At 50.5% G+C, this 112,878-nt stretch overlaps 2 protein-coding genes and 1 pseudogene across 7 annotated transcripts; all 3 read right to left on the bottom strand.

Moving 5' to 3' along the window:
• Positions 1-23,600: 23,600 nt before the first annotated feature.
• Tom1 (target of myb1 membrane trafficking protein) lies at positions 23,601-54,979 on the bottom strand. 3 transcript variants are annotated; one of them, XM_046429516.2, is made up of 15 exons: positions 54,823-54,979; positions 42,977-43,061; positions 40,488-40,566; positions 39,508-39,657; positions 39,073-39,207; positions 38,818-38,964; positions 36,780-36,896; positions 34,349-34,482; positions 32,949-32,982; positions 32,559-32,652; positions 31,410-31,530; positions 27,601-27,676; positions 25,635-25,694; positions 24,452-24,491; positions 23,601-24,377 (listed from the first exon to the last, which is right to left on the bottom strand). In XM_046429516.2, exons 1-15 carry the CDS (start codon positions 54,872-54,874, stop codon positions 24,226-24,228), a joined length of 1,476 nt encoding a protein of 491 aa, XP_046285472.1. In that variant the 5' UTR covers positions 54,875-54,979; the 3' UTR covers positions 23,601-24,225. The 3 variants fall into 3 exon arrangements, with proteins under 3 accessions (XP_046285472.1, XP_046285473.1, XP_046285474.1); XM_046429517.2 differs by lacking the exon at positions 38,818-38,964; XM_046429518.2 differs by lacking the exons at positions 23,601-24,377; positions 24,452-24,491; positions 25,635-25,694; positions 27,601-27,676; positions 31,410-31,530 and adding an exon at positions 31,646-32,450.
• Positions 54,980-58,119: 3,140 nt separating this feature from the next.
• Hmgxb4 (HMG-box containing 4) lies at positions 58,120-90,576 on the bottom strand. Of its 4 annotated transcripts, none has more exons than XM_046429520.2 (11): positions 90,468-90,576; positions 85,958-86,056; positions 85,185-85,333; positions 84,876-84,954; positions 83,143-84,101; positions 68,968-69,049; positions 67,964-68,028; positions 66,673-66,778; positions 65,866-66,035; positions 60,739-60,861; positions 58,120-60,270 (listed from the first exon to the last, which is right to left on the bottom strand). In XM_046429520.2, the coding sequence occupies exons 2-11, from the start codon at positions 85,986-85,988 to the stop codon at positions 60,226-60,228; spliced, it is 1,809 nt and encodes a 602-aa protein (XP_046285476.1). In that variant the 5' UTR covers positions 85,989-86,056; positions 90,468-90,576; the 3' UTR covers positions 58,120-60,225. The 4 variants fall into 4 exon arrangements, with proteins under 4 accessions (XP_046285476.1, XP_058430132.1, XP_058430133.1 ...); XM_058574149.1 differs by having other exon boundaries at positions 68,968-69,040; XM_058574150.1 differs by lacking the exon at positions 85,958-86,056 and adding an exon at positions 84,656-84,770 and having other exon boundaries at positions 90,468-90,549.
• Positions 90,577-92,332: 1,756 nt separating this feature from the next.
• LOC124083018 (zinc finger BED domain-containing protein 4-like) lies at positions 92,333-94,577 on the bottom strand (annotated as a pseudogene).
• Positions 94,578-112,878: the final 18,301 nt, after the last annotated feature.

Raw genomic sequence — 112,878 nt, 5'->3', positions numbered from 1 at the left:
GACCACGTGGAATGTCGCCTTTGAATCTGGCTTTAATAGCCCCCTGTTCCTACTGATGGGCAGAATCACAGCCTCTGGGACAGGAGTCCCCTGTAGCAGAGCAATATACCTTTTTCTTTTTCTCAAAACCTCTATATTGGATTGGCATCAGGGACAAGGACCAAGCTTTCCATAACAAGACGGCAAATAAATGGCTGTAACATTGCTGGGCTGTCAGGAAGGACCATCCCAAGCTACAGTTACCCACTGTGACCCAGCCAGGCTCTATGGAATGCTTCCCGCTACAGAACCCAGACACGCACCCCCACGTCTAATCCTGAGAGCAGCCACACCCCAGATATGTGCAATCACCGTTTCATCTCTTTTTGTCCATGTAAGCTCCATGGCACAGACAGGTTAATAATGTTCCTATGTCACACAGCCAGGGGTGGCAGAGCTAGGATTCTAGCAGTTAGAAGCCAGACTGTACCCTCCTGTCCCAGAGTCCAGACCCTCTCACAGAGGGTCCAGGATTTAGGCGGAAGAGGGAAGAGGTTTGAAAGCTGGCCACTTGCAGGTCCAGGCCTGTCAACTCAGGGACCCCAGAAGGTCAAGTTCATCTTATTAAGTACCTGGGGAGCAGGGGCCTCGTGCAGGAAGGCCACAGGCTGTGCCCTCATTTGGGGATGGAGTCTTCAGTGACCCAGGGTGCCTGGCTCCTGGCCCCACCTTATTCCCTGGGAGCCCCCAGACTTTGCTAGAACAGAGACCTCACAGAGAATGTTGGGGCTGAGGCGGCCCAGGGCAGTGCTGGCGCAGGCCTATGTCATAGTTCTGAGCTCCTGAACCTTGCCCAGCGCTGACTCAGCTTCCTGACTTCCCCTTCCCTTTCCTCGGGCAACCCCATGAACCAAGTGCCCTTCTTCCAGCAGCTGGAGGCCAACAAGACCCCCGGAGACGCCCACATCCCCAGGACCTGCAAATAGGTTGTCTATGTGACAAAGGACTTTGAGGATGGGGTTAAGTCAAGGATCTTGAGATGGGAGATTATCCTGGACTGTCCTCCTGGGCCTGATGTCACAAGAACGAGTCTAGATGGCTCCAGAGGCAGGAGGTGATTCGACAAAGGAGGCAGAGGGACACTAAGAGATTGGAGGTGCTGGGCACCCAGCTCTGCGGACCAGATGGAGGCTGGGGCTTCTGAAAGGTGCTCCCGGCCAGGGGGTACATTCTTCCCTGGAGCTCCAGCAGGGGCCCAGCCCTGCCCCACCACCGGAGGACTTTTGACCTCAAGCATCCCAGACAATAGGTCTGTGCTGTTTTGAGCTACAACCCTGTGACGTGACAGACCCCACTCCACACCTGCCTTGCCAAAACCAGGGCAGATGCTCAGCTTCGGGAAGTTGGGAAAGCATGGGTAGAGGCCCTGGGGGCCCCGGGGCCCTCCTGCACCCCCATATGTCTCCTAGCATGAGGTCTGTTGTTCCCACACTGGAGCTTTGCCGTTAGGAAACCCGCAGCCTCCTCTCAGCCCTCTCTTGTCATAGTCTTCTGTGGCCAAAGACCACAGAGCCCACGTGTGCTTAGGATCCTAATGGAGGAAATCTGGGAAATGACCCAGGGATGGGCAGGGTACCCAAGAGGGCTGCATGTGTGCAGAAATTGGAAAGACTTCGCATTTGAGGGCTGCCCTCAGCCAGGCACTCCCCGAAGCACGTCTCCGTGGATCCTTCTGTAACAGTGTCCACTCTGTGCTTTGAGTACAGCCCTTGCTGCTCGGTCACTATGACTTATTTTTAAAATGGACATGTTGGGCTGGGGATACAGCTCAATTGGTAGAGGGCTTGCCTCGCAAGCATAAGGCCCCGGGTTCAATCCCCAGCACCCCCCCCCACACACACACACACACAAAAAGGAAATGTCTCTTTCCCTTCCTCTCTCCCTGCTCCTCCCTAATCTCTCCCCTCCCTAATCTCAGGGGAAACTGGGTCACCTTTCTTCCCCATTTTAGGCAGATTGATCTGTGCTTGAGCTCACACCCAAAGAAGTAATGCAGACTTTGTAAATGGGACCAGAAGATCTCAGAAATGACTATCTCCCATGTTAACAAGTGAATGACAACTTCTACCGAGAACACGTGGAATGTCACCTTTGAGTCTCTCTTTAAAAGTCCCCTGTTCCTACTGATGGGCAGAATCACAGCCTCTGGGACAGGAGTCCCCCGTGCTTCTCCTTTGCTAGCAAAGCCATAAAACTTGTTTTTCTTTTTTCTCAAAACTATGTCCTGGTTATTGGATTGGCACCGGGGACAAGGACCAAGCTTTCCGTAGCAGTGTGTGTGTGTGTGTGTGTGTGTGTGTGTGAGCACTGGAGATGTAACCCGGCCCCCCCCCCTGCAGGTACAGCAATGCTCTACCACTGAGCTGCACGCCCAGCCCCTCATCTCATCCTTACCAGCCCCAGGGGATGGGTTATCCATGGTGGAAAGCAGCCCAAGCCTGGTACCTGGAGCCTGTGTCTGTGTGGCACATATTCATACCCATCTTACAGAATTTCAGAAGAACGGGAACCATGGAAGAGACCAGAGGAGTCAAGGAGGACTCCAACATTTTTGCCCCAAGCAACTGGGAAGAGGGAGTTCCAGGTTACTGCCATCAGACGCGCTGGGAAGCCTAGTAGTGCCCCCACCTCGGCTTGGAGAGACGTGCGGCCCGGCTGTGCAGACGGGTGCAGATCCAGAGATAAACAAGAGTTTTCTGCTCTCTTCTGGAAGTTTCGCTTCCTCGTGCTGACAGCTAAGGTTGCCCTTTCACCAACCCCCGGAGAGAGAGGCCGGAAAGCAGCCGTGACTCAGCAAAATCTGCCTCCCTTTGTCCCCGTCCCCCTCCCAACCGTGACACAGCAGAATCGCAGCTGCCGGCTCCGCGGAAACCTCGACTCAGCACCGCGCGGCGCCGCCAGGAAACAAGCGGTTTGGGCTGCAGGGAGGGCGGGCGCAGCTCCCGGAAAACAGAGACGTGGCGCAGCTGCGGCCGGGACGTGGCGGGGGACCCGGGAGCGGCCCTTCCCCCCAGCTAGGTGACCATAAGGAGAATGGGACCCTTGCCTGGAGAGTCTCTCAATCTCTTCTTTTTTTTTTTTTTTTTGTACCAGGGTTTAAACCCCAGGGTGCTTAACCACTGAGCCACCTCCCCAGCCCTGTTTTGTTTTGTTAAATGATTGTTTAGTTGTTGATAGACGTTATTTATTTATTTATAAGTGGGGCTGAGAATCGAACTCGGTGCCTCACACATGCCAGGCAAGTGCGGCTACCGACGAGCCAGAACCCCAGCCCCGCCCCAGTCCTCTTTGCGTTTGATTTTGAGACAGGGTCTCGCTAAGTAGCTGAGGCTGGCTTTGGACTCAGGATCCTCCTACCTCAGCCTCCCTGGGATTACAGGCATGGACCACCACGCCAGCTATATTGCCCGGTAGTCTCAAGCAGGGGACCTCACAGAGGGTGTCCTGACCCATGCAGATCCCCGCCAGTCAGGGACCCCAGTGATGGTCTGCAGCCTAAAGGGAAGGAGAGGTAGCGCAGCCAGGCAGACACAGACACGCCTAAATCCTAGAGAAAATGCCCCTGGACTGAAGGGCAAGGCACACTCCTGATGGCAAGAGACCCAACCCCAGGCAGATAATGCGCTAGCCACACACATAATGGACAAGAGATTCCTAGTAAAAGAGCCCCCCAAAACAGTGTGACAAGAGAGGGCCACAGTTAGCTGGCACCTGGCACAGGGCCCCTCCTGGCAGAGTTGGGGGGAAGAGCAGAAGGGGGCATCTCTGGCAGGATACCTTTCCACTCCTCCTTCTCCCTTTGACTCCTCCTGCCCCCTGGGTTTGCAGATAAGGCGCCAGGTCACTAGGCCACTCCTCTAGTCAACATTCTCCATAGTTCCCCACCACCCCAAGAGGCAGAGCAGGCTCTTTATCCTGGTCCACCCAGCCCACTGGCTCAGAGGAAGGCCTACTAGCCTCTGGGCCTGTGATCGGGTGGAGGAAGCCTGCTCTTGCTTCTTTACCAAGCTGCTTATCTTTCAAGACGCTGCTCAGAAACAGATCCAAGACATAAAAGAGTTAACTTTATACTATATACAAGATCAACCATAGGAGAGAACCTTAATGACCTTAAGTTTGGCAAAGATTTCTCTATACACACACACAGACCCAGAAACACACAAGCTGAGCATCAAGGTATATGCCTTTAATCCCAGCTCCTCAGGAGGCTGAGGAATGAGGATGGCAAGTTCGAGGCCAGACTCAGCAATTTATTTTTTTATTTTTTGTGGCGCTAGGGATTGAACCCAGGGCCTTGTGCATACGAGGCAAGCACTCTGCCAACTGAGCTATATCCCCAGCCCTAGCCTCAGCAATTTAACCAGACCTTGTCTCAAAATTACAAAAAATTTTAAAAGGACTACCAATGTAGCTCAGTGGTAGAGAAGCCCTGGGTTCAGTCTCCAATACCACAAAAATGAAAGGAAAAAATAAACAGGTTTTATAAAATTAAACTCTTTTACTCTAGGAATCATCCTCTGACAAAAAAATAAGAAGAAAACCAGAAGCTAGAAGAAAATATTTGTAAAACATTGTCAACAAAGGACTCGTATCTAGAAGAGATTAAAATTCATACAATTCAATGTAAGACAAATAAGACAATTATCAAATGGGTAAAAAGTTTGAATGGAAAATTCACCAAGGAAGATACATGAGTGGTGACATTGCACAGGTTATTAAGGAAGTAGATTAAAACCACAATGGCTAGAAGTAAAAAGATGTGCTAGTCCCATTATTACTGAGGCTGTAGGCGATCAGGACAGGACACCCCCAAGATATGCCTCATTGACATAAGGAGTGTTTCGGCTGAGGATCCCTGGGAAACAGACTCCCAGGAGAGCTCTGTGCAATGCACCCCCAACCCTGCCAGAAACAGATCCAAGACATAAAAGAAAAAGTTAACTTTATACTATATACAGGATCAACCATGGGAGAGAACCTTAGTGACCTAAAATAGCAGTCCTCGAACCCAGAGAAAGCACCCAAAGGAATCTACCCAGGAAAACTGCTAAGCTAAACCTTACCTTCCTTAGTTCCCCCATATATTTTTTTTCCATCAATTCTCCTCTTTCTTGAGATGCTCCCCAAGTCCAAATCTAACCACTCCTTGAGTTACTCACCCGAGTTTCTCCCAGGTGTATGCAGGCGGTCTGTGTTCATCACGATTATTATCCTGTTCACCTGTCATCTGTCAATTTAATTTCCAGGCCCCCAGCCAGAGAACTAGGCCGGTACAGGGAAAAGGTCCCTAGAGTACAGTCAGTGTGTAAAACAGTTTGGCAATCTCTTGTTCTTTTTTTTTTTTCTTTTGGAAAAAGTACTTGGGTTTGGACACAGGGTGCTCTACCCCTGAGCTATACCTCCAGCTCTTTTTATTTTTTGAGATATGCTGTAGGCCCAGCAAGGTGGTCCACACCAGTCATCCCAGCTGTTTGGGAAGCGGAGGCAGGAGGATCTCAGTGCCCAGGCTGGCTTTAAACATGCAATTCTCCTGCCTCTGCCTCCTGAGTTGCTGGTATTATAGCCTGTGCCAAGGGCTTGGCTGGCAATTTCTTGAAAGGTTAATCATTCACCTCCCATCCAATCAGGGTTTCTATTCCTAGGCACTGATCTGTGAGAAATGAAAGTGTAGTCCACACAAAGACTTGTTCAGGAATGGTCACCACAGCCATATTTTTGGTGTAAATATATTATGGATATTCAGGAATAAGGTCATTATAATTCAAGGTCATGAGAAAACATTTGGGAGTGATGAGTATGTATGAATGACTCTCAAAATGATTACACTGCATAAGACAAAAGGGTGTTATGACATTATTTCATTTATAAAATATTGCATATAACCTGTATACAGGATTATATAGAATTCTAGAAAATGTAAGATAAGCCAGTCAGATCAGTGGTAATCTGTAGAGGGCAGGGATTGCCAAGATCATGAGAAAATTTTGGGGAGTGATGAATAAGTTTATGATCTCTTTTGTTTTCTTTTCTTTTTTTTTTTTTTTGATACCAGGGATTGGGCCCAGGGGGCCTTAACCACTGAGCCACATCCCCAGCCCATTTTTTTAATATAATTTATTTTCATACAGAGTCTCACTAAGTTGTTTAGGGCCTTGCTAAGTTGTTGAGGCTGACTTTGATCCTCCTGCCTCAGCCTCCCGAGCTGCTGAGATTACAGTCATATGCCACTGCTCCCAGCAAGTTCATGATGATGTGAGGCTTGCTGATTATGTAGTATGTCAAAACTGATCACAATGTGTACTTTATTTATTTTTTAAATAAATTTTTTAAACCTTTATTTTATTTATTGATTTTTATGTGGTGCTGAGGATCGAACCCAGGGCCTCACACATGCTAGGCGAGTGCTCTACCGCTGAGCCACAACCCCAGCCCCCCCACAATGTGTACTTTAAATATGCACAGTTGATCGTATGTTATTTTTATCTTCCACGAAGCTGCAAAACAGGCTTGGCCCAGGCTTTCCTGCAGTTCTTCTGTTCACCTTCCACACAGCCACCTGTGCCCCAAGCTGCCCCCACCCATTCCTAAATTTGAACTCCGGGAAGGCAGGGAGGACCATGGTGGATCCATTCCTTGGTCCAGAGCTGGCACCAGGCAGACATTCACTACATATCTGATGGATGAAGCTGGGCAAGCAGGGTTAACCTCCCTGCCTAAGGCCAGACTGCTCACCTGGTATTCAAGGTCAATCTCAAGCACACTCATGTTCATGACCAGCCCCTGGGCCTGGGCATCAGGGGTGCAGAAAGAGAATGCCTTTTCCAAAGACTGTCCAACCTCTATCACACAGACTCGGGGCCTGAGATCTACAGCCAGACCAGGCAGTGGCCGGCCAGTCTGGAAAGTGCAGGCCCTCAGGACGCTTTTGCCAGCATGCAGGCTGACTATAGCTCTAAGACTGGTTTCCATCCGATGGCAGGACTCCTCTTCTAGATTGGGTACTGCAATGAACTCCAAGCAAAGGATTGCAGGCAAATCCGGGATCATGACTTATCGGCTGTGGGTACTTGAACCCCCTAAGCTTCTATTTCCTCATTTGACAAAATGAGGATCAAAGACAGCATAGGCTAAAGGGGATGTGGTGGGATTAAATCAGTTTAACATGTGTAAGAAGCTTAGAAATGGGCCTGGCACAGAGGAAGTACACAGGAGGCTGAGCTGTTATGTTTGGTCACAGAGACAGCCAGTTCCCCTTTCATGATTCAGCTAGAACCTTTTTTCCTAACTAAAAATTTTTGGAGGACTCTGCACTAATGGGGGTGAAGGGGCATTAACATCTGACAAATGTTATTCTCTATCACTAATTTTGTTTTTGTTATTGTTGCAATACTAGGGGATTGCTGAGAGCCATAGCCGAGTTGGAATGAGGCATGGCATTTTTTCCAGAAGGGAGTGGTTGAGAGGTGACACCAGCAAGCCATTGAGATGATGATGGTTATGTTAAACTGTGTATTCAATTGTATGTTAGACCCCTGCTGTCCGCCTCAGGGGCCAGCTACTTTGGAGTTCTCCTGGGGATTCCTGGGAAGTTCAAGTTGGTTGTGGAAGTGCTGGAGGAGGGATTTCCGGTTGGTGTGTGGTGTCCCGGGAGAAGGCCGTGTACGTGGCGTTTGTGGGAGTTCAGAAATAAAGTTTGTTCCTGCTTGAGTGGCTCCTGATTTGTGCCCAGCCAGACTGCGGCAGGGGATTGAGCCTTAGTGGAGCTCTACCACTGAGCTACATCCTCAGTCCTTTTTATTTTTTATTTGAGGCAGGGTCTTGCTAAATTGCCCAGGCTGGCCTGGAACTTGTGATCCTCCTGCTTAGCTTCCCAAATTATTGGGATTACAAGCAGGCACCACTACCCCAATGGGTCTCCTGCTTAGGAAGAAAACCTGAAGTGGGAGTACCTTCTGGCACCAGATTTTTTAAAATGCCTTTATTCCCAAATAGTCCTTATGCCCAAGTGGCATATTCCAAACTTCTTAAATATAAAGTCTATACTGTGTAAAAATGCCACTAATTAACACCTTTTGTAGCCGGTTCTCAGCTCAGGGCCCAACACAGGACTCTGCATGTCAGGTAGTTGCCCAGCCTCTGTGATCTTGAGGCCTTTGTTTCATGACCTTTATGTTTTACAAATACACAGGCCAGTTTCATTTATGTATGTATGTATGTACTGGAGGATTGAACTCAGGGGCACTCGACCACTGACTGAGTCACGTCCCCAGCCCTATTTTGTATTTTATTTAGAAACAGGGTCACACTGCTTAGTGCCTCGTCTTTGCTGAGGCTGATTTTGAACTCAGGATCCTTCTGCCTCAGCCTCCCGAGCCTCTGGGATTAAAGGCCGGCTTTTTGCAGATGCCTCTGGGTCTGAGCAGCTCCCCACCTTTAAGTGGGTTTGCGACGCCCCCACCGGCGCCCGGATTTGAAGTGTGCAGCGCCGGCACAGCGCCTGGGAGACGGCTGAGTTCTCCAGGGCTGCGCGGGGCAGGGCGCGGGGCTGAGCTGCTCTGCGGGCTCTGGGCTGGGAGGACGCGCCGGCCCGCAGATCCCGATCCGCGCGACACCTCCCCAGGTGGCGGGATTTCGCCTCAAGGGATTAGACTTTGAGCAGCAGGAACCGTGACTCAGCGAAAAACGACCTCGGGACCGTGACTCAGCAGAAAGCCGCCTGCGGACGTGACTCATGGGAGGAGCAGCGCCGCTTGCCAAGGATTACTCAGCCCGGCCGCCGGGGCGCGCGGCAGCGAGCAGCGAGACTCCGCCCCCCACCCGGGCCCCGCCCTCCGTCCTCCACCCCGGCTCCGCCCTCCATCCCAGCCCCGGGCTCCGCCTTCCAACCCGGCTCCGCCCTCCATCCCAGCCCCGGGCTCCGCCCTCCAACCCGGCTCCGCCTTCCCTCCACCCGGAGCTCTGGCGGCGCGTGGCAGGTAGAGGCTGGCTGGGCTGCAGAGCACCGTGGATGTCACCTGGCACCTTAACAAAGGGCCGCAACCAAGTCGCCCATCGCCGCGACTGTGCTGTGAATCGGACCGTCGCCTCCAGCTCAGTTCAGCACACCTGGATGTCCCTCTGGTGCATCAGTGTCCCCACCATAAACTGAGCAATAAGGACGATTTCCCGTCCACTTACCCTTCCACGGGTCCATCCATTATCCTGACTCTTAAATAAAATTGAGAAAATAATACTTAAAAAAAAAATCCGGGAGGGGACTATGTCTGTAGGTCAGTGGCAGAGCTCTTATCTCGTTTGTGTGAGGCACTGAGTTCCATCCTTTCCACCGCATTAAAATAAATAACAAAATAAAGACAGGCTGTCCATCTGCAAGTACAAAAATAAAAATGAAAAAAATTTGGTGTGTGGGGGGGTACCCGGGATTGAACCCAGGGGCGCTTAACCACTGAGCCACATCCTCAGCCCTTTTTTGTATTTTATTTAGAGACAGGGTTTGCTTAGTTGCTTAGGGACTCACTGAATTGCTGAGGCTGGCTTTGGACTTGAAATCCACATGCCACTCAATCTCAGCCATTGAGATTACAGGTGAGCACCACTGTGCCTGGCCCCTAGGTCTTTATATTTTTTTATTTTGAGACAGGATTTTGCTCAGTGGCTGAGTGTAGCCTCAAAATTAGAATCCACCTGCCGGAACCTCCTGAGTTACTGGGATTACAGGTATGTGCCACCACCACAGCCAATTTTAGAGTGTTTCTTAGAATTAGAAACTTTAACCATCTTTTTCTATGGAGATTATATATCATTACAATTGCAATGTGTATTTTGTATACTTTTTTCTTTTGCTTCGCTTGAGTGTTTTCCCAAATTATTAAAAGCTCCTTGTAGATATCATTTCAAAAATGTTGTACAGAAAACCATTGAGTGAACATACTCATTCATTCAAGGGGTAGTATCCTGGGGGCTGGAAGTGTGGCTGGGGCTTCCCTGTAAACCCAGGGACTCTGGAGACTGAGGCTGGAGGATCACAAGTTCAAAGCCAGCCTCTGCAATTCAGCAAGACTCTGTCTCAAAAAATAAAAAGGGCTGTGGGTGTAGCGCAGTGCTCTGTGCTCTAGTGTTCCTGGGTTTAATCCCCAGTACTGCAAAAAAAAAAAAAAAAAATCCTGGGTGGGGGGATGTTATTGTCCTGAGTGCCTGCCTCTCCTGTTAAACCTTCCAATTGTTTTTCCCCCTGCTCAGCTGAGAGCCAGGACAGGATGGGGCGTGAGCAGGGGAGACAGCAAGAAATGGACAAGGAGGGGGCCAAGGCCCTGCCCAGGCCTGCGAACTCTGGACTGCACACGTGAGTGGCCCCTGGGCTGCCTGGCTGGCCCTCTCCCCGCCAGCCTCTGGTCTGTGCAGAAAAGAGCAACTGGATTTGGCTGAGAAAGGCCTCTCTGCCCCTGTGGAGTTGCAGGTGCACAGCCTTAGTGTCCCAGGCAGAATCTGTCCCTGAAGTTCACGTGTGGAATCCCTGACCGCTCACACTTCAGACTGTGTGGAGACTGTATTGAGGCCCTTATGGAGGAAGAGAAACCAGGCCTTCAGCATGACCCCCCAGTGCAACCTGGCTGGTACCCTGATGGGAGGAGAGGAGGACAGACAGGCGCAGAGGGTGGCCGTGAGAAGATGGCCATGTGCAAGCCAGGAGAACGGCTTGGAGGGAACCAGCCCTGCTGCCTCCTGGGCCTCTGGCTTCCAGCCTCAGCACCATGAGGAGAGGTGCTGTCCAAGCCGCCTGGTGTGACGGCTTTGTCACAGAGCCCTGGCCAGCTCCTCCAGTGTCCTAGACTCCATGGCTGGAGAGCTGAGCCTGAGACACCGGCTCACCCAGACTCCTCTCTACTAGCTCTTTCTCCCTTTTTAATGTGATGATTTTCAGATGACCAAAAATCCAGGAAGAACATCACCATTCACCCACCATGCTCACAGCGTGATGGCCTTCCGCTCTTATTTACTTTTTCCCCTGGAACCATTTGGGGACATATTGTAGACATCAGGACTCTTCCCCACTAAGGCAAGGCCACAGTGCACATGGCCACTTTCAACAGGGGGCATCACGGCAGTGCTAAGGGATGGAACCCAGGGCCTGCTGTACACCAGGTGAGTGCTCCCCACTGAGCCACAACCCAGCCACTCTCTGTTCTGTGACATCTGGAACAGGCCTGACTCCCAGCTGGCTCCCAGGAGGCCTGCCCCCCCCCACCCAACGGGAAGGTTCTTGTTATCTGAGGCTGGGTCCTTCTGCAGTCTTCTCTATGGAAGAATTGTTTTGCTGGGTGTTGTGGCCCATGATGGAAAAGCTGGAGGATCTCAAGTTCAAGGTCAGCCTGGGCAATTCAGCAAGACCCTATCTTAAAAAAGAAAGAAAGAAAAAAACAATAAAGAGGGCCAGGGGCGTAGTTCACTGGTAGAGCACTTGTGGAGCATGCACAAAGTCCTGGGTTCAACACCTAGTACTGGAAAAAAAAAATTATTTTGAAGAGAGGGGCTAGTCGTCTGAAAATGTCCTGTGTTCTCAGCCAGGAGGCCTTTCTCAGCACAGTGGCACACATCTGTAATCCTAGGGGCTTGGGAGGCTGAGGCAGGAGGATCATGAGTTCCAAGCCAGCCTCAGCAAAAGCAAGGGTGCTAAGCAACTCAGTGAGACCCTGTCTCTAAATAAAATACAACATAGGGCTGGGGAGGTGGCTCAGGGGTCAAATGTCCCTGAGTTAAATCCCTGGTATCCCCCCACCAAAAAAGAAGGAGGAGGAGGAGGAGGAGGAGGAGGAGGAGGAGGAGGAGGAGGAGAAAATGTCCTGTGCTCTGTGTCTGTCCTTTTCCTCCAGGTCAGATTCTGGCTAAACACTCCAGGCAAGAATGCCACATGGTGATGTTAAATCCCCTGGTAAAGGAGCCCAGGAAACCCATGAGCTGGAGGCGGAGTTTCGATAAACCCCAACGCCGCCCGATGCCAGATGCCCACTTGCCTGGGCTCACGGCTGATTATGAGAGACAGACGGTGCCCTCGTGTGAAGTGGGAGATTCTCCCCGAACAAAGGCCAATGGGCTCTATTCATGTAGATAATGCTGCCGCCCCTTCCTTATGAAGCCTGGTGCTTAAAAACATTTCCAGGCCTGGCTTTGAATCCATTAGTCATAAACCTTTAATGTCATTTAGTGTCTCTGGGCTTCAGTTTTCTTATCCATAAAATTGGGCTAATAATAACATTCCCCTCCTAGGCTTGGGTGACGGATAAACGAAAGAATTCATGTTAAATGATTAATATCTGCTTAGCTCTTTGTGATTGTTTAGTAAAAAGGAATTGTGGGTTTTGCTTATGATTATTGGCCAACAAAAGTGCCCTGACCTACCACCTGCCTTCTTTCCCTCCCCGCGGAGCACCTGAGCAGGGGTCAGAGGTGGAAGAGTCCGATGGCCTGTAGTGTGAGCTTGCGTGGAGTCCCACACCAGAGGGAGGCCTGGCCTCAGGAACACGGGACAGCACAGGTCCAGAGGCTCAGTGCATCCTGGGAACTTGTGAATGGCCCCTGCACGGGGTGGCGAGAGCCTGGCTGCTGTTCAGGTGGCCCAGCAAGGCCGGGTGAGTCCATCCAAGGGGCATCCGGGCCACTGACTCCTTGCTGTACAGGTGAGGAAACTGAGGCTTCAGAGAGGAAAGGGGACCTGCTAGTGGAGGTAGGGAGCACGGCAGAGGTGGGGCCAGACCCTCACCTCCTGCCTGCCCTGCCAGTTTCCAGGACAGTAGAGGAAGAGGATATTAAGGAGGGTCACCGAGGCTGGAGGGCTGGGCTGAGCCCCGTATGCTACTCTCTGAATCAGAGCTAGTTAAACTGGCTCTCTGGTGACTATGTCTGTGGACATTCTGTGGACTCTCAAGTGCTGGGAAGCATTTGGTTCCTGGCCCTGCCCCAGCAGGCAGCTCTTGGAAAGCGTCTCTACAAGGGTCTGAGGGGCCTCCTTAAGAAATTCCAGGTGAGCCCAGCTTTCTATGGAGGAGGCATCAGTCTGGGAAGCTGGTCTGGGGCATAGGGTGGGTTGCATCTGGTCTTTGGCATCAGACAGCTGGGTGAGGGGTTCTGTGTGGCCTCCGTTTCTTCATCAGGAAAATGGGACTAACAGTCTTTCAATCAGCCGGAGTCAAATGAGAACATGGGTATAATTGCAAGTTCAAAGCCAGCCTCAGTAATTTAGCGAGGCCCTAAGCAACTCAGTGAGACCCTCTCTCTAAGTAAAATATAAAAAGGGCTGGGGGTATGGCTCAGTGGTTAAGTGCCCCTGGGTTCAGTTCTCTGTACACACACAAAAAAACCCAACAACAATAAAAATGACCCAGTGATTTCAACGTACACTGAGAACATGGGTGTAAAAGAGCTTGGCGGTGTGTGGCGCAGAGTAGGTGCTCAGTCGGGGACCCTGCTCCTCTTCCCAAGGGATTATTCATATTGAATAATCAGTAATATTGAATGATCAACAATGGCCATAATGATCAAGCACCGTGGAGCACAACTGTAATCCAGTGGCTCTGGAGGCTGAGGCAGGAGGATCGAAAGTTCAAGGCCAGCTTCAACAACTTATCAAGGCCCTGGCTCAGATAAAATAAAAATAGCTGGGAATGTGGCTCAGTGGTAGAGCTCCCTGGGTTCAATCCCTGGTATAACAACAACAACAACAACAACAATAATAGCATCAGATGTTGCCCGAACAGTTTGGTGTTGAGCACTGGGACTTGGGAGGCAGCCGGTGCAGGTCATTCCGGCTCTGCCACTCCCCAGCTATGTGACTGTGGCAAGGTGAACGGAGAATCTGCCTCGGGCCTTAGTTTTGTGGGACAGGGATGGCATCAGAGCCTGCCCCCCAGGCCACCCAGAGAACTGAACTGGGCAAGGCCAAGCGGTGGGAGTCCCTGTGGGTGCGCACCTGCTCAGCTCTCTTCAGGTGCTCTGGGGTCCCCCAGCCGGGGTCCACCTCTCCCCCGCAGGCCACCTGCCGAGAGCAGGCTCACCATGAGGCTCGTCCTGAAGACCCTGCCCTGACCATCGCGGCTCCTTCCCCAAGTCCCTCACCTGGGGTGGTGCCTCCCCTCTCTTCCTGCCTGCCCCTCCCCAGACGCCTTTCAACCTGCCCAGCTCACTCAGTGGGCCCTGCCCTGGGACCTTGCCTCTTCCGGCACAAGGAGTACCCCATTTACGATCAAGAGGCAGCTGGGGGAGAGATGAGTTGGGACGAACCCTGGGAAGGTGTGGATTGTGTTCTGGACCCTGGTGACGGGGGAGCCCCTCCTCTGGCTGCCTAGCCGCTCTGCCCCTTCTCCACACAGGTGAGCATGCCGTGCCGCCCGCCAGCAGCGCCCCCCAGAGGTTGTTTGAGGAATTTGAGTGAGTGCTGAGTGGCCCCCTGGAGATTTTAAATCTTTCTGGTTCCAGATGAGTTATTTACTAGCTGTGCAACCATGAGAAAGTCACTTGTCCTCTCCGGGTCTCATCAAACTCATCCATGACACAGGGATGTTGGATTGGATCAGGATCCCGAACTCAGAGGCATCCAGGGGCTGACAGGAAGCCTGAGTGAAGGATGGAGCTGGGGGTGGGACTGAGGCCAGTTGGAACCCAAATGCCTCAAAGCGGGAGACAGACCTCAGCTCCCCCAACTGTTCCAATTATTGCCACAAAGAATACCCCTTCTTCATCGTCATCATCAACATCATCATCATCATTATTATTTTGGTGCCAGTGATTGAGCTCAGGGGTGGTTTACCACTGAGCCACATCCCCAGCCCTATTTTGTATTTTATTTAGAGACAGGGTCTCACTGAGTTGGTTAGTGCTTTGCTTTGGTTGAGGCTGGCTTTGAACTCGCGATCCTGCCTCAGCCTCTGGAGCTGCTGGGATTACAGGCGTGTGCCGCTGTGCCCAGTTTAGTATTATTTTTAGACCTTGACAGTAAACTGGATTAAAAGTAAAACCCTCTGTAAGACCTGACTTGGCCCCAGGGCCACCAGTCTGAGACCTCTGGCTTAGCCGGGTCTCTTTCCCTCCTGCTGCCTGGCTGGCTCTGATTGCGGGGTGTGCCTGTGACTCCTGTGTGGTTGTTTTTGGGTATCTCAGGTATGACGGGTGGGGTTTAACCCTGATTCCTGCCTCCTCTCCGCTAGCACCTGCTGCCCTATGTCACCTGACATTCCCGAGGTTGCGGTGTGCACCTGACAGTCTGTCTGTGCAGAGCCGAGGTGCCACTGTCATCTGGGCCTTCGTCATCCACCCCAGCCAGGGCTTCAGGGTGGGTCATGGCTCCAAGTCCAGCACCTGGGCTGGGTTTCCTGGAGGCAGGAGACCTGAAGGTTCAATCCATCCATCAATCAGTCGCCAGGGCTGCTTTTCTCTGATAGTCCCTGTGTCTGAGAGAACGAGGGCTGTGACTTACTCCTCGCTGTATCCTCAGAGCTTGGCCCACTGGGGTCACCGTGGGGGAGGGGACAGTGACCATAGTCCTACAGGGGACAGAGTTGGGATTTGAAGCTGGAAGCACCGAGCCACATTACTGAGCCAGAGAGGGGAGGTTGAAGGAAAGCCCCCAGGGTGGGAGGGCTGGGGTGGGTGTGCCAGAGTCGGCCTGATGGCAATTTCATTTATATATATATATATATATATAAATGACCACTGAGTCACATCCCCAGAGTCAGGGTCTCACTAAGTTGCTTAGGGCTTGGCTAAGTTGCTGAGGCTGGCCTTGAACTTGTGACCCTCCTGCCTCAGCCTCCCCAGGATTACAGGCGGGCACCACTGTGCCGGGCCCCAGTCCTTTTTATTTTTTCAGACAGGGTCTCGTTAACCTCTGAAATGTTTTCATGATCTCAAACTGAACCTCCAAACCCATCAAACACTGGGACCACCTGAGTTTATGGCTTAACTTGCCCAGGTCAAGTGGCCCCGGGGAGGTGTGAGCGCCCTTCTCTGGGATGTGCAGGGAGGACCTGAAGGCGCCCTCCTGGCCTGGATCTCCCTCAGCAGACGAGGCCCGGCCTGACGCGCAGCTCATGAGGGGGCGTTGTGCCTGTGGGTTGTGTTTTTGAGTGTCCAGAGGACGTGACTTGATCTGCAGTTTACCTGCCTTGCAAACAAGCTAGTTCGAAAGCCCCGCTGCACCTCGCCGGCCTCCAGCTCACGGCTGGGCAGGTTCAGCGCCCAGAGGTGGCGAGTTGGCTCTTGCCCGGGCTGGCGCTACAGCTTTCTAGAAACAGCAGCCCCTCCTCTCCTCCTCCGCCAACGTGGGCGCGTTGGAGAGACTGGCCCCTGGTGATGCGGCCAACGTGTTGACTGTCCCTCTTCCCTGGATGGCAGACCCCCAACTGGCTCTGGATCCAGGTGGAAACGTAGATCCAGGAAAGGTGGGCCCAGTGCCAGGAATGAGTCACTTTTGGTCTAAGGTATAGACTCTACGACATTCTATGATTATTCCATTCCTCTTTGCCTGTGTCATCAGGAGGTGAATCCCGTGACGGATGAATGACCCGTCAGGAGATAAAGAGCGGCTGTCTGAGGAGATGACACTGTAGCAGAGCCCTGAAGGACGAGTGAGTTAACTTGGAGGTGTCCTACAGGGCATGTACAAAGGCCCTGTGGTCTGGTGCTGAGACTTTTGAGGTGTGAAAGAGCCCATGTGCCTGGGTGTGAGGGGGCCAGATCCCAGGGGCCTTAGAGGCCAGGCCAGGAGTGGGTCTATTCTATTCTAGCTGCTTGCGGAAAGTGGTCCCAGGTGGGCAGTGTCCACACTTCAATCCCCTAACTCCAGGGCCAGTGAAAGTCCGAAGTCCTCCTGAAGATCTGGGGCCCAGCGTTTCTACCACGACCCTGCCCCAGTGCCCATGCTTCTTCCTGGGTGTTTCTGCTCAGTCCTGGGCTGACTCAGATGTGAAACTTCACCCTTCTCCTTTCCACAGAGCCCTGCTCTTGACAAATAAGCGTGACCAGGACACTTGCTAAAGATCTTGGGGTTACAGGGAGGGCTGGGATCAGGTGCCATCCGGGAAGCGCCTGTCTCTCCTCTGGTCTTCCCTGCCCTCCGCCTGGTGCCCATTTTGCCGCCCCCACCCCCTGGAGTCCCTCCCTGGCCTTACTCGACTGTCCGTCTGTGGCCATCGCAGACCTGGACTGAAGCGCAGCTGTTTCCTCTGTGGCCTGGGACCTGCCCTGCACCCTCTTGTGCCCCTGGTGAGCCCCAGGAAATTCTGCTGACGTCCTTGTCACCCTCAAGCATGAAGAACTCCAGCTTCTATCTGTTTTGTTCAGGGCTGGGGTGGAAGCCGGTCGCTGTGCCACGGAGCCACATCCCCAGCCCCCTGTTTTATGTTGACCCAGGTTCTCAGGAAGTGGCCCAGGCTGGCTTGAACTTGGGATCCTCCTGCCTCGGCCTCTGAGTAGCTGGGATCACAGGCGTTGCCCCCACACGGGGCATTTGGAGACCTGGGTAGTCGCAAATTTAATCTCACATCCAGTGTGATACCTACCTCCTGCCCCGTCCCCAGCACCTCAAGGCTGCCGGGAGACTCGGGGACAGAAAGGATGACGTGCAGGCACAGGGGTTGGACCCACAAATGGCAGGGTGGTAGATGGGCCATGGGTGGAAGGACGGGAGGAAGGGACACCTAAGCCCAGCGAAGCGGATCCCACCCAGGAGCCTCCTCTCTCGAGTCTTTGAGAAGCTCCAACGTGCCAGCTCCGCGGGCAGGGGGTGGGCTCCTGGTTGGAGAGTGGCTGGGGAGAGGGGAAAAGCGGGACTTCTCACTTGGCACTGGGTGTCTAAAGGCCCAAATCACCAAGTACCAGGGATGGCGGAAGAAGCAGGGCTGAAACAGGAAGCCACCTGAGCGCCCAGGGGCCCCCGGAAACTGGTTTGTAGAGTGGAGAGCAAAGCCATGTTCACGAGGGGCTAGTGCTGGGCCAAGGTCACTGACGGGGTGTCCAGGAGCATGACGGCCGAGGGGGGCAGCAGCACAGCAGAGCCCCTGGCTGGCACCGGGAGGCGCTCCCCTGAGCGCCTGTGCTTTTCGGTTGGGGTTTCTGCTCCAAGCCAGGGGGCCATAGGCTGTGCCATCGGAAGATGAGGGGACAGTTTTGGGGACAGGGCTGTGGAGTGACTGGAGCACATGGGCTGGAAAGATGTCTGTGCCACACCCACCGTCTGCTCCCGGACGCACGGGAAGGGAGATAGGAACTACTCCACCCCTTGCCAAGTGCCTGGTACAAAAGGGACCTGCTTTGGCACGTCCATCTCTATGGCTGGTACAGCGGCCCCTGCCTGGGCACTGCCTCTGCCCTGCAGCTGCTGCAGACCGAATGGCACCATGAGGCCCAGCGCATGGGGTAGCCTATGCGCACATCTGTGTGCCTGAACACACACACACACACACACACACACACACACACCACACTGTGCAGGCAGCACACGCGGTGCCTTTTCTGGCCTCACCCTAGAGTAAAACGCTCGTCGCCCTGACCGCCCCTCCACCCAGTAGCCAGGATCCCTCTCTTTGCAGGAAAATGTCTCAGAAGCTCCCCTCAGTGGCGTGACAGCCGGTGGCCTTTCTGACTTACCTTCCGAGGGCCGCAGGGAGGGTGGGTGCCGAGGGAGCTGGCACCGCCTGGTCCTGCCGCTTCCCCTTTCTGGAGGCAGGGTGGGGGAGGGTCCCCAGCCTGGGTTTCGCTTCCTCTGCGGCCCTCTGGCTCCTGCCTCCCAGGCTTGTCCCATTGAGCCCCTTGACAGGTGTCCCCCTCCCCTGCAGTCCTGGGGGAGGGGGACAAACCCAGGGCCCCGCATCCCCATCTCCGTAGATGTTGGGTTCTTCTCTGGAGGGGGATGGTGGAATTTGGAAACAGGATGGAGTAGCAAAGGCCGAGGGGACCTTAGGATCCTGGGGTCACATCCCTCACTTAGCAGCTGGGGAGACTGAGACCCAGAGAGAGGAAAGGGCTTGGCCCAGATCAAGCAGTAGGTGGGTGGCCATGTGGGCTGGGCATTCCTCCACCCAGGACCTGCCTGACCAAGGCTCTGGCTGGAGTCTCACCCTCTGTCCCTGCTCTGCCCTCTCTTGGTTGAGGCTGGACACCGAGCCTCCTGGGACCGGGTGGGGAGGGCCGAGGGCCCTCCCTCTTCCCAGCTGGCCCCCTCTCTGGTACATTCCAGTGACCTCTGAATGTCTAAGGGCCCCGTTGGCCTGACTCTAACCCACTGGGGAGTTGGGGTTCAGGCCAGCCTGGGCTCTCTGCCTCTGCTGGCCAAGCCCAGGCTAGTTCAAGCAGGGGTCTCCCAGCCACCACAAGGCCCCATTAGGGGGGATGTTGGTGCTACACATGTTGCCCTCTGCAGAGCTGGTACCTGGGAGGATGGGCCCCAGGCCTGGAGGGCATCGATACATCTGATTGCTGTTGCCTGCGTGTGTCCCCACAGGTTCATATGCTGAAGCCCTAGTCCCCAGAGTCCCCAGACCTCAGCCTGGGACTATATGTGGAGACAGAACCTTTGAACAGGTGCTTAAGGTAAAATGAGGTCACTGGCTGGGTCCTAATCCAGTATGACTGGTGTCCTTTTAAGAAGAGGAAGCGGCGGCTGGGGACATAGTTCAGTTGGCAGAGAGCTTGCCTCAAATGCCCAAGGCCCTGGGTCCAACCCAGCACCACATACACACACACACACAAAAAAAAAAAAAAAAAAAAAAAACGGAAGAGATTGGGGACAGGGGGCGGCCACCGAGGACACAGGGAGACAAAGGCCACCTGCAAGATGCTGAGAGGCCTCAGGAAGCACCCTGCACACCTGACTCCTGGACCCTTGGCTGCAGAATCAGAGAGAACCCACTTCTGCAGGCTCAGCCCCGTGGGCGCTCCCGGCCTGGCGCCCCCCGCACACACTGACCAGGGATTTCTGGGGTGAGCGGGTCGTCTGGAGGTGCAAATCCTAGAATCAGACAAACACCTGTGTGGTTTGTGGGGACGGTGGGACTCGGAGGTCACTTCAAGGCGCTTACCCTGACCATCTGCTGACACGAAGCCTCCCCTTTCTCTCTCTCCCTCCCCCATCCCTGGGCGGCCAGGCAGGGACTGCTCCGAGGGGGTGGGGTGGGGGCTGCAGCGGCCCAGAGTGGAACGGGGCCTGGGCCTGGTGAGGAGTGGCTGTCCAAGCAGGGGCCACGGGCCACTGGAGGATGGCGGGAGGACATCGGCAGGGGCTGGGCAGGGGCAGTAACAGACTGGGGACTGAGCAGCCAGTTAACAGAGGAAGGACAATGGGAATCAGGTTTGTCACCATTGGACCAGGGCGTCACAGATATGGAAAGAGGAAAGGAGAGGGGACCTGTCATCATTGGACCAGGGCGTCACAGGTGTGGAAAGAGGAAAGGAGAGGGGACCTGTCACCATTGGACCAGGGCGTCACAGATATGGAAAGAGGAAAGGAGAGGGGACCTGTCACCATTGGACCAGGGCGTCACAGGTGTGGAAACAGGAAAGGGGAGGGGATCCGCGGGCCGAACGCAGCTGGAGCTGCTGTGCTGAGCGCAGGTGGCCACACACACCCAGAGACGCGGGTGCCCACCCAGAAGAGCCAGAGCCCGGTCCCAAGGAGCTTGCCTGTCGCCTGCCCACCCTAGCTCCTCCCCACAGCCCCTGAGTCGGGAAGGCATGGGAAGACCTGAAGCTTCCGTTGATGGAGTCCCTCGTCCTGTCACAGCTGAACCAGGCTGTGGGGCCAGGTCCTCCCGCCTCTAGCTCCCGGCCCTTGGCCATTGTTATCCAGCCTCACGGGGCCTGGGGACACACCTGTAATCCAGCAACTCAGGAGGCCGAGGCGGGAGGATGGGGAGTTCAAGGGCGGCTCAGAAACTTAGCAAGACACTGCCCCCCCCCCCCACCAAAGAAAAGGCTGGGGACGTAGCTCAGTGTAAAGCGTCCCTGGATTCAATCCCAGGACTGAAAAAATTAGCCCCACCAGTAAGGTGTGCACACACGTGTGTGTGTGTGTGTGTGGCACAGGGCAGAGGGCCAGGAGTTTGTGTGGGGCAGTGCTGCAGCTGGCAGCCACCCTGCCCCTCCCAGTGTCATTATAGAGTGGTGGTCCCGGCCCTGAGTCCTGGTAGTATCTACGTGCAGCACTGCTGCCATCTTGTGGTCACTATGGGATACTGACCCCGGACTAGGGCCAGGGCCTGCAGCGCCCAGTCAGAGCATCTGGCCACCTTGGAGAGGCAGGGCTTCCTGGAGCCCCCACTGCACGATGGCAGCACCCCACCCCCCGTCTGCTCCTGTGGCTGGGATGAAGGCAGCTGGCCGCCCTTGGAGCAGCCTAGACGAGGAAGCGGGTAGGCACATTCTCTGGTTCTCGCCTGCTGGGGAGAAGGCAGAGAGGTGGCCCTGAAGGGAGAGACCACATAGGAGAGCTGGGAAGATGAGCCGGTGTCCCTGAAATTACCCAGGACCAGAGGGCAGTGCTCTGGACTGGGTGTCCGGAGCAGGGGCCATGCTGGAATAGACAACGGGATGACCCTATGTGGCCGGCGCTGTGCTACCTGTTCGCTTAGTCAACCTCCAGACCCCCGTGATGGAGCAACTGTTATTAGCCCATTTTATGCATGAGGAAACTGAGGCAGAGAGGTAAGTCATTCACCTGACCACACACAGCTCAGAAGAGGCTGCATTAGGATTTGCTGTTGGGTGACAGCTGGAGAGGTCAGGATGTGGACACTGACATGGCAGGAGGAAGAGGGGTCACTGTCCAGGTCCAGGGTGGGGCTCTGCCAGCCCAGGGAAGGCGGGAAGGAGGGCAAGGGTGCAGGTTCTGCAAGAGCTTCTGGGCGGCTCAGGTGAGCACTTCCTTACAAGCCCGGGCTGCCCTCAGGGGCCTGGCTTGGCTCTCACCTCCAGCACAGTGGCCCCACATCTGGGTGTCAGCCTTCCGTCCATGGGGCCAGATTGTCCACCCAGGTGGGCCCTGAGAGGGAAGGAACTAGCCCCACCGAGGGTCCCTGGGCAGCACACCAGGGCAGGACAGTCTGTGTGTAGCTCGCCAAGTTAGTCCCTGCCTCCCTGCTCTGAAGGAAGGAGAAACCAAAGCTCAAGGAAGCCGGGCACACCCAAGACCTGCAGCTCAGCCCCTCCCTGATGCCATCATGTCCCTGGCCCGCGGTGGCCTTCCAGTTGTGACCAGGACCAAGGGGACAGTCACACTTCTTCACGCTACCCCATAGCACAGGTGGAGGCCCCTCTGCCACCCAAGGCCCCACCAGGCAGCTGCTCCTTTCTCATGGGGCCACGATCACGCTGTTGTAGGATGGGGACTCAGCCTGGCCATCCTCATGGCCTCCTGCCAGGTCCTCCCTCACCACCGCCCAGCCCCGCAGCCTCCTCTCTGGAGGAGGAAAGCTCCCTGAAGCCAGGGCTGTCTCAGCCAGCGGGAGCCCAGGGACCCCACGGGGCCCTTTCTGTCTGCACCCCGGCTCTCTGGCTCCACCTCCGCCGGCCTCCCAGCTCCCGGCTTGGTGCTGGCATCCAGTGACCCTGTCCTTCATCTCACAGCAGGTACAGCTGTCAGGTGTCCTCATTGCCTCTGTCCTGCAGGAGCACCACGTCCTCAGGCTTCCCTCCTCCCCAGGACCACACCTGGGCACAGCGGGGTTCAGGGAATCCGGTCACAGGTGGAACTAATCACTGCAGTTTTAGCCCCTGGAGCCACCCATGGAAGTTTCCTTGAGCTTCCTGGTGGCCACAGAGAAGAGGCAGCTTTGGTTTTGATCCTCATGAAATCACGATTCCCCTAAAGGCTCCGTTGTGGAGAGACTGAGGGAGCAGGCCGTAGGGACGGGCAGGGCAGGTGGGCTGCAGGGTGAGGGGACCAGGGTCCCTCTCTCCCATCAGTCAGTGCCTAACTCGGCTGGCGCTGCCTCCTGGAGCCTCAGTCTCCCCACTGCAAGTGGTGTTCGAAGCATGGTCCCCACTGGGATGTCGTGAGGGGTGGCTAGGACAGGCCAGGTGTGACGGGGTCCTGGCTCATCTGCAAGCCCTGAAGCTTGGCCTGGACCATGAGTTGTCCTGGGGGCAGCACTGCAGGCCTGCATGGGGGACAGGGTGGGCCTCGGGTCCGTGGGGCCTGCTCGAAGCCGCTTTCTTTGCCTCCGCTGTGCCTGCAGGGCTGGGCCGCATCTGATCTGCCACGTGTCCAGCTCCAGGCCACGCCTCAGAGCACAGGTGCCACCCAGACAGAGAGCAGCTGAAGCAGGAGCTGCCCACACAGCCTGGCCACACCCGGGAGCCCAGCCCCGCAGACCTAGGTGTGCTGACACCGCTGCTCTCCTCAGGCAGGCCAATCTCTGGGGCCCTGGTGCCAGCTCTTCTGACCACCACCAGCAGGGCTGGACCAGAGGGTGCCTAGAGCCCACAGCAGGCCCTCTTGGGGGCCTGGTGTGGAGTCTGGACCCAAAAAGGTGGTGCCCCAAGACCCAGGCGCTCTGCTGCTCAGAGTGACGCAGCCAGAAGGGTGGTTTTCTCTTTATTGGAGGGTACAAAAGGCACCTCGCCCTGTACGAGGGATCTTCCAACAGGGCATGGGGCTGCCGGGAGACGGAAAGGAGGGGAAGGCAGTGAGGGAGTGGGGTCCCGGGGCCCCAAGGCCTCATCTTGCAGCTGTGGGCTGGCGAGGCCTTGCCCCTAGGGTGGGTGACCTACCCAGACAGCAGCTCAGCACAGCCTCCGCCCCGGCCCTGCGCAGCAAGCCAAGGCCTCCGAGCCCCCCGAGGCACCGGGAATGGGTAAGGCCTCGGCGGGCAGTGTGGGCTCCGAGGCTCCTCTGGGGACAGGACCAGGGTGGGGATCGCCCAGGAAAGGAGAGCCACACTGGGGCACCAAGCAACCAGACGGCTGCCTGGAGCCCCCCAGTTCCCAGCAGCTGCGGTGGCTGGTGTGGGGAGGGGGCCGAGCAGCCGGGGTCCAGTGGAGAGCCAACCCCGTCCCCAGTGCATCCCGCCGTCCCCGTCCCCGGAGTAGCACGGCCTAGCTCTATCCTTACGGAGAGAGGGGTACCCAGCCACAGCACTGACGGGGGAGGCAGAGCCCAGGGCAGGGAGCAGCAGGCCCTGGGTGGAGGGCGCCGGGCCTGGCTCATAAGGCAAACAGCGTGTCCTCGTCCTTCTCCTGGGTCTTCTTCCGAGGGCCTGCGCCAGGAGGGGGTCCTGGTGGGCCCTCGGCTGAGGGGCTGAGATTGGGCAGCCGCTCGGCAGCTTTGGCCCGTTCTTCCAGGAACTTGTCAAACTCTAGTGGGAGAGAGAGAGGGGTGGGCTGGGGGGCAGGTCCCTGGGGGACGGGGGTGGGCGGGAGGGGGTACTACCTTCACTGGTGACGCCCGTGGGCTCCTCGGCGTTATTGCCCTGAAGAAGAAGGAGACAGAGGTCAGAGGGCCACCGGGGCTCATCCATCCAGCATGGCCCTGTGGAACTGGCCTGGGTGACACACCCGGCTCTGACCCTGGCCAGCCCAGGACCGGGGCCCGGGTCCCCACTCCACTGAGCTGCAGGTCTTGGGTGTCCCCGACTTCCTTGAGCTTTGGTTTCTCCTTCCTTCAGAGCAGGGAGGCTGGGACTAACTTGGCGAGCTACACACAGACTGTCCTGCCCTGGTGTGCTGCCCAGGGACCCTCAGTGGGGCTAGTTCCTTCCCTCCTAGGGCCCAACTGGGTGGACAATCTGGCCCCATGGATGGAAGGCTGACACCCAGATGTGGGGCCACTGTGTTGGAGGTGAGGGCTGGGGCATCTGCCCCCAGACAGGAGGCCCCGAGTCCTTGCCCCTGGCTGACTTGGGCACGGGCCTGGTCTCTCCACTGGCAGAAGCAGCCTCTGGCCCGAAGTTCCAGATTCTTGTCTGGTCCTTGGTGCTCAGAGAGGTGGGTGATGGATACTGGGGTAGGAGCCCTGGTCACTCCTGCTCCTTCTGGTCTCCAGGGGCAGGGTCGCAGGGCTTGGGGGCGTGGACGCCTGCCCCGGTGCCTCCATTAGAGACGAGTGGTGAACTGCCCTGGGCTGGGCCCCTGAGCTGCCTGGCAGTCTTCTATCTATGCAAGGGGGGCAAGCTTGTCTCCCTGACAGTGGCTGACGTCTCCATGAGTGCTGCAGAGACGGTGACCGGCACTGCTGACCGTGTCTCCCCTAGGGGGGCTGATACCCCCTGGGGCCTCACACCAGGATCAAGAACCTGGAAGGGTGCCGTGCCAGGGGGAGGCAGATGGTGGCCAGGAACGGGGACCAGATGTTCACCCTGGTCCCTCTGGGGGACAACTCTACCCTCATCTTTTTTGTGTGTGTGGTGCTGGGACTGAACCCAGGGCCTTGTGCATGTGAGGCAAGCGCTCTACCAGCTGAGCTGTGTCCCCAGCCCTCTACCCTGTCTCGCGGCGGCTCCTTCTTTCCTTTTTAGTGCTGCGCTGGGCGTATTTAATGGGGAGTCTGTTGTTGCACATTCGTTTGGGGCCGTTCAGTCTTCAGGAGAAAAATGGGATTCCCTGTCAGGACTCACCACGTCAGCAGACAGCCACTGCTCTATGTCCTCCATGAGGCAGGCCTGGGTGACAGGGATCTGGAAGGAAAGGCAGGGGTGAGGCTGGGAGGGGCAGTGCTCTGGGTGACCAGGCAGAAGCCCCAGGGTCCACCGGCTGGGTGGCAGTGGCCGTCCCCATGCCTGCCTGAGCTGCTGCTTCCTTAGACGGGCACTTCCTGCTGAGGCAGACCCTGGGATTCCCTCCTTTGAGAGCGCAGGACCCACCACCTGCCCTGTGCCCAGCTGGGGAGGGGTGCCCGACCAGGAGACCAAGCAGGGGATGGGGACGGGGTACTGGAAGCTGGATTAGGCCAGGTCAGGGGGAGCCGCTCCCCTGAATTCTGACACGCGACGGGCGCAGTGGGGCTCCAGGCTGGGGGAGCACCCTGCAAAGGCCCAGGGCAGGGACTACCCTGCCCACAGATTCTCAGAAGCGAGGCCCAGGGAGGGACCAGAGGTCTCTCTCTAGCCATCAAGGTGGGGGCAGGGACAGGGTTGGTGGCTAATCACCACCAGGTCCTGTCCCCTGGCACGTGCACAGACTCAGCTGATGACAGAGGGAAGCAGAAGAGCCTGAGAGAAGTGAGGTGCTGGGTGGACCAGGCAGTGGTCTCGGAGGGTGGCATTCTAGACGGGGACATTTCAGTTTGGACCTCAAGGATATGGTCTCTGCCACAAGGGCAGTGGTTTCCTTCTCTACCCATTCTGCAGCTGTGGGTCATGGGCACAGACTTGGAGGCTGGCTGGTCCTCAGAGCAGCGTGACTCCTGGCAGCCTGCGGAGCACCCTTGCGCCTCTGCCCTCACCTGCAGGAGCACCGCCCTGGGCTGTGATGGGGTGGGGGAGGCGGGGGTGGGGGGTGAGGCCCACGGAGCGCTCACACGGCACCTGTGCGGAGCGGGGGTTCAGGGGCCATGAGTTGCTGCTTGACCGCTTTCAGAGAGAGGGAGAGTGAGTCTCTCCAACCAAGCCAGAGTAGTCTCCAGCCCTGTCCCCCAGCCCAAGAGCCCACTGGGAGGAGCAGAGCCCAGAGAGAAGGCAGGGCCGGCTGCCAGCAGCAGCAGGGGCTCCACTGCTCGCGCTGGCCTGCACTGTCCTGCTCTGCCTGGGGAGCCCCGACAGCCAGAGCGGAGGGAGCAGGACGGTGCTGAGTGGCGGCCAGCCCAGCCAGGAGTGGCCTAAGCCACGGCCCCTTGGTGTGTAAAAGTGCTGAGGGGTGGTAGGTGCCACCACACAGACCGGAGGCCCTGGAGTCCCTGCTGGGGAGGCCCTGGAGTCCCTGCTGGGGAGGCCCTGGAGTCCCTGCTGGGTCCCGCCGCCCCTGCTCCCTGCGTGGCTCTGGGTGACTTGCGAATGGCTCAGAAGCTGAGACACAGGAGGGAGAGTCCAGTCCCCAGGAGTCGCTGGGCTCCTGCCTTTCCTGCTGGCCTGGGGACAGGCTGGATGACTTCCGCAGCCTAACGGGTGTCCCAGTTCCCTGCTCAATCCTTTTAAAATCAAAGTCAAATAAATGTCCCTCCTGATCTCAGCACCTTCCAGTGACTTCTACCTCACCTAGGGCAGAAAGCAGTCCTCTCAGACACCCCCGGGCCCTGCCACCTCACATTTCCTCTCCCACGGCTCAGCCCCACCTGGCCTTGGAAGCGGTCATGACCCTGTGTCGCCCCTGGCCCTGGCTTCTCCAGCTTCCTGTTGTTCCCAGCAGCTCCCGGGAGCCCCGCCCTGGCCAACTGGAAGGGGTTCTCACACTGCCGGATGCACAGGCAGAGGTACAAGGCTTGTGCCTGGAGCTGTGTCCTCAACTGTCCACTGGGAATAACTGTGTTAGCCACATAGGACCACTGGAGAGCCAGAGGGGGAAAGGCTGTGGACTCTGGGCCCAGAGCCCAGGAAACAGCAGGCCTGCCTTTGGGAAGGCACCCGGTGGGACTGGCCTTCTGCTTACCCCTCCAGTGCTCTGCTGCCGGGCGTCCAGGGCTCCAGCCAGGCCATCTGTTGCTTGCGGGGCTTCATACTTGACCCTGAAACACAGAGGCATTTGTGGCCATCAGGTGCTGCCCTGGCCACACCAGGCTTGGGTGGGAGATGAGCTGGACTTGGAGTCCCTGTGTGGACTTGGGTGGGGCCCGGGCAGGGGCAGCTCAGACCACAGGGCAGGTGTGGGCTGAGGGCTCCTCCTCCCTGGCCTGCCTGGGGATGGAAGAAAAGACCCCATTTTCTGCCTCTGGGGACCAGGCTTAGGCACTTGACCTGTGTGACAGGCGCCAGCAAAGCTGGAGAATGTAGGGGGGTCTTTGGCTAAAGACCCAGAACAAGATCCCCAGTGGCTACGGCCAGGTTTGGCCAAGCTGAGAAAAGCTCCATGATCCACGCTCACGGAGAATGGTCTGCGGGGCCTCTTTGGAGCACTTCCTGTCTCATAATTTCATCAACTGGTTCTGAAAGGTGGCACCTGAAGGGGACCCGCTGGTCTGCTGCTGAAAACAAGGGTGCGGGCTGCCAGGGGAGCTGCGCCCTGCCTGGCTCACCAGCGCTGGGACCCTCCCTGATGACCTGCCAAGGCCAAATGTCCTGGGCGAGGCCAACTGCCAGGCAGGGTGGAAGGGGCAGGGCTGGGAGGGACAGGGCCACTCGGCTGCTGGCCGGTGAGGAGAGGGCGGGAAGTGTGTGCTGTGACGGAGGAGCAGCCCCAGAGGGACCAAGGGCATCACCCAGAGTGGGAGGGAAGCTGGGCCACAGGGCGGCCAGGCTTGGGCGGGAGATGAGCTGGACTTGGAGTCCCTGTGTGGACTTGGGTGGGGCCTGGGCAGGGCAGGTGTGGGCTGAGGGCTCCTCCTCCCAGGCCTCCCTGCTGCTGTGGCGGGGCCGTCCAGGGCAGGCACTGGGACCGGCCCTGGTGTGGAGAGGGTGGTTGTTCCCACTCTGGACAGCGGTGAGGAGATCGGACTCTGCCTGCGCTGGCCCAGCTTCCAGGGGAGGAAGCGAGCCACGGGCCCAGCCCAGGAGAAAGCCCGGCGCAGTTAGGGCTCAGGCTGCCCCGGTGAGGGGCACTGCTGCTCTGCTGAGGTGGGGACTCGGGAACTGGAGCCCCCACATGGAACGGGTGCAGTGCCAATGTGCCTTCCTAGGAATGCGGTAGGTCTCACTGAAAGGGGCTTTTTTTTTTTTTTTTTGGTGCTGGGGATGGAACCTGGAGGTGCTCTATCACAGAGCTGCATCCCCAGCTCTTTTCTTTAAATTTTTTAAAAAAATTTGAGAAGGGTCTGGCTAAAATGTCCAGGCTGGCCTCAAACCTGTGATTTTCCTGCCTCAGGCTCCCAAGTCACTGGGATTATAGATGTGGCTTGAAAGAGGCTTATTTTTTAAAAAAATTAAAACCATTTTTATTTTTTATTTTTGGAACTGGGGATTGAGCCCAGGGGCGCTTAACCACTGAGCCACATCCCCAGGCTTTTTTTTTTTTAATATTTAATTTAGAGACAGGGTCTTGCTAAGTTGCTGAGGCTGGCTTTGAACTCATGATCCTCTTGCTTCAGCCTCCTGAGTTGCTAGGAGTCCAGGTGTGTGTCCCTGCATCCGGCTGAAGGGGGCTTCTTGGGCAGACCCCCACATCCCAGAAGCACTGCTACACACCCTCCCCCAGAAGGCACAGCAGCTGGTGGAGTGCAACTGTGGGCTGGCTCATCCTGTCCCTGGTAAGTGACGATTTGCAGGGCCGTCCAGAGCCAACCTTGAGGCCAGCGTGGCCTAGGGGTGTGCTCATTCCCTTAGCATCCTTGGCTAAATCTGGCAAGAGCTGACGAGGACACGATGCCAAGGATCACACACCCTGACCCAGAGGTGGCTGCTAGTGGGGGGCGGGCAGCAGCCCAGATGCCGCCTCTAAGATATGCCAGGTGCATGTGGGAAGGGCCGGGTGAGGCACGCGGCCTGGGAGACTAGAGAACCCTGCTTCCCTTCACTCCAAAGAACTCCGTGTTCCTTCCCGATTCCTTCTCGCCCTGCCCCTCTCTCCCCCACAAGGAGCAGCCTGAAGCCCGAGGCTCGGCTGGGCCAGGGACTGGCCCTGCAGCAGCAAAGGGCAGCACAGCCTGTGGAGCGGCCCTCGACCTCCTGGGCAGAGAACAGACGGGGCCACTTGGTAATACACTCATCTAAGAGCTCCAGGCCTGGTGCTTCCTCCCCTCCCCCCGCCCCTCACCTTGTGGGTCCTTGGGCGCCCTCTGCAGAGCTGCCCGCCCTGCTCTGTGCCCATAACGCCCGCCCCTCCTGCAAGTGGTCCCAGAGCACAAGCAGCAGCCGCAGCACAGGCCACTCTCCCGGGGAGACTGCACCCTGAAGAGCAAGCTCCAGGTGCCATCTTCCCTGTCCTCAGGGCCTGTGCCCTGGAGGAACAGCCCAGTGAGAGCACCCTCCAGATAGGCTGGCACCGGAACACTCAGACACACTCTCCAGTGTGCCAGGGCGGCTGTCCCTGGGGCCTGTGGGCACGGGCCACCCCACAGTGGCAAGTCCCCCCTGACCCATTAGCTTCCACCGGCACAGCAGCCTCAGTGGCGTCCCTAGCTCCATGGCAACCGCGAACTGCAGGCCTGGGGCACCTGGGCTTGAGTGTGTGCACTCTACCAAAGTGAAGCCAGCCTGCGGGGCATGGTGACGACGCGCACCTCCAGTGACAGCTACAGCTACTCAGAGGCTGAGGCAAGAGGATTGAAAGTTCAAGGCCAGCCTTGACCACTTAGCAAGATGTCTCAAAAATTTTTTATAAAAGGGGCCAGGGATGTTACTCTGTAGCTCAACGATAGAGAGCTCACCTTGCATGTGTGAGGCCTGGGTTCACCCAGTACCAAAAACAAAACAACTCAAAAGACATAGCTGCTTGCGGCCCAGGGCTGGCTCTGGTTGGGGGCAGGGCAGGGAATACCCTGGATCCAGGTTGTGGAATCCTAACTGGGAGGAAGGGCCCCTCCTGCTGGCCGTGGCCTATCAGACCGGACCTGGATTTGCTGGTGTGGGCAGGGGATCAACACAGAGTACCCAAAGCCAAGTGGCAGCAGCTCAGAGGATCTTAATCTAGAACTTTCCTTGGCTGTAAGAATCCTGGCTGCCCACAGCTCAATCCGGGTGGTCATAAGCAAAGGGATGAAGAGGCCACTAAGGGAAATGCTTCCCCGACAAGCACGTGGGGAGTCAGTTTGGGAGAAGTCAAGGCCAGGGGCGGGCCCTCAGACACACCTGCCTCGGCTGCTGAAAGCAGGTCCCCAAAATGGACAGCGTGCAGGAAGGGCAGCCCACCTCTGTCCCAAGGCAGGCCGGCCTGAGTGGGCCACAGGACTCCCCTGAGAGCAGGGTGGCTGGGCTTGAGAGCCCCGAGGATTCATTAGGGAACTTCCCTGGCCTCTGGGGGACGGGGGCTGGGGACAGTTTTGGAACCAGACAGCCCTGGGCTCCCAACCGAGTGACACCAGACATCAGTTGCCTGGCCTGACCCAGTCTCTCGGTGCCTCAGTTGCCCTCTGACCAGATTATGTCAGACCGAGGCAGAGGCGGTCCCTGTCTGTAAGCTTCCCTTCTGGGCCAGCTCTGCCTGCACAGTCTGCCCCTTGACCACAGGGCTCTGGGGCCATGCCTGACTGATGGACGCATGCCTCTCCTCCCCGTGCCCACCACCGCGCCAGGTTCAGGGGTCCTGAAAGTCCCTCTCCTGACAGAGGCCCTGCCTGCAGGTGACCAGGGCAGGGTTGGGCCACTCACTCTTTCCGTTGGTCAGCCAGCGAGCTGCCCCGAGTCAGCGCAAACATGTCAAACTCGTCCTCCAGGCGGCCTGGGGCATCCAGAGACTGCAGGCCAGTCCTCACGCTGCTGGAGCCCAGGTCTACAGGGACAGAAAGGCCACAGGAGGCCTGTGTTATCCCTGTGCTTCCCTGCCAGGCCCGGGGCGTGGTGCTGGGGAGTGGCAGGCAGGGGTGTGGGCGGCAGGTGGAGGGGCGGGTGGGGCAGGGAGCAAGCCACGGCCACTGTCTGGCTGCAGTCTGCTCCTGTCCGAGGTGCAGCAGGTGCAGCACGTCACTCCCTGGGAGCTGCAATGAGGGTCAGGGAACAGGAGAGGGGCCGCCCCCTACATCTGCTGGAGGAGGTGGGAGCAGGGCAGACTGGCTTTTCCAACAAGTGTTTCTGGGTGCTTCGGGTGGGGTCTGATGACTTCCTGGACTTGGCATGAAGCAGACAGTCAAGAGCATTCAAACCAACCCCATGGCTGGGGCGGGGGCTCAGTGGCAGAGCGCTTGCCTAGCATGTGTGAGGCACTGGGTTTGATTCTCAGAATCGCATATAAATAAATGAATAAAATTAAACAAACAATCCCTGTGACGGTGATGACGATGCCACCATTTACCAAGAGTGGTGGGGCTGGGGTGTAGCTCAGCGGCAGAGCAAGTTGCCTAGCACGTGACAGTCCTGGGTTCCATCTGCAGTACCACACACAAACCCAGAGTGCCCTCCAGGCCTGGCACTGGCCTGAGCCTGCGTCAGCTGTGAGCTTGTCCCATCCTCCTGACCCAGGAGGAGGGCCCAGCTCCCTCCTCCTCGTCCCCAAGAAGCAAGGAGAGGCACAGCGAGTCTAAGTCACTCACCTAAACGCACCCAGATGACTTAGGCCCTGGGGCATCAGCACAGAGGGACACTCACACAGCAGTGGGGTCTCTGACAAGCAGGGCCCAGGGCCTGGGGGACCCCTGGGGCAGCCCCAGTGTTTTGTCCTGAGTGCCAGCCTTGCCATAAGAGCTGGCTTGGGACCTGGTTTGGAGGGACACTGTCTCATGCTGGTGACAACGGAAGCGCCCAGGACAACCAGGCTGCTATGGCACGGTGAGGTGCTCTCCCTGAGACCCCCGCGGTACTTACTCATTCCTGCCAGCTGGGATGAGAGGTTGCCGGTGGCCACAGGGTCAGGGCCCATGTCGATCAGGTCAGCGGCTGGCTCAGCCTCACTTGGGGCCTGGGGGAGGAGAGGCCCCAGTGTCCTCCCGGCCTGCAGCCCCGCTCCCTTCTCCTGAAGCGCTGGCCTGCACTCTCGGCCCCCAGGCTCTGACTGGGAGTCAGGGGGCTTCTCTCCTCCACTCGGGCCCCTGCACCAGCTGGTGGCAGAGCTCTATTTGCCATGAAGGGGCAGGGCCGTAAGTTAGGAGACCTCCCTGGGAGCCCGGGGGCAGCTCCATCCTGCCTGGGGTGCTGGGGGAGGCCTCCTCCTCCCATGAACACACTCGCTCGAGTCGCAGCAAACACGACTTTTACCTTGGCAGTTTGTCCTGTTCGGAACCGTTCAAACCTACAAGACAGAGAAGACCCCAGTCAAGGGGACGGACAGACAGACACAGCTCCAGAGGAGCTCTGCAAACCATAGGTCTCAGAATCGACTCAGTGGGTCCACGTCAGGGAGCGCCTGCAGTCTGTGCGTGCTGTCAGCCGGGCCCCTCCTCCATTTGCTAAAGTGTCCCAATTTAAATGGCAGCCATAAGGCCACCTCAGTCACGACCAGCAGCCAACAAGCATGGCTAGAACAGAGGAGGGGACGGGGACATTGCCCTGGGACACCGTCTTCTCCTCTCACATGACTGTGTGCGCTGGGCTCGCTGGGGTGGTGTGGGAAAGGCGCGGGGTCTGAGCCTGCCTTATGGAGCCACCGAGGGGCCGAGGAGCTGGAGTGGAGGGAGTGGCTTGGGGACACGGGAAGTGGCATCACTTCTGAACTCCTGTCCCCTCGCCTAGTGTCTGGGGTTGGGGGTGCGGAGAGGACACTGACTAGAAGCAGCTGAGAATAGAAAGCACTGCACAGGAGAGGCCTGGGGACCGGTGTCAGGGGCCACCGCACAGCCCACCGCCTGAAATGTGGGAGAGGCCCTGCATTCCCCGGGGCCTTGGAGCCAGAGAGGCGGGCAGGCAGGGCCGTGGGGCCATTTCAAGCTAGATGGGGCTGGAGGAGGCTGGGTGGCCGGCATCAGGCACCAGGCGGAGGTGTGTGGAGGTCTCCAGGCACTGCCCCATGGACTCAGTCACCACCAGCTGCCACAGATGTGACAAGTGGAGGGCCACCACCTCTCGGGCCCTGCGGCCCTGTCCTCTTCCACAGCAGCAACTGAACGCTCTTTTGGAGAGCTGTGCTCCCCAATCTCATGTGATCCTGATGGCCTGTCACTGAGAGGCCTTTTCCCCTCCCCATCTGGTGGGACAATGAAGCTAAGCCAGTCTTGGGGCTTCTGAAGCTTGATGAGTGTTTGGGGCTGACGGTGGCACCTGGGACATGGTCCAGGAATCTGCGTCCCCACCTTGACCTCAGACCCCAGAGCTGCCCAGGGGCCATCCTGCCTGTTTACTGGCAGCTTCACTGTCTTGCTCTTCTTTGGATTCTGAAAACTACTTATTTAATAAAGCCTAGAAAATTCTTTTCCGAGCTTCTCCAGGAAGGCCCTGAGTAGCCTACCGCAGGCCTAGTTAAGCCGAGTCATTGTCCACGGGCCCAGGGGCTGGAGGTGCGCAGCGGGCAGGGACAGGCCAGACCACCACAGCTGCAGGGCCCATGCTCTTGCCCCGCCTGCCCAGCCCCCGGGGTGGACTCCTTGCAGGCTGCAGGCCGCTCCAGGAAGGGGCTGAGGGTGTGGAAGGGCGGCTTTCAGGCCCTGGGGAGGGGGCACTACCGTTCGTGGCGCAGGAACACGTTGTTGAGATTGTCGTTCACGATGAGCAGCTCCTCGGTCAGCTGCTCGTTGGCGATGCGCGGGATGAGCTCCAGGACCCTCTGCTGCATGGCCCGGCACGTCCGGTGAAGCTCCTGCAGGGGCCGAAGTGAGACACACGGTCACTTGGCCCAGCAAGGCCATCCCTCGTGGACAGCGCGCCAGCCCTGGCCTGGCCTTGCAGGAGGGAGTGGTTTCCAGGGGATGGCTCTTGGTTCTACAAACAAGAATGCACACTTCACTTCCTGGTTTCTATACCCAAATTAATCACATTAATTGGTCTTGAGATGGGGCCTTGCTATTTTACCCAGGCTGCCCTGAACGCTGGGTCCAAGTGGTCCTTCTGCCTCAGCCTCCCCAGGAGCTGGGACTATCAGCACTTGCCACCTTGCCTGGCTTTACCTTAAAATTCAAAGCACAGGCGATCCCAACACGCTAAATGCTGCCGGTTTAACCTGGTGTGTGCAGTGTCCAGAAGGAAGTTTCTCCCACCATCTTTGCTTAAAACAAAACTCAAGACTGTTGGGGGCACAAGAGTGATGGCTGAACACAGTGTCACCACTTCTTTGGGTGTAGAAAAAACACAATTTCTCTCTAGCCGTTATCCACACATGCTGATCATGAATCTTTGCCCCATTATCTTCACTAATTTTCTAACTTGGGATGATCTCAGATCTCCAGCACTGCAGAGAGAGCGAGAGCTCCTGTGCCCGGCACTCAGTTGGCCACCTGTAAGAACAAGGTGATGACACTGGGTGGCGCTGCCAACTCGGCCGCGTGCTGGGGCCAGTGTTCCAGGGCCCGCCCACATTGCACTTGGTGGCACGTCACTACTTTCCTTGCGAGTGTCTGGTTTAAACTTACTTGGAGAAAATAAAGAAATGAAAGCCCCCAGCTTTGTAGGTTAGACTTGCAAGACTGTCTGTTCTCTGCCCAGGTACCTGTTGCCAGGTGAATAGGGGCCTCGGTCATGAAGTGGGGGTGCAGAGAGCCGTGGGGTGTGGCTGATGCGCACTTTCTCTTGGGGCAGCAGGACCAGGGCTGCTTGCTGTTGGTTTCGGCTCCTGTGCACCCCGACACCCACCCTCCCCGGCCAGGCCTCCAGGGACTCCTCCTCAGCACTAGCACAGGCAAAGGCATCTAAGGTGGCCATCAACATCTGGGGCCTCTGCTCTTCCCTCCGTGACCAAGCACTCCGTGGCCTGGTTTCCGCTGTACATTCTGAGTGAACACAGGGCTACCTATTTAATACAGCCTTCTAGAAAATTCTTTTCTGAGCTTCTCCAGGAAGGTCCTGTGTAGCCTACAGTAGGCCTAATTAAGCCGAGTCACTGTCCACAGGCCCAGGGGCTGGAGGTGTGCAGCAGGCAGGGACAGGCCAGACCAGTGGGCAGGAAGCAGAGGAGCTGGGAGGCAGCACCGTGGTGGAGCCGGCCTCCCATGAGTGGAGCCCTGGGTTCTACCCTCAGCATCATATTAAAAATAAAATAAAATAAAGGTATTGTGTCCATCTACAACTAAAAAAAATGTCCTCACAGATCCTGGGACACAGGAGCCAGGCCCCAACATGTGGGAGCCGTCACTGTGTCTGCAGGGCCAGCTTCTCCCTCCTGAGTCCCCTAGACCACTCATAGCTACCTTGGCCGGGGACACATGAGCTAGCTGCGTGCAGGCCCCTCACCCAGCCCTCAAGTCCAGGCGTCCGGCCAACTCCAACGCTCTCCCACTCCCACAGGGAAGGACTCCTAGGCCAGTCAGCTCCTTAGGCACAGGGACAAGAGAGTGACGCAGGTCAGACAAGCACTGAGCACTCTGTCCCCTCACAGATTCTGCTGACTCCTGGGCTTTGGAGGTCCCCAGCCTTCTTGGTGCGCCTATGAACTGACTTCCACAGGGAGGGGGCCTCTCCCCAGACACAGCCCTCTGTCCAGTGGCACACTGGCTCATGCCACGCAGCAGTGACCCTCAACGCTCCCACCTGCCTGGGCCCCCGAGACCCATCTCAACTCAAAGTCCACATGACCCCGCTAAGACGCCCGTCCTGAGCAGTGGCTGAAACCTTCCAGCTCATCCCAGGGCCACCAGGGGGCTGACTGTGGACACGGGGCTGGCGGTTCCATGCAATTCCTCACTTAACGCTCACAGCCAGCCTGTACCAGAAGGCTACTGTGGCACCTGACAGAGAGGAAACCAGGACAAGAGGGGTTCTTTGGCCCAACAGAAGGGACAGAACTGAGGTCTGAGTTCCCATCTGAGCAGCCCAGGGCCCCTGCTGTCACATTTCCTCTGTGACCTGGAGGTTCCCAGCGAGCCAGGAAGGTTACAGCGTGGTCTGGGAAGGAATGCGGGTGGGCAAAGGGGCAAGGGGCACCTGGGCAGGGCCCTGGCTCACCTGCAGCAGCTCCAGGTCTGCAGGCTCCGCCTGGGTGGGCACCAGCTCCGTCAGCATCTCCGACATCACCCTCACGTTCCCACTCACCATCTCCAGCTCGCTCCGCAGCTTCCCAATCTGAAACCCACGGCCGGGAGTCAGGGGGCAGGGTCTGCAGCCCCTGGCGCCCGGGCGTGACACCGAGGAGCGGCCTGCCTGGCTGGCCCCCTCCCCAGGCAGCCTCGCTCCTGGCTCCCGAGACACAGCCCAGCCTCAGGACCTGTGGTGGGCTTGTCCCCCAGCCCCAGGGCTCCGCACAGGGGCGTTACCAACCGTTGCCATCTCCAAACCCAGGAGCCAGGTCTGGCAGGCAGAAGCCGAAAGGCGCAGGCTGCGGGGAGAGAGGCGCCGTGTGGCAGCAGTGCTCCAGCCTCTCCTGGGCCCAAGGTGGAGCTAACAAGGCCCTGGGGATGGAGGCTCCTCAGGGAGGGGACAGGCTGCAGGCCCTCTCTCTCCAGGGAGAGCTGGGGCTTTGCCTCTCTCTCTCCTAGGAGGATGGGGACTTTGTCCCCCACTCCTTCCTGGGGGACTGGGATTTCTTTCTTGACCTTGGTCTGCTTTAGTGTCCCACTGTGCCACCACCTTGAGCATAAAACTCAGCTTTAGCAGTTGTCTCAATGACCAAAGGGAGCCAAGGGCTTGGGCTTGGGGGACAGCGTCACAGTAGCCTGAGGTGCACAGCGAGGTGTCTTCCGAGGCGGGACCTGGGGATTCTGTGCTCACAGAGGTTTGTACGCTGATCGCCCCCATGAGACCTGCCTACAGAACCCCTTCCTCACACATCGGCTCCTGGCTCCGGCAGCCACAGGACTACACTGTGAGAAATGCTGATGGACTCTGAATAGTGTGACCACGTCACAGTTGTCTTCAGAATATGAATGCCACCGGGGAAATGCATGACTGTGATGGCGCTCGCCATTTATGGGCTGCTTCATAGGAGCTAGCACACGGGTTGCTGGCTTAACCTTGGCACAGGTAGATGGCCTCCCACGCCCAGCTTTCACAGCCTAGGGACGGTCGGAGCCCGCTCTGTTCACAACACCTGAAACCTTTGGACCAGCGCTGTGGTGTGAGAGAGCGGGGAACGCGGCACATCCAGACCACAGGGGCCTGACCGCAGGAGCCTGGGGGTCACCCACCACACTCCTGACGCCATCGCACTTTCCAGGGGACAAAAGCAGACTGTGAAACTAACCGAGAACCTCTCAGCGCTGCTTTGCGAGGACCCTCGGGTACTTCGAGGTCACCAGTCTTAACCCATGACCTGCTAGACCTCAGGCAAGCTGCTCGAGGTCATAGCCAGGGCGGGTGACTTTTGATTAGAGGTGGTTCTACATTTTTTATGTGCCTTGAATTATTTTGTCCAGTTGGCAAAACTTTTCTGGTGGCATCTATGACGCTGGGGTGATTTCACACTGGCCAGGAGATAACAAGGCAGAGGTTTCATCAGCTGACTCTGGAAAGACCCCTGCGCAGGCTCGAGCCCACCCAGAGCAGCTCACACCAGTCATGGCCTCGGCCAGCAGGGCTCCCAGCTAATGGCTGAGAGGTCGCCTGAGATGGGCCACCCCAAAGCTGGCCAAGAACCTGGTAAAAGTGCCCTAGACTCTCCCGCTCCGCCTCAGAGCTTCTGCGGGAGGCTCGGCTCGTGGAAGCAGGAGGGCGCCGTGCACGGGCCACGTTGAGTTTCTGTGCAGCCGTTTCGGTCACAGCCTCCGTCAGGATGAGACCTTAACCGAGCACAGCACCACACAGATAAAGGGGAGCCCGAGGCTGAGGGGCTGTGCACTTCTCTGGTGCTGCCTGGACAGCGTGGTTTGGAAACTGTCAGGTCTCAGACAGACCTGAGCTCCCTCCCGTGAGCTGTGTGCCTCTGGGTGAGTGAATTCACTCTCTGAACCTTGCTCTAAAGTGGGAACAGTAGCACCTCAGATACTGACGGGGGCTCCATCCCCACACCTGCCTGGACCCAAGGGCTGCTGGGGGCTCGTCTGCCTACCTGCTCCGGGGTCGGTGTGATGGGCGCATCGCGGGGCAGTAAGGCTGGGGTGGGCAGGGGGGTGCTGTGCTGGCCCAGCTCCCCTCGCTGACCACTGTCAGAGCCTAGGGAAGTCTGTCCTGATGATGTCTCTGAATTGAACACGGTCTAGGGGCAAAAGACAGTTGAGCAGGGCCTCCCGGGAAGGCCAGGCCACAGCAGGACCTGGGGGTGAGCTTGCCCTGCCCAGAATTTCAACGTGGGGATCCTCCTCACCCTCTGGGGTGTGTGGATGGGTGACAGCATGTCCAGGTCGGTCATGGGGAACTCCAGGCCCTTTCTCCGCAGGTCCTCGTAGACGGCGACGACACCTGTCAAATCCGGGGAGCTGCGGAACGCGTCAGCCCAGGACTGAGAGGCGACAAGGGGACATGGCCAGTAACCACTGCTCACCTTCTTCCCTGTGAGCCCACCCGCCTGGCGCCTCGGAGGGAACAGAGGCCCTTTCCCTGACTTGCCAGTCCTCTTATTACCACCTGCAGCCAGCGAGGGACAGAGTGACCAGTCTCGCCACACCCACTTCCACACCATCTCCCCAAGGCAAGCAGGGCCTGGTACCGGCCCCCACCCCCAGCCTGGGGCGAGCGGGACTCAGGAAGGACCCCCCCCTCCACTCTCCTGGCCCTGCCCCCGGCCCACCCGAGGGCTCACCTGGATGAGGCTCAGCACCTTGTCGTGCACGATGGTGGGCGGGTTGTTCCTGGGCAGGATGGTCCTCACCAACACACTCTCCACGAAGTCCTGGCTGGCCACCAGCACGTGGAAGCGGTGCCCGCAGTTCTTCACACAGGTTTCCAAGACCTGAGGGTGAGAGGTGCCCAGGTGTGCCCCAGTTAGAGGAAAGGAAGTGCCCAGCCTCCCTCCAGGCTCCTCCTGTGTCCCAGGTGGGAGGTGGGGCAGAAGAGAGGGGACTTCCTGACGTGCGCCGCGCCCCAGTACTCGAGCTGTCTCGGGGCGGGATGTGCAGGGGCTGGCGTGCTGGCTGCAGCCCCTCCTCCACGGGTCAGTGTCCCCTGGATCCTGATGCTGGTCCTCAGCTGAACTGTCTAGAGGGGAGGCGGCTCTCCAAGGGGAAACCAGAACCCGAGCTGCCACACCTGGGGACACTGGTCCCGAGGACCAGTGCTGGGTTCCCTCCCTCCCCTGGTGGGGTTGCCCTTGCTTGTCCGCTCAGCCAGACCCTCCTGGGGACACTGCTGCTGTGGGGGGAGGCTGGGACAGACTGTGCTCCTTCCTATGCCCAGCCTAATCCCCCTGAAGCCAGGACAGCCACTTGTGCCCACCCATTCTGGGGCCTGGATGGGCTCAGGACGGTGGGCAAACCTGTTCTCAGCCCCTGGCACTGCCCTGGGTTCATTTTTTGGGGTGGCAAAGAGCCAGGTGACACCTAATTTCCTGCCACACCCCCTCCCTGGGCCTGAGTTTCCTAAGCGCCTGTAGGTTCTCGGTGCCAGTGGCTCGAAGGTGAGGTGGCCTCTGTCTGCTCCCACATCACCATCACTCTGCCCTCCAGAGGAGCCCAGGGGTGGACCGTCTGCTGGGCCTGAGGGGAAGTGGCCTTTAGCAGACTGTGGTCCTGTCGTGTAGTCGATGGAGGGGAGGACGGATGGACAGACAGGTGGGGCACTCACCGTGAGAGCCAGCATCACCTCGTGGAAGTTCTTGTTCCCCACGATTCTCTTCTTCACTGCGCGGAAGGCATCTTTGGGGCTGAGCAGAAGGAAGAGAGAAAGGCTCAGGCAGAGGACCCCTTCCTCAGGGAGGCTGCGCACCTCAATCCAGGGGGCCCTGGAACGGCCTCGGTGTCTCCTCCTCCCTGAGCTGTGTCCGGATGGGCTGCTCAGCAGGGCTCCCCGTGCGGGGCCCAGGCCTCCTGCTGGACGCTCCCTCTGGGGAGAGGTGCGAGTGCTTGTCCAGAGGCAGGACCACAGGCCTCCCCTGCAGCCCCTGAGCCTGGTCTGCACCGCGCCCTGCCCCGCGGCGTCTTCCTCACTGAGGCTAATGGCCTGCGGGCAGTGTTCTAATGCCCCGGCCTGGCCGGCCCTCTATCTGTCCATCTGGCCTTCAAGTCTGACCAAGCAGGGACCTGCCAGCCAGTGCTGATCCATCAAGGGCGACCCGGGAGCCTGGAACCCTGGCACAGGTCCTGGTCAGGAGGGAAGGTGTGGGCAAGGCCTCCAGGGCAGACCAGGTGTCGGGCGAGCTGGGCCAGGGCCAGTGGACAGGACAGGACAGGACAGGGCAGGGAGGGAGGGAGGGCCTGGCCCAGAACCTGGCCCAGCAGTTCCATGCAGTGCACCCTGGGTAGCTTCCTGCCCTTCCTGGGCCCTTGTGTGGCCACTGCTATACTCTGGGTGTGGAATGTCCCCCAGAGGCCCATGTATTAAGGCTTGGTCACCGGGGGGTGCTATTGGGAAGCTGCAGAAGCTTTGAGAGGTGGGCTTAGTGGGAGACCTTCAGGTCACTGGGGTGGGTCCTTGGCCTCCTTCTCACTCTTCTTTTGCATTTAGGCCATGAGGTGAGCGGTTCTGCTCGGCTCTGGACTCCTGCCACCATGGGCTTGCCTCGCCAAGGCCTAGAGTAACCCCAGAACTGTGAGTTGAAATAAAGATTTTCTCTTAATAAGCTGATTATCTCGGGTACTCTGTTATAGTGATGGAAGCTGACTGCAACAGGTGCCGCTCTGGGGGCCACTCCAGGCTCCAGAGGGACTTGTCTCTGCTTCTCACAGCATGGCCGGAGGAAAGGGCAGTTAGCGCATGCTGTGCACCTGGTGTCCAGCACCCTGCTGGGAGCCAGGTGGATGACAAGGAGGCCACAACCCAACGGAGAGACTGTGGCGAACACACTGAGACTGTCAACACGCAGGCCCAGGGCACGGCTGCCTTGGCTCACGGCAGGCCCTGTGCCTGCTGCCGTCCTGGGGTCAGCAGGGAGATGGAGCTTGCCGTCTCCAAGGACACTGCAGTGACCTCCAGCATCACATCCACAGGGCGCCAGCCTTTCCGGAGGCTCCACGAGGCTTTCTGCTTGTCTTCTCTCCTGGTGGCCTGCCCTCTGCCCACCATCCCCCCCACTTCACTTTGAGAAGCCTCCGGACGAAGTGAGCATCAAGCCACGGACACGGACACTCGAGGGACCCAGCAGCCTCTGCCTCTCCTGACTGGGCCTCCACTCTGGGGCCCGGGCACCTGCAGCCTCCCTCCCCTCTCCATGCAGAGTGCACCTGGCTGAGAAGCTCTCTGTGCTGGCTGAGGGGTCACTAGATCACCCCAGTAAAAACCAGAGAGGGACATGCCGACTCACTGAACACAGGACGCACCTGGCTGCCTTCCCACTGGCTGTGGCCACCACACCCCTCCCCGCCTGTCCCTGCAGGGCTTTCCTGAGGACAGTGACCCCTTCCTGCTCCCCTCAGGGACTTGGGCTACCATTGGAAGGATCTAGAAGAGCTTGGCCACGGAGGACAAAGACCTGGGCTTGTCCAAGGTCGCGTCACACAGCTGGCTGGCAAACACTAGTCAGAGGAGAGAAGCTGAGACCCTGACGCCTCACATCATGTCCCCCGGCAGGGCTCCACAGCACGGGAACACCACGCCCGCTGCCCGACTGCCCGGCAAGCGCCGCTTGGACCTGCCCTGCTGTGTCCAGATCTTAGGGATGTGAACGTGTGGCCCGCGTGCGCTCTTGCTCAGAGGGAGCCCGCTGTCCCTGACGCATAGTCCACCCCTCAGGATGCAGAAGGGCACCAGGCCACTTCCTCCTCCCCTGGGAGCCTCCAGATGGCCTCGTCCAGGGAGCTGCTGCGGCGTGGAGAGGCGGTGTGGGTGGCAGCATGCAGGGACCTGCTGTGACGCGGGGCTTTGAACCTCTTTATGCCTCTCAGCCCCCAATAAAGGGACTGGCCTGGATCATGGTCCAAAAATGTTTGAAACGCCACATGGTCACCGAGGTGGGTTCAGAGGACCTGGCAGCCCCCCCCCACAACAGGGCCATGAGCTGGACGGGACTTTGTGGCTGGGATGGTGAGGGGCTGGGCGGGGCTGGCAGGGATGCAGGTGTGGACTTCCTGTAGCTGGCCCTCCCGCCTGAGGGTCCTTAGCCCTCCGAGGGTCCTTACCCCTCCTCGGTCTCATTGATGATGTCGCAGATCTCCATGTTGAGGGCCCAGTCCTCGCCCTGCAGGGAGCCGTCTGTAGCCTTCTCTGGGGAGGAAGCAGCCACAAGTCACAGGTGTGCGAAGGCCCGAGTGGGCAAATGTGAAGAGTGGGGTGAGGAGGGAGGGGGACACGAGGCAGACCCTTCTGGGCACTTAAGATGGGCCAGCTTGACATACGTTAGCCCAGTTGTCACTTGACTATTGTGGTGGCCACCTGGGGCTGGGGGTACCCCTGCCCTTTGGCAGAAGAGAGGAAACTGTGGCCCAGAGTCTGCCAAGTGGATGAGCAGGGCCAGGAATCTAGGGGGCCTGGTCTCAGACTGCTTGTCTTTGACATGGTGACAGGGCCAGTATTGCTCTGATTTTGTAGAGTCCCCTCTTGACTGTATGGTGTCTTTGGAGTTGGGAATCATTCATGAGGTTCAAAATGTAGAAATTTCCAGATCAGCATACAATGGAGAGTAGATCTCTGTGTCCCTGCCCCAGCCCCCCACTTCCTAGAGGGACTCACTGTGACCAGCTTCCTCTGCAATCTCCCAGGGACCTTTTTTATACAGGAATCGAGGACGGCATTACCAACAGGTGACCCAGCCTATCCCCTTTCAAGCCACAGTTTCTGCCCACCGATCAGGCTAATGAAGAATTGCACTGGGACACAGTGGTGGCAAGATGCACAGAGGCACTGCCCTGCGGGCCCAAGACTGGCCCAAGAACGTTCTCAACCAGTCTGTCGAGGACCAGGAGGGCACCTTGGAGGGCAGGCTCATCTTTCAGGACATGCCCATGCTGGGCTGGGGACATTCCTGCTCTCAAACTGGGCCTTCCCAGACTCCGGTTTTGAAACCGACCTGATCTCAATGCCACCCTTGGGTCCTGCAGCTAGACAGATGGCTAGTGGCCCAGAACATGGTCAAGTGGCAGAGGCGGAAGGGCGTTAGCGCTCCCTTGGACTGTGACCAGGGACAGGGATGTTGAAGGGCTCCTTTTTTTTTTTAATATATATATATTTAGGGGTAGATGGACACAACACAATGCCTTTATTTTTTTATGTGGTGCTGAGGATCGAAGCCGGGTCCCGCCTGTGCTAGGCGAGCACTCTTCAATCCCAGCCCTGAAGGGCTCCTTTGAAAGGGCTGACAGACTCGTGCCTCCCACAACTGTTTACTGACGGTGGCTTTTATGTGCCACACTCGTCACCTTGAAGACTCACACACTGACAGCCACATGGAGGATCCAAAGGTGCTGAGCGAGTGTCCCTTTGAGCAGAGGGTCCCACCTGCTGCAGGAGGGGCAGTGGACATTCACACACGACACTATCACGTCCCAAACCATGACACTGTTTCCCCAGGAGAGGAGAGTGGCCACTATGTTCAGGGTGTGCTGGGGGGTTGGTTGGTTTGGATGTGAGGTGACCCCCAGAGGCTCACGTGTGAGACAACGCAAGAAGGTTCAGAGGACCAATGATTGCGTGGTGACGGCCTTAACCCAATCAGTGCCTTAATCCCCTGATAGGAATGGCTGAGGGGTAACTGAGGCTGGAGGAGGTGGGCACTGGCAGCTGGCTTTGGGGTAGGTACTTTGATTCTGGTGAGTGGAGACCTGTCTTTCTGCTCCCTGACCATCACGTGAGCTGCTTCCCTCTGCACTCTCTTCCACCATCACGTTCAGCCTCACCTCAAACCCAGAGGAGTGAGCCTGCTGTCTATGGACTGAGACCTCTGAAACCATGAGCCCCCAAATTAACTTCTCCTTTAAAGTTGTTCTGGTCTTGGGGCTGGGGTGTGGCTCAGTGGCAGAGCGCTTGACTAGTACGTGCAAGGCCCTGGGTTCGATCCAGGTATAAATAAAATAAAGATATTGTGTCCATCTACAACTAAAAAATAATGTTTTTAAAAAATTGCTCTGGTCGGGTCTTTTACTCATAGCAGTGAAAAAGCTGACTGAAACAGGGGCTTTAACAGGCTCCAACTGGGGGACCACTAGAGGCCTGCAGGGAGCCAGGGTCAAGGGAGGGCTTGTGTCCCACAGGCCATGCCCAGAGGCCCTCTAGTCCCATGGATCAGAAATCGTGGAGTCACCCCTAACTCCAGGCTTATGTATCCTGGCCAATGCCAGCTCCCAGTCTCCTTCCGTCACACCCGTTCCCTTCCTGCTGTCCCCAAGCCGCTCACCTGTGGACAGCTGCCTCCGCCTCTCCCTGCTTCCGGTGGGCTCCAGCCCACCCATTCTCCAGGCTGCCCAAGAGAGCATCTTGGAACTCCAGAGCGCCCACACTTCCCCGGCCCCCACCTTCCACGGCTCCCTGGTCAGCCTGACCTCCAGGACCTTGCACGGTGATGGTTTAACCTCCACAGTGACCTGCAGCATCACCAGCCTGGAGGTGGGGTGGTGGCCTCCAGCGCGGGCTGTGGGCGCCTAACACTGCGTCGCTGGCCTGTCTCTGGCTGGGGGCTGGGAGCTCTGCACGGCCAGCGCTCTGCCCTTCCTGGACCTTTGCTTCCAGTGCCCCCAGCTGAAGCCTCTCGAGACCCCCCAGCACACCCTGAAAATGATGACCTCCCTCTTCTTCTGGGGACACAGCTCTGAGGTTTTGGAAGTGTTGGGGTCATTTTGGAAAGACAGCGACTGTGGAGGGGAAGTGGACATTCCCAGGTGAGGGGAATCCCACACCAGGAGGCAGCGGGGTGCAGGGCTCCCGGAGCACGAGTCTGGCGCTCCCCAGTGGGCAGAGCCACTGAGAAGGTGGAGATTCTGGGGCTGGTGCTGTGGCTCAGTGGCAGAGCCCTTGCCTAGCACGTGTGAGGCCCTGGGTTCGATTCTCAGCACTGCAGATAGATAGATAGATAAATAAATAAAGTACACTGACAACTGAAAAAAAAGAAGATGGAGATTCTAGCCGGGAGGCTCAGGAGGCCAAGGCAGGAGGACCACGAGTTCAAAGCCAGCCTAGCACTTTAGCTGAGCCCTGGGCGTGGACGGCAGGACTGGGCACGTGGACTACTTTGGCACCAGCAGGCAGGCGTGCCAATCAAGGGCAGAATTCCAACCCACAGGAATCTGAGGCTGTCATGTTTTTGTTTTTAACGGTGACCGTAACCCAGCTATTTTAAGAAGGGGCAATAAGAACACTGATGAACTGGCTCCTGACCCTGACCTGCTGACAATGCTTTAAGGACAGATGGGCAGCAGGTGGCCCTTGTCTCCCAGCACCTGAGGGAGCCAGACCTGCAAACCCACGCCACTGGGCGGCTTGCTGCTGCCCCGGCCTGGCACTCCCTGGTTTTGGGTCACGGGGTTTTAGGTCAAGTTAGGGGGGGCGAGGCCCAGGTTTGAGTGGGTCTGGCAGCCTGTCCTCTCTGTGGTGGGCCTGGTGCAGACACATCTCGCTCAGGGGGCTTGAGGGTGACATCCCCTCCCCTCACGACAGTCAGGCCAAGCAGCGGCCCTGCCTCTGCACGTGGCCCTGCCTCTGCACGTGCGGAGCTGCCTGCCTGGAGGGAAAGGGCAGCGAGGCGCAGGCGAGGGAGGGCTGTGACAGGCCCAGAGGAGGGAGGAGGCCACCACGGCCATGTGGCACCTGCCTCACTCCGGGCAGCTGCTGGGCACCCAGTCCTGGCCTGCTCCTCCTGAGCTGTGCCAGAATCCCAGGAGACATCCTGTGCTGCACAGGAGGAGGCCGCCTCTGTGGGAGCTACAGGGAGCCACCGCCACTCGGCCTTCCCTGCCACCTGGCCACTCCAGCAGTCGCCCGGCCTCTCCCCGCAGGGCAGGTGATGGGCCTGATCCAGAGCCAGACGGGACCAGACAGGACCGCCACCTGCAAGCTCTTTTTCTCGAACATAATCTAACCAGAGCTCCTCTGTTTAAACCCCATCTACGACCCCCAGCTGCCCAAGGGTCACAGACCTGACCTCTCCAGAATGCCACCCTTCACGCAGGTGCCAACAGTGCGTTTCTCTCTCTCTCTCTCTCTCTCTCTCTCACTCACACACACACACACACGGGCGCTCAGCGCACCCACAGACACAGATGCCAAGCTGAGGGCTCGGGGGCTGGTAACTTGCCCACGGCCACAGTTTGTGAGCTGCACAGAGTCTCCCCAAGGGATCCCCCAGGTTCTCGTGTCCATACACCTCACCACCATGTCATGGGCCTCTAGAACTGTGTCCAGGACCCACGGAGACGTGGGGGAGTAAAACCAAAGTGGCCTCACCCTCAGTGCAGATGCGGTCCCCTGGGAAGTGAAGCCACTGGACAGGGAGGGCAGGCAGGTGCTGAGTCAGTGGGAGGGCCCAGGAGGCCGCAGAGGAAATGAGCCGCCACACCCATCCCAAGGCCTGTGTCAGCTCGAGGGCAGACTGTGTCACTCCTCATCCTGGCCCAGACAACGCAGTGAACAATGACACAATGACTGGCCCCCACTGAGCCAGTGTCACCACCCTGCACCCCAGCTGCTGGGATGAAGAGGTCTGCTGCTCAGCCGCCCAAGGGCTTCTGGACTCCGCCCCTTCCCTTCCTTGAAGGCCGCCTCCCCCCCAACTCTCAGGAGGCGCAGAGGGAGGGTCCCCGTGTGGGGAGCGCGGGACTGAGCCTCCAGGCTGCCCAGGTGCAGTTTGATGTGAGGGTCACCCCTCCCCACTTCCCCCAGGACCGTCCACTGCATTCCACGCACCAACCTCCAGGCAAGGACAGAGTGGGGACGGGGTGTTCAAGGACATCGTGAGCTGTCACACCAACCCCAAAGCCCCAGGCTTCTTGCTAGAACAGGGCAGAGGCTTTCTTGGTACTTGCTGCTGAAAGTGGCCCTGATTACGACTCCTCCATGTCCACCATGGAAGGCCAGCTGTGGTTACTCTGGCATGGACCTAAGTGACAGGGCTTCCCTGAAGTTAGGGGGGCGAGGCCCAGGTTTGGGTGGGCCTGGTCCTTCCTCCTGCCTCTTCCCGTGGCTTGGCTTCCCGCCATGCCCGGCCTGCTCACCCTTCCTCAGGCTCCTGGGCACTCAACCTGCCCTGTCCTAGGAATGTGCCCCCACTTCCCACGCCCCCCTCAGGCTCCTAGCTGCTCAGGCATAGCTGGCAGCCACTTAGTGGACTTCTAGAAAGACTCTCTGTCTCTCCCACAAGGCCGCGGGTTCCTCCCAAGATGCCCAGTTCTCCTTAAGGAGGGCCCTGGCCCAAGGTAACCCTGTAAACCTGCAGCACCTGTGTCCCGAGCGGCTGAGCGGGCTGAGGGATTCGCCAGCACGATGCCCCTTTCGAACATTTATTTATTTTTATTGTTATTTATTTAATTGTCAATGGACCTTTATTTTAGTTAGTTATATATGAGGTGCTAGGTATCGAACCCAGTGCCTCACACACGCTGGGCAAGTGCTCTTCCACTGAGCCCCAGCCCCGCCAGAATATTTATTTAGATGAAGTTCTTGCACCTTTTGACACTCATCAATTCCTTGGTAGCTGGTGGGTGGGAATTCTAGCCTTTCTTTCAACTGGAATATTTTTTAAAGTTCCATGTCCCTCTTCCATCTGTCCTCCAAATTAATACCATCAGAACCAGGACCACTCCACTCTGGAGGTGGCCTTCTGACTGACTCCCTGGACACAGACTAGCTGCACTGGCCACCAGGAAGCGCAGTCAGGAAAGGCAGCTTGAGAACCTGCACCCTGCCCTCACCTGCGCGTGCTGGACCCTGGACTCACTCTTATTAGCTCCCCCGCAAGGACTGACTGCAATGGCCTCACTGCGTTTAAAGACATGCTCACTGGCTCATGGTATTTTGCTTTTCTAGTCTCCCTTGCAGCTACTGATGGCCCCCGGACACAGGTGGTACCCCTCAGGGGCTCCTGGGCTCTCCTAGTAATAGACACAGGAAGCTGGTGCCGTTGGTTAAGCCTCTGGTTGCCAGGGTGGATCCAATGTAAGGGGACAGGACCCAGGAGGAGCTGTTACCGATCGGACTCATTCTGGATGGACACATGTTTACACCAAGGGAAGCCCCAGAGGCCCTTTGATCCTAAGGGCAACACTGAGGAGGAAGAGTTAGAAGCACGTGGTATGGACCCAGACAAATCCCACTTCAATCCTGGCTTGAGCACCTACTAGCTGAGTGGCCCTTGGTGAATGTCTCAGCCTCTCTGTGTATTAGTCCTTCTGCAGAATAACCGAGCACTCGCATTCCAGAATGTGAGGTGAGAGGGTGCATTTTAAGCACATTTTGTCCACTGAGCACAAAGCACACGCCAAAATGAATGTGATCTGCTACAAAAATATTGTCCACGAATGATCTTTTGAAAGTTTCAAGTACTCCCATAAAAAAAGACTTTATATATTCAGAGCTAGTGGTAGAGCACTTGCCTAGCATGTACAAGGCCCTGGGTTCAAACCCCACCACTAAAAAAGAAATAAATAAAAAGAAAAATTAATTTAAAATTAAAGAAAGAAGTTACCTATATGCAGAGGCCAACTTCTTTTTTCAGCCTGCATCTTGTCTTGAAGGCTATTTCTACATGGAGAGTTCTTTCCAGACCTAGCCTGGAAAGTTCCACCAGCTTCCTAAGTTGTTGAGAAGACCTTCCTCAAAACTCTGGCGCCTCTCCCTGTCATTTTTTAACCACAGGCCACTAGAGAACCCTAAAATACACTGCAGAGGGTATTACTTTCGCAATCCACAATTTTCAACTTGGTGTAACTAACTATAGGACCCAACTGAAAAAAATGTCAGTTAGACAAAGGAGTTTTTTAAAACCACTCACATAAGAGGGAGAAGGCTGTGCAGGCCAGGGCGTGATGGCCGCTCCCCTCTCCCAGTGCAAGAGGCTGGAGAGTGGAGAAGGGGCTTGCATTAGGGTCCTACACTCTCTCTCTCTCTCTCTCTTTCTCTCTCGGGATGTTGATTGATTGAGGGAATTGGCTCATGTGATTGTGGAGACTTGGCAGATCCAAAATTTGCAAGCAATATAGGCTGGAGGGCTGGAGGCCAGGGCCAGGGGCAGTTCAAATGCAAGGGCAGTCTGCCTGCAGAATCCCCTCTTGTTCTGGGAATCAGTCTTTTTCTATTAAGTCCTTCAAGTGATTGGACAAGGCTCACCCACATTATGGAGGGCAGTCTGCTTCAAAGTCTACTGATGTCAATGTTAATCTCATCTAAAAATATCTTTCCAGAAGCATGTGGAATGTTTCACTAAATATTTGGGTACCATGGCCCAGGCAAGTTGACATGTAAAGTTAGCCACCACAGTGGCTGTACTGTACCCAAACAAATTCAAGTTGAACAGTGGATACCACTGTCTGCCCTCAATTCTCAGCCCCTGTGGCCTGGGTGGTCCTCTCCAGTCCCTGCTTCCCCTCAGGAGCTCCCCTCTGCACTTCTTGGGTGCTCCATTGATTGCCAAGTTTCCCGTGTCCTTTCCCTATGAGGTTCTGTCACCTGCCTCAGGTACACAGATGGGAAGGGGAGGGACCGGCACCTGAACCCAGCTCCTCTGAGGTAGAGGCTAAGCTTGGAGCCCATGTACAGCTGCTAAGACCAGGGCACCAAAATGTGTCACTCAGAAACCCAGTAGGCCAGTTCCCGGGCAAACATCAAGACACTTATAGACGGACATTAACTTTAATGTGGGATAGAAAAAAACCAGGAACTAGCTCATCAAAGCCGTGACTATGGGGATATAATTACACAGGACAGATCAAATTAAAATAGGCGAGGCAATTAAAGCAAAGATGGACCCAAATAAAGGTGGCATGCGGGTCCACGGATCACGAGTGGGACTAAAGCTGGGTGAGCACTAGCCAGCAAGGAGGGGGAGCTAACCTGCCCCAATCCCTGCTTCTCACAGGGGGATGGCCCGAGCTAATGAGAAGACACTAAGGTGTTTGTTTTCGCTTTTTCTAAAACCAGAAGAGTGGAAATCCTTTCCGGGACTTTACTCTTATTTCTCTGAGCTCAGTGAGGGAATAAAACCTATTTACCAGTTCCATCCAGAGTCAGGCAGAGAGGCCTTAATTCCCAAGTGAGACTCGGCTCCACCCCACAGGCTGAAACCTGACCTGTGGTGAGGGAGGCTGCCACCAGCCTGGGCTCAATCCTCAGGGACACAAAGACCCAGAAAGAAACCAACACAGGGCTGCATTGGAGTCAGGGCCCTGGACTGGCACCTTAGCTCTGACACTAACTCTGTGCCCAGGAATTGACAACAGTGAGCATCACCATGGTACGGTCACCTCCGGTGCGCAGGCCCCAGGCCAAGGGCTCCACAAGGCTGCACATAGCAATCCCCTCTGGCAGGTGCCATTATTAGTCTCGTTTTACAGATGAGAAACTGAAGAACAGTTTGGCCAAGTAACACGTCCCATTTAACAGAGCTAGTGAGGGTCCCTGGGTCAAGTTCACCCTGGGCCTTACTACTATGCTTTCAGCTGGTGCTAAGCCCTGACCCGACATTCCATCACCAGCCTTAACATAGAGACCTGGGCTCTAATCTGGCTCCTGCATTTATGGGTCAGAAAACAGAAGCTTTAAGATGAGAGGACATCTCAGGGATCCTGTGGATAAGGGTACAGATTCTGACTCGGAGGGCTGAGGGCCTTAGTACTCCCAGCCCGGGTGCTCTGGGACCCCATTTTGAGGAGCTCTGCCTTCCACCGTTCTGCCTTGGCCAGCTGCTCTGATCAGAGAGCTCAGCCACCTTGGAGTCCAAATCCAGTGCATGTTTGAACGCCCTGAGAGTTACAGATAGTCTTCATGATTCTAAATGGGTAAAATAAAAGCCAAAGAATATTTCATGACAGGTGAAAATTACACAAACTTAAAATCCCAGTGCCATAAATAAAGTTTTATTAGAGCACAGCCAGGCCAGTGATTCACCTGCTGTTTAGGGCTACATCTATGCACTCATGGCCGCGTGGAGGGGCTGTGACAGAGACCAACCATATAGCTCACGAGGATTTACTATGTGGCCCTTTAGGGAAAAAGTTTGCAGACCCTGGTTGCATCCACCCTGTGAGCCAGGAGGAGTCCTCTGTGCAGGGCCTTCTTCTGCGGCCCCTGCTTTCACACCTCCGGGATGGGGAGCTCACTACCTTGCTGCACCTTGAACTGAACTCTGCCTGTGAGGTCGCAATGCCCCCCTGGGCCTGTGCAATCAGGTCTTTTGTCTAAAGAGCCATCAGTTTCCTTCTTCCTCTAGCACTGTCCTTCCTCACCAGGCCTCTGGGAAGGACAGGATGAGTGGTGGTGCCTTCAGGTCACAGGTAGGAGATGGGCAATGGTCAGGGAACGAGGCTTGGGAGGACCGGATCTGGAGCCTGCTCTCCTGTTCTTACAACATGGCTTGAATGCCACTTGGGCTTCTAGTCCTGCCTCCCCAAAGGGCCCCTGAAGGGGGGTCCCTCATTTCTGATTGCTTTCTGCGGCTCCCCTGGTGAGGATTTTGCAGACCATCGACAGTTCTGACTTTTCATATCTTCCTTGGCTCCAGGGCTGTCCCAGGCTCTGCATTCTTCTCTCCTCCCGCCCAGCATCCACCACCCAGGCTGCTGGGGTGGTGCCTGGGGACTGCCTGTATTCAGTCTCTGCAGCTGGCTGTCATTAATCTGCTGGGATTTGGACCTAAAGTGCCAGGGGTGAGCTGACAGCCGGAGATGAAAAATGGGATTCTTGGGTTGACTTCTGACATCAGCCTATAAAACATACCAGGAAGACTTATAGTACCTGCAAAGAAGAAGGCTGTGTCTACCTTACCGATTACTAAGGAGCTGGGCTTCTCTTGACCATAGGCTGCTGCCCTGGGATGTTCTCCTAAGAAGGGGGAGTGCCCTGGAAGAGTGTGCAAACCCATGGGCATGTCCTCCTTTGTGGGGGATCCTTGTGTGGACCTGCGGGGCCATGGCGGGAGGCACAAAAGCAAGGCTGGGGTTGGACTCTGGCCCCAGGAGCTGTGAGACCCTGGCAGGGCTTCCTTGGCTCTGACTTACTTTTGGTGAAATGGGAAGCAGCAGAAGCTCACAGGGTCACCATGAAGATGAATACCAAGGACCCCGGCAGAATGCTCTTTACTCTCAAAATGTCACTTTTCTACTTTCTTCCCTCTTGGTGCCAGCATCATGCTGGGTGCTGGGCGGCTAGATAGGTGGGGGGCAGTTCCTGCTCTCAAGAAGTCCAGCCTAGCTGAGACAGACATGTGCAGACACAAGAGGACAGCGGTGTCTCCGTGTGACGATGGAGAGCTCATGTTTCCACACACTTGCACTGCACAGGCGCTATCTGGGACTAGCCTGCTCCGCACTGACAGCCACAGCTTCAGGGATTCTGGGAGGCAGAAGCCTGGGAGAGCGGGAAGCAGTGACTGGACCTGAAGGGCCCAGGGAAGGCCTCAGGGAGAAGAATGAGTAGAACTGCTCAGAGAGGAAACAGGAGCAAACATTCCAGGCAGGGGGACAAGTAATCACCCAGGCTGTGTGTGGATGGTAGTCAAGTGCCTCTCACCCTAGTGGTATCATTAGAACCCCCTGTCCTCAGGGATGCCAGTCCTACAAGCTTTCTTCTCATGAGGGTAGTCGGTAGGCAGATCTGAGATTATTTCACTCCCGTGGCAATTACATAATCCTGTGGCCATTACCACACGGATGAGTCAGTAATAACATTAAGTATGGAAAGAAGGGCTTATCTAAGATGCCACCTTCCCAGTATGGATTTAAGTTTAAAAGTCATCAAGAAGACGAGAGAAATTCAGGGCCGTCATGGTTACTTCATGCAAGACAGGACCACACCCAGACTGACTCTTTAGTGTCCCTTTGGCCTTGGCCTGTGCTGAGGAATGGGCACCTAAGAGACCTACTGCCGGTGATCTCCAGGGATTCTCGATCCCCACTTGGTGGGTATCTCAGTAACAAAGATAAAAGTTATTAAGAATTTCTTTCGCATAGCCCTGGCCGCATGCTGGGCACTGCTTCTGGACCTCATGTTATTAACGAGCTTAATCTGCACAAGTCCAAGGAGGCAGGGATCATAACTCCCTAACGACTATGAGAAGCCCTGAGCACTGGGGCTCTGCCACATAACTCCGTGTACTGGTGACAGGGCGCGGAGACACTCAGTCCCGAGCGGGCCCGGAGCCCTGGGCTCCTGCGAACCGCACGTCTGGGCAGGTGCTCTCTGCACAGCCACTTGGGGGCCAGGGAGGCCGACCCGTGGTTTCCGAGATCACGCCAGCGAAGGGCTCTAGAAGCGGGGTCGCTCGGTGTAGCAGAAGAGGCCCGCGCGTCCTGAGCCTCGGGTCTGCGAGACCCGCCGGCCGGTATCCCTCAAGTCGCCTCAGGCGCCAAGCCCTAGCCTCCCAGGTCTAGCGAGAAGGGACGTCTAATCCCGCTCAGGTATCCACGTCCCGGCAGCGCGGCGAGCCAGGAAGCAGCCCGCAACAGTCTGGCAGCGGGGCCCGCAGGAGAGCACGCGCGGGAAGCAGTCCACCAACCAACTCCTACCCAACCACGCTGTCCCTTTAACCCCGAAAACTTTCTCCCTCCGCTCGGGACCCCAGCACGCGCACATTGGTTGAGCCGCGCCCGTCTGGACCTGTCCGCTCTCCTTTCCTATTGGCACTCACAAGCATCCATCCCTATGCCGGCTTCCTACTGGCCCGCGCTATTGTCAATCAAGGGTGGGCGGGGAAATGGGCGGGACGGCGACACGCCAGCCTTATCACCCTCCTAACCTCCCAGCGCAGAGACTGGGGACCTAGAGGCTCCCCGGGGACCAAAGCCGAGTGAGGAACACTGGGGAGGGGCTGTGCGGGGCTCCAGGGACTTACCGATGCGCTGTCCCACCGGAGAGCTGAACGGGTTCCCCAGGAGAAAGTCCATCGCCGCGGCTGCCGCTGCCACCAACCCCGGGAATCAGCTGACAGCAACCGCCAGCGCCGCCGACCCGTCACGTGACACGGCGGACAACCCGGGGGGAGGTGCCGATGGGGGCGGGGCCCAGGCGCCGAGCCACAGGCCCCGCCCTGACGGCGAGGCGGGCGCTCTGAGATCGACGACCTCGCCGCAGCCCCTCGGCGTCGGCGGACGTCACGCCTTCGGAGGGCTGGGGCGGGGCTGGGACAAGGCCCCTAAGCCACGCCCCGAGAGCGCTCACCTGGCTTTTAGGGGCGTGGCCTAAAGGTGTCAACACCCCTGGAAGACTGACCTGAAGGTTAAGGAGACTGTCTCTAGGCCTGGGACCTCGCGGAGACTACACACCTGAGAATGGGGCTCGCCTGCTCCCGCCTGATGATAGGACTTCTAACTGATGTCAGGTTTCCCCGGCTCCAAGTGGGCGTCCGCTTCACCTGCCTCTACTGAAGACTGACAGGCTAGCGAACACAGATGTAGTCACGAAAGGGCGCGGTGGCACTCTCTGCCATTAATTTACCTTGTGATCCAAACAGCGAGCTCATTTTCTCTGGATACTGGAATTAGATCAAGGACTCTTAACCAATTTATTTTATTTTTTTAGGTCACAGGCTCTTTTGAAAAATTGAAGAGAAAAAAAGACAGTGATCCAATTTTGCTTAAAATATCAGGGAGTTTAAAACCTAAATTAGGACTATGTTAGTCACTTCTGTGATTTGTTTTATGTATCACTTGTTTGAGCTGCCATGGGACCTTTTTTTCTGTATAAAACTGTTTTGAAGTGTTTCAATAATGTTCATAAGACTTGTAGACAAATGCCCTTCCCCCTACCTCGTTAGCTCCATGAGGGCTGGGATACTATGTCTGTTGGGATCCCTACAGTCGTCTAACACAATGACTAGCATGTCAACTTTTCAGTAGTGGTATTTGGATTATAAAGGGGGATGTGTACATTTAAGATGAATTTCATAAGTTACTTTCTATGTCTTTCTTTATTTAAGCATATTGCTTGGTTGTTTGGAGGATACCGAACATGAGATTTTGGATTCTTCCACTGACAACCTTAATATCCCCATACTGAATGGACTTGCTTGAAGTTCCTGTAAGGTTTATTCTTCGTGACAGAAAATCAGAAAAAAACCCAAATATGCCTAAATAGGAAGCAGAATTGTATTGATTCTGCATACTACATAGCTATTAATACAGAAAAGGAAATATGTCAATTTTATCAAAACAGTCGATAGGGATATAAATGACAAAAGTTTAGTATAATATTTATTTAGCTGTAGATGAACGAACACACAGTATCTTTATTTATTTTTATGTGGTGCCGAGGATTGAACCCAGTGCCTCACACATGCGAGGCAAGCACCCTACTCACTGAGCTACAGTCTCGGCACCCTGACCAAAACTTTTTTAAAGTGTGCTAATAAGAAACAAATTTATGGGGAGGGGGGATAGTAGAGGATAGGAAAGGCAGCAGAATACAACAGACATTAGTATGGCAATATGTAAATCAATGGATGTGTAACTGATGTGATTCTGCAATCTGTATATGGGGTAAAAATGGGAGCTCATAACCCACTTGAATCAAATTGTGAAATATGATATATCAAGAACTATGTAATGTTTTGAACAGCCAACAATAAAAAATTAAAAAAAAAAAAAAAGAAACAAATTTATCCAGTAAAAAGTCTGTTTTAGCTGGGTGCAGTGGCACATGTCTGGAATCCTAGTGCGTAAGGGTCTGAGGCAGGATTGCAAATTCAAGTCCAGTTTCCAGTACATAGCAAGGCCCTAAACAACTTACAGAGACTCTGTCTCAACAAAAAGGGCTGGAGATGTAGCCCTAGTGGTAAAGTGCCCCTGGATTAAATCTCTAGTACAACTCTGCTGCCCAAAAACCCCCCCAAAATCTGTTTCAATTTAAATTTTTTCCTTTTAGTGTTGTTATATTTTCTTTATTAAGGTAAAAATCTTTAAGTACCTTAAGACTGACATACTACATAAATGCAATCTATATCCTTTAATGTACTTTTGGAGAATAATCAAGATACACTGCCTCCAAAACTTAAAGTCAACAGAATAAGAACAGTGAAAGCCTGCTGGGCTTCTGGACAAGGATAAGATCTCATCTGTTTCTCTATAATCAGGACTGTAGAAAACAGGATTTGAATTTGAAAGTAGGTTGGGGTAGAAAGAGCCTAGGTTTTGGGGTAGCTGTACCAATGTTCTTATTCTTTTTTATTTTTTATTACATTTATTTGTATGTGGTGCTAAGGATCGAACCCAGTGCATCACACATGCTAGGCAGGCGCTCTACCACTGAGCTACAGACCCAGCCCCAGTGTTCTTATTCTTACTTTGCCATTTACTTGTGAAAAGTACTTTTCTGCATTTTTCTCCTCACAGACAGTAAAGGGGAATAACATTCAAAGGCTTTTGAGAGGATGAGGGGAGATGAAATATGCACGCCAGTCTCACAGTCCTTCCCTGTTTGACAGTCTGTTTCTTGCTGCTTCTTCATAAGATGTCGCCTTTTAAAAATTTCCTTGTGTGTGCGGCGCTGGGGACTGAACCCAGGGCCTTGCATGTGATAGCCAAGTGCTGAGCTATACCCTAAGACCTATTTGTGACTTTTAACATCTTATGTTCACACAGATTTTTTACCTTGAAAAGTCAAATTTCCATATAATCAATGTTTGTAGTATTACTAAACTTTGATGTCAGGCTGGCTGGCTGGCTGAGGCTTGGAGATAGGGAGGTGAAATTACTCTATTTTACAGATGAGACTTTGGAAGCCTATATAAAGGTTAAGTGACTTAGCCAACATCACTAAGCTCAGACAGTATTGAAACAGCATGAAATGTGTCATATTTAGTAAATTATACAGCTATGACCCTTACCCAAGATTGATGGATCTTTTCTTGAATTAGGCCAAAACCAATGTATAAAGTTTCATTGCCAATAAATACAGTCACAGCTATCAGAGTTACTGGTTTTGAAGTTTATAAAAGAGAACCAGAAGCTCTACAATATAAAAATTAATACAAAATACAGTAAGATATATTTTAGGAAAATGGTTGAGATTAGAAACTTGACCTCTATTCCATTATTTTTAAAAGAAAATTATAGTAGCGTAGAATATGAAAGAGGTTTTAATTTTGTAGCAACTATGATTAGCACAAATAGGGAAAAGACAGCTGAGACTGAACTACAAATATTAAAAATGTGATTTTTAATAATATAAGTACAAAATTTTATTTCTTTATACAACTGTAATGGGATTTGGATCAAACCACTAGAATTTATTTAAAAAACAAAATAAAACAATGATATAAAAACTGCAAGAAGGCCCGAATCCAAAGTTTTTCCTCTAATAGTACCAAATACCACAAGGTACAGATTATTATACAAATGTGTACAAATCTTAAATACAAATACAATAGGACTGGGTTTCGAAGGAAAACAAAAAAGTGGGTCCTCATTGGGATTTCATTCATGTGTACAAATGACAGTGGCAGGAGTGAGTTCTTTCTGTCCTACCATGTCTCCCTGCCCCTCCCTGATATCCTGTGTCGGAACAGGAAACTTGCACGGGACAGATGAGGCATGGCACAAGGTTCTGACACATGAAATCAAGCTAAGATTTCTGCTTCTCTTGATTTTAGTTCCTAAACATTCTGGTTTCTTTCTGTTTCCTGGATTAAATCTTAAAACTGCTCTGAGCTGAGAAAGGGACTAGGCAGCCAGATGCCTCTGGGAAGCACAGCCCTGTAACACTGGTGGAAGAAAGGAAGGAATGAATGGGACGCCGGCTGGCTGCACTGTCCCCAGAGGTCACTGTGATGCTGTCCTGCTCTGTCTAGGCCGGGGAGGAAAGCACAGTTGCCTCAGAGCTTGGTTTTGGCAGAGAATCTCACACCAAACAGAAACCACCCTGAAGTGTCCAACTGTCTTCTTTGCAACTGGGAAGCAGGTCTAGGTCTTTGGAAATAAGGGGAGCTGGGAATGGTAATGTTTCTTTTTATTTCACTTTCTCAACATTATTGAAGGCCATGAAGTTCTTTATAGAGAATTAGAATCCCAACATAATGATTCCTTTTTGAGGTACAATACCTTAAAATATAGGTGATTTAGAGTTTTTGGAACAGCCCAGAGGAAGGGAGGATGAAATAATAAATCTGTATCTTCCACATGCTGTTGCTGGTGGAGGCTTTTGTTATTAAATTATATATACATAAATTTACAGGATAAATTAAAATCTAAGAAATTTTAAAGAGTTAAATACACATAATTAAAATACACATTCACACACACACACACATAAATAAACCTACATGAGAATTGAGTACTTTTTTTGCAATTCACTTACATGTGGAACGCAGAACACTGTGTATCTGCCCACCAAGGGAACTGTTAAGATAAACCCAAGAACCACGCTGGACCAAGTCTACCTTCCATAACCACCAAGCAAATGAGCAGCAGGATTTCTGAGGACTTGGTGGCCAATCTAATGCTGCCAATGAAAGATACCAGTTCTTGGTTTTACAAACCAAATACTCTGGTCAGCTAAGAGAATACATGCAGGTCCAACGGTGGCACCAGCAGCATCACCCTCTCCAAGGTATTTTTGCTGCCAGGAATCGCACAACTCCTTGGCCTCTGCTGAGGCTGCCAATGGTACCAATGATTACGATAAAGTTTGAGACATGGACACTGTATAGTAGGACTTGGAATGAACCCCCTACTTAGTCCATCTAAGCCACTTTAATAGCCACAGTGGGAATGAGCTCATCACCTCCCACCTCCGACACTTCAGATTGAAAGCCTTTGTACTTCGGGTCAGCTGGCACCCTCCCATAATCTCTCTTATTATATGTCTGACTATTAGACAGGTAAGGCAAGTGGTCAGTGATGGGTCTGGAGGTACAAATGAGTTTGGAAAAAAAAATCACATTTTAGCTATCCATAAGGAGATGCACTTGGCACCCAGAACAAGCCCCCAGCCCCAAGATACACTGATTTTTAAGGCAGATTTACCCACCACAAGAGAAGAAAGATCCCAAGCCCATACTCATGCCAAAGATTCCTCTTGGCTAAACCTTTGCCATTTCATAAAATTATTAAAAGCAAAGTAGTTACAATCCTATGTATATATTGTACATTACATATATACAGATATATCTATGTATATATATATGTATAGATATAAAAATGTAAAACCTACACCCAGAGGCCAGCGGAGGGGTTTGAACAGTCATATATACACAAACCTATACACAGGGTAGGTGAGGCTTCTGCCCCAGGAGTCCCCGCTGTCACAGTCCAGGCATGATGTAAGCAATGTTGTCCAGCGTGTTTGACTGCAAAACAAGGAAAAAAGGTTCAGTTGAAGGGTACTTTACTGTGATTTCTTGAGATATGTTTCTTTGTTCAGGGAGAGAGATGAGACAGAAAAAGTGAAGTCAGAGAACACAGGGTAAGAATGATGATGGCATCCTGCTGTTTGCAGGAGCTTTTCTGCTGACTTCTCCCATTAATCCCAGTGAAAAAGAGAAAAAATTCCTGCACAGTATATAGAAGAGCAAATGGGAAATGCAGGAATTATAGCACCTCAAGGGCTAGACTTCCTCTCTCTAACGTACCAGTTTGGGAAATGGCATATTTTCTAGTTTCACTAAGCATAACATGCATTTGGTAACACAGAACACATTCCACGGGACGTGCACAATGAACCAGAAAGCCCTAGGAGTCTACCTGACAGCACCGGTTAAGGCAGGGCCTCTCTGATCTCCTAGAGGTCTGGCCCTAAAAGTCTAAGGAAAACTCACCAAGACTTGTTTGGGACAGCCATTCAATTCAGGTAGTTGTGTAGTCAGACATGCCAAGGGGCCAAGGGCACAGATAATGGAATCCAGAAGCACTGACAAACTGCCAGACACTGCCACCATGCCCTGAAAAGAGAAGACATTAACTCAAATCACACGCTTGATGCTCTCTCCATTTTCTGGTTAACTTCCTTCTGGTTTTTAAAATCCTGGACACTTCTAATCACATGACATGAAACCTACAGCATAAATGGAAAGTTTCTCCTTTAATTACTCTAAGTAGTTTAAAAGGATACTTCTTACTATACATTTTCAGGTTTTCTTTCTATATTCCTAATCCATCTTATCTTCTATGTGTCCTGGGAAAGTCACTTGACTCCCTTCTCCTGAACAGTGAAAAATGCCTTCCCTACTCCAGAAAGGTACTGGGAAGATCTGTGAGATCTGACATAAACTCCATGAATACAGCTCAAATATGATTACTATGAAAACCCTACAGCCCCACACAATATCATTTACAGAAGCATATAAGTACTTCTCTACAAATGTAGCCTTTTCTTTCTTTTTGTTGGGGAGGGGGGCTTGTTTTGTTTTGGGTCTTTACTTTTTTTGGCACTGGGGATCGAACCCATGGCTTTGCACATGTGAGGCAAGCACTTTAGCACTGAGCTACATCCCAGCCCCATGTGGCTTTTGATAGCAGGTAATATCATTCTAGGTTAAATTGTTCACTCTCAAAAAAAAAAAAAAAAAAAAAAAGTACACTTGGGGGTGCTTGGCACACACCTGTAATCCCAGCAGCTCCAGAGGCTAAGGCAGGAGGATTGTGAGTTCAAAGCCAGCCTCAGCAAAAGCAAGGCGTTAAGCAACTCAGTGAGACCCTGTCTCTAAATAAAATGTTAAGGGATGTGGCTTAGTGCTTAAGTGCCCCTGGGTTCAATCCCTGGTACAAAAAAAAAAATGAGTGCATTTGGTTAATTTCAAAATATGACATCTCATTTAATTCATATGATCTCTATAATTATGACTCAGAAAGATAAGAAGATTGCTGGCTGCAAATTCTACTTCCCAGCTCTTGCATAAATAATCTACTTTCATCAGAAGCACTGTGAGGATATGAAATCATCTCAAGAGGCAGCATAGGAGAGAATGGCTCTGAATTTGGACTGCCTGGGTCAAGATCCTGGCCCCACCTCTCATTGTTTTTGGTACCTGGGCAATTGCTACACCTGCAGAATGGACTGCTATCGGCAGATGGGGTGGAGATAATGGATGTGAAGTACCTGGGATGGTATCTGGTAGCTGATTAGTACTCAAAAAGCACCAGAAGTTACACTATTACTGCCAACACCTTCATCTCCAGAGCGGCATTTCTGGTTGCCTGCTGGGTCCTTCCCGTTGGCCATTCCTCAATTTCAACACACCATCAAGAACCGAACCCACCCTCCTCTCAGCTTCCATTTATCTGCCAAAGTCATCACCTTTCTCACAGCTGCCCTGTTTCAAGGCCTCATCCCTGGCTGACTCTTCCTTTCCCTCAATCCCTGTCTGACATCTCCTCTCTCTACTTTCTGGGGTGCAGTCCACCAAGAGGTTAAGAGCCTGCACCTTAAAGTCACTCTTTAAATTCAAGGCTCTGATTCAATACTTAGGGGCTGAACTCCAGAAAAGGGACTCGACCTAAGTTTCTGTTTCTTCTTTTGTAAAACTGGGGGACAACAACGCTACCTCCCAAGCTACAGTGTGAATTAAACGAACTAATCGACATGAAGCTCTGAACCAAGCCGGCTGAGCAGCACTGACAGAGTCTGACAGCGTCAGCAGGCAGCCGCATTGCTCCTGACCTGTGCCCTGTAGTTAATTATAGCTAATATTTTATGGCTCAGCCTGAGTGGATTCTAAGTCCCTTGAGGGCAGGAACCATAACCTACACATTTTAAAGTCCTCCTAATAACTACTGCTGTCCCACAGACAGGGAGTTGGGAGAGGCTGGAGGTGGTCTCACAGCAACTCATGTCCACTCACATGCAACCAAGTAAGCTCAACAAGCATCTGTTGAATTAAATTAAAATTTTTGTCATGTCTAAACTATTATAACTTCTCCCCAGTTCTGGAGTATTTTCATTTATAACTTAAAAAAGAAGATATTTTCAGAGAAAGCCAAATGGGGACCTCTGATTCCTGAGTAGCAGAGTGGAGACCTCTGTCCATGAAGACCTGCTGCAATTTGGGTTCTGGCCTTTATTTTCTACCATAAATACTGCATGATCCAGTTTTACTGCTAAAATGATAAAACATACTGTTTCAACTCCTTTTTTCAAATAAAACCTTCTAGGAACCCCAATATATAAAACAGCTAAAAGATCTGGCTAAAGTGGGGATGGGGGTTCAGAGCCTCAATGGGGCTCGTATCCTTCTCTAAAAAGACCCTGCGGTTGAGCAATGGAGGGATGCAGTGTTCTTGGATTGGAATGTCTCTCCAGGATCTCTGTAGGACCCAACCTGCCTATCAATCAAGGCTTACTCAGAATGCCACCCCCTTTCACAAGGCTGCTCCTGCCTTCTCTGACTCCCCAGTCTCCTACCTGCTTGAGCTAGCACAGGAGGGCAGACACCAAGGGAGCCGCAAGCAAGGCCAGCAGGGCTGTCCCTCTAGCTCCACTGCCAACAGTTGTATCAACTTGTGATATTCACTGACTTTCATGAGGTTTTAGGTATTCAGACTCTAAATTAGCAAACTATATAAATCAATGTTCCTTAAAGTTGTGATATATAATTTTAGATGGCATATAGATGAAGATTAATTATTATTACTTTTGAGAGACTGGGGATTGAACCCAGGGGTGTCCTACTACTGAGCTACATCCCCAGTCCTTTTTATTTTGAGACAGAGTCTCACTAAGTTACTGAGGCTGGCCTTGAACTTGTGATCCTCCTGCCTCACTGGGTGAGGTGCGCACCACAATGCTCAGTGAACATTATTTTGATAGTTTCACATCCATTATGATGTGCATTAGAAAAGAATTATAGCATCATTCTTGTGATTTCAAGGATACCATTATAAAAGCATAGACCGATTAAACTAAAAAGTAAATGATAGTATAAGTGGCACATAGAAATTGCAAAATTGTGAGAATATATTCTATTCAAGTAATAAAACTCTGGGGAAAAGTCAACTGGAGAGGGAATGGGGAATGACTCCCAATGGGTATGGGGTTTTTAGGCAGGCAGTGAAAATGTTTTGGAGTTGGATAACAGTGATGGCTTGCAATTCTGAAAATGTACTAAATCCACTAAATTCTGTATTTTAAAAGCATGAAATTTATGATATACGAATTATATCTCAATATAACTATTATAAAAAAAAAAAAGCAGACTAGAGAATCTGCAAAGTTCTTTTCCTTTTCTGGTTACAGTAGTTACCCCATATATGGGGTTTCCCTTTCCACAGTTTGTTATCCTCAGGGGTAAAGATGTGGCTCAGTGGTAGACCTAGCATGCATAAGGCCCTGGATTCACCAGTACTGGGGGCGGGGGAAGCAAAAGCAAAGCCAAAACAAATGAACCCCAAGACAATTAAAAATTTCAATTCCATGTCATTCTGAATAGCACGATGATATCTCTGTTCCACTCAGTCCTGCCCCAGAAGTGAACTGACCATTTGTTCAGAGTATCCACACTGTATATGCCACCCACTTGTTAGGCACCTCAGTTATCAGGCTGACTACTGTGTTATCAGTGTGCTGGTATATAGGGTTTGATACTCTCTGCAGTTTCTGGCATCTACAGGGGTCTTAGAACATATCCTCCACAGGCAAGGGACTACTGTACTATGTATATAACTTTCATTGTAACTCTTCATAGAAGCTAGTTTGTTTCAATTTATTACCTTTTTTTTTTCCTTGCTTTTTTTGTTTTTCAGGGCCAACTGAACTCAGGGTCTTGTGCATGTTAGGCAAGCACTCCGCCACTGAGCTAAATCCCCAACTGCTGTTTCAATTTGTTGATTATAAAAATGTTCTGTCTTTCCAATTGTATTGTAAGTTTCCTAATAATTGGCATACTGTGCCATTCAGATTTTCTATACCAAGTTCTTGGAAGAATGCCTAGGTATTCAAGAAATATCTGCCAAACTAAATGGAATTATCTGGGAAAACCTGGAATATGAAAAGTGCTTAAAACAAAACACTTTTACTTCTAACTTTTTAGGAAACATAAGAATGATTAAATATGAAAAACATAAATAAGGACCAGAGAATATATTCTGGAAATACCTTCAACCATTCACATATATAAGTCTCCACAAGAGTGTTTAAGTTCTTTTGATGTCTGCTGAATTTTTAGAAATTAGCCAAAGAACTCAGATAGCTTCATCTCTTGTGGCCTTTGGCATTTATTTTATTTACTGAATGATAATTTCACTCCCACAAAGAAGCAAGTGATTAGCTTTATACTTCTGCACTGATTTCTTAGCTTAAAAATGGCTTTAGTAGCTTAGATTGCTTTGCTGAAATGCCTTACGAGAACTGAAAGATGAACTACTATGCTACTGAGTTGGCTAACAGGCACAGTGGTTAGAAATTGAATACGGACATAGAAATGGAGCACGGCAGCCTCATAGGTTAAGCGATTTTGAAATTGAAGCTTAAAAGGACGAACTTCTCCCCTGAGCACACACCACTGTAATTCAAGGGCACTGTAACAAAGAGCTTGAGAAACTTGACTTCCCCCATTTGCTACCTATTCTCAAGGAAGAGGGACTTTTAATCCCCCATACAGTGTCGTCTGTCTACTCAGAACTTTGCTGGAAATGCACCGAAAAGTTCAAACTCCTCTAGAAGTACTAACAATCTGAAATGCAATGGATTTGCACTCATCTTTTACATAACATTTTTAAAGAATAAAAATTAGCTCAAGGGTATTCTAACTTCTTTTTGTGCCACTGGGTGGTATTAGTATAGTGACAACAGGTAGATTCCAAGTTTCTGTTACCATTGTGTCTTCTTTTCACTGTTTCCTGAGTGCCCGGCACAATCTAACCTCAGGGAAAAAACCTCAGGGAGTGTGTGTTGAGTGAGTGGGTCTGCACTGCACATCCAGCGTGGGTCCTGCTGCCGGCGCTGCACTCACCTCCGTCTCCTGCAGACGGTGTCCGATGAGGCTGAGAGACTCTCCCAACAGCTGAAGGTGAGCTGCAACATCGATGGGCTCTGTCTCAGGGGCTTTGGCTGGTGATGCTGGTAACAGCATGGTGGCTGGTGGGGACTTCTTTTGGGGTGACAGTACTCCCACAGAAGCAGCTGAGAACAGAGGAATTTAAAGAGAGGTAAAATTTGTGAAATAAGATAAAATTTGTAAAGTAAGTCTTGAACACCAAAAAAACAGTACTTTTGGTTTTTCCTTTTATGAATCATACCAACTAAAATCAAAACTATGGCCTGTGGACTAAATCTAGCCCATGATCACATTTTGTGTGACTTGGGGGTTAAAAATAGTTTTATATTTATAAAGAGTTGTAGAAAAAAACAAAGAATAAGAGGGTGGGGGTGTGGCTCAGCGTAGAGCACTTGCCTAGCACATGCCAGGCCCTGGGTTCGATCCTCAGCACCACATAAAGATAAATAAATAAAGGTATTGTGTTCAACTACAACTAAAAAATAAATATTTAAAAACAAAACAAAACAAAACAAAAAAACAAAGAATAAGTGACAAGAGAGTGCTCATCGCACATAAGGCCTATACTTACTTTCTGGGCATACACACACACACACACAACTGAATCTTTTTCCCCCCTCTGCCTATACTATTCCGTAATAATACCTGGGTATAAAGTTTTGCTTCTAATATCAGCTGCTTTCCCAATTTCCTAGTAAGGAAGCAAAATTTACATCACTTTAGAAGAAAGAATTTTCAGCAGGAAGGGGAAGTGGTCACTACCTTTGACTTTCATGGAACCTTCTGAGCTTGATGCTTTTCTTTTCACAGTTGTAGCTTCTGCTTTGTTCTGTTTGTGCTGCAGATACTGAGCTTTTTGTTTCCAAATCTGCAAGCAGATCAGTGTCCAATAGATTAAAACAAATTACAAGGACAAAAAAGTGAAATAGAAAGCAGTCATGGTGGAACAAAATGAAGAAAGGAACAGTGGAGGGCAGGTAGGGGTTAATGCTAACTCTTAAGCTAAAGGGCCAGTGAATTGCCTTTGGACTGTTGTTTGTATTGATGTTTACTTGGAAATCATAAATGTTCCTCAGTGCTGATGGTCAAATTTCAGTAGTGACTTGTAAACCTGTGGCTCAGTATAGTGTCCAGGTGGTTTAAATACTTCCTGTAACCTCATGGTTGACAAAACCAATAGTAAAACAAAAATGTCATGGAAAACAGCAACAAATGCTAATCTATCTGGGTGAAAACCAGCTGTTTCATCTAAAGAGTTGTACTTATTTTTTTTTAAAATGAGTTGTACTTTAACCGGCAGTTGTTCCCATACAATTTATGGATCACCCAACTGGAAAGTGACTCTGCATGATTAAGATATGAATTCACCATTGTCTTCTGAGCTGCTTGATGAGGATGGGGACCTGGAACCTGGCTAAGTGTGCTCCATGATTTTATTGTCTGAGGATGATGATCCTCAGTTCTTAGACAGGACTATTAGGTATTCATAGTAAAGGGCTTTTTGGTACTGGGGACTGATCTCAGGGGTACTTAACCACTGAGTCACATCCCTATCCCTTTTTTGAATTTTATTTAGAGACAGGGTCACACCGAGTTGCTTAGAACCTTGCCAAGTTGCTGAGGCTGGCTTTGAACTTGTAATCCTCCTATCCAGCTTCCCAAGCCACTGGGATTACAAAGTGCAGCCGGCCAACTTTAAAGTTTTTTTGGGAAAAAAAAAAAATCAAATAAAGTCACCTCCCTTTAGCTAACTCCTTGCCTGGAGTAACTTGGCAGCAGCACCGCCAGTGCCCCTTGCGTGCTAAATCGTTTTCCGTTAATTTGTGATTTTTTTTTTTAAACTTTATTTTATTTGTTTATTTTTTATGTGGTGCTGAGGATCCAACCTAGGGCCTCACATGTGCTAGGTAAGCGCTCTACCGCTGAGCCCCAGCCCCAGCCCCTAATTTGTGATTTTCCCCCCCACTATGTGTGGATGGATGGTCTGGAAGAGCTATACCATTTGGGAAGGCAAAAAGCAAAGAAAATTATATTTATAAGAAAGTATACCTACCAGTTTGTCCTTTTCTGGCAATTGTTTCCACACCTCAGCCAGTTTTTTACTAAGTTCCCCAAAATCTGGCAGAAGAGTTGAAAGAAAGAAAGAAAGACAACAATACAGATTAGGGCCAACTCAACAAAACAAAAGGCTGGTGGGAGCCAAAACCGAAAAGAGCATCCCACTGAAGTGACGCTGGCTCCCTCAGGAGGCCCCGGCCCTCGCGCCTTTCTTCTGCCTTTTCCTCTAGGAGCGGGGTGCTCTGGCCAGGAGACAGGCTCTAACCCTCCACATCTACTCTCTAGGGATTTATTCCTCAGGCATCTTTTTGGCGTCCTTTCATTGAACTTCACAATAGAAGACCAACCAAGTTAGGTTAAAGCAATATGCTACAGAGAATTTGATCAAAGATGCTACGTTTCTACCAAAATTTCTGAGATCAGAAGCCAAGAAGAATTTTCCTAGAGCAGTCCAGAAGTGTAATATCATCCTTTCTTTTGTATGGCCAAGTTTATTCTGTGAGACCTACCCAGGTCACCTCAAAGCAACCTAGTGGAGTGGGCAGAGCAGCTACTTTACACAGTAGACCAGGGAGGTTTGTAGGTGTCAGTGACCTGTCTGAGGTCCCTGCCCGCTGTTCTCTGCTCACTGGCTTCTAATACGAACACAAACAGGAACAGCATAGCTAAGTCACCTATTGTAACTCCACATGCAAGGACAGTTTAAGGAAAAGGTCAAGATAGAATCTTGGAAGTAACTGTGTATTTATGCATATACATATGTATTATACTTTATAACACTGATTTTACAAAGTTTCCCATTTTATCAGTTTAAGAGATATGTATAGAAAGCTCCTGTCTTTTATGCATAGGGCAAAATCTAAGGTGATCTGCAGATCTGAGGAAAAAAATGTGATTTGTGCTCTAACATTATGGGAAGAAGTTGCCTGCTGACTGGATCAATAAACTGCACTGCTTCAGAGACAAAGTGAAAAAACTTAAGATCAGAAATGTTCTTACCTATCCCTGGATGGTCAGCCACAATGGTTACACGATATTCTTTACAGAACACTTGATAGGCTGACATGTTCTTCTTTTTTGGCTAGTGCCACATAGAAAACAGAAGGAGGCAAGACTTGATTAGAATTCAAGTTTAAACTCAGTCTAGGGCAACAAAGTAGAAAGGGCACCTAAACTTTCTCATTCACAGAAAAGTTCCATATTACTAAGCAGAACTCTCTAAACAAGATATATATGAGGCTGCTGGGATTACAGGCATGCACCACCATGCCCGGGCCAGCCCCCTTTTTATGCTTTATTTTGAGCTAGGGTCTTGCTAATTCCTAGGCCTTGCTAAATTGCTGAGGTTGTCTTCAACTTGTGATCTTCCTGCCCCAGCCTCCGGAGTGGCTGGGATTACAGGCAAGTGCTACAATGCCCAACAAGATAATTAGTTTTTAACCTTTGTTGCTTTTCACTTAGGAGATAAGTCTCAGTTTTACTTTAGTAGGTAAAAACACAGGCTCCCTTACTTTTAGTTTTTCCATGTTGTTGCAGCTCCATGCTGTTTGTAAAGCCTTTCACTCTTCTGTCTACACACACTGCAGAGTTCTTTTAGAACTCAGGGCTGAGACAATCCTCACCTTTCCTGGGGTGTCTGTTTTTCTTATCTTTGAAAATCAGAACCACTTAATTTCCTTTTAAACTCTGGGGCCAGAAACCCAAGAGCCAAATCCATGTTCTTTCTGTTTCTCTAATGTTGATTTCCAATCTTGAATTTTCCTGATCCTGTTTTCCTATCATTTGAAGTTTATCATTATTTTATTGTCCATATTCCTGTGGTTCAAGGTCAGAAGTAAATAAATACTGAAGACAATGTATTGACAGTTATTGTCCAACAAACCTCTTTTGCTTCAACCCACTACTCTGTACACTTGAAGCACGTTTGTTTCTCACTGTATCATGACAATGCCAAAAGCAATGTATGGTTTTTGAGATAAAATCAAATAACCTTCAAAACCAGTTCAACAAGGCATATAGAAAACAAATGATTATACTACTACATAGTCCATTGTACAGCTTTCCATCGACTGGGGGAAAAAATTTAAGTTTTCCTACACAGAAAGGGACACTAGGTTAGATGTCATTCTAAATCTCTCATTTTGAGGATGAGAAAAAGTAAACTCAGAAAAATAGTTTTAATAACTAGCATCCAAGACTACTAGAGCCCACAGTAGTCCTGACTTAGGGTCATGCATTGTGGGAAAAGAAAACATACTTTTTGTTTGTTTGTTTTGGGTACTGGAGACTGAACCCAGGGGTGTTTTACTTCCGAGCACATCCTCAGCCTTTTAAATTCTGAAACACTTTCGCTAAGTTGCTGAGGCTGGCCTTAAACTTGTGATCCTCCTGCCTCGGCATTCTAAGTTGCTGGGATTATAGGTGTGCACTACTATGCTCAGTGGGTAAGATGCTTCCTTACAGAAAATGTTACTATTTAAGCTTTTTTTTTTTTAAGGTACTGGGGATTGAACCAGGGCCTTGTGCATGCAAGGCAAGCACTCTACCAACTGAGCTATATCCCCAGCCTGAAAAATGTTACTATTTGAAACAAAGAGTTATCACTTTATAATTTTTTTAAAATATGTTTTTAGTTGTAGATGGAAACAATACCTTTATTTTATTTTTATGCGGTGCTGAGGATCAAACCTAGTGCCTTCCACATGTGAGGTGAGTGCTCTACACTGAGCTACAACCCCAGCCCTCACTTTATAATCTTAATCTAACAAACTGAGATGTTTTCAATATGGCTTTCCTAAAAAAAAAATCAGACTTTACTCAACTGTAAGCATCAAAATAAAATGACTAATCTTCCTTCTCCTCCTATGAGTGCCCTTTTTAGTCTTGCAGTTACTACACAAAAGTAACAAAAATTACTTTGGGGTGGGGCTGGGGCTGTAGCTCAGTGATGGAGTGCTTGCCTAGCATGTGTAAGGCTTTGGATTTAATCACCAGTAATGCCAAGAAAAGAAGTTGCTAGAGCTGGGCGTGGTGGTGCACACCTGTAATCCCAGCGACTCCGGAGTCTGAGGCAGGAGGATTACAAGTTGAAGGCCAGCCTCAGCAACTTAGTGAGGCCCTAAGCAATTCAGTGAAACCCTGTCTCTAAAAATAAAAAGGCTGGGGGTGTAGCTCAGTAGTTAAGTGCCTCTGGGCTCAATCCTGGGTTAAAAAAATAAAGAAAGAGAGAAAGTAAGTTAGTTAGTTAGTTAATGGGAATTTCTGTTTGCCTTTAGAGTCAGATTTATGACCCCAAACCAACAAATACCACAGTCCTGTCTCATAACTTCAGAGTTGCATCTTGTTTTGAACAAAGCTTGATCACATACTGTTTACCTGATATAGTTCTTAATGTAATTTCCATAAAATAACTATCCTCAAATATTGTTTCCACAAAATAACTTTCTCAATGAAAAGCATGTGTGGTGGCTCTGACTTTAATTCCAAAAGGAATTCTGAAATCATTTTGTAGAATGGAAACATTCCTAGACACCTTCCAAAGCAATTGCATTGAATGTGATCATGTTTACTTGGAAAATTGTGGGATGTTTACTGAAAATTTAGTTTCAAAATCTTATGCTAATTAAAAAAAATGGCTTATCTGTATGCTTAACATTTACTGAAGTACAATAATCTGTACATCTCCAAGTCTTTCCCAACTGTAGAATCAAAGTCACTACCAAACATTGAGAACATTAGAGAGCCCGTACGCACGAGACTCTACAACTCATTTGGCCACAGCAGAAAACTTGCAGGAAAGGCATTTTAACAACATTTTCCCAAACATGATACAAGACTCTACAATGTTAATGTTCCTATTCACAAGGCTATCTATAGCTGTAACGTAAAGTTAAAACTACTTTTATAAAATTAATCACAATTTTTGGCCAGTATACTATATCCCAATTTACCTACTGAAGGGGATTTCCTCATACCTCTTATAAATTACTTTATTCTGTTATATAGAATAACTTACTCAGGGTGGTGGTACAATAAATAGTTAACAGCATGAATTTTAAGGCCCAGATTATAACCTCAGGAAGCTAAGAGCATAAACTGGAAACGCAGGAAATCTAAAGTGTAAGGCCCACTATCTCGTCTCAGCTACAGCATATACTGATTATTTAATATTGAATAAAACACATGAAAGTGGGTAGCTTTTCTGATATGTGATATTAAAAGTATTCCAATGGCAAAGAAAGAAAAGCAGAGACTAAAAAGAAATATTTCAAAGGTAAAAGAAAAATGTTACCTATTAAAGTACTCTGGCATTCATTTATTAATACATATTTACCAAGAGTCCATTATGTACTGGACATTGGGAACACAGCTAAGAATGAGATATAGAACATGACAACACAGACAAACACGGCATTTTAACAAAAGGCAATGTTATCATAGGGAAGATCCTGGTGCCATGGGCACGTGGATGGGCACATCAAGTCAATATGCCAAAGGAGAATTTGGAGAAGTGGAATTTAATTTAGACCTGAAAGCTGGGTAGAAATAGGCAGAAGAAGAGTAGCTAAGAATGTTCTGGGCAAACTGGGCATGGTGGCACATGTCTGCATTCCCCCAGTTACTCAGGAGACGGTGGCAGAAAGACCATAGAGTCTGAGGTTAGCCTAAGCAACTCAGCAAGACCCTGTCCCCAGATAAAGCCTAAAAGGGACTGGGGATGTTACTCTGTGCCCAGGGTGCCCCTGGGTTCAATCCCCAGCACTAGAAAGAAAATGGAGACAACACAAAACACAACAAAAAACCACAGCAGGCAGAGGGAACCATGGGACACTCCAAGACGGCTGCAAGAGATCAATTAGAGAAGCAGGCAGCGACCACGAACTGAGGCTCTGGGTCACATGGACTCAGACGGAAAGGACAGGTCAGGTGTTTGCAGCAGGCAGCTCCCATGCGGGGCCGTACTTTAAGACTGTGGAGAATGGACTAGAGAAGAGCAAGAGCAGAGGCAGGAGGGCAGAGGCAGGGACTGCTGTCAGAAACCTGGGAAGGAGGATGGCAGCCTACAGACAAGACAGCGGCCTAGAGAAAAGCAAGTACATACATCAGAAAGACAGGAGAGTGACAGGATTTATAGAAAGTGCCTGCCTTTGAATACCAACAGAGCTGAGTTAGGATTTCGACACTAGTAATTACTAGTTATACAAATGGCTTCATTTCCCTGAGCTTTAGCTTCCCTGATGGCACCATTTAACTGGAAGGTGGAAGTTAATCAAATGGTGTTTGGCGCTGCAGTAGGTACTCAGTGATGGTATTTTTGTGGCAGGCACAATTCCAACATGGCTCTCAAGATTCGGCTCCCTGGTGTGTATGGGCAAGTCTGGTGAATATGAAGGTTACCAATCCCAAGATCATGTTTCACTATCAGGCGAAGGGAATTTTGCAGATGTAATTAAGGTACTGGTGAGCTAAAGAGACTTAATCAAAAAGGAGATCATTCTGGCCGGGTACAGTGGTGCACGGCTATAATCCCAGCAACTTGGGAGGCTAAGGCAGAAGAAATGCAAGTTCAAAGCCAGTCTCGGCAACTTAGGTTTCCTGGGTTCAATCCCTCGTATCCAAAAAAAAAAAAAAAAAAAAGAAAAGAAATGATTCTGACTGGACCTGACCTTGTCAAGTGAATGCTTCAAAACTGTAAGATAGTTTAGCAGGTTACTTTGTAGACATCAGCAAACTAAAGTTTCTGTAGAGAGGCAAATGACCCAGAATGGCTAACACAGTGTCGAATTAGAAGAAAGCTGAAGGACTGGCATCACTCCACTTTCAATATTTACTATAAAACCACCGTAATCAAGCTACAGGGTGGTATTGGTGAAAGAATAGATAAATAGACCAATAGAACACAACAAAGAGCCTAGAGACGATGCACATAAATACAGCCAACTGGTTTCACAAAGGAGCAAAGACAACACAATGGAGAAGAGACACAGGAGATATTTTTTCAACAAACAGCATTGGAACAACTGGATATACACAGGACAGAAAAATCAAAAGGGCCTGGTATGTGGCTCAGTGGTAGAGAGCTTGCCCAGCATGTGCAAGGTCCTGGGTTCAATCCCCAGCACTGCAGAAAACAAACAAATGTAAAACTACAATTCCTAGAAAGTAACACAGGAGAAAATCTGAGTGACCTTTGCTTGGCAAGGACTTTTCAGATGTAACACCAAAGGCATAATCCATAACAACACAAAGAACCAAGGAGCAAAACTTCATTAAATTAAAAACTTCCACTCTGAAAGACACTATCGAGACAACAAAAGTCAACACACGGGCTGAGAGAAAATGCTAGCCAAAAACACATTGGATAAAAGACCACTATACACAAAGAAAAATAATTTTTTTGGTAGTGCTGGGGATTGAACCCAGGGCCTCACTTGGGCTAGGTAAGCACTCTACCAGCCCTCACAAGGAATTCTTAAAATTCAATAATAAGAAACAAACAACACAATAAAAACTGGATCAAAGACTGTAAGAACTACCTTATCAAAAAGATATACATATGAGCCAGGTGTGGTGGCACACTCCTGTAATCCCACTGGCTTGGGAGGCTGAAACAGGAGGATCACACATTCAAAGCCAGCCTCAGCAATTTAGAGAGGCCCTAAGCAACTTAGTGAGAACCTGTCTCAAAATAAAATATAAAAGGGCTGTGCCCCTGGCTTCAATCCCTGGTACCAAGTAAATAAATAAATAAATAAATACAGAAGGTAAAGTCAGATTGTGATACCATTTAAATGTCCTTTAGAATGGCCAAAATCCAGAATACCAATGCTACCAAATGCTGGTGAGGCTGTGAAGCAGCAGGAACCCTCACTCCCTCCTGGTGGGAATACAAAAGAGGTGAGGCACTTTGAAAGACAGTTCAGTGGTTTCTTATAAAATGAAACATTTTTATCATACAATTCATACTCCTTGGTATTTGCCCGAATGAGCTGAAAATTTATCTCCAAACGAAAACCTGCACATGGATATTTAAGAAGCATTATTAATTGCTAACACTTGAAAGCAACCAAGATGTTCTGCTGCCAGTGAGTGAATCCACTGTGGTACTTCACACAATGCAACGCTACTCAGCACTGAAGGAAACAGCTCTGAAGCCCTGACAAGCCACGGAGGACGCTGATGAGCATACTGGAGAGGGAGGAAGGCCGCCAGGCCACAGAGGACATGAGACCAACGTGTGGAGAAGTATGCAGGCAGACAGCAGAAAGTCTCGTGGCTCGGGGAGGCAGATGGGGCGGGGATAGACCTCCAGGGCAGGGAAGATACTCTGTATGAAACTCCAATAGCAGATGCGCGGCATGGTACACTGGTCAAACTCAGGAAGGACAACACCACAGAGAACCCCATGTGCACTCTGGACTTCTGTGGAGGTAACCTGTTGATGTAGGTTTGGGTTCATCAGCTGCAACCCAGATTGATAATGAAGCAGGCCATGCACATGTGGGGCAGGGGATACACGGGAGAGCTCTACTTTCTTCTCAATTTTGCTGTGAATTTAAAACTTAAAAAAAAATTTTTTTGCTTTACAAAAATAAAATCTTAGAAGTTTCCTGAAACAATTTCACATATAATAGAAACCATGTTAAATGAGAATTAAGGAAAAAAATCAAAGTAGTGCCCAGTGCAGAGGCACATGCCTATAATCCCAGTAACTCAAGAGGCTGAAGAAGGAGGATTCTAAGTTTGAGGTCAGCCTTAGCAACTTAGTGGGGCCCTAAGCAACTTGGTGAGACCCTGTCTCTAAATAAAATATAAAAAAGGACTGAGGATGTGGCTCAGTGGTTAAGCGCCCTGGGTTAAATTCCCAGTACCCCCCCAAAATAAATAAATACATAAAAAGATGTAGCTCAGTGGAAGGTCCCTGGCTTCAATCCCCAGGAACAAAACAAAACAACTACAACACCCGCTCCCCACCACCCCAACCCAAACCAAAAAAGAGACAAGCAACTGTTTCCATGAACTCTACAACTGCAAGGAACTGAATCCATCTGACAACCTGAATGAACTTGGAAGAGGCCTTGAGCCTCAGATGTGGACCTGCCCAAGCTGACATCTTGATTCGGCCCTCAGAGTCCCTAAGTGAAAGAAGTGGCTGAACCTCATCTGGACTTAAATCTACAAAACTGGGAAGAAACAACATGTTATTTTAAACTGCTAAGCTTATCATAATTTGTTATGACACACAACAGAGAATTATTATGAATTCTTTTTAATTCCTTCTTTTTTTTTAAAGAGAAATGGAAGAGACAGATGAGAGAGAGAGAGAGAATTTTAATATTTATTATTTTTTCTAGTTTTCGGCGGACACAACATCTTTGTTTGTATGTGGTGCTGAGGATCGAACCCGGGCTGCACGCATGCCAGGCGAGCGCGCTACCGCTTGAGCCACATCCCCAGCCCTTTTTTATTCCTTCTATAGTTGTCAAAATAGAAGTCACGGCATCCAAAAAGCCAATGTAAGCTCTTTTACAAGTAGGAACTATGGTAGAGGAGGACAGGGTGGAACAATCTCAACTATATGAGATTTATTTAAAATCTTTTTCATTTAGATAATAAACATCTTATTTCTTAGTATTCTTCTACTAAAGTTGTTTGGAGATGTTACAGAAGTGAGTTTTGGGTGTTATATCTCCTTTATTAACTTAATAGCAGCTTTATATCCCAAAGTGTTTAGGTTTTAATTAAGGATCCTTCCTTTTAAACCCTCTTTACTGGGCCCACAATAATACAACAGAGTGGCATTACACACACACACACACACACACACACACACAGCTCGTGTAAGTTTTATATCTGGCCATTCGTCTGGGTGATTCTACCTGTCATTCATTTTACTATAAGGACAGAGGATATAAAGTTATAGATTTGCTTTTCCTACATAGTTTCTGTAGATCTCAGTGTGTAGAACTCACTACCTAAGTGGCTTACTGACTACTTACTAAATGTGACTCTTGATGCAACATAATTTTCTTAAAAAGTAGAACTATGGTTCTTGAACATATGCCAATGGCATCATGTGGTACTGAGAATTCAGAAAAGTCTAGCTGCACTGGACTAACTTTCTAGTGGATTGAGAACTTTCCTGCCTTTTTAAAGTGGAGCCCTCTCAAGGGATTTCCAAAGGAAACTCTGACTACATAAAATATGACCTTAGAACCTAACCACTGCGTAAGATAAAACTCTATCTGTGGATCTCAAGTTCAGACTTCAAAGTGAAGGGTTAAAAGTTTTCCAGGGGGGCTGGGGATGTGGCTCAAGCAGTAGCGCGCTCGCCTGGCATGCGTGCGGCCCGGGTTCGATCCTCAGCACCACATACAAACAAAGATGTTGTGTCTGCCGAAAACTAAAAAATAAATATTAAAATTCTCTCTCTCTCTCTCTTTAAAAAAAAAAAAAAAAGTTTTCCAGGGCACAGACAAAAATACACAAATAGTGGATGACATATAGCTATACATACAACACATTTCTACAAGATTCCAAACGCAAGGCCATTGGAGTGGTCTAGGCTTTCTCATGCAAGAAAACAGACAAAGATGACATGTCAATCACAGCTGGAATACACAACTATGCTGTAATGAAATGTTACTATTTTGAAAACTTGGATACTTTATGGTTAGTAGCAAACTGTCAGCAACAAGCCCATTGACTACTTACTAAACGTTACTCTTGTTGTAACTGTACAACCAAAATCTCCTTATAAATGTTTGATGAGGTATATTAACAGTATCAAGATGTTTCAAAAAGCAACTTCTTAATGCTCTTTCTAAAGCAGTTCTGCTTAACTTTCTGGGATCATAGATAGAACTCTGAGAATCTGGGGAAAATCCTTCCATGAATTCTAAGACCCAGTTTTGAAAGATAAAACATTTAGGTGTGAAGAAACAACACTGCTTATGAATCTTAATAAAATTTAGCTTTCTTCTATTAATGAAGATTTAACATTTACACACCATACCATCTGATGTTCTTCTAACCCAGATGATGATCTGACTTGATGATCTGGCTGAGGGAGATGCTACTAAATGAGTAAGGTTTTTATACTAAAGCTTTTATTTTAGCCAATGTGAATGGAAATCTTTCTAAAACGAATACCGTACTTCTGCTCTCTCTCATAATAACATCACTGAATATAACTTACAACACTTTTTCTGCAAGTGAAAAGAACACGGATTGGCAATTAGAAAAATGAGTCCAAACTCCTGTTCTGCATTTAGCAGTGTGCATCCTGGGACTGGTGATTTCACTTCTCTGCTCTTATTTCTGTGAAATGGGATGAAAACACTACAACATACCTAAGAGCCCCAGTACGGCCATCGTGGCTGATTTCCCGACTCCTGCTCAGCTCTTCCCTACTTCATGGGCACGCCTCGAAGCAGCTCTTCCTGCCTGCTGCGCCAACTCCTATGATCACTCTATGCCCACTCATGTCTCCGCATCTACACAGATGTTTTCCATCTGCTGACTGAAGTGCCTGTTTCTTTTCCCACCTGATAATTTCTACTTGGCCTTAAGATTTGGTTCCAATGATGCCTGTCCCAGGGAACCTGTCATGCAGGCTCCTTGTCCTCCTCAGCCCTCTGCTCATGCCTCTGCTGCAGTTCAACATACCGAATATTTTCTGATCTCTCGTTTGACAACAGATACCGTGTCTTATTTCTTTTTGTACTCTTAGCATCTGGAAAGTGCCTAACACTATCTAAGTGCAGAAAAAATCTGTACTGGATGAATACAAAGCCTCAGAACTGCATGGGGAGAGGTCAGAGTGTATGGGCATTGCCATCACCTCAACCTGATTTTTTTCCACACCCTTGTAAGTGAAGTACACTGGTTACTAATTCCCCAATTCAAAAAGGAATAGAGTCAGAGGGGTCACAGTCTCCCACAGAGACCATGAAGCTCTCCAATGAGCTCTGATGCATTGTGGGACTATCATTTTATAATATCTGCTTTTGTTTTTTAGAGTCCTTGTTTTCTTTGTGCTCTTACTTGTTTTCCTAAATAAGTGAGATCTTGCAGAGTTTGGGGTATTACCCTGAAAGGGCTATTAAATGCATAAAAACTGTCTCCTAGCTTAGTCAACCAATATGTGGAATGAGTGGCTAAAACAGAAGTTTTAAAGACAATTTTGCACATACTTTAAGTTTTCGCAGAACTTGAGAAGCAAGCAACAGCAATTGTAACAGCAGCTAATATTTACTGAGTCATGCCCTATGCTAAGCGTTACATGTACCACTATTTAACATAAAAAAACCCATTTTACTAATGAGCAGAGAATTGAGGGAGCAATCTCAAGGGAACACAGCTGCCAAGTAGCAGACAGATAAGAATTCAAGTCTGCTGAATCCCAGTCCAAGCTTTGTACCACTTTATTACACTCTGCTTCTCAAATTAAAAAAAAAAAAAAAAAATCCTTCACACTTCTCTTCAAGGCAAATCTCAGACACCAAGATACTCAATGAGTTCTCCATGAACTGGAATTTGCTTTCAGCTGGGCGCTGTGGCGCATCCCTGTATTCCCAAATACTCAACAAGCCGAGGCAGGAGGATCCCAAGTTCAAGGCCAGCCTCGGCAACTTAGTGAGACCCTGTCTCAAAATAAAATAAAAAGGGCTGGGGTATAGCTCGGTGGTAAAGTATTCCCGGGTACAATCCTAATACCGCAAGCGCACAGCCAGGGTCTGGACCATGCGGTCTGGCTCCACAGTCTGCCCTCAAACACTCAGCTCTGCAGCTGTCCTGAGTCTATGTTATCTCCTGCCACACCAGCTCTGCTCCTCACAGGAGCACTTCTAGGGTGGCTCTTCAGTCTCTGCTCACTGCAGGCTGGGGGAACGCTATCCCTGAGTGCTTCCTCTCTCTCTGGTTGGACTCTGTTCCTAACTTTTAAGATTTTTTTTTTTTTTTTAATATGAAACAAACCTAGGAAAAGGATACTCTTTAAAAGCATCACAGGAAAATTTTATGCTCAAGTTAGGCTCAAAAAAACATGATATATGTACCATAAATTTTTTTGACTAAATAAATATTAGATTCAGAGTTAGACTATTTCTGACATTTTAGACGGTCACTATCAAATATTAATTCATGTTAAGGTTCTTGCTTAGAACTAAAATTCTTAGCACTTGCTACCACCCAGGGGCATTACAGCAGGGCAAGTCTCTAACCCTGAGAAGCTTACTGTTTTCCAAAGCACCAGGTTCAAAGTGTTTAGGGCTGCCCCCCATACTCATTTGTTTCCAGCTTCCCTGATACAAGCCTGATCTCTTCCACTCTCCTCAGTCTTTTCTGAATCTGTCTCTTCAACTTTCCCTCAGGGTTTCCCTGCAGACCTTCTGGACTATCGCAACTCCTGAGTGCTGTCACAGTCTAACCCATCTTGTACAGTTCTATCATTTCATTTTTAAATTATCATTTGGATCACATCTAAAGCTTGCTCATAAACCACAACTCGCCAAGTTCCTCATTTTGGTATGAAAGCTTCTCCACAGTTTGCTCCCACCCTGGCCTTTTCAACACCATGTTTCTGTCCATATATTCATGTGCCTGACATAAACTTACCAAATGCTTATGAAGGACACGGAGGAGTTAAAGTGACATTGACTAAAACAGTGCTTATCATTAAGGAGCTTATGGTATCTAACAGGGCAGAGGGAATACTTACAAAGATAACTCTAATATAAGGAAGAAAATAAGTGCAACAAGAAAGGAAGTTGTTCTAGGAAGTTCACAAGTGAATTCTGACATGGGTTTGGGATGTCTTAGAAGAGGTGGCATGTGTTAAGGTCTTGAAGGGAAGGCAGAGCTTGGATGTGTGAGAAGGGGAAGGTCACTGCAAAAATGAGGAAAAGAAGAGAAATGAGAATGTATGAGAAAAAGTTTGATTTCCACACACGGTATATAAAATAAACCAATAAGAGGGAAAGCAGCTGAAAAAGTAGGTTTAGGGCTAAATCCAGACAATGATGAATGCTTGCCAAGGTCTGGACCTGGATGTTTATTTATCCAGCAAGTGCTTACTGACTACTACAAAGGGCCAGAGGCTGGACAGGCACAGGCAGAACGGAGAGCAGGAGAGCAGGACAGCCACGGGGCTGGAGCTCTCGCAGCTCACAGCCTCCCACGCAGTAGTAAGGGTCCCACAGAGGACTCGTCATCGCAGGGGTACCTAAGAGCACTCTGGAACCAATGTGTAAGATGAACTGCATAAGGGAAGCAGCGGGAAGGAAGCCATCTGTCACACAAGTATAGGGAGGGATGAGGCCCAAGGTAGTGGCAATGAATAAAGGCTTAAAAGTCATCGAGGAAGACTAGAGAACAAAAGCCAACCATAAAGTTAGAAGACGAATGAGTGGCAGCTGGCTGTGGGGGCGGGGACTGGCCAGGAAGGGAGTGGGAGGGAGCTCTCTGGCTCAATGGTAAGGTCTATATCCTGACAGAAGTCTGGTCACACAGGTTGTGCATTTATCAAAACTCAACAAACATCCACCTAACCTCTCTCATTTTATGTGAATTTCATAGAACAAACAAAGCCCTGAAAACACTGACGTCAAGCTGAAGTGCTTAGGGGTAAAGTGTACGCTACCCACAACTTACTTTGAAATACATTAAAAAAGGTAAGATAGACTGGTGGATGGAGCTATGATAAAGCAGAAAGCAAAATATGAACTGGAGACCCTCAAAGGATGTATATGGTGTTCATCATACAATCTTTCAATTCTTACTGTTTGAAAAATATTTCATAATAAAATATTGAGAAAAATCTAAGTACACAGATTGAAGTTTGGGTTGTTTGGCAGGATACAGGGCATATAGAAGGAAATGGAGGACACAGGGGTTTGGGGCCTGGTTGACAAACTCAATTAGCAATACGGGGGTTTGAGGTACCCAAGGCATCCACACGGAGATATCTACCAGGCGGATGGAAACACAGGCCTGGGGGTCAGGTATTTTTCTAGGCTGGTTCCTAAACACCTCTCTGCTTCTGGTGGTGTTCCCTCCCACCCACACCCTTTCTTCTCTTCTAGCTTTCTCTGACGACCCTGCACCTCCACAATCAGCACTGTGAGATTAGCTTATGGCACTGTCATATATCACTAGAATGGAAAGTCTTAGGGACAACAGAATCATACAGAATATACACTCTGTACTTCATGAAGCAACTTTCAGACAGACAGATGGATAAAACCTGCCTTAGCATTTAAATATACAGATTTTTAGGCTTACATTGAATCTTGGCTCAGAGGTTAGTTTTGTTCTCCCCACTCTGAAGTGTGTACACATTCTCTCTCTCCTTTATCTTAAAAGGCATCTTGTAAGTGGGGAAATAACTTGTACCTCATAGATAGAAATGAAATTTCCATTCTCAAATTCTTAATATATTTATTTTCAGAATAAGACTTCTTTGCTTTGTTTTATCAGTTTGTAAATTTCTATATATTACTCCATAACAGGGACAAAAAGCTCATTTTTAAAAGAAAACCTTTAGCAACATAGCCATCAGACCCTAAAATCCAATTGTTATAACTTAACTGGTCACTGTTCTACTAATTTTGAAAGGACATTAAAAAAAAAAAAAAGTTGGGGCTGGGGATGTGGCTCAAGTGGTAACGCGCTCGCCTGGCATGCGTGGGGTGCTGGGTTCGATCCTCAGCACCACATAAGATAAAATAAAGATGTTGTGTCCACTGAAAACTGAAAAATAAATATTAAAAAAAATCTCTCTCTCTCTTAAAAAAAAAAAAAAAGTTTTAAAATGAACTCAGAGGACACCTCTCTGTGTCCCAACTGCCAGACAGTTGCTGCTAAGGGAAAGGAAAGAGGCTGGCTCAGCTCTTCCCATGAACTCGGAGGAGTGGCTAGGAGAAGCCATAGCGTTCTAAGCCCAGACTGGCACGACGGGAGGACAACTCTGCTAAGGAGAACCATTAGTAATTCAAATTGGGATCGGTTCTTCTTTGTGTACCAGATAGACTTGGCCACTGGTATCATTCCACGATGCCCTGACCCTCTGCGCTTGCCTAGGTGCACCTCGGCTGCAGAACTCCAAGTCCACTTCCTATGTGAAGAACTTGTCTCATCCCCTACCCACTGTCCCCCCTTCAAAAAACATGTTACCTTTTCCCCCCTTTCTCTTTCTCTGTCCTTCTCTTCTTTCTTCTTTTTTTTCTCACTGTGCCCATCTGTGTGGAAGCTGGGAGGTGGTGGGGCAGGGGCGGCGGCTCCAGCGTGTGGGACGCTGGGGGGAGGAGGGCCGGGTGTCATTGTGACCTCTCCCACTGCTGCAGCAGACAGTCCCGAACTTCTCTTTGACTTTGAGTGCCTCCTCTCTTTGTGCTTCTCCTTGTCCTTCTTCTTTTTGCTCTTCTTTGACTTCTTTTTCTTCTTGATTTCCCGGTAAGAATCATCTATCACTAACTCGCCAGCTTCTAGCTCCCCGCCAGAGGATGAGTCTGATTCCACCAGAATAGGTTCAAGCCCTGAAAGATCAAGGTTAGCACTGTGGGGTTCGGGGGCCTGGGAGGCATCAGGCCCGCAGCCTTCAGGGCCAGGAGACGAATGTGGGTCTGAGGATGACTTGTGCTTCTTCCGGGCCGTTTTCAGAAAGCTCTGTAACTCGTGTCCTAGGAGTAAAGCACCTTGCTCATCCCGAGCTGACTTCTTGGAGGATTTTTTCAGAGTCGCTTGTTGAGAGGGGTACTGAAAAGACTCCTCATCAACTGAGCTGCTTCCCTTCTCCTTTGGTGAGAGAATAAGTTTCATCTTCAAGCCATCAGGCTCACGGAGGGTCAGTGTCTCTGTGTTTACATAGAGGGGCTTCATTTTTTTGGATTTGTGGGAGCTGCCGTCCTCCAGGGAGAGCTCCCCGCCACTTCCGCTGCCTTTCTTCCGGTGGTGTTCTTTTTTGCTTTCTGAATGGCTTGAGGAGCTGGAGGACTTCTCCCCAGCCTTTTTGGAGGGCTTGGAGCCTGTCGCCAGTGGGGAAGTGATGGCTTTCAACAGGTCCATAGCTGTATCGGCAGGTTGTGGGCTGGACTTCTTCTTTTTCTTTTGTGACGATTCCAGAGACGAAATGTCTGGAAATAATTAAGAGAAGTACTGTCAATAGGACAGGCAGCAACGTCCATCAAGTTTCCTCTCTCACCAAAACACCCGACTAGTATGAGGAAGAGGCTAACAGGAGTGATTTGAAGGGACACCCTTTGATTCCTAATGTTCAGCGATGACGCCCATGTGCCTCCTGGTTTGGTAGTCTGTCTTCAACCCTTGAGACCATCCTTGTCACTAAAGTTGTTTCCCTTCACTGAGTCTTCCACAAGCAACCAGACAGCAAACCCAGAAGAACCGACTATAGCTGTGGATTAGGGGTAGTTACGATTTACATTAGATCGCAGGTAAAGTATCATTTGATTCTGTGCTCAGGAGAAACTCATTAAGGTAAAACATTAGTCCCATCAGCTATGTGCATAGCATAGCCAAGAAAACTAACTGGTTTTGTGAATGGATACATACTGGTTGAGAAAAGACCCACAGTTGCAGGCCAGAGGGCCCAAGGACCACATGTGGCAAAAGGGAGGCTAGATAACATGGTGCAAGATAAGTGGATGACGGGGGAGAAGGAACCTGGTACCTGGTATATCACAAATGAAGACTGTTCTTCTATGCTGAATCCTCCAAAATACCAGCCCTCCACCTCTCTCCTCCTTCACACTGGTTTATCGGCACTCAGAACAAGAACCACTGTCCTGTTAAATAGGCCACTGAGTCAGCAACATCTGGACCTTTTCCCCTACCCCGACTCCAAGAACCAGTGATGTGCTTGTCCCGCCTGTCGCCCTGCCCATCCGTACCTGCATAGTAGTAGTCATCAGAGGAGTGCTTCCGCTTCTTCTTGTGTGTGTCCGTCCCCAAGAAGTAAAGCTCACTATCCTGCAATTAGAAGGAAGAATTGGCCAATAATAAGAGATGAGGAAGGCAGTTTGGAACAACACTCGTTCTTTGATGGTTTTTGACTTTGGAAAACAAAGTAAAGCATGGAAAATAATTACATGTCAACAATGTTTATTTTTCTTTCCTAAAGTTTTAAGAACACACTTTCATTTTCAAATATTAGGAAAATAAGTGTAAAAACTTTTCTAACTTAAATGTTTAGAACTTACCTTAAACTTCTTCTTGGAAGAATTCCTGACCTGAGCAGCAATTTCTTCCTCTTCCCTTAAGAAATCTTTGTAAGAACGTTTCTTTTCTCGTTGGCTTCGGCCAGCTGCAAGTCCTATGTCCTCAAAGCTGTGGTCACCATCAAAGCAATCTGAGCAAAGGTTAATTTGGAAAAGGAAGTGAGAATGACAAGTAAGTAGCAACCAAATGTAACAGTGCCTCCATTTCTAAATTACAATTATGTTTCAATAAGTTCACTAGAATATAGGGCTAAACCCAGAGGGAAAAGAATATTTCTTGATGACCTGGCTGCAAACACAAGAATCAAACCTGAAGAAACAATGTTTCCATGCTATGCAAGACCCAAAGTGCATCCTCAGACATAGTTTCTTAGTTGTGATTTGACAGGTAGACAGACTTGCAGAGGTAAGGCTGAAAGTAATGATTCCTGTGCTGCGCTGCTCTGTGGGCGTCCAATGTGTGATTCCTATCCCCAGACTCCTGCACTGGAGCTGGCAGGACCAAGAGTGCTGCAGGGGATCACCCCAACAAACCAAGGCTCATATTTCAGACTCTCATGTTGGAACCCCTGTCCTGGTTTTCATTTCCATGGGCCCAGTCTGGGGAGGGCGTGGAGGCTGAGGTCATAACAGTGCTCTGGACCATCACTTGGGAGTCTAGGCTGTGATGTCCAGTGCTGGTTTCTACATCCTTGGGCCGCGAGCACTGAAGAGGATACCCCCTTTGGAACGCTTCTCAGGTAAAGGGGTCATACCTTCTTTCTTCATGGAGTCATCATAAGCCATGGCGGTCCTGCAGGGCCTTTGAGAATGTGTCACTGTGTCCAGGCTCCTTCCCGTCTACAGGACCAGGTCTGAGAAATAAAGAAGGAAAACCCTCCTGTAATGCGAAATCTGTGGAGAGGCAACCTTCCAGGTGGAATGTGTAGCGATCCAAGGGCCGACTGGAAGGGCAGCAAGAAATAAAGGAGTGTCTTGTCACCTCCTCATTCTGGTTGTAATTATACTGGGGTTGAAATTGTAGGAGGCGTGTTAAGCTTAATTAGATTTGAGTCATAGTTGTCATTTGGAGAAGTATATAAAATACTTCCTGGATAAAAATTAATTCCAAAATTAATGAGAATTTCTGAAATGCCAACAGGACCAACAACATAGAGACAGGGCAGAAACTGACATGAAGTCAGAGGGGTAGGTTCAATCATGGTTACAAGATACACAGGTAAAGCAAGATGCAGAGGAAGACAGATTACACCAAATGCTTGAAGACCACAAAATCCTACCAAGTGAAAATCCTACCAAGTGGATTGGAGAACCAGTAAAATTTATTGCAACTTAAACAGAAATAGTAACAGTATACAGATATTAAAGACTTTTAAATTTTTTGGTTTGTAGAAATATAAAAGTAGCTACACTTCTCATAGTAGTGAGTCATGTGAGTTTTCACCACTAACAAGCCTTTCTTAAAGGCTAGGTGAAAAACATGGAGAACTTTCATTTGTCTACAGGTGATGAAATCTGTATGATTTTAAGATTTTTATTGATTAGAAGAATTAATATAATTTAAATGTTCTATATATCATATTGAATTTTTAGAACTTCTTTTGGCATTCAAGTTTAGATGTGCATTTGACTTTGAAGATGACAAGGCGGTACACGGCACCGGATGGTCAAGTCCTTCAAGGACTTTAGGACAAGCAGTGTCAAGTCTTTCAGGAAAAGTCTTTGCATGATAAATAGAATAAAGTGTTAAATAGTTTGAAAACGTTCTCATACAGTTAGTCAAATGCTTAAAAGTTGACCTGATCAGTCATTTATTTCTATTTTATTTTATTTTCATCATTATAAATGGGATTTAGAAATAGTGAAGTATCCTTCAATGACACAGTAGTAATTCCTTCAGGTAAGTACAAATAATAAGTATGAAAAGATGAATTGGATTAACAAGGGAAACTTTCATAAATTAACATAAAAAAGACTTATTTGTACACTTAGATAAAATGCAACACAAAGGTAAGCCTAAATTGAAAACAGAAGAAAAATGATATTGCCAAGAATGATTTACAAGATCAAGAAAAGAAGAACAAAAAGTACTTCTCCACTCCCTGGGAAGTGAACTGAAGATCGAACTTGCGGGTAAGAGACACAGGAGTGAAGTAAAGAAACCAATTGGTCAAAGGCAAATTGGGAAACTGCTTGCTCAAAAGGCTTTTTCAGGGGATTGAAGGGGATAGAAGGTTAGGCCTCATAGATAGATAACAGCCAGTTTTCATGTTCCTGCATTTAAATACTAATTTTTCTTGAATGGAATCACTATCCTCTCCTTCCCACCCATATGGTGCTGACTCCAAAATGGGTGAAGGTGGGTCACAGGGATTATATCTACTGGAATGGAACATCATCTCACTGGCATTACAACATAGAGTTTATCAGAAAAATATACAGGCCACTTTGGTTTTCAGAGGCTGATGATACCAAAGAATCAAAACAGCTTGAGACCTCCAGTTAAATGCTTTTCATGTCTAATGGGTTTGGCAAAGAATGTTTGAGAAATAATGGCAAAACCAAAAAACACTTCTTCAATCTCATAAACACAGACATCAATCTGTGGTCAAAACAACATGCACTTTTAAACATAAGCAAAGGCAGGTTCTGAGACTTACAAGCAGGCCTGCCCTTGGCAAAAATCAAAACTCAGAACAGAGTTGAGCAATGTGGTCGGAACAGGAGCAAGTGTCTCTGCAGACAGTATAAGAAAGACTTCATAGGTATGAAAAAGCCCTCCTGTCTCACACCTGACTGCTCTGAAAAACTAGTGCACTATAGAAAAAAAAAAAAAAAGGTGCAAAAAGGAACAGAAATTAGCAACTGTCCCTCAGAGGCAGGCCAACACAGAAAACATGCTGGTGTGGACATTGTGTGTGAGAATTAGGCCTGATATCGTTTATTTTTTCTTTTTTTTTGGTACTGGGAATTGAACCCAGGGTCTTAATACCTGAGAGGCAAGTGTTCTGCTACTGAGCTATACCTCCAGTCCTAAATCTTCTTAAAGATATCAAAGAGCACTTCATAATTATGGGATTAAATATCTGTAGAAAAAAATGAATGGGACCTGAACACAAATCCAGTTCACTAATGGGCTGGGGCAGCCAAGAGCTTGAGAAACAGCATGGACTACAGTACTCCCAGATTAGGAAGGCCAATTGGCCCAGAATTTCTAGGCTCTTTAAATCAGGGCATTATTGCAGCTCAGGGGTTAGTTGTGGTTGCTGAGTCATAAAAGAAAGACGATACCAGATAAAGAAGTCTCAAGCAACAGGATGAAAGAGGCAGAATTCAGGTAACATTCATACAAGGTTGGATGAACCCCTGATGTTTCTTCCAGGTCTTAAATATTATCCAAGACAAATTCAGAGTTCAGGGGTAGGGAGAAGATTGTGAAGATTAATGAAAAAAAAAATTAGGTTTGCTTTTCACGTTAGAAAACATAATTACATTAAACGTTGGCAAATGTAAAATAGGTGCTAAAACACATTCTCCTGAATTCCGTGATTTGGGAGTTTAAAATTTAACATTTTCAATTTCAAGAGGCAGGAACAGTTCTACAATCATGTTTGTCTCAGTGTGCTAAGAAATGACAACATAAGTAAAAGTTTATTATTTAATATTGTTTATGGAAGTAAGAAGCATGCCATTGTTAAAAAAGCGCACGCAAATTGTTAACTGGCTCTTCTGGGACTTTTCTTCAGTGTGGAAAAGGGAAGGTGGAGCGGCTTTTCCACTTGGAGATAAAAATTCAGCTTGCGTTCAGGCATAGGCTTTCTGGATGACCCAAGTATTTTTGAAAAAAATTAAAAGTCATCAGATGCTGTATTTGTTATTTCGAAAATTCAAGCTGTAAATACTGAAAAAGTTTCAGGAGGTGATTTTTTGGAAATAATCTGAGCCCCAAGCTTCATCCCGGGTTATAAATAAGAACTGAAAAAAGGAAACCAATTAAGCCTTGTGAACTGGGCAGTAAGTGAAACCCTAAGATCCAGGTCTAGTCCAGGATGAGCGCTTTGTCCAAGATTGTTCTCCTTTTTCTCTTCTTCCAACACTCCTTTCAGGAACTCACTGCAGGTAAAGGAAGACAGATGCACATCCAGCTGTTGCCAGTTTAGAAACTTTTGTTGTTGCCTTTGGTTCTAGGATAGAAGCAGCAGATGTCTTTTCATTTTCACGGTTTCCTCCAATCTCTGGAACGCAGTGGCTCGAATTCTTGCCACTCCCTTGTCCAAGAACCTACCTATGCAGCACTCACAGCCCCTGCCAGCTCTGGAAGCTGCAGATCCCACAGCCCGGGGTGGGGATAGACTCCTCTCATTGCAGCACAATTTAGCAGAACCACGACCACCGCACAGATCGGCTGACAAGACACATTTCCATGAGACCAGCAATACAAATTTTGACAAGCCTTGTGCGATCAACAGGCTTTACTTTGGGTTGAGTGTTTTTATTTACTCTGCCAAAGAACCTGCCACCGACTTAGCCGGCAGAGAAGGGAGACAGACGTTTCTTCTCTTTTGCATGATTTAAAATAAAGCGAAGCTACAAGTAATAATTGCAGAGGGATAAAGGGCCTGTATGGAGAAGATTCCCGCTACGAAGGCACAAACTGGATCGCACGCAAAGAATGCACACAGTACCAAGTTGTTTATGCAAACGGACCCCCAGGACCACCATTTTTGGGCTCCCCACCGCAATCCAATGGGATTCTCCCGGCAGCCGTGCAGCAACAGCTAGTTCAACAAAGCTCTGGGAAGAGAAGAGGAGCTCCGCGCAGTCTCTCCCGCCGGCCCAGGACCCGGCCCCGGCCCCTCTCCCGCGAGCGCCGGGACCCCGCGCCCTGCAACCCGTCCGCCCGGCCCGGTTCCCGCGCGCCTGGCGCCCCCGAGGGCGGAGCCGCAGGCAGGGGGAGGGGCGGCCGCGGCCCGCAGGCCCCTGGGGCGGCCGCACGCCCCCTCCCGGCCCCGCAGCTTTCCCGCCTTCCTCGTTTGAACAGCTCGCGGCCGCCTTCCTCCTTCGGCCCGCTCCAGCCCCTTCCCGGGGGCGGCTGCGGCCGCTACTCCAGTCCCCGGCTCGGCGCCAGGGCTAGGCCGTGGCGGGCCTGGGGCGCCCCCGCGGCGGTGTCGCGGGCCCAGGGCGGCGGGTGGCGCCGGACCGGGACCGATGCCACCTCGGGGTGGGGGCCCAGCCCGGCCTCGTGGGGGCTCCGCTCGCCGCTACCTTCACTCGGCTCCCCCGGATCCCGCCTCAGCGCCGCCGACCGCCGCCATCTTGGAGAAGGAGAGAAGAGCGCGAGCAGCCAGGGAGCCTCAGTCGAGCTCAGAGCGCAGACTCCGACTGGAGGGGGGGGGGGAAGAGCGCCGAGTGCATGGAATGAATCTGCGCTTGCAGAGTTCAAGTGTTTGTTTATTGAGAACTTGCTCTGTGCCAGATTTGGACTAGAAGCTTTCTGAACAGTATATTGTTAAAAACTCACTGCATCCCCGTGAGGTCGGTTTTGTTGCATTTTGCAGAAGAGAAGTAGATTCAGAGAGGTTAAGTGACTTGCCCCATGATGCAATTTGGAATGGGAGTCAGGATACAACTTCAAGTCTTCTGACTCTTAATGCAATGCTTTTCTCAAGACTATAGTATTTCTTTCAAGATATTTTTATTCAATAATCCCCCTACTTGCAAAACCCAGAGCCATGCAGATTAACAGCAGTGCCACTTACTTGTAATTTAGCATCTATATTTGGATATTAGGCTGGGGAGGTGAGGTGGAAGAACATATCTTCGAAATGACACACTGTAAAATAATTTGCATGCGTATTCATCTACATTTCTCTGCCATAAATTATTTTCACTTAAAAGTTTAGAAATGGTCTTCAGAGAGATGAGATGTCATGAGAGAACTTGAATTTTTTTTTTGAAAACCGCAAATAAAAAGTTTAATTTCAGAAACTGAATCCATCATTTATAAATACACTAAAGCACAGTCAACTTGAATTGAGAGCGAGCTTAGGTACAGTATTCAACAGAAGGACAGCTTCCTAGGGGGCCATGGCAGAGGAGCGGGTCACCTCACCCACAGCACCCAATGGTCTGAAGTAGAACAGGAACCTTTTTCAGATGTTAAAGCAAACACTTTGAAGACATATTGTTAAAAGTATATGACGGGCTGGGGATGTGGCTCAAGCGGTAGCGCGCTCGCCTGGCATGCGTGCGGCCCGGGTTCGATCCTCAGCACCACATACAAAACAAAGATGTTGTATCCGCCAATACCTAAAAAATAAATATTAAAAAAAAAAAGTATATGACAACTTATAATTTCACTCTGATGTCCTGGGATTCTAAAATATCCCAGTGATGGCTGAATCTTCCCTATTATAACTGGCTGAATCTTCCCTATTATAAGAAAAATCTAAACGCCTAAGGCTAGCCTCATCCCTGTAGCCTGCCAGACGACCCTGTCACCACCGCCTCCAGGGCCTGGCTGTGGTCCCAGCACCTGGGTCAGCGCACAGAGAGCTCCACTGCTCAGGGACGCTCCGTCAACGGGCCCCCTGTTGCACTGCCACGCTCTGCACTGGCTGAATCCCCAGACACACATGGGACTCCGATCTCAAGGAGTCAGGACAGTCGGGGACCTCTGAGTGAATGAACGGACCGTGCAACCCTGAATGCAAAGCCCTGAAACGGAACGCGTCCGTGACCACATCGCTGCAACTGCACACTCCGTGAATCACCCAAGCACAGTTTTGTTTTCAAACTCTTTGTCTCTGTGGTAAACAGTTAGCTTCCAGAATATTCTCTCCACTCCTCGACACATTTTAGAACCTGCAGTTAAAACTGCTCAGTCAGGATGGCTTAAGCTCCACCTCCTATTTACAGGTTTCATTTCACAGCCACAAAAGCTGTTTTGTTGCAATTAAAGCAATATTTAACTAAAATACAGTACCCGATTCATGGTTTTTACACAATTGAATAAAAAGCCTACAGGATAAAACTGTTTACATCTTGTCTCCATTCTAGGAAAACACATTTCTGACCCCTAACTTTTAAAAAAACGTTACAGTCATGAATTAAAACCTGATCACCCCACTTCACAACCAACGAGACAGGCTGCTTCCAGTGGACTCCCAACATACTGCGACCTGGCCCAACAGGAGTAAGGCACGTGTGACCCAGTGGGCAGTGAGGGTCAGGTACTCACGGCTCTGGGTGCCTGTCCAGATTCCCGATGTGAAGTGGACCACGCCACTCTCGGCCTCCCTCAGCTGGGACAGGACCATCTGCTTCATGCTGTCGTACATGCCCGGGATGGCCCTGCTGCAGCAGTGGGAGGGTGGGGGCATGGAGTACTGGGGCCTCAGGTACCCCAGCAGCCTGTTGAAGCCAGCGCTGTCCACGAGGGAGTAGGGCTGGAGGTCCAGTGCGATCATCTCTGCTCTCAGGCTGGTGATTTGTTTTGGCAACTGGGTAAGAGTCATAGAACTTCTCACTGGGGTCATCGAAGGAGGACGTGCCCGACAACTCTGTGCTCAGTGGTCCCCGGACGTCTGGAGAGCGGGACAGGGTGGACTCCGGGTGGACATCGGCCTTGAGTGCCTGGCCGTGGAACCTCTGCAGGTGCCTCAGGAGGCAGCTGGTGCCCAGGTTGGTGGGCTTCTTGCCCCTTGCTGATGGTCCGGCCACAGTGCAGACACACCACCTTGGTGGAGTCCGCAGAGCAGATGGAGAAGTGGTTCCACAGGTTGGAGGTCTTCTTGCTGCTGACAGGAAACACAGCCTGGTGGTTCCTCCTGACCACGGCTGGCAGGCCAGGCGTCTTGGAGGAGCAGCTTTCTGCAGAAGCCAAAGTGGCATATGGAGAGTTCGCCAGACTGGCACCCAGAAAGCCCTTCTGGGTCCTGACCACCTCAGGGTGGCGTCTGTACAGATGCCACATCAAACAGCTGGTGCCCACATCCCCCTTCTTCCCCCGACTGATGACGCAGCCACAGTAGCAACACATGGCCTTCAGACTGTCCGTGGGGGCCAGGGAGAAGTGGTGCCAGACCTCCGACTTCAGCCTCTTCATGACCTTCTTGTTTTGCTGGAAGACAGCACCAGGCTGGCACCTCCTCGGCCCCATGCGCTGGCCTGCTGCTTCTCAGGAGAGGCGCCCATAGAAGCCTCGACCACGTTCTCCAAGGACTACAGCCCGGACACGTCCCAGCCTAGTGGGTCCCCAGGCAAGTCCTCAGCCAGTCTGTCTGGGGACGAGGAGGCCCAGGGGCACTCTTGGACCAGCTTTCCTGGAGAGGACCACATAAAGTCCGGAGGCAGCAGGGTGGCGGCGTGGGGTACACGGGCGGGGTGCCCGAGCCGCCCCCGTTTTCCTGGAGGACGATGGAGCGGTGTGCTCTCTGCATGTGCCGGATGAGGCAGCTGGTGCCCAGGTCCTTCCCGTTCTTGCCCCTGCTGAACTCGTTCATGCAGTGCACGCAGACGGCCCTGTCCAGCGGGGACAGGTAGAAATGCTTCCAGGCGGCCGACCTCCTCCTGGACCCCGACGTGCTCCTGGGAAGGCGAAGGCATCTCTCCGCCACGCCCTCTGCAGTCTCGGGTAGTGGAGTGGGGCAAGGTGGGGAGCTGACCCCGCCAGGGCCTCCTCTCTGCTGTACTTCTCAGTGACCGGCACATCAGAGACCTCAGAAGAGACCATGGACCCGGGCTCCTCCTGCATGCGGTCAGGGCACGGGATCGTAGCTGCCATCTTGTGGGCAAGTCTGACGGGCGAGAGTGCGGAGCCCAGGTCCCCGAGGAAGCAGGAGCGAGGGCCAGGGCAGGGAGGAGCTGGCCACACACTCCCGTTCTCCTGCGCGAGCTGCTGGGGTGCGCCCGCCGCAGGTGCCTCAAGAGGCAGCTGGTGCTCAGGTCCTTCTCCGTCTTGCCCCTGCTGAACTCCTTCATGCAGTGCCGACATATTGCCTTGGTGAGGTCCCCGGGGGAGATGAAGAAATGCTTCCACGCTGGCGACTTCTTCCTGGAGCTGATGTGGCGGCGGGAGAGCAGGCTCTGGACCACGGCCTCCAGGGCCACGCTGCACTTCGGGCTGCGGGACTGCGAGAGCAGGGAAGCAGCTGCCCGCCCCCTGCCCGCCCTCCGCCTGCTCCTCCCCACTGTCCGTGTGCCTCCTGCCCTCCTGCTCACCCTGAAAGTCCACTCCTTCCAAACAGCGGCTGGGAACTGGATCACCTTCTTCCTCCTCTATTTTAAAACTTATTTTATCAGAAACACAATCACTGTCCCCTCTGGGATGAGAGTCCTGGTTGTCCTCCATGGCCGACCATAACTACCCCAGCTCCTTCCTCATGCTAATGTCAACGGAGCTGGTCTGAGTGCCCCTGTGCGCTGGCCCAGCATCACCCGTCACCTTGTCATAGCTGTCACCCGGTCACAGCCATTCGGACTCTGGGCTGCTCCTGTGAGTGCTTCGCGCTGGGCTCTGCTGCTGGGCTCTGCCGCTGCGTGTCTGGCCATGGGGACACTTGTCTGGCCATGGGGACGCTCGTCTGCACAGGGGAGACTGGCTGCAGGTCTTTTAGACAGGGTCCCCACCACCTCGACAGCACACACAGCCCTCCTGCATGTCTGTATTCATGCTTCCAGAGGTCCACTTCCCATTTCTCACTCTGCAAACTCTAGGCCTGCCAAGGATCTCCGGCGCTGGGGACGGGGAACGGGGAACGGCGTGGCAGGCACGCCCATTCATTAGGGACTTTTGAATTTTCTTATTTACTGTGAAGAACATGGACCAATGGTTAAGCATTATAGTGTACAGAACTTGTTTTAATATGAAGACTTTATTTTCCTAGCACTAGTGTAATGGACTACCTTGTGAGCTCTCCATCACAGGAAGAGTCCAAGCAGAAGCTTGGTGTCCAGGTTACTATAGAGCAGGGTTAGAGATACAGATTTGCTTTTAGAGATGAGAGAACCCCATGAAACTATGCAAAATCACTTGTATGTTTTTCTGGGATTTAGGCCCTATCAGATATTAAGAAATCCTGCCCTAAAAGGCTTTCCATTCCAGAACTAGATGAGTATTTGGAGAGGATGCAGTTGCTGGACCAAGAGGAGCAAGGTGGCTGGTCTCAGGCCTCACTGGTAGTGAGTGATCAGCTGAGGATTAGAAGCCAGATTATTGGACTCTGGACTCCATCCTGTTTTTGCTTTATCCTGCTCTACCCGCCTCTGCCCTGAGTGGAAGATTGAATTTATTTAATTGCTGCTCCTTCCACTGTCAGATATTGATACGTTAAAACTCCTGTGACAGGGTTGCTGAGTTTATTCCCCAAAAGGTAAATGCAAATAATAATTAAAACTGATATCAAGACCTGAGTCTCCTCAATCCTCGTCCTGTTCAACCAAAACACAGGCCATGGCCAGGCAATGCCCTGCTCCCGTAATCCCAGTGGCTTGGGAGGCTGAGGCAGGAGGATCACAAATTGAAAGCCAGCCTCAGCAACTTAGTGAGGCCATAAGCAACTTAGCAAAACACCTGTCTCAAAATAAAACATAAAAAGTGCTGGGGAATGTGGCTCAGTTGTTAAGTGCCCCTTGGTACAATCCCTGGTACCAAAAAAAAAAAAAAAAAAAAAAGGCACTGTTTCTCACCAAAAGGTGAAAATGGCACTTCTGGGACAGCTTGTCTGATGTAGGCTTCCCTGGAGGGTTTAAGAGCCTTAGGACTGCATTTCCTCTTTGTTCTTTAATACTCTGTATGTATTTATTAGTCAGGTTGTTTGAAGTTGTGACAGAAACTAGAAAAGGGGGAATTTATTGGCTTATGGTATTGGAATACCCGGTGCCTTCAGGCATGGCTAGATCCAGGGTGGGACTCAAATTAGTACTCCGATCTCTCTCTGGAGTGCTTTCCTCTAAGTTGGCTTTATGCTTAGACTCAGGTGGTGACCCCTAGAGCACCAGGCTTTACCTTTATTGCTAACAGTGTCCCTGGGGTGGGAGTTTCTTTTCCCCCTTTGCTTTGGCAAAAGTCAAGGGACATTGACTTTTATTGCCTGAACTGGGTCATGTGTCCAGACAGGAAATAATCACCAGGAGCGAGAATGTGGGGTACACTGAGTGACTGAGTCATCTCACATGTCACCCGCAAAAGCAGGGAGGGGGAAGACCCAGGGAAATCAGGGCATATTGTCAGGCACAAACTGCAAAAGAGCAGCTGTCCACCTGTGTACCACCAGCTTGGACCTGATGGCGGCTAAATGCGTCTGTGCCTTTCTTCTTTCATCTCACCCGGGATGGGGCATATCAGGTTCTTGTTCATCTTAAATGCCACACAGCTCCACAGCCTACTCCCTGGGTCACAGAATACTGTTGCTTTGCTCCTAGCCTTGGATCACTGCACTCCCTTCCTTCCTTCATTCACTGAACAAATCCTGATTGAAAACACAGCATACATCAGGCACAGGTGTTGGAGTAACAGTGAGCAGAATCTAGTCTTTGACTCCCTGGAACTAATAATATTCTAGTTGGGTTGGGAGGCAGAATATAATAATCGTTAAAAAAAAAAAAGACACTGATTTAGGTGAGGATCAAAAATGGAGAAAAAGTAATTGTTGAGAGCCACAGCCGAGTCGGATGGCGCCTAGCATTTTGCCAGGAGTGGTTGAGAGGTGAGCCAGCCATTAAAAGATGATGATAATTAAGTTAAACTGTGTATAATTGCTGTGACTGGATGATGCTGGATTGAAACAGGCTATGTATTCAGTTGTATATTAGACCCCTGCTGTCCAGCAATAGGGTGGCTCCTGCTGCCTGGGTGCCGGCTACTTTTGAGTTCCAGTTGAGCTCTCCAGGGGATTCCTGGAGAGTTCTCCTTGGTTGGTGAAGTTCCGGTGGAGAGAGTTCCTGGAAGGGCCACGTGGGTGGCGTTTGCGTGAGTTCAGAAATAAAGTTTGTTCCTGCTTGAGTGGCTCGTGATTTGTGCCCAGCCAGACTGTGGCAAGTAATGCTGGGTAGGATGAGGAAGAATCACCAGGAGGAGTCGGCTGGAGGGCTGTTCTTTAAAATATTGATGGGGGAGGCTTCTCTGATAAGGTGCCTGCTAGAGGCTAGTTCAAAAGAGAGGGTGGTGTTGGGAGCCAGGCGGTGAACCATGTTCAAGTTCTCCTTCTGAGTCTCAGTGGAAGAGTGTTCTCTGTCCAGTATCCTATCATGATTCTTTTGTGTTTCTGAAATTTGAATGAAAGAGAAACGAGGACACACCCCCCCTTAGTAGCCTGAGATGGAGGGGGGCAATGAGAATCAGAATGCTTTCAGAAGTTAGCCTAATCGAAAACAGAACAGCAATGGGAGAAAATCAATTCAACAAAAGTCTAGCTCTTTTTTTTTTAAAAAATCAGGGATTGAACCCAAGTATGCATGCTTAACCACTGAGCCACATCCCCAACCGTTTTAAAATGATTTTACTTAGCGACAGGGTCTTTCTGAGTTGCTTAGGGGCTTGCTAAATTGCTGAGGCTGGTTTTGAACTCATGATCCTCCTGCCTCAGCCTCCTGAGCCACTGGGATTACAGGCCCGCACCATGGCACCTGGATACAAGTCTAGCTCTTTGATAATATTAAGGAGAGAGAGAGAGAGAGAGAGAGAGAGAGAGAGAGAGAGAGAGAGAAAGGGAGATGGAGAGAAGGAAGGGGAGGGAGAGAACAGAATACTATGTAAATATATACTCTGTTCATGGTATTCTCTAAAAATACTATGCATTCGACAATTTAAATGAAACAGAACAATTATTCAGAAAACATAAACTACCAACAAATCATTTTACTAGCTTTATAACTGTTAAGTAAATTGGATTTACAGTTTTAAAATTCTAAAAAAAAAAAAAAGCAAAAAAGAAATATTCAGGCCCAAATGGTTTTACTGGAGGTCTCTAAATATTTAAAGATAAATAAATAAAAAAAAAACTCTACAAAATCTCTTCCAGAAAACAGAAGAGGAGGGAACACTTTCAAATTCATTTTATGAAGCTGGTATTATTGTAACAGCAAAACCAAACATAGTACCAAAAAATTATAGGTCAATATCCCTGATGAGTATAGACATAAATAACCTTAACAAAATATTAGTGAAGGGAATTCAGCAACATATAAAAAAATTGCACAATTATTTCAGGGATGTATGGCTATTTCAGTATTTGAAAAATCAGCCAACATAAATCCATTATAATAACACATTACAGAAGAAAATTCACATGATCATATCAGTCAATGCAGGAAAAGCTTTTGATGAAATTTAATATCCATTTCTGATTTAAAAAGTAAGGAAGAGAGGGGAACTTTCCAAATTTGATAAAGAGCATTCACAGAAAACCTACAGTTAACATGCTTGATGAAAGACTGAAAACTCTCCCTCTAAAATTGGGAGCAAAGTAATAATGGGTGTTCTCATTCAAAAAAAAAAAAATCAGTGCTGGAAAGTATAGCCACTGCCCTTAGGGAAGAAAATAAAATAAAAGGAAGGATGATGAAATTATTCATGAAGAAAATCTTAAGATATTTACATAAAAATAAAAATTTCTTAAACAACAGCCTATCAGCACCACAGGACACAACAGACATAAACAATTGTATTTCTATATACTAGCAAGGAACATGCAGATACTGAAATTAAAAATACGATAGAATTTATAATCATTCAAAATTATTCATAAAATACCATTTACAATTGTTTGCAAAAAGAGAAACCCTTAGGTAGAAATCTAATGAAACATGTAAAAAAATGCTGGTGAAAGAATTTGAAAACGATATAAATAAATAGAAAGACTTGTATCCAGTTTGGAAGACTCAACTTAGTAAAAATGTCAATTTTCCCCCCATGATATGTAAGTTTAATGAAATTCCTATCAAGATCTTATCAAGATGATTTTTATATAGAAAGATTATTCTAGAGTTTATGTAGAAAGGCAAACAAATTAGAATGATAAAACAATTTTGAAAAAGAAGAGCATGTCAGAGGAATCAATCTATCTAATTTTAAACATTATACAGAGACATCAATCAAGACTCTGTGATATTGGCAGAAGGAGAGACACATAGGTCATTAGAACAGATTCTAGAACCCAGAAATTAACTGGCTCACATATACCACATTGATTTTTGACAAAGGTGGAAAAGTGACCTTACAAAGGGAAAAGAGCCTGTTCAACAAATCCTGCTGGAGTAACTGAACATTCATCTGCAAAAGAAGCAGCAACACAACAATAGCCCCAATAACAACCAAACCCTGAGCTAAGTCTCACTCCAGGAACCAAAATTAACTCCATGGATCACAGACTCCAATGTAAAATGCATGTCTATAAAACTCTACAAAAACCTAAGGAGAAAACCTCCAGGACCTAGGTGTAGGCAAAGAGTTCTTAGACTTGAAACCAAAACATGATCTCTAAAAGCAAAGAACTGATTAAAGGGACTTCTTCAAAATTAATCACCTTTGCCTGGTAAGGACCCTATTAAGAGAATGGAAAGGGAGTCCACAGTGGGAGAAAAATCAAAGCAAACAGGAGTAGTACCAATGATACATAAAGACTTTCCACACCTCCACAGGGTATGGCTTGTAAATACTTTCTCCCAATCTGTAGCGGAGTTAGCCTTTTGGTTGGTTGTGTGTGTGTGTGGGGGGGCACTTCTTGCCTCTGTTGCCCGAGCATTAGTTAGTAGCTGGGTTCCTTTTGACAAAGTCAAATCGCCTGAAATTTGATTTACTCCATTTCAGTCCCTGTTCCCGCCAGGCTTTCCCTCCCCCCGCCCCTCCCCCTGCCCCTCCTCTACTCCACTGACTTTCCTGTCACTCATTTATTTATTTATTTTTTGATGGGGCGCCATACATATTCACAAAGGTGGGATTCACGGTGGTGTCTTCATACATGCACACAGCATGATTTTTATTAAATTCTTCCTACATCTTCTCCTGTTTTCGATCCCTTTTCCCTCCCTTTCTCCTTTTCTATGCTTAGTTCTTTGATCCATTCTAGGTTGATTTCATGCCTGGTGTAAGATAAGGGCCCACAGTCATTCTTTTGCAGGTGGAAATCCAGTATTCCCAACACTGTTTAGTGAAGATACTGTCCTGTCCCCCATTGTGTCATCTTAGAGGCTTTGTCAAAGATTAGTTGGCCGTATATACTTGGGGTTATTTCCGGTCTCTGTGTTCTCTTCCGTCGACTGAAGTGTTTGCATTAGTGCTAGTTACCATACTGTTTTGATTACTATGACTTGGAAATGTAACTCAGAATTAGGAAATACGATGCCTACATTTGTTTTTCTGTGTCAAGATTGCATAAGGGGTTAATATCCAAGGTATATAAGAAACTTATACAGCCCAGTAGCAGTAAACAAGTAAATAGCAAAAACTTCTGAAATAATAAAAAATAGCAGAGGACCTGAATGGATATTTTCCCCAATGAAGATATAAAAATGACCAACAGAAATTTAAAAAGCAGCAAAACATCTCCAATCAGGAGAAATGCAAATCCAACCCACGAGGACCTGTCACCTCCTACCTGTTCACTGGTTATTGTGACAAGAAAAGGGATCAAGCATTGTTGAGGGTGTGGAGAAAAGGGATCCTGTGCACTGCTGTGGGAATGTAGCCTGGAGAAGCCATTTAGATAACAATATGGAGGCTGAAGACAGTGGCGCAGGCCTGTAATCCCAGCAGCTTAGGAGGCTGAGGCAGGAGGATCTCCAGTTCAAAGCCAGCCTCAGCAACTAAGTGAGGCCCCATCTCTAAATAAAATACAAACAGGGCTGGGGATATGGCTCAATGGTTGACTGTCCCTGAGTTCAATCCCGGTACCAAAAAAAAAAGAAGAAAAAAAAAAGAAAAAGAAAACAATATCGAGGCTCCTGAAGAAATTAATACAGAACTACCATGTGGGCAGCAACACCTTTGGATACACACCCACAGGAAAGGGAGTCAGCCCCTCAGAGGTATCCAAGCCCCTGTTCCCTGCAGTACTATTCCTAGCAACTAAGATGTGCTCACCGCCCACGGGGTCCATCAACAAATAAGTGGATTACATAATTGTGGAGTATGTGGCTATTGTCTAACCTTGAAAATAGGGAGGGGGGATGAAGGTCCAGGTGAAGCCAGAATTAGACAGGAAGTCAGTATAGATAATTGAGTCAGGTGGGATGCGGAGGCCAATGAGTGAGTGCAGCTAGTTGGAGACTGTCCCTGAGGCATTGAAATGTTAATTCCTTCAGAGCCCTTCCTCCATCCTGATCCAAAACCTCCCCCTGCTCCAACCTGTGGCTAAGGTCACCTGTCCCAGGAATTGTCCCTCCCTACAGGAAGCTATAGGGTGTTGATTAATGTGTCCTGGGCTGCTCCCTCCTGCCCTTCCCCTTCAGCCCCCCTGTGGGCCAGCCCACCCAGCGTTTCCTGGGAAACGAGAAGGAGAAAGACAGGGCAAGAGGGCAAGAGAACAAAGGGACCCTAGGACACTCAAAAAGGGCAGAGCGCCTCGCTTCTGGGGATACCAGGGTACAGCTTTGGCCCCTTCTCCCTCCTGGGAGAAGTCTATGTGACCCCCATTAAAATAGACCCTGCTTTACAGGCTCGCGCCCCCACCCCCTGCTTCTCTAACGCTCAACCTTCAACATGAGGGGAAGCAGGACTCGCCCTGGGACCTTAGGCTGAGTGAAATAAACCTGAAATAAAACTAGGTGAGAGTTCATTGGCTTGATCCACTGGCCTCTCACTACATATATCAATGCCATGCTCAACACTTGAAAAAGCTCCATAATAAAAAACCAAATAAACCAACCACCAACAATCCACATAGCGAATGGACAAAAGAAATGAAGAACCCTGTCACCGAAGAGGAGGTACAGATGGTAGACAAGCACATAAAAGGATGTTCTGCATCGTTAGCCTCTGGAGAAACACCAGTCAAAGCCGCCATGAGACATCATGGCACACCTCCCAGAACGGGGCTAAAATCAAAACACAGCGACAGCACCCAATGCTGGTGAAGATGTGGAGAAACTTGATCACTGGTGGGCATGTAAGCGGCACCGCCCCTCAGGAAAAGTCTGGCAGCTTCTTAAAAAAAAAAAAAAACAGGCAACTATCCAACGGCATGGCGTTTGTACTCCTGGGTATTTATCTCATGAAAATGAAGATGTATGTTCACACAAAACTGGTACACACACATTTATGGCGTGTCTGCGTGCAGCAGTTCAGAGGGAACACTGTTCAGAGAGAAACAGAAATGAGTTAGGATCCAACAAACTGGGCAGGTCCCCAGAGGGAAGGGCCAACCCCCAGAGATGAGGGAATGTGCCACTCCACTGAAATCACACTCTGGAGATGGCAAAATCGTGGAAAAGGAGGACATGTGAGGGGTGGCCAGCAATTAAAGTTGGAGTTGGGGGGGGGAGTGGGTGGGGCTATAAAGGGCAACAAGGGGGTCCCGGGGAGATGGAAACAGTCTCTGTGTTGGCAACACCGATGTCACTCCCGGCTTAACTTCCAGCTCCCCGTCCCAGGGTGAACGCCCTCATCAGTCTGTCTTTTCTTTTTTCTTTTTTGGTGCTGGGGAATTGAACCCAGAGCCTTGCCCCTGTGAGGCAAGCCCTCTCCCCACTGAGCCATATCCCCAGCCCCGGTGTCCATCTATTCTGGCAGTCAGGTTTAGTGGAGATTATTCCAGTCCACAAGATGTATATTAATTTCTTTACATTTCACAAGGAAGGGATCAGAGTTCCCTTCCGGAAGAGCTTCTCATATGTAAAACGCAGCTACAAATAGATGAGTAAAAAGGAAGCGGTAAAATGACTGTCAGCCGACACCCTGTTCATCTCCTGCAGGTCTCCACATTCTAGGTGTTTGCTTAGGACCAAGTTCCTGAGACATTGAGAAATTAGAGTGCTTGCCTTGCACGTGTGAGGCACTGGGTTCCATCCTCAGCACCACATAGAAATAAATAAACAAAATAAAGATATTGTGCCCATGTATAACAAAGAAAAATTAAAAAAAAATCACTTAGTTCCCTGCCTCTTCACACCTCCTCCTCTCCCAGTCTTTTTTGCTGCTCAAGTCTAGGACAAATTGAGCATAAAAACAAATAATGGTAGAAGACATCGCTCCTCTGGTGTTTTACCCACAGTGCTCAATCTGAATCTAATTTTGAGGAAACATCAGGCAAACCTGAAATGAAAGATATCCTACTATGTAACTAGCATTCACCCTGAAAGGTGTTCGTCGTGAGGCATGCACCTCGAGTGCACACACACCCAAGGAATGTTGGAGATCAACAAAGGCAGAGAGTCGTCGTCTTTGATTGCAACACATGGTCTTGGATATTCTTTATATATATATATATATATATGGAATTTAACCCAAGGGTGCTTAACCACGGAGCCACATCCCCCGCCCTTTTTATTTTATTTTTGGCCCTTGGGATTGAGCTGGGGGGGGCACCTGACCACTAAACCACCTCTCCAGCCCTATTCTGTATTTTATTTAGTATCTCACGGAGTTGCTTAGCACCTCAGTTTTGCTGAGGCTGGCTTTGAACTAACAATCCTCCTGCCTCAGCCTCATGAGCTGCTGGGATTATAGGTGTGCACCACAGCGCCTGGCTCTTTTAATTTTTTATTTTGCAACAAGGTCTTGCTAAATTGCTTAGGGCCTTGCTAAATTGCTGAAGCTGGCTTTGAACTCATGATCTTCCTGCCCTAGCCTCCTGAGCCACTGGGATTACAGGTGTGCGCCACAGTGCCCAGCTGGTCTCGGATATTCTTTTATACAGGTGATATTACTGGGACAATGGTGAAATCTAACTAAGATTCGTAAGGTCAATAAGAATATTATTTATTTATTTATTGTGGTGCTGGGGATCAAACCCAGGGCCTTGTGCATGCAAGGCAAACACTCTACCAACTGAGCTATATCCCCAGCCCCCAAAATATTAGTATTATTATTATTTTTAAATATTTATTTTTTAGTTGTAATTGGACACAGTACCTTTATTTTACTTATTTATTTTTATGTGGTGCTGAGGATCGAACCCAGGGCCTCGCGCGTGCTAGGTGAGTGCTCTACCGCTGAGCCACAACCCCAGCCCCAAGAATATTATTCTACTTTTGTTAATTTTCTGTTTTAGTCAGCTTTTTCACTGCTGCGACCAAAAGACCTGACAAGAACAATTTTAGAGAGGGAAACATTTATTTGGCACTCACGGTTCCAGAGGTCTCAGTGCCCAGGCAGCGGGCTCCATGGCTCAGGGCTCCAGGTGAGTCAGGACATCAGGGCGGAAGGGTGTGGCAGGAGAGAGCAGCAGGGGACAGAGCATCTGGGAGCAGAGAGTGAAAGAGAGAGACCTCCAGCTCCGAAAGGACAAAATATAAACCCCAGGGGCATGCCTCCAATGACCCGCCTCCTCCAGCTATGCCCCACCTGCACCGTCACCACCCAGTTAATCCCCAACAGGGGGTTAGTGCACCCATTAGGCCTTTGGCTCTCATAACCCAACCTCTCACCTCTAAACTCTCTTGCAGTGTCTCACTCTGGGGGACATCTCACATCTAAACCATAACACTGATTTGGATCCTGGAAATGTGAGGATATAAGAGAATATCTTTAAGAAAATTGGTACCAAAGATTTGGGGACAAGGGAAGGGTCACTTCTGAACTGGCCATGGTTCAGAGGTTGATGCCAACACACTCAGCTTATGTCCCAGGAGTCAGACAGAGACAAACACAAAGCTTATGTGGGAACCTGCCCGTGTGGGAATTTGGCCACCTGAAAATTCTTTGTTATTCTGCAACTTTCCTCAAGGAGGCCACCAGATTACCGTAGGAGGGGAAAACAAGAAAATGCTCATTTAGTTCGGTTGATCTCACATCATTCATTTATGAAGTGACTTTTTCTAAAACCTTGATGTTCCCTGAGTTAGAGAGGTGCAGGGAGCAGCAAAGTTGATAAACTCCTCCTTCAGCCTCCAAGGGTAAAGAGAAAGGCACGAGTCGGACGCCCCACCCCCCTCTCCCCTGCATAACATAAGGCCTTGGGTGGTCCTGGGACCGCCTTCAGATGAGTTGATTCGGAAGCAGAAAAAGAGGGTCCCCGCCCATAAGTGATCCTTAAAAACCAGCATATTAAGGTGCCCTTTGCAGAAGGCACTTGCTGTGAGTCGTGGTATCTGATCCTTGGAACCATCCTCAGGGCTGGGCATTTATTTCATCCTGTGAAGACACAACTTATTTACAGGTGGGGAAACTGGAGCTCACAGTTACTCACTCCAAAACAAACTACAAGTAACTACATCTGCACGCTGACCTCTGAATTTCTAATAATTAAGCCACGATTCGGATTGGGAGGGCCTCGGCTGCAGAATGGGGGCTTCCCGGAGGCCCAGAGTTGGCCTCTGGACGACGATGGGTGCCGCCTTCCTCCCTGAAGCCGCTAGAGGGCGCTGCTGGCCCAGTTAGGGAGCACAGTTTGGTCTTGGAAAGGAGATGTTGGAAAGAGCTGAAGGACTTGAACTTGGCCCCTCGCCTGCACAGACTCCTTCGACTTTGGTACCCAATTTTGCATTTGTAATTTTGTGTTCTTTTTCCACAGAAAGATTTCCCGAATAAGCTTTGGGGTCCCCGAATCTGCATTCACCCCTGCTTCTGTAATATTTCATTAAGTGTTAGGAGCTGGGACCTTGATGGTCCCTAGCAATGTGGCACTTGGGTGGAATTCCAGCAGGCCTGGCTGTCCCCTCCTCTGAGTTGTGGGGTCCTGGAAAGCCTAGACTCGGCCCTCTTAGGCCTTGATTGTGCTATGTAAATCCCAGTCAGCTGTCTGCAAATGTTTGTTGAATGAACGAAACAACGGAGACAGGACTGTCCCTTCCCCTCCTGCCACTGATACGGTTTTTATCTCCCCTCTGGGTTTCAGGTTCCCAGCCTTAAAGGTGGGGGCAGGTTGGGCTAGAGAGTCTCTAAGGCCCCCTCCCATCCGACCTTGTCTCTGGCTTCCCTTCCTGGTCCCCGCTCCCCTTTCTCAACCCTGCCACTGGGTCACTTCCTTTCCCTGCTTCTGCACTCTTCTCCAGCCCTGGCTTCAGGGTGGCCTTGGGAAAGCAGGGGGTCCTCAGTGGTGCATGCTTCCTGGGTTTCAGGAACCAGGGACAGTGCTGGGTGACCATGCGGGACAGAAGAGGGGGGGTGCTTTGAATGCCAAAGACTCACACAGTGGCCCTCTGGCCTCTCCTGGGGCCTGGCTTCTGACTGTCTTTTCCCTGCTTTGATGGATCTCTTGCAGTTTCCCTCCTGAGCTTGTTCCATGCACTTTGGGGCTCTGCGGGCTCTACCCGCCCGCCTCTGCCTCCTTGCTCTGTGCACTCCTCCCGGATCCCCCGACTCACAGGCTGTCTGGGAGGACTTCCAGGTCTCTCTGCAACCTACGGGCTTCCTCTGAGCTCCCGCCCCCTTTCCACAATCACATGTCCCTGGCACCTGCAGATCAAGGCCTCTAACATTTTTTAGCTTAATGAGGCGTAATATATGTGCAATGGGATTGGCCATTTAAAGTGGGCAGTTCTGAGTTTTGACCCCACTGTTGCCGTGATGATACAGAACATTCCATCACTCCCCAGTATCTCTACCTGCCCGGTGCCTCCCCGGTCACCGGCAAATACTGATCAGCTTTCTGATGCTGTTTTGCCTTTTCTAGAATTTCACACAAACAGAATCCTATAGAAAGAATGTGGTCTTTCATGTCTTCCTCCTTTCACTTCGCTGTTGTTCATGCAGTAGTCCTTTGTCCCTTTTATCACTGAGTGGTACTCTGTTGTTTGGATGCATCATTTTTGTTTATCTATCTACCAGTGGAAGAATGAGATGCTCCAAACAAAACTTGCCTCTGTTTGAATTTAGGGTCTGCTTGGCATTGCCCAAAATGTCCCGAGCAAACCTGTAGCTTCTCCAAGCCTCAGACACTTAGGGACAGTGACCATTTGCCCCTAAGGTGGTCCAGAGAGGTCAATGAGCTCTGTGTCTGGTGCTCAAGAGCTAGTCTTTGAGGAAGGTAGAGAACCTTCTGGAGCAGGTGGGGCACATATGCTCTACCTTATCTCACCACTGCAGGCTGGTGCTGCAGCTTGCTGGTCCTTTGCTCTCAAGGACTTCGATTCTGAACCCGGAGTTTGAGAAGAAACTAGATTCTCCACCTATTTCTTTCTGGGTTCCTGTCTTGCAAATTTGGAGACTAAAATCCACAGACAATAACAGAAGGTAAGAGTGAACAAAGTAGGATTTATTTGAGACAAAAGAGAGAGAGAGGGTAGCTGATAGCAAGTTTTTTTTTTTTTTTCTTCCCATCTAAACGTACTAGTCTAAGGACATAGAATTTCCAGGTGGGGGCATTGATCAAAATTCATGCTAATCGGTATTGGAGAAGTGTTCAGGTGACTGGCTTGGTCTGCTACCCTCTGTCCTTCAGCATTTGAGTCTGAAATTTCTGGGAATTTCCATTTGCATCTGCTCTCACTTTCCATTTTTCCTGTTGCTCCAGGACAAAGGTGTTGGCTGGGATGTTTGGAATGTTTCTACAGGTTAACCTCAGGGAGTGGTCTTTACATTTGAAAAAAAAAATAGCACCTGTGAAGCACTGGGTTTGGTCCTCAGCACCACATACAAATAAACAAAGCAAAGGTACTGAGTCCATCTGCAGCTAAAAAACAATTTAAAAAAATCTTAATTGAGTCCCTGACCCCATTGCCTGACCATTGACTGTCCTTCGTCACCAGGAACCTGCACTAGGTGGGTGGGTGGGGAAGGCTGGGAGAAACTGGCAAAAGGCCCCCCCACCCCCCACCCCCCGTGTGGGTCCTCACAGGTCCTGTGGAAACCTGCCTGTCCTGCTCTTGGATGTGACAGTGCAGCTCCAGTAGGGGCCCTGCCAGTCCTTGGCCCCACCACTGTCAGGGTAGCCCACAGCTTCTTGCTGCTCAGGTCACCCTGGGCGATGACCAGATGGCAGGGTGGGACATGCAAACAGCTTCCGGGAGCCCAGCATCTCTTTGCCTGAGGGTCTTCATGATGGCCTGGACCCCTGGGCCGGAGTGGCAGGCTGGAAGCAGATGTGCCTGGTGAGTGTTAGCTTTGGGAAGGGGACAGCCCTTTCTCTCTTCACCCAGAGCTGCAGTCTGACTCACCCAGGGGTCGTGGAGCTTTGGTAGTGGGACCTGGAGGGAGGAAGAAAAAAGGGTCAAGAACATTTTTACATATGGGTTGACATCATCAGTGTCCTCGATGTCATCACAGGTATGGCCTAGCGTGAATTTGGGGCTAGCTCTCTCTGCCAGGCACTGGATGGATTTTCTGCAGATTCCCCAGCTGCCTGAACCCTAGTGCCCTGGGTGCTGCTGCTCCACTGAGTAAGGATAGGCAGTTGGAGGCCAGGCCCACAGGGAGGCCAGGCCCACAGGGTGAAGGGCCCATAGGGGGGTCAGGCCCACAGGGCGATGGGCCTCAGTTAAGAATTTTTTTTTTCAAATATAAAGCCCATTCCATGAGGTTCAACTGTAGAAACATTTGGACGTCCCAGGCGCCTCCTTCGTCCTGGACTAGTGGGAAGGTGCAGGACCTGAACCAAAGTTTAAGCTCAAGGGCTAAAGGAGGGCACAGCCAATCAGAAGGTCACAGGCCAAGCCAGAAGCCTTGGGACTTTCCTGTTAGTGCTTAGCATGCATGCGGTTCCTGTCCTACCCAGAGGCCCTGCCTAGTGCCCTTGTCGGCACCTCTAGGTGGACAAACTTTCCATCCAAGTCTCTGGCCTTGCGAGGTTCGCTCTCTTTTCTTCTCTCTTAAATGAATCCTACTTGGTTCACTCTCGCCTTCCGTTATGGTCTGTGGATTTTACTCTCCAAATTTGCAAGACAGGAACCCAGAAAGAAACTGGTGAGGCAGAGAATCCAGTTGCATCTCAAACTCTGGTTTCACGTCTCTCCCAAATCCCCTCGTCTTTTCACACACACCCCTTCAGCCCTGGCCAGTGTCCCCTCCTGGGGCCACCCTGGGGTGAGGGCTCACAGACCAGCGGTTTCTTAGGGCGGAGCTCCCTGGAGGAGGCTGTGGGAGCTGGGAAGGAAGGAGGGGGAGGGAGGGGAGGGGTCAAGGCAACTGCCCGCTGGGGTGAGACCCTGGTGCAGGGGGATTCCTTTTGGACTTCAGGGTTCCTCCCAATTCGGGAGCCCGTGTGTGGGGGCTTGCGAATTCCCATGGCACTTGCCACTGGCCAAGGACTGGCCCTGGGAGACTGTGAAGCTGCAAAAGCCACACTAGTCACCCCAGGACAGACTGCCAGAGAGATTGCAGGGCAGCCTTTGAAGCAAGGTACCTGGAATCTTGGGGTGGCCCCATGGGGCACTGCCAGGGTCCCTAGCACCATCTTACCTGGGCTCTGGGGGCTGTTTTATTGCCCAAGTTTTTTCCCCCAGCAACCAGCACCTCCTGTTTACCCCATCCTTGTGTTCAACCCCTAAAACTCCCTGAGGCCCATAAAGGTGTCAGGAGAGTGCCTTGGCCCAGGCCACCCCCGCCCCTGTTCCTCCCACACCCATCTCAGCCCATCAGCATTCACATCAACCTGGACACACACTTGGTGGATTTCCATAACGTTGTCAGCTGCCCGTGTAGAGCCAAGAATATATTTCCCCACTTTAGAGCGCTGGTAACTCAATTTTTAGCAATTTATTCCACAAAAGCAGACAGTAACTCAACTGGTGAAGCCGGGGGTGGGGTGGGGGGTGGGGAGAAAAGATCCTACCAACCCACCACTGTCTCTCTGTGCTGGCAATCAAAATGGAAATGCGTGGAATAGATTTCTGCAAGTAATAGGCTCGCCGGCAGACGTGTGAGCTGAGCTAAATGCCTTTTAAGTAAATCTCAGCGTGAGTTACCTGTTCACTCAGACTGGCACACGAAGACAGACAGTGCCCGCCGCAACTGTCATTATCCCACACTGGGGTTCTTTGTTAGAATCCACAGGCAAAGCGACTGCATGTTTTCTGATCACTGTGACAGGTGGCTACCAGTGTGAGGTGGACGTGTCCACCCATCCTCCCATCCTTCCTTCCATCCATCCATCCATCCATTCATTCCCCAAACCTTTGCAGGCTCAAGATGCACTAGGCTTTGCTCTAGGTATTGGAGGCACAGAGACATTCAAATGAATCACACCTAGAATTGTGGTGAGGGAGAAACAGAGAGACAAACAGGTCAGGCAACAGAGTGGGACATGTAATGAGATGGGCGAGGTCATAGGCTCTGGAGTCTGACTGCTAATGTTGGAATCCAGCCTGCCACTTACCTGGACAAGATGCTCATCCTCAGTTTCTTTATCTGTAAAATGGGGAGAGAAAATGGAATCTACCTGAGAGTGGATGTGAGGATTACATGACATAGTATAAAATGGGTGGCAGAATGCTTACATTATAGATTATACATTGGCATTCAGAGCAGACTACAGTAAGTGCTCAGCAAATATTATTTATTGTCATCATTATTACTGACATCTGTACAGGGCTCAATGTAAGAGAAGGTCAAAGATACTCTCACAAAAAAGATGATGTTGTTCAGATATTTGGATGAAACTGGTACATTTAAGTTAGGCAAAGGATTTATGTGCAAAGGAGGTAAAATAGGCAAAGGTTCAGACAGAGAGTGTATTGGGGAGGGTGTTGGAGTTTGCATTAGTCAGCTTCAGCTGCATAACAAAATTCAACAGACAGGTATTTTCTATAGTTCTGGAGGCTGGAAGTCCTAGATGAAGTTTCCAACTGATTCGGTTCCTGGTGAGGCCTTTTTTTTTCTGGCTTGTAGATGACTTTGCCATGTCCTGCCACAGCCCTTCCCCTGTGCACATGCAGAGAGAGGTTGAGATCTCTGGTATCTCTTCCTTTTCTTACAAGAATATAACTCCACCCTCATTTATCCTTCATTACTTTCCTAAAGGTCCCATCTCTAAATTCAGTCACCTTGGGGGTTGGAGCTCCAAAATATGAATTTGGGTCTGGTGAAGGGGTGCAGACATTCAGTCTATCAGAATTGTTGGGCAACTGGATCTAACTCCAGTCCGTCCTTCCTTCCTAGCGATGTGACCTCAGGATCTATAAAGCCAGTCAATAATGGTTACTTCTTGGGACTTTTGCATAGATTAATTCAGGCATACATTGTTTTGGAGTGACAGAAAATGTTGAAGACTGTGGTTAGTTGGCGAAACAATGGAGCAGGTTTGGGCTCCCACTGAAGAAGGCAAACGTGAGGACAGGGACATTTCAGTTCCCTGTGAGCAGAGCAGGTGCCTATCCCAGAGGCTCGGGAGAGGTCAGTGCCCAGGTGTGTGCAGAAATTCTAACCTCTGTAAGTGAATCAGTCTGCGACTCCCACTTCTGTACCTGGGACAACCCAGCTGCAAGATCTGTTGGAACCTTTCGAATCACGAGATGCGGTATGTGCCACCAGCCCATCAGAACTGGACCCTGGCCTTCTGGTGAGTCCTTCCTCAGGTCTGTACAGCCTGCCTCCTTCCTCAGCAATATGTGAATAAAACCCAAAAAGGAAACCCAGACAAGCCAATGAGCCCAGACAGCGAGCGGATCACCGATGTGTCAATGCCAGGGATGACCGCTGGGGGTGCAGAATGGCAGTAGTCTGTCATGGTCATTGGGAGGGAGTTAGGCTGGCTCTGGACAATGTCAACGCTAATTGACAACTGCTAATTGACACGATGTTAAAAAAGTCACTGCCTGTCTAAATTGTAGGTCAGTTCACACCAGGCTCAACACGAGTCCCAAGCCAAGCCAAGCCAAGAAATATCCGTCCATGATTCAAAACTAATTGAAAAGGCAATTAAATTTTTTATTGTAGGGAATTTATGTGGAAGGCGTAGAAAAAATTAAAATTCCTTTATCTTGATTCACAGGCTCTTAGTGTCTTCCCCAGACTCGGCGTTCCCTGCTCCATCCTCCTGGCTGGCAGATCTCTCTGGCCCTGCCCCCCACCATGTAGTTAAATTACTTTCTTTTCCAAATTTGCACTATGTCTCTCCCCTATGCCAAGATCTGTGAATAAATGGCAGACCAGAGACACATGATTCTGGTTTTTTCCATAATCTTCCCTCACATCATTGAAATTTATTTATTTATTTTTGGTATCGGGAATTGAATCCAGGGGCGCTTAACCGCTGAGCCACATCCCCAGATCCTTTTTAATATTTTATTTGGAGACAGGGTCTCGCTGAGTTGCTTAGGGCCTTGCTAAGTTGCTGCAGCAGGCTTTGAACTCACGATCCTCCTGCCTCCGCCTCCTGAGACCCAGGGATTACAGGCGTGGGCCACCGTGTGCGCAGCCTTATGGGAATTCAGCGAATGCACGGCCAGCTAAGCATACCTCATGTGCATACTTGATTGAGTTTTGACCAATACGTACAACTGAGAAAGCATCACTAGACTCAGACACATGGTCCTTGCTTCCTCAAGTTCATGTCCCTTGGTTGTGGGTATGTAGTATCTTCTCCACCCTCCCCTGAAGACCTCTGGGATCCCAGTCCTTCGTGGACTTGTCACCTTGGAAAGG

This window comes from Marmota monax, unplaced genomic scaffold, assembly GCF_021218885.2.
Source record: "Marmota monax isolate L192 unplaced genomic scaffold, Marmota_monax_Labrador192_F-V1.1 WCK01_AAM20220418_F8-fsc00051, whole genome shotgun sequence".
Lineage (NCBI taxonomy): Eukaryota > Metazoa > Chordata > Mammalia > Rodentia > Sciuridae > Marmota > Marmota monax.
The sequence above is the reverse complement of the archived record's forward strand: the minus strand, read 5'-3'. Positions and strand labels throughout refer to the sequence as shown.

Coding starts and splice junctions, on each gene's coding strand:
- Tom1 (XM_046429516.2), bottom strand. CDS start 54,874: ATGGACTTTCTCCTGGGGAACCCGTTCAGCTCTCCGGTGGGACAGCGC. Junction 40,567..42,976: donor ATCAATGAGACCGAGGAGGG/GTAAGGACCCTC, acceptor CCTTCTGCTCAG/CCCCAAAGATGCCTTCCGCG. Junction 34,483..36,779: donor CAGACCTGGAGCTGCTGCAG/GTGAGCCAGGGC, acceptor CGGCCCCTGCAG/GAGCTTCACCGGACGTGCCG.
- Hmgxb4 (XM_046429520.2), bottom strand. CDS start 85,988: ATGGCTTATGATGACTCCATGAAGAAAGAAG. Junction 69,050..83,142: donor AAAGAGAAAGGGGGGAAAAG/GTAACATGTTTT, acceptor ATGTGGCACTAG/CCAAAAAAGAAGAACATGTC. Junction 68,029..68,967: donor GGCTGACCATCCAGGGATAG/GTAAGAACATTT, acceptor CTCTTCTGCCAG/ATTTTGGGGAACTTAGTAAA.